The 144,179-nt window shown below is 43.1% G+C and overlaps 6 protein-coding genes, 2 long non-coding RNA genes and 1 other non-coding gene across 15 annotated transcripts; 5 read left to right on the top strand and 4 right to left on the bottom strand.

Annotated features, from left to right (window-relative positions):
* The first annotated feature begins 6,336 nt into the window (after nt 1–6,336).
* On the top strand, nt 6,337–7,859 carry LOC118360530 (corticoliberin-1-like). The gene is made up of 2 exons (XM_035739773.1): nt 6,337–6,451; nt 6,958–7,859. Exon 2 carries the CDS (start codon nt 6,978–6,980, stop codon nt 7,479–7,481), a length of 504 nt encoding a protein of 167 aa, XP_035595666.1. The 5' UTR covers nt 6,337–6,451; nt 6,958–6,977; the 3' UTR covers nt 7,482–7,859.
* A 4,875-nt stretch (nt 7,860–12,734) lies between these two features.
* Nucleotides 12,735–20,520, bottom strand: LOC127913031 (tripartite motif-containing protein 55-like). Its single transcript, XM_052484246.1, has 6 exons — nt 20,489–20,520; nt 19,765–19,873; nt 16,915–17,084; nt 14,387–14,570; nt 13,935–14,056; nt 12,735–12,879 (listed from the first exon to the last, which is right to left on the bottom strand). The coding sequence occupies exons 1-6, from the start codon at nt 20,518–20,520 to the stop codon at nt 12,735–12,737; spliced, it is 762 nt and encodes a 253-aa protein (XP_052340206.1).
* A 2,601-nt stretch (nt 20,521–23,121) lies between these two features.
* Nucleotides 23,122–29,452, bottom strand: LOC118361732 (uncharacterized). The gene is made up of 3 exons (XR_004821050.2): nt 29,203–29,452; nt 23,836–24,011; nt 23,122–23,705 (listed from the first exon to the last, which is right to left on the bottom strand). It is a non-coding gene; the product is annotated as an uncharacterized LOC118361732 (long non-coding RNA).
* A 4,111-nt stretch (nt 29,453–33,563) lies between these two features.
* Nucleotides 33,564–36,561, top strand: LOC118361731 (uncharacterized). Its single transcript, XR_004821049.2, has 3 exons — nt 33,564–33,641; nt 34,903–35,005; nt 36,418–36,561. It is a non-coding gene; the product is annotated as an uncharacterized LOC118361731 (long non-coding RNA).
* On the top strand, nt 33,986–34,071 carry trnay-gua (transfer RNA tyrosine (anticodon GUA)). The gene is given in 2 exon segments: nt 33,986–34,022; nt 34,036–34,071. It is a non-coding gene; the product is annotated as a tRNA-Tyr (tRNA).
* LOC118361730 (dnaJ homolog subfamily C member 5-like) lies at nt 34,180–45,983 on the bottom strand. The gene is made up of 7 exons (XM_035741904.2): nt 45,847–45,983; nt 39,816–39,895; nt 39,458–39,501; nt 38,849–38,971; nt 36,673–36,886; nt 36,384–36,558; nt 34,180–34,996 (listed from the first exon to the last, which is right to left on the bottom strand). Exons 4-7 carry the CDS (start codon nt 38,953–38,955, stop codon nt 34,908–34,910), a joined length of 585 nt encoding a protein of 194 aa, XP_035597797.1. The 5' UTR covers nt 38,956–38,971; nt 39,458–39,501; nt 39,816–39,895; nt 45,847–45,983; the 3' UTR covers nt 34,180–34,907.
* On the top strand, nt 44,733–85,637 carry LOC118361729 (high affinity cAMP-specific 3',5'-cyclic phosphodiesterase 7A-like). Of its 4 annotated transcripts, none has more exons than XM_035741903.2 (13): nt 44,733–45,552; nt 46,391–46,491; nt 63,893–63,953; nt 73,934–74,023; nt 78,660–78,841; nt 78,948–79,011; nt 79,631–79,827; nt 81,305–81,436; nt 81,654–81,745; nt 83,171–83,315; nt 83,407–83,503; nt 83,632–83,712; nt 83,834–85,637. In XM_035741903.2, exons 1-13 carry the CDS (start codon nt 45,537–45,539, stop codon nt 84,145–84,147), a joined length of 1,572 nt encoding a protein of 523 aa, XP_035597796.1. In that variant the 5' UTR covers nt 44,733–45,536; the 3' UTR covers nt 84,148–85,637. The 4 variants fall into 4 exon arrangements, with proteins under 4 accessions (XP_035597796.1, XP_052339684.1, XP_035597795.1 ...); XM_052483724.1 differs by having other exon boundaries at nt 44,739–45,731; XM_035741902.2 differs by lacking the exon at nt 44,733–45,552 and having other exon boundaries at nt 46,257–46,491; nt 73,937–74,023.
* Nucleotides 85,638–87,316: 1,679 nt separating this feature from the next.
* LOC118361728 (mitochondrial fission regulator 1-like) lies at nt 87,317–100,434 on the bottom strand. The gene is made up of 9 exons (XM_035741900.2): nt 100,299–100,434; nt 94,436–94,533; nt 93,375–93,476; nt 90,471–90,604; nt 90,046–90,284; nt 89,589–89,847; nt 89,274–89,472; nt 89,068–89,130; nt 87,317–88,956 (listed from the first exon to the last, which is right to left on the bottom strand). The coding sequence occupies exons 2-9, from the start codon at nt 94,469–94,471 to the stop codon at nt 88,909–88,911; spliced, it is 1,080 nt and encodes a 359-aa protein (XP_035597793.1). The 5' UTR covers nt 94,472–94,533; nt 100,299–100,434; the 3' UTR covers nt 87,317–88,908.
* A 2,993-nt stretch (nt 100,435–103,427) lies between these two features.
* LOC118361727 (armadillo repeat-containing protein 1-like) lies at nt 103,428–119,030 on the top strand. Of its 4 annotated transcripts, none has more exons than XM_035741897.2 (7): nt 103,428–103,599; nt 107,337–107,545; nt 108,867–108,958; nt 113,421–113,604; nt 114,232–114,348; nt 114,480–114,554; nt 115,558–119,030. In XM_035741897.2, the coding sequence occupies exons 2-7, from the start codon at nt 107,384–107,386 to the stop codon at nt 115,750–115,752; spliced, it is 825 nt and encodes a 274-aa protein (XP_035597790.1). In that variant the 5' UTR covers nt 103,428–103,599; nt 107,337–107,383; the 3' UTR covers nt 115,753–119,030. The 4 variants fall into 4 exon arrangements, with proteins under 4 accessions (XP_035597790.1, XP_035597789.1, XP_035597788.1 ...); XM_035741896.2 differs by lacking the exon at nt 103,428–103,599 and adding an exon at nt 104,778–104,894; XM_035741895.2 differs by lacking the exon at nt 103,428–103,599 and adding an exon at nt 106,143–106,425.
* The last annotated feature ends 25,149 nt before the right edge of the window (nt 119,031–144,179 follow it).

Raw genomic sequence — 144,179 nt, 5'->3', positions numbered from 1 at the left:
TTATAGCCTCGCTACTGTATATAGCCTGTCTTTTTTACTGTTGCTTAATTTCTTTACTTACCTATTGTTCACCTAACACCTTTTTTGCACTATTGGTTAGAGCCTGTAAGTAAGCATTTCACTCTAAGTTCTACACCTGTTGTATTCGGCGCACGTGACAAATTAATTTTGATTTGATCATGAAACACAGCTACAACAGAGCTTAAACACTGCTACAATACTGCTACAACACTGCTACAACACCGCTACAACACCGCTACAACACCACCGCTAGAACACCACCGCTAGAACACCGCTACAACACAGCTACAACATCGCTACAACACCGTCTAACACCACTACAACACCACCACAACACTGTCTAACACCGCTACAACAGAGATACAGCACCGCTACAATACCACTACAACACCACTACAACAGCACTACAACACCGCTACAACACCACTACAACACCACTACAACACCACTACAACAGCACCACAACACCGCTACAACACCGCTACAACACTGCTACAACACCTTCTAACACCGCTACAACACTGTCTAATACCGCTACAACACCGTCTAACACCGCTACAACACTGCTACAACACCAGTACAACACTGCGACAACACCAGTACAACACAGCTACACCATCGCTATAACACCGTCTAACAATGTCTAACACTGCTACAACAACGCTACAACACTGCTACACCACCGCTACAACACTGCTACAACACCGCTACAACACTGCTACAACACCGCTACAACACTGCTACAACAACACTACAACACTTCTACACCACCGCTACAACACCACTATAACACCATCTAACACTGCCACAAAACCACTATAACACCATCTAACACTGCTACAACACCGCTACAACACCGTCTAACACAGCTACAACACCACTACAACACCGCTACAACACCACTACAACACCACTACAACACCGTCTAACACCGCTACAACACCACTATAACACCACTACAACACCGCTACAATACAGCTACAACACCACTATAACATCGTCTAACACCGCTACAACACTGCTACACCACCTCTACAACACTGCTACAACACCGCTACAACACTGCTACAACACCGCTACAACACTTCTACACCACCGCTATAACACTGCTACACCACCACTATAACACCGTCTAACACCGCTACAACACCACTATAACACCACTATAACATTGTCTAATACCGCTATAACACCACTATAACACGTCTAACACAGCTACAACACCGCTACAACACCACTATAACACCTTCTAACACCCCTACAACACCGTCTAACACCGCTACAACACCGCTACAACACCACTATAACACCATCTAACACCGCTACAACACCATCTAACACCGCTACAACACCACTATAACATCGTATAACACCGCTACAACACCATCTAACACCGCTACAACACCACTGTAACACTTTCTAACACCGCTACAATACCGCTACAATACCGCTACAACACCGCTATAACACAGTCTAACACCGCTACAATACCACTACAACACCACTATAACAGCCTCTAACACCGCTACAACACCACTATAACACTTTCTAACACCGCTACAACACCACTATAACACTTTCTAACACCGCTACAACACCGCTACAACATCACTATAACACTGCTACAACACCGCTACAACACCACTACAACACCACTACAACACCGTCTAACACTGCTACAACACTGCCACAATACCGCTACAACACCACTATAACACCATCTAACACCGCTACAACACTGCTACAACACCACTACAACACCACTATAACACTTTCTAACACCGTTACAATACCGCTACAACACTGCTATAACACCCCTACAACACCACTACAACACCACTACAACACCACTATAACATTTTCTAACACCGCTACAACACCGCTACAACACCACTATAACACCTCTACAACACCGCTACAACACCACTATAACACCATCTAACACCGCTACAACACCACTATAACACCGTCTAACACCGCTACAACACTGCTACAACACCACTACAACACCGCTACAACACTGCTACAACACCGCTACAACACCGCTACAACACCACTACAACACCACTACAACACCGCTACAACACCACTACAACACCGCTACAACACCGCTACAACACCGCTATAACACCGTCTAACACCGCTACAACACCACTACAACACCGCTACAACACCACTACAACACAGCTACAACACCAGTACAACACAGCTACACCATCGCTATAACACCGTCTAACACTGCTACAACAACGCTACAACACTGCTACACCACCGCTACAACACTGCTACACCACCGCTACAACACCGCTACAACACCACTATAACACCATCTAACACCGCCACAAAACCACTATAACACCATCTAACACTGCTACAACACTGCTACAACACCGCTACAACACCACTACAACACCACTACAACACCGTCTAACACCGCTACAACACCACTATAACACCACTACAACACCGCTACAATACAGCTACAACACCACTATAACATCGTCTAACACCGCTACAACACTGCTACACCACCTCTACAACACTGCTACAACACCGCTACAACACTGCTACAACACCGCTACAACACTTCTACACCACCGCTATAACACTGCTACACCACCACTATAACACCGTCTAACACCGCTACAACACCACTATAACACCACTATAACATTGTCTAATACCGCTACAACACCACTATAACACGTCTAACACAGCTACAACACCGATACAACACCACTATAACACCTTCTAACACCGCTACAACACTGTCTAACACCGCTACAACACCGCTACAACACCACTATAACACCATCTTACACCGCTACAACACCGTCTAACACCGCTACAACACCATCTAACACCGCTACAACATCGCTACAACACTGCTATAACACCGCTACAACACCATCTAACACCGCTACAACACCATCTAACACCGCTACAACACCACTGTAACACGTTCTAACACCGCTACAATACCGCTACAACACTGCTATAACACAGTCTAACACCACTACAACACCACTATAACACCGCTACAATACCACTACAACACCGCTACAACACCACTATAACAGCCTCTAACACCGCTACAACACCACTATAACACTTTCTAACACCGCTACAACACCGCTACAACACCACTATAACACTTTCTAACACCGCTACAACACCTCTACAACACCACTATAACACTGCTACAACACCGCTACAACACCACTACAACACCACTACAACACCGTCTAACACTGCTACAACACTGCTACAATACCGCTACTACACCACTATAACACCGTCTAACACCGCTACAACACTGCTACAACACCACTACAACACCACTATAACACTTTCTAACACCGTTACAATACCGCTACAACACTGCTATAACACCGCTACAACACCACTACAACACCACTACAACACCACTATAACATTTTCTAACACCGCTACAACACCACTACAACACCACTATAACACCTCTACAACACCGCTACAACACCACTATAACACTTTCTAACACCGCTACAACACCGCTACAACACCACTATAACACTGCTACAACACCGCTACAACACCACTACAACACCACTACAACACCGTCTAACACTGCTACAACACTGCTACAATACCGCTACTACACCACTATAACACCGTCTAACACCGCTACAACACTGCTACAACACCACTACAACACCACTATAACACTTTCTAACACCGTTACAATACCGCCACAACACTGCTATAACACCGCTACAACACCACTACAACACCACTACAACACCACTATAACATTTTCTAACACCGCTACAACACCGCTACAACACCACTATAACACCTCTACAACACCACTACAACACCGCTACAACACCGCTATAACACCGTCTAACACCGCTACAACACCGCTACAATACCGCTACAACACCACTACAACACCGCTACAACACCACTACAACACAGCTACAACACTGCTGTAACACCGCTACAACACTGTATTCAGCTCATCATGGTCAAATTTGCAATTATGTTCGGGAACTTGAAATCCTCACTTGTCCCATTTTCTACAGTTATCCTGTCAGACCGTCACCTTAGTCAGAAGATGGATGCTGTTATCAAATGTAATAACGTTAAGCTATTCCGGGAAAGAACCCACTTTTCATGTTATTTCATTGCATTAGTCCCTGGGGTTCTTTGTAAACCACAGATGGGAAATATTGTTTTCTCTGCTTTTCATACCACAGTTGACTAAATGACGTGGCAGAGAAAGACATGGCAAAATGTGGGGGTCTAAGGATGAGACATCAACATTTTAGGGACAATAGCACAAAATGAACATTTTAAACTACAATTTAAAACCATATATGTGTATGTGGAAGCAGAATGGCAGAGAAAGAGAAAGAGAGAGCTAGAGAGAGAGAGAGAGAGAGAGAGAGAGAGAGAGAGAGAGCGTCACTTGAGGTGGTGGCCTGGCGGGGCTGGTGGGGCTGGCGGGGCTGGCAGGGCTGGCAGGGGGAGGTGGTGGCCTGGCGGGGCTGGTGGGGCTGGCGGGGCTGGAGGGGCTGGCAGGGCTGGCGGGGCTGGCGGGGGGAGGTGGTGGCCTGGCGGGGCTGGTGGGGCTGGAGGGGCTGGCGGGGGAGGTGGTGGCCTGGCGGGGCTGGTGGGGCTGGCGGGGCTGGATGGGCTGGCGGGGCTGGAGGGGCTGGAGGGGCTGGAGGGGCTAGCGGGGGAGGTGGTGGCCTGGCGGGGCTGGCGGGGCTGGAGGGGCTGGCGGGGGAGGTGGTGGCCTGGCGGGGCTGGAGGGGCTGGCGGGGAGGTGGTGGCCTGGCGGGGAGGTGGTGGCCTGGCGGGGCTGGTGAGGCTGGCGGGGCTGGAGGGGCTGGCGGGGCTGGCGGGGCTGGAGGGGGGAGAAGACAGGAGTAACACAGCTAGTGACGTACATGTGTGCAGCAGTAATGAATCATTGAGAAACGCTGCTGCTGCTGCTAGTGGTGGTGGTGGTGGTGTTGGTGGTGGTATTGATGGTGGTGGTGGTGGTGGTGCTAGTGGTGGTGGTGGTGGTGGTGGTGGTGGTGGTGGTGGTGCTAGTGGTGGTGGTGGTGGTGGTGGTGCTAGTGGTGGTGGTGGTGGTGGTGCTAGTGGTGGTGATGGTGCTAGTGGTGGTGGTGGTGCTAGTGGTGGTGGTGGTGGTGCTAGTGGTGGTGGTGGTGGTGGTGGTGCTAGTGGTGGTGGTGGTGGTGGTGCTAGTGGTGGTGGTGGTGAACGCCCCTCACTCTGTCACACACTGAGATGTTTGCAGGTTCACCTACAGAATACAACGCAGGCCATCTGGAGTGGTTAGGAGAATGTTAACAAACAGTAATGCATTGCTTAGTTGAGATTGGTTGAGCTCTAGTAAGTTGAACTCCTATAGCATTCTGAACATTCTGTTTAAGACATTTTAAGGGATTACCATATTGCCATGAAATGTTGGGCAGGTGCATTTTGGGCCCATCTGTGCATCTTGAAGTTAATTAGTACAATTATGTTAATTTAGAGTTTACTCTGAGGTCATCTGTTATAAATATTAATCAAGGCTCAGCACTATTTTATTTCCAATTTATAATTCAGGGCACAAAGTCTGGCATTTGATTGTCTGACTGAGATTCATTATGAGAAGTGCCCCACCAAAATTACAATTCTGTCCATTTTCTGAACACCTCTTGTGCATAACATTATTATACAGGCTCTTTCTTGTAGGACAGACCAGTCACTAAGATAAAGATCAACTACCCACTGGGAAAAAACGGGTTAAATCAACGTTGTTTCCACGTAATTTCTACAACGACAAAATAAAATCCACGATGACGTTGAATCAACGCGAAAAAGGAATTGGATTTGCAAAAAGTCCTCAACATCAGGTCATTTCGTATGTTTTTCTTTTAACCTAAATTCAATGACATGGTGAAATGTTTTGTTAATTTCACATTTGACAACTCATCCAAATGTAAATTACAACTAGATGTTGAACTGTGTGTGCCTAGTGGGTATGGTCAAACAATTATATCCACATCCAAGCCTGTCTGTGTTGAAAGCACACACACACACACACACACACACACACACACACACACACACACACACACACACACACACACACACACACACACACACACACACACACACACACACACACACACACACACACACACACACACACACACACACAAACATTATGACTCATCCCATTCAAACTATCCCAGACTTTCACAGATGCATTCCTTCAAGTTACACACATGCGCAGACGCAATCTCTGAGCTCAGAGCGGAACAATTGTCGCGGGTCTTGGCTATATAAATCCAAGTTGCCGTTCTTTCTTTGAAGAACACCTTATACCAATTTCCTGAACAACACTACTGGAAGAAGACCAGGACACACAACGGCTCAACTGAAGGTATGAGACCATTTCTGTTGGCAACAAGTCCATTCATATATCATACTTAATTTTAAACTTTTATTTACATTTGTCTGTCGGCAGGTGACATTACATGTTCCTTTTTCCTCAACATGAAAAGCTGTTCATAGTTGTTTATATTAACTTGATGGATACCGAAAGATCATAAATAATATAGTCTCTCTCTCTGCTAGCTCTCCTTGTGATTTTGTGGACATTTCATCAACCCCTGGATTTATGGACCACTAAATGGATTACTTTGAATTTACATATTCTATTTTATGTATATCTAGCTGTAAATTCCTAGTTCGACAATGCTAGACGACCAGAGATTAAAATTCTAGACAGTGCATTGAAAACTTTTACATAAAAGTCATGCACATTTAATTTATATTATCCAGCAACTCGCCTTTCCATTTTACGCACAAATTACGCATCAACTTATTGTACAGAAATAATCAGAATTGAGAGGAGACGTGAAGTTAATTGGCTCCTTTCTTTTTTAGATTCCTGTTGATCCCCTGACATGAAGCTCAATTTACTTGTCACCACCGTGGTTCTGCTGGTTGCCTTCTTACCGCGCTATGAATGTAGGGCTGTCGAGAGCCCTGACGATGTCCAGCGCTCCACCGCTCCACAGCCCGACGCGCAGCAACAGTCTCTTCCCCTCCTGACGCGACTCGGAGAGGAATACTACATCCGACTGGGCAACGGGAACCGCAACTCTGCCGCGTCTGCACCGAAAGCCATGCACCCCGAGGGCTCCCCAGCGGTCTACAACAGAGCCTTGCAGCTCCAGCTGACGCAGCGCCTTCTACAAGGCAAAGTTGGGGACATCAATAGGTTCATCAGCGGCTTCGCGAACCAGCTCGACGACTCGATGGAGAGGGGGAGGAGGTCCGACGACCCGCCGATATCTCTAGATCTCACGTTCCACATGCTTCGACAGATGATGGAGATGTCCAGAGCGGAACAGTTACAGCAACAAGCCCATAGCAACAGAAAAATGATGGAGATCTTCGGGAAATGAAAACTGCATCAATCCATCCGCCAAAGATTTGTTTTTACGTTTAGCTCAAAACACAATTATCTATACCATAGTGCTGCTTTTCCATCTTTGTTTATAATGATTTATTTTATAGCTTTAACTTCCAACGATGGAGACTAAATTGGCTTGTACATGACTTGTGTAATTCTCAGATTGTAGCCTGTATCATGCAAGATAAACTATGTCCTGTTAATTTATATTAGGCTACTGTTGTTAAAGTGCTCAATCCAAACTGTAGCATATACAAGTTTCTTTCTTTAAGATATGAACATATTTTTTGGTAGACCTTATAGGCTTAGGAGGTTTTATTGTATGTTATGTTATTTAAGTTTGTTAATAAACTTATGAGCAACCAGTCAATTTTTTTTTGTGCAAGAGAATGTCTTATATTTATATTTTTCAATAAAATCTGAAAAGTTATGTTTGCACTTTCCTGTGGATATTTTAAAATTCAACAGTTTATTGCCCATAATAGTTATAACCTTGAAAACATTTGAATCTAAATTTGGTATTGTTTAAATACTGTACACAAACCTTTCACTGATCTGAAGTGTCTAGCAAATTCAAACTGAACAGGATTGTCTGTGTAACCTACAGAAGTCCGTACAACAGAAGAAAGTGTGAGGACAGGGCGTGAGCTTTCTTAGATTCCTGTATATGTCTAATTGTATGAGCATCGAACAGCAGCACCTGTCCTTTTCAAACCAACGACAATAGTTGATATACCATTTGCAATGTGTTGAGAAATAAGTCCAAAAATAAATATTCAAAAAGGAAGATTACTCTTAATAATACAGATCTAACAAAACATGTTAAGAGTTTTTCCAGTTCTTTGAACTGATTTGGGATCAGCTCTCTGCCTGGTGTGTGTTCTCTGATCGTGGACACGGGCCGTGGGGTCAAAATACACAAAGCAATTGATGTGTGTCTGTGAGTCAAGGTCCATTGTCTGCCCTACATAGTAACAGGGGGCTTATTACAGCACAGAGCCTAAGTTGGAAAGGTTGCAGTGAACTATGCTGCAAACGTGATTGGAATGAAGGCGTAAATGATAGATCTGGATCCGGTTTCGATACCTGCTGGTTAAATCATCTCAGAGACCAGGGGAGGTCTGTGGGGAGGGGGAGTAGGGGAGGTCTGTGGGGAGGGAGAGGTCTGTGGGGAGGGGGATTAGGAGAGGTCTGTGGGTGGGGGGGGCAGGGGAGGTCTGTGGGGAGGGGGAGCAGGGGAGGTCTGTGGGGAGGGGGAGCACTATGACTGGCTAGTAGATGGACAGTTGAAACAGGTTAATAAAACTGAAGAGATTACGTGAAATGTACAAAAGGAAAATAGTACATCAGGTGTGCAGTGAAACAAACCTAACACCACTCAAGGTATCTGGAGAAACTGAACTGATTAACCAGACTATCAGGTGTGATATCTGATTAGATGTATCTCTACATGGATCCGTGTGTGTGAGACACGTTAAAGCACACACCTCAAGATCCACCTCTCTCTCTCTCTCTCACACACACACACACACACACACACACACACACACACACACACACACACACACACACACACACACACACACACACACACACACACACACACACACACACACACACACACACACACACACACACACACACACACACACACACACACACACACACACACACACACACTCCCTCCACTCAGATGGAAGGAGGTATATAGATTGCACAACAAGCTCCCTGACATCTTTAGCTGAACCGAGGCAGTGAGACGTGTGAACAGCGAGACAAGGTTTCTACAGGGAGGAAGTAGTGGTGCATTCAGATGTTATACACTAAGGAAGGACACCTGACCTGCAACGTAATATACACTGTGACAATACGCAGGCAAAATAAAAACGTCTTAAAAACATTTTTTTCCTTATTTTTTTCAAAGGAGTAAAAACTGCTTGCTGTCTCTTACAGTAATTGAAGTTATAATTGAAGTTTGAACTTATACTGTATATATTAAACCTATATATTATTCTCCCATGTGAAGTCCTAATGTTACCAAATATAATTTTGCTTTATCTTACCACCTGTGCGTTCCTTCATGGAATACATGAGGACTCCTTGCTGTCCCCAGTCCACCTGGCCGTGCTGCTGCTCCAGTTTCAACTGTTCTGCCTGCGGCTATGGAACCCTGACCTGTTCACCGGACGTGCTACCTGTCCCAGACATGCTGTTTTCAACTCTCTAGAGACAGCAGGAGTGGTAGAGATACTCTTAATAATCGGCTATGAAAAGCCAACTGACATTTACTCCTGAGGTGCAGACTTGCTGCACCCTCGACAACTACTGTGGTTATTATTATTTGACCATGCTGGTCATTTATGAACATTTGAACATCTTGGCCATGTTCTGTTATAATCTCCACCCGGCACAGCCAGAAGAGGACTGGTCACCCCTCATAGCCTGGTTCCTCTCTTGGTTTCTTCCTAGGTTTTGGCCTTTCTAGGGAGTTTTTCCTAGCCACCGTGCTTCTACACCTACATTGCTTGCTGTTTTGCTGTTTGGGGTTTTAGGCTGGGTTTCTGTACAGCACTTTGAGATATCAGCTGATGTACGAAGGGCTATATAAATAAATTTGATTTGATTTGATTCGAATACTTCTTCATTAAAAACAGACATAAAAAGGCAAAAACCATAAAAATCCTCCAAAAGTTCTTGTTTGAGATGTTCAGCCTATGATATTCTCTAATGATGTAGATCAGACGGTGGCATCTTGCCAACTTCATTAAAAAACAGCACTGCTGCAAGTGCTACAATGGCAGTCTGAGGGAACGCTAAAACGAGCCACATCTCCTTTTGAAAAAACAAAACAAAAACACTGGTAGTACATTCCTTTTGTATTTAAATAGGTAGACTCAGACATGAATTTAATCAGGCAAAAAAGTTTTCCCATAGTGAACTTCCTGACTCCAAGTCCTGAAATGCACTCCTATTGGGCAAAAAACATGTCCATGTCCAGCTGCACCAACCACAGACTTGGGAGGAAGTCCCAGGAAAGTTTTGTGCCAGAATGATAAGTCTATCACCTGTGCAGGTATGCTCCAGGTCATTGGCAATAGGCACTGATCGCGGATCAGCTTTCCCTCTTCCTCTCCCACTCCTAACCTTAACCATTAGGGTAGGGATCATCAACTAGATTCAGCCGTGGGACAATTTGTTATTGAGCGGATGGTCAGGGGGCTGGAACTTAATTACAAATAATTTGTAGATTGCAAATTGACCGCAAGAAGCCCAAACAGATACAATACTTGACAAAAACATAAAACCTTGTTTACATTTGTATATGACCATATATCTCTCTTCTATGCGTAGGAATACTTTGGAACAGATTTCCCAAATTAAAATCACATGGAGCTGATTTGCTGGTGTTTTTTTTACAGTCTTTTTCAGCCAGTTGGGGAACCCTGCATTAGGGGAAAAACTCAAAATGGACATTTGATCAGCATCTAGAGGCTTCTGCACCATCTACCTCCTCATACTCATCTTCGTCATTTACAGACAGAGGGATATGGAAGTGAGGGATGAATTAAGAAAAACAACAGCATCTATGGAAAGCTTAATGTTGCTTTTACCTAGCCTGTTTTCAGATCAATAAAGATGGCACACAGAAAACAAGGAAAGGAAATCACACAAGACAATTGAGATGCGCCCCCATCCCTCTAGGACCTGAGATGTTGACACTTGAGATGCACCCCCCCATCCCTCTAGGACCTGAGATGTTGACAATTGAGATGCACGCCCCCATCCCTCTAGGACCTGAGATGTTGACAATTGAGGTGCACCCCCTCATCCCTCTAGGACCTGAGATGTTGACAATGACATAGCCTCTGTGTGCAGGGACAGACTTTTATTTATTTTTATTTGACCTTTATTTAACCAGACAAGTCAGTTATGAACAAATTCTTATTTACAATGACGGCCTACCAAAAGGCAAAACGCCTCCTGCGGGGACGGGTCCTGGGATTTAAAAAGAAAAAAGAAAAAAGAAAGGAAAAAAAAATAGGACAAAACACGACGACATGACGACAAGAGAGACAACACTACATAAAGAGAGACAACACAACACTACATAAAGAGAGACAACACAACACTACATAAAGAGAGACAACACAACACTACATAAAGAGAGACAACACAACACTACATAAAGAGAGACAACACAACACTACATAAAGAGAGACAACACAACACTACATAAAGAGAGACAACACAACACTACATAAAGAGAGACAACACAACACTACATAAAGAGAGACAACACAACACTACATAAAGAGAGACAACACACCACTACATAAAGAGAGACCTAAGACAACACTACATAAAGAGAGACAACACTACATAAAGAGAGACAACACAACACTACATAAAGAGAGACAACACAACACTACATAAAGAGAGACCTAAGACAACAACATACAGTAGCAAGGCAGCAACACATGACAACACAGCATGGTAGCAACAACATGGTAGCAGCAGAAAACATGGTATAAACATTATTGGGCACAGCACAAAGGGAAAGAAGGTAGAGACAACAATACATCACTTATTAACATAGAGAGACACAGTGACAGAGCATCTGTGTGCAGGGATACTCAAGAAGACCTAGAGCTGGGACGATAAACCAGAAATGATCCACACCGATCATACAGATCACTTATCGCAGGCACATTGCTGATATAGTTCATTATGATAAGTAGCCTATACTAAAGAAATGTGAAGTTTGAAATGAAATGTTTGCTAATATGGGGGATATTCATTGGGACAATTGATGGCTACATGTCACGCCCTGACCATAGTTTGCTTTGTATGTTTCTATGTTTTGTTTGGTCAGGGTGTGATCTGAGTGGGCATTCTATGTTGTATGTCTAGTTTGTCTGTTTCTGTGTTTGGCCTGATATGGTTCTCAATCAGTGGCAGGTGTTAGTCATTGTCTCTGATTGGGAACCATAAGCTTGTTCAGTTTACTTTGTGGTTTTTCGTCGTTCAATAAAAGAATGCATTCATGCTGCGCTTTGGTCCGCTTCATACAGTGATCGTGACACTACAACTATCAAACTAGCAATAGTAGTTTAAAGGATAATAAATAAATACAACTATGGTGCACATTAATGTTATCAACTTATTGTTCTATTTATCGTTATCACATCAATTCAGCCAATTTATCACGATATGGATTTTTGTCTATATCGCCCAAGAAGACGCTTCACTGCCAACTATTTCTACCTGAGATGAAGTCGATGTTACGCAGAGCCCTGCCCTCTCTCCAGGAGTTAACAGTGGTGTGATCCATCACCTCATATCCAAGCTCCACCTTATCCAGGTGGGAGGTGCTCGACGCCTCCCCAATCCTGACACACACACACGGAGAGTCAGGCTTCCCTTATTCTGTGTGGTCTCTATAGATCTGTAAATAATGTGGTACATGAAACACATACTTTGTTTGATCAAGAATTACTGTTAGGCAGCAAATGTACTCCCTTTTTAAGGAGGTCTTTTGCAGTGTGAAACCTAAATCAGGATTCAAGCCTGAATGTTGAGGAAGTTTATTTGTGGCAGTCACCTGTAAGAAGGCGGCCATCTCTGGTTACTCCATGGTCTGTATGCCTGTCTCTACGGTCCTCCAGCTCCGCTCCAGGTGCTCTTTGTACTTCTTGGTTAAAACAATCTATGTACTTCTCTTCCTGCTCGGCCGCCAACTTCAAATTTAAGTCCCTCTTCCTCTCCTCCAAGATGGTTTACAGATGGTCCAACTTCTCACACACCTGGGACTTCTGCCTCCTGCCAGTACACAGGCAACCACACAAAACCCCCAGACAGACAGACGGACACACATAAGTGTTTTCTCTCGTTCCGTGCCTAGTGGACACGACCCAGGTCTGAACACGACCCAGCTCTACATGGCAATCCTGGGTAACACCACCATGAGTGACACAGAGGGGACGCTCCAGTTTCCTCCCCAGTACAGCTACTAGCTAGCTCATCAACTCCAGTGTGTGTGTGTGTGTGTGTGTGTGTGTGTGTGTGTGTGTGTGTGTGTGTGTGTGTGTGTGTGTGTGTGTGTGTGTGTGTGTGTGTGTGTGTGTGTGTGTGTGTGTGTGTGTGTGTGTTGTGCATGTGCACATCAGGGGTGTCCACTCTCTCCCCATCAGTTCTCCTCCTGGTTTCTCAGTGTGAGCGAGTGGAAAGGCAGTAATGTTTCTTGGTATGTGTGAGGGAGAAGGAATCTCTGGAAACCTATGTGTTTATTCGTGTGAGGCAGTACAACATAGGCAGTAGAACACCTAGTCATTTTTTTAGGTGTATGTGGGGAATGGGGTGGGGGGGGGGGGCTGATTACAGTAACATCCTGGTTTCAGTTGTCTGGCTGTGTGAGAGACACACAGACAGACAGAGACAGAAAGACAGGTGCTGCCACACTGGGCCAGTCACCTCTATGGTCTGGCCGGTCTCCTTTAACTGACTGATGATGCCCTGGATCCTGTCGTTGTTCCCCACCATCATCGCTATCCCGTCAGTCAACCCCGTCTGTGGCTGCCGCAGCACACCCACCAGCATGCACAACCACACACACACACACACACACACACACACACACACACACACACACACACACACACACACACACACACACACACACACACACACACACACACACACACACACACACACACACACACACACACACACACACACACACACACACACACACACACACAGGAACAAGAAGCCAAGACACATCAGTCACTGAGTGAGTTGCAATGCACTGACTTATACACAGGAGGCAACTTTCCCAGTTGACCTACTGTTCTGTAAATGTCTTGAAGAAGATGTTTTCCTACATCAGCCAGTCCTCACCTTCTGTGTCTGGTACATGCTTTTGAGCGGCGCCACCTCACAGTCCTGGTGGGCTCCAAACACCTTGCACATGGAGCAGGTGGGCACGCTGTGGGTCACACAGTAGATGTTGATCTCCTTCTCCTCGTGCTCTTGGCACATGGCCTGCTCCTCCGTCCTCTCTGGGGCCGCTGGCCTAGAGCTGCTGGAGGGGGAAGGAGATATGCTGAGACTCCCAATACTAGGGGTGCATCTTACTGTAATAGTATAGTGGCTTCCTCTCCTGATCAGTTGAGGTTAGATTCAGGCTGCCTGCCCATGGTAACTGAACACCCCACCATGCAGTCAGAAGGTGATGATAGGTAACATCACATCCTGAGCCATGGGCATCTGTACAGACATTATCTAAATGGAGTGTTGTGTGTGTCGTACAGGCCTCAAGGCATTAGTCACACTTCCTCCAAATACATACCACACACACACACCAAGTCAGTTGGAAGTATATCATTGTGTGACTGACTTGTTCCCGGAACCCCTTTTGCCAACCGAATCACCCCTCTGACTCACTACGGGGCTATGGGTTCATATGGGCACCAGTGCTGAGTGACAGACACAATGCCTCCATCTCCCAACACAACACAGGAGACACACAACATGACCCTCTTCTACTCCGCTCTCTCCCTTTTTCTGTTGCCCTAGAGGGTCCCTACTCCACTTCTTTCTACAGTATACACACGCGCTCTCTTTCCGACTAGCAAGCACTCAAAAACACACAGAAAGTATCCCTCTTCTTCTCTCTTTTGTTCTCTCTTTCGAGCTAGTGAGTGTCCTCAAACACACAGAGCACCTTTCCCCTCCATTCCACCCATCCATCTCTCTCTCTTTCTCTCTCTCTCTCTCTCTCCCTCTGTGTCTCTGTGTCAAGTGGAAGAGAGTTGTGTCTCAGAAATAAAGCCTGAAGCATTAAGCGTGATGTTGGATACAGGACAGTAGAGAGCTAGATTACATTGCCTCTGGGCTCCTATTCTTAAAATAATGTAATCAGTTACATGTAATCTGATTACAAAAATCTGTAACTGTAATCAGTTTTGCACACTGTTACACAATTTCAAAAAAACACACACACACACACACACACACACACACACACACACACACACACACACACACACACACACACACACACACATATTGGAAAAAGTTTATTTGTTCCACCTGATTACATTTGATGAAAGTAATCCCTTTTGTCTTCTTCTAATGGAAAGTAATGAGATGACATCACCAAATGTGGGTAATCCAGAAGTTCTGTTACTGATAAAGAATTCAGACAGGTTAACTAGTAACTAATGGATTACATTTAGAAAGTAACCTACCCTACCCTGCTTAAAAGCAACGCGTTCATCTCATGCATTCTTATAGCTCCAAACCCCCACCGCAAAGCAGTGATAAGACGACACTCTCACTACAAAAACCCTAACACTTATTTTAACCGGAGTTAAATATAAAAGGTAATCCTTCATGTAAATGCAATGTTTGTGAACTACTTCCTTCCTTGACTGTATTTAGCTCTCGTCACAGCTGTTTCTTCTGGAGGGAGCCATCTACATTTGAATAATTTAGCAGACACTACAGAGCAATCAGGGTTAAGTGCCTTGCTCAAGGGCACATAGGCAGATTTTTCACCTGGTCGGCTCGGGGATTCAAACCAGCAACCTTTCAGTTACTGGTCCAACGCTCTTAACCGCTAGGCTACCTGCTGCCCAGTTGAAAACATCACCCGTATCTCATTATCTGTTTATCAACTCTAGTTTAGAAACTACTACTAGTCACGTTCACCAGCCACCATGTGTCTTTATAAGGCAGCCTGGAGGTCTGGTACACAAGGTGAGAAAATGAGTAAATATTGAAGAAAACATTCAGTATGAGTGGCACCAGGACTTTTTACCCTGAGAACAATTTCAACACGTTTTGCATGTAGGTTGTATGAGTTTTTAATATTTCTATCAGAAGAGAAAATGTCACATTGCTATCATTATGAGTATCTCACTGTTCAATGCCCTAAACTGACCTACTTTTAGAATTCCCTGTTCAATGCCCTAACTGAACACCTTTTAGAAATCACTGTTCTGTCTTCTCGTAGGAAATTCAGAGACATATTGGAAGTAGTTTAAAGCCTGGTAATGGAATAAGGAAAGCTAAGGAAATTACACATAGAAATGGATTTTGGCCGAAAGTCACAAAATTGAGTAACTGGATGTCTGTGCTTTCAGTCTGGTATAGTAGGATCCTGCAAATTGGACCACTTATGGTAGTGATGATGGTGGTGGTGGTGTCTATCTGAGATGGTGGTTACTTTCTTTAATAATTACGTTTTTAAATGATTACTGTAATAAGAACTGTACCGTACCTGTAACAAGCTAGCGAGAACATGGAGCAAATAGTTTCCCCTCAGTTTTCTCATCTGTTCATGCACCTTGGTTGGAAAGCAAAGTTCAGATACCGGAAGTATTATTTTTCCTTTGGACTCCTACAGTATATGACTCTCTCACCTGGTGGACTCCTGTTTGAACATGTCGATGATGTTCTCCACCAGCCGGTTCCTCTGGAGCCTGTAGAACCCGTGGCGGTCCAGCACCACCTCGTTCCTGCAGGACGTGCACCGTAAACGGCCACCGGAGGTCACGGACCCCCCTCTGGTTGGGAGGTATGGGTTGGAGGCCTAGACAGGATAGAACAGACAGAGGCATAATATAATGTAGATCAAATGTAGTCAAATTAAGATCTTACACCTGTAGCCTCAGTGCCGAGACAAGAACCAAACAAAAACAAAAACAACAATCCCCCAAAATACAGTCAAACTAGTTGTTATAGATTTAGACAAACAAACACAACATCTTTTCATGTCACACGATTTTTGAAACCTCTCACTCAAAGTGCAAAACTACACACCAAATATCTAAAACCATAAGCTATTTCTCAGCCTTTGACTCAGTTGTTAACTGCATAAAACACTTTTTTTTCAAAACACTACACACAATTCTCTACCTAAAACACAAAAATCTAACAGGAACTTTCTTTCCTTTTCCAAACACAACCAATCAAAATGCTACACTTATTCACCAAGTCACACACACACTCCTCACAAGTGCAAACACTAATAGCTTAACTGATCATTAACCAATCACTGCTTTACTGTAGTATAGGCCTATAAATAGGTCAAAGGTCAGATGACCTGTTTTGAACAATGGATGCCAACAATGGACAGAGAGCAAGAGGAGTAGGAGGGAGAGGAAGAGGACGAGGGCAAAGAAGAGAAGGAAGGAGAGCCATCTCTGATGAGATTAGGGCAAAACTTGTTGATCATGTGATCAACCACGGTTTGACCATGAGAGAGGCTGGACTGAGAGTCCAGCCCAACTTGAATCGATTTACAGTGGCGTCCATAATTCGAACCTTCAGAAATCAGAACAGGTATGCAACTATCTAATGACTATTTTAGCATTAGATAGTTGCTGTACTGTAAAATGCGTATGACTGCCTAGTATTGCATAAACATTTGTAACTCTAAGCCATCCACTGAATGCATTGAATGAATGAGGTTGGTTATCATGCTGTACTACATTTTTTGGTACATTGTTTACAGTTCCTATGCTGAACACTGTTTGAAGTCATTTTTTCTTTTTACCCCTTTTTTCTCCCCAATTTCGTGGTATCCATTTGTTAGTAGCTACTATCTTGTCTCATCGCTACAACTCCCATACGGGCCCGGGAGAGACGAAGGTTGAAAGTCATGCGTCCTCCGATACACAACCCAACCAAGCCGCACTGCTTCTTAACACAGCGCGGATCCAACCCGGATCCAACCCGGAAGCCACGCTTGTTTACAGATGTACAAGAGACTGCAATGCAATTTGAATTCAAGAGATAAGAGAGCATATCTTGAATAATGACACCATATTTAACAGCATCAATGCTGTAAGCCTGTCGACCACACAACGCATCTTCCAACAGCACAGAGTGACGATGAAACAACTTTACAAGGTGCCATTTGAGAGATACTCTGACAGAGTCAAGAATATACGACATGACTTTGTAGAGGTATGTATGCAACACTACTTCCAGTACTTCAGACATACCATATTTACTCAACTGTATATCCTTTTGTCTGTTACAGAGAGTATTGGAGCTGGATGCCCATGTAATTCACCATGAATTTATTTATGTGGATGAGGTTGGCTTCAACCTCACCAAAACCAGGTGCCGCGGAAGATATGTAATAGGACAGAGGGCAATTACCAATGTCCCTGGACAGCGTGGGGGTAATATAACTGTGTGCTGCCATCACTCAAAACGGAGTCCTCCATCACAATGCCACACTGGGTCCGTACAACACCGGCCATATGCTCACTTTTCTGGATGCAATTTACACAATGCTTGTCCCTGATCCAGATCAGGAGCCTGCTAGATTTGTGGTTTTATGGGACAATGTTAGTTTTCACCGGGCTGTTCTGGTCCAAAACTGGTTTGCCACCCATCCACAATTTGTAGTTTTGTACCTACCCCCATATTCACCTTTTCTAAATCCCATGGAGGAATTCTTCTCAGCCTGGCGCTGGAAAGTGTATGATCGCCAACCTTATGCCCGCATGCCGCAATGGAGAACGCATGTGGGGACATAGAGGTTGCCTCTGTCCAAGGTTGGATACGTCATGCTAGGAGATACTTCCCTCGATGTTTGGCAAGAGAAAACGTATCTTGTGATGTGGACGAAGTATTGTGGCCAGACCCAGGCCGGAGAAGAGATGAAGCGTAGCTTAGCACTGGTGACTGCCCCCCACCAATGGGGACTGCCCCCCGGGACCCCAACAGTAATTGTGTTCTTTACTGTATTCAAAAGAATATACTTTTGTTTCTACATATGCATATGGTTTTGTTGTACTTGTTACCCCTCTGTTTGGCCTAATAAATATTTTCACTGTTTCTACATTGCATTGGTGTTTACAGTGTACTTGTTACCCCTCTCAGCAGATTACTTTCACTGTAGAACATTGTATTGAAATGTAGATATAAGCCTATGAAAGACCAAAGAGCTTTAGATTTACAACAACAGTGTTAACAAAGCAGTGTTTGCCATTTGATGCAAATGCTTCATTCTGACATGTGTTTATGGCATTTTGAATGCAGTGTTACATTGTGAAGGAGATGTGAGGCATTTTGCATTTTGTGTATGCAGTTTTGGGAATTGTGTGTAGAGTTTTGAAAACGTGTGTAAACAGTTGGAATAAACTGTAATAGCATATGGATAATGTGTAGACACAGTTTAATCTATAGTTCTATCACATACTAGTCTTCTCTAAAATACTTTCCAATGTTCCAATATAATTGCAGGCCTACTTTACCTGAAAGATATCATTGGCACACTTTCTACAAAGGTTATGTTGCCACGGTAAAATGACCACTGTTTTGGTAAATGTTTCCAGGCAGATGGAACAAATGAAAAAGCTTTCACTGACTCACTCAATGAGTGAATGAGTCAGTGAACAATGTCTGCTCAATAGACCAATCGGGAAGTTGATCAAATATTTTGCCAGTCAACGGTCATATTAGAGTCTTCTCTTTGAAGTAGCAGACATTTACCTTCCCGTCTGTGTTTTCCCGCGATTCTATTTTAAATCTTGCGAAAGACTTGTTCTGGCTGCATGCTGTTCACTCACAGATTTGCCACATGTTCTATATGCCTTGTGGTTGGGCTACATCAACACAATCCACAGCTACGCTATTTTTTAAAAAGAAGCTATTGGTCATCTGTAGTTCAATTTCAGGTTTAGTATTCTGAATAATTGGTATACTCCTGGTTTAGTATTCTGAATAATTGTATTTATTTCTGAACTGAGAGCAATAATTCTATAACTTCGGCAAATGTATTTAAATGAATCAGGGGTGCTGCTGCACCTCCAGAACCCTTCCCACGGCTATGATCCTATGGGAAATAAATGATCAAGTGCAATGCTGGAGAGATGACAGTTGAGATATGACATGTCTAGAAGAGAGAGGGAGCGAGATCATAGAGAGGGAATCTGTCTAGTTCTGAGAGAGATACAGGAGTGCTTCTCACTCTCTCACCACAGCAATGGCCATGCATTGGTCTCAAACATAGGCGATAATGTTGAGCCCGGGCAGGCCCAAACACATTCATTCTTTGAATATCATGCGGCGGGCTGAAAATCAGCATTTTAATGTAACTTTTTTTTTTAGGGGGCAGGAGAATTAATGGGAAAGCAATTCAAATGAACTCTGATTCCTTTTATTTGAATGTTTACATTGCAAACACTGCCGGATACTGTTCCGGCATATTAAGCACTGGTTTTAGGGTTAAGGTTAAGGGTTAGGGTTAAGGTTAAGGGTTAGGGTTAGGGTTAGGAGTTAGGGTTAGGAGTTAGGGTTAAGGTTAAGGTTAAGGTTAGGAGTTAGGTTAAAGGGTTAAGGCTAGGGGCAGGATTAGCTAACATGCTAAGTAGTTGTAAAGTAGTAAGTAGTTGCAAAGTTGCCCATGATTCAAACATACAACCTTTGGTTTGCTGGATGTTGGTGTTATACACTTACCCACCCACCCTACTTTTGACTCAGGTAACCTTCTCTCAATCATAATCAACAAAACATATCATACTATTTTGAGTATCTCGGATTTACATGTACTATGTTACGTCTAGTCTATGAAACCAGGCTGGTTGTTCTGGGGCAAAACATGCTATGGTAGGATAGACATATTGAACTGATAAGACAAATGATGTGTTGATAAGAAACAGGTACAGGTGGCCATGGCTGTGTTATTATTGGAATGGATGGATGTTACTTGATGTATTATGGCATTTTAAAATAATGTGTACCTTTATAAAAATGTATCCGATTATGCGATCAGAATCATGAACAGTGTCTCGTACAAAAAGCATTATCTCGAGCTGGAAATACTGCAGGTGCAGATCTATGAGAGGCACATTCACGTCTCAAATACATTGTAATCATTCAGATACATTATAGCCACGCATCTAGCCAGCATATTTCCTATGCATAAAAACCAACCCGTGCGCGGCAAAGGGCCAGTTGTGTAAAGCCCGTGGCATGATTTTGAGTTTTTCGAGACATGGTTCGATCCCACCGAGGGACACATGATTATTTACAATACTTTTTACACTGTACTTAAAACATGAATCATATGATAACAAAGTTTACTCTGTTTATTAAAATAAACTGCATTGTTGGTTAAGGGCTTGTAAGTAAGCATCTCACGGTAAGGTGACCTGTGGAATTTGGAGCATTTGACAAATACAATACATTTGGTAAACATAAGAGTTTATTCCCTTAGAACTGTACTTAAAACAATAATGACAATGACAACAATAATTACAAGTTTTAATAAAGTTTTTTTGTCTGCCATTCTTTATTATAATAATGTTTATTCCTTCAGATAAAATACGTTTTACAGGAGAGGAAGGGACCAACTGTGATTAACAATTTCTACAGGACAGGAAGGGACCCACTGTTATTAACTACTTTTACAGCAGAGGATGGGACCCACTGTGATTGACTAGTTTTACAGGAGAGGAGGGGACCCATTGTGATTAACAATTTCTACAGGACAGGAAGGGACCCACTGTGATTAACTAGTTTTACAGGAGAGGAGGGGACCCACTGTGATACACTTGTTTTACAGGAGAGGAGGGGACCCATTGTGATACACTTGTTTTACAGGAGAGGAAGGGACCCATTGTGATGAACTAGTTTTACAGGAAAGGAGGGGACCCACTGTGATAAACTTGTTTTACAGGAGAGGAGGGGACCCACTGTGATAAACTTGTTTTACAGGAGAGGAGGGGACCCATTGTGATGAACTAGTTTTACAGGAAAGGATGGGATCCACTGTGATAAACTTGTTTTACAGGAGAGGAGGGGACCCATTGTGATAAACTTGTTTTACAGGAGAGGAAGGGACCCATTGTGATGAACTAGTTTTACCGTTTTTCAAGCAAGATGAAGTCACAGATTCCCATCAGACCAACACCTTGAATGCCTAACAAGTTATATAAAAAACACTGTTTTGTTAGAAATTGATTTTTTTACACTTTAGTGTGTGTACTTTACTCTGTTTATAGTTGGGATATCGCTGAAGGACGTTTTGACATCACTGGAGGATATTTTGCATTTGGAGGACTTTGCATTTTCAATTTCCGTCGAATGCATTGTACAACTTCCTCCCCTTTCCTTTCCCTTTAATGCATATAAAGACAACTAAAAAAAACAAGAGAAGATTGCTTTACGTTGAGGTTTAATAGAATGAAATCAAAGGCAAATTTATGAGTGTTAGAGCACAATGGAAAGGCATGTATCTTACTCATAAAGACAACTCTAAAGCAGCTCATAGAGAAGATTATTTTGAGGTTGATTTGAATGAAATCAAAGCCATAGTTATGATAGTGTTGGAGCACAACCCTTAATACAACAAACTTATTCACACACTAACTATAGCAATTTGTTTATAATACAAGACATATTCACCACGATTAGAATAAAAGGTTGGCCTTTGTGCAACATTTACACAAAATAGTAATGGACAATAATATATACAGTGATATCCAGCAATGTATGTACAGTAATGTAAAAGAATGGACAGTACCTGTGAAATAAATACAAATCAAACGAGTCCAAACCACTTCCATTAATGGAAATAGATTTTCAGCTCCTATTTATTTCTGTGTGTGTGTGTCTGTAGAGTCACCCCCCCTCTTCACCATCCATCTCTATCTTTCAATCTCATAAAAGGCAAGGTACAGGGAAAACACTTTGGCTAGGCAGTAGATATTTTCCTCCAACTCAAGGAAAGCCGGTATGTGTGTGAGGGCTGTTGGGGCCTTGTTTCAGCGGCTGGTGGTAGAACCTGTACAGACGGCCGGACGGATTCTGCTCTAAGGATTTTCTCAGTTCGCCCATTCCTCTCTCCTTCCTCTGCATCGAGGCCTCCAGCTCCCATTGAAAGAAGGCGGCCGCAGAAAAATCCTCAAATGGTATCCTTGAATTGGTGAGGTTTTCTGCTGTGTAAGTGCAGGTGGAAGGGGATGTGGCTTTACGGTACTCTCTGCAGTAACAAACAAACTCTCTGCAGCAAAGCAGATCCTCCCACTTCAGGGTCACTTCCTCCCCGTGGTGCTTGACCAGTAGGACATCACTGGCAGTTCTAATGGGCTCTGTCCATGGGCCGTGGTCTAAGATGAAAAGGCAACCTAATTTCTTGATGAGCCCAGTGGAGAATCTTTCAAGGGCAGTGGCAGAGGTGTGCTTGGCAGATCTGAAAGAGAGGCACAATATTATTTTAATGACAAAGCCTTTACTATACACTAACCTAAATCAAGTGTGTGTGTGTTAGAATGAGTTAGTGCCTGCACACATAAGTATGTGTATGATATCATTTGAATTACCTGTATCCAGCAGGAACGCTTCAGAGCAATCCTCTTTTGTCGTGTCAGGAGCTGGTGCCAAAGGGGAGGGGAACAGGCCAACCTGTAGGGAGGACCACTGTTAGAGCTGGGCCTGCGCTGCTGGGCCCGGATCGGTCTCAGCAGAGGAGAGCCAGGTCATGCATGTCATTCCTCTCCTGTAATTGAGGCCCAATTACCTTAAATGAGAATAATCATAAAGCTAAACTATGAGAGTGAGTGAGCGTGTAATTGAGAGGCGTAGAGTGAACTGTGTGATCATGTCACTGTGCTGTTTCTTTTTTGTTGCATTCAGTCACTTAATGCACAATATAAGCTTTTCCTGACTACTCAGTGTACTCGCCATGGCAACCCATGGGGTGTGTGTGTGTGTGTGTGTTCATATGACGCAAAAGTTTGTCAAGCTGACCGAGTCCTTGTAGTAGGACAAAGATTAGCCACTGTGTACTCTCAAAGGTTAGCTTTGGCATCAACTACTATCAACAGTGTACAGTAGAAAGGATATCAAACATTCAGATCTGGATTGACATCATGTGTTAATCATGTGAATCATGTGAATTTACAAAAGCTCTAGGTCTTATTCATCACTCGAGTTTAACAACAGATGGGGCCTCCCGAGTGGCACAGTGGTCACTAGATATCCTGGTTTGAGTCCAGGCTCTGTCGCAGCAGACCGGGGCGGTGCACAATTGGCCCAGCATCGTCCGGGTTAAGGGAGTGTTTTGCCGGCAGGGATGTCCTTGCTCTATCGACTCCAGTGGTGGGCCGGGCGCTGACACGGTCGCCGGGTGTACGGTGTTTCCTCAAACACATTGGTGTTTATGGGTTAAGCGGGCATTGTGTCAAGAAGCAGTGCGGCTTGGTTGGGTCCTTTTTTACGGAGGACGTATGGTTCTTGACCTTTGCCTCTCCCGAGTCCGTACGGGAGTTGCAGCGATGAGACAAGACTGTAACAACTAATTGGATACCATGAAATTGGAGGTAAAAAAACATAATAAAAAAAAAGAGTTTAACAACATATGTAGGTTACATTGCAAGTGTGTACACACCTCTCAACCCTTGTGTTATGCATTCATTGGCACAACTGTTGTTGACAAATGCATTACGTATCTGTTGTTCCATCTGAGTCTGTTCCTGCTCCAATTCATATCAGTCACTCTAAATTTAAATATCAACTTGAGTGATCTTAATTTTACTCAATTCGAAGTCAGATCTCTGGTCTTTCCTGCTAGCGTCAGGTGGCTTCTCGTTCGGGAATGGAGGATCTAGGATAATGGAATATTAACATGAAGTATGCAAAACTTATAAAGATATATACGGCACCCGCAGCTTTTTGTTTGCTGTGTGTTTAAAAACAATAGCACACCATGCTCAATAAAATATATGGAAATCATTCTCAATCTAAGTAACATCTGTAAATGAATGACACCAGATGTGTCTCGTCTGACTTTGAATTGCTGATACTATATTTGTCTATTTTTTGTTGTTGAAAATCTGCCATTGAAGCACACACTTCTATCCAGTGAGAGTGCACAGAACATTTTAGCTGTAATTACCTGGTTGTCCCATTTGAAGACAACTTTTTCATGGGAGATCTGCTGTTATGGATAAAGGTATGAGTATTTTCACTCTTTAAAGCAGGGAAATAGCTAAACAATTGACACCACCAGAGTTGCATGAATTTGTGATCTCTCCATATGTTCATTTATCAATTTCTAAGCCCAACTAGCTAGACAGAGGTTTTCAGGCTGCATTGTTGTCATTCAGTAAAGGTGTAACTTAGCTAGCTACTGTAACGTTACTGTACTAGCCTACTGTAGCCTACAACCAAGCCAGATAGCTAGCTACAAAGAAAGCAATCAATTTCATCAATAGTCTTTTTAGCTAAATATATGTAGCTAGTGTGATCGCATGCTAAACGACTTTAGTGATGATTAGAAAGTTCCAAAAGCAAAAGTGACCCCTGTCTTTTTGGCGAGTGCTGCTCTGCTGGCGAACTGGATCTAGACTAGAGAGGCAGCTAAAGTTAGCTAGCTAGTTAGCTTTGTAGCAAGCCATCTTGGACTAAATGAGAGAAAACCATTGCAGTTGTGTTGTTTCCAGATGGGGAAATGCCAGAACGGTCTGTAATAACAAAACCTCTATGGGATCAGTGTACCCCCTGCGGGACGGTTGAGCTAACGTAGGCTAATGTGATTAGCAAAGATCCCAGGACATATCTGATATGGGCAGAATGCTTAAATTCTTGTTAATCTAACTGCACTGTTCATTGTAGCTATTACAGTGAAAGAATACCATGCTATTGTTTGAGGAGAGTGCACTTACGAACTTGAAAATGTATTAATAAACCAATTAGGAACATTTGGGCAGTCTTGATACAACATTTTGAACAGATATGCAATGGTTCATTGGATCAATCTAAAACTTTGACACACACACTGCTGCCATCTAGTGGACCATATCTAAATTGCACCTGGGCTGGAATAATACATTATGGCCTTTCTCTTGCATTTTAAAGATGGTACAAAAATATTTGTAAGTTTTTTCTTTGTATTATCTTTTACCAGATATAATGTGTTATATTCTCCTACATTCATTTCACATTTCCACAAACTTCAAAGTGTTCCTTTCAAATGGTAACAAGAATATGCATATCCTTGTTTCAGGTCCTGAGCTACAGGCAGAGATTTCGGTATGTCATTTTAGACTAAATGTATAAAAGAGGGTCTGATCCTTATTAAAGTACAAAATGGAAAATAAATAAACATATATATACACTGCTCAAAAAAATAAAGGGAACACTTAAACAACACAATGTAACTCCAAGTCAATCACACTTCTGTGAAATCAAACTGTCCACTTAGGAAGCAACACTGATTGACAATAAATTTCACATGCTGTTGTGCAAATGGAATAGACAACAGGTGTAAATTATAGGCAATAAGCAAGACACCCCCAATAAAGAAGTGGTTCTGTAGGTGGTAGCCACAGACCACTTCTCAGTTCCTATGCTTCCTGGTTGGTGTTTTGGTCACTTTTGAATGCTGGCGGTGCTTTCACTATAGTGGTAGCATGAGACGGAGTCTACAACCCACACAAGTGGCTCAGGTAGTGCAGCTCATCCAGGATGGAACATCAATGCGAGCTGTGGCAAGAAGGTTTGCTGTGTCTTTCAGCGTAGTGTCCAGAGCATGGAGGTGCTACCAGGAGACAGGCCAGTACATCAGGGGACGTGGAGGAGGCCGTAGGAGGGCAACAACCCAGCAGCAGGACCGCTACCTCCGCCTTTGTGCAAGGAGGAGCAGGAGAAGCACTGCCAGAGCCCTGCAAAATGAACTCCAGCAGGCCACAAATGTGCATGTGTCTGCTCAAACGGTCAGAAACAGATTCCATGAGGGTGGTATGAGGGCCCGACGTCCACAGGTGGGGGTTGTGCTTACAGCCCAACACCGTGCAGGACGTTTGGCATTTGCCAGAGAACACCAAGATTGGCAAATTCGCCACTGGTGCCCTGTGCTCTTCACAGATGAAAGCAGGTTCACACTGAGCACATGTGACAGACGTGACAGAGTCTGGACACGCCGTGGAGAATGTTCTGCTGCCTGCAACATCCTCCAGCATGACCGGTTTGGTGGTGGGTCAGTCATGGTGTGGGGTGGCATTTCTTTGGGGGGCTGCACAGCCCTCCTTGTGCTCGCCAGAGGTAGCCTGACTGCCATTAGGTACCGAGATGAGATCCTCAGACCCCTTGTGATACCATATGCTGGTGGGGTTGGCCCTGGGTTCCTCCTAATGCAAGACAATGCTACACCTCATGTGGCTGGAGTGTGTCAGCAGTTCCTGCAAGAGGAAGGCATTGGCATTGATGCTATGGACTGGCCCGCCCGTTCCCCAGACCTGAATCCAATTGAGCACATCTGGGACATCATGTCTCGCTCCATCCACCAACGCCACGTTGCACCACAGACTGTCCAGGAGTTGGCGGATGCTTTAGTCCAGGTCTGGGAGGAGATCCCTCAGGAGACCATCCGCCACCTCATCAGGGGCATGCCCAGGCGTTGTAGGGAGGTCATACAGGCACGTGGAGGCCACACACACTACTGAGCCTCATTTGGACTTGTTTTAAGGACATTACATCAAAGTTGGATCAGCCTGTAGTGTGGTTTTCCACTTTCATTTTGACTGTGACTCCAAATCCAGACCTCCATGGGTTGATACATTTGATTTCCATTGATCATGTTTGTGTGATTTTGTTGTCAGCATTCAACTATGTAAAGAAAAAAGTATTTAATAAGAATATTTCATTCATTCAGATATAGGATGTGTTATTTTAGTGTTCCCTTTCTTTTTTGAGCAGTATATATATATATATATATATATATATATATATATATGGGTTGTATTTACAATGCTGTTTGTTCTTCACTGGTTGATATTTTTCTTGTGGCAACAGGTCACAAATCTTGCTGCTGTGATGGCACACTATGTGTCTCTAATATGGTCATACATTTGGCAGGTCAGGAAGTGCAGCTCAGTTTCCACCTCATCTTGTGGGCAGTGTGCACATACATAGCCTATGGTGGCCTTTCTCAATAGCAAGGCTATGCTCTGTACATTGTCAAAATATTTCCTTACATTTGGGTCAATCACAGTGGTCAGGTACTATGCCACTGTGTACTCTCTGTATAGGGCCAAATAGCATTCTAGTTTGTTCTGTTTTTATTTTTTTTATTCTTTCCAATGTGTCAAGTAATTTCTTTTTATTTTCTCATGACATGGTTGGGTCTAATTTTGTTGCTGTCCTTTGGTTCTGTGGGGTCTGTTTGTGAACAGAGCCCCAGGACCAGCTTGCTTAGGGGACTCTCCTCCAGGTTCATCTCTTTGTGTAGGTGATGGCTTTGTTGTGGAAGGTTTGGGAATCGCTTACTTTTAGGTGGTTGTAGAATTTAAAGGCTCTTTTCTGGATTTTGATAATTAGCGGGTATCGCCCTAATTATGCTCTGCATGCATTATTTGGTGTTTTACGTTGTAGACGGAGGATATTTTTGCAGAATTCTGCATGCAGTCTCAATTTGGTGTTTGTCCCATTTTGTGAATTATTGGCTGGTGAGCGGACCCCAGACCTCACAACCATAAAGGGCAATGGGTTCTATAACTGATTCAGGTATTTTTTTATCCAGATCCTAATTTGTATGTCGAACATATTACACCGATAGCGATAAGACTTACCATAGAGATGAATAGGAAAAGTTCAGGAAAGTCCATCTTTACTATATCAGGCTCCCGCTATAACGCGGTGCTGGCCAAATACCGAAATACCGCCACAAAGTAATTCAAATGTTTACTTACGTTTACATAAATTTAACCACACGCTGGGACGGGAAAATGTTTGGAGAATGCGGGCATCGATCCCGCTACTTCTCGCATGCTAAGCGAGCGCTCTACCATTTGAGCTAATTCCCCTCATAGGTAAAAAAGGGAGCAGTGGATAAAATGAATGCAGCAGGCTATCTCGAGTGCTGTTTTTACTGTAGCTACGATGTTGCTACTTCCCTCGCAGTGAAACATTTTCAGGCAGATCTTTCTCGGCACTGGCAGCTATGTGAAGCTAGTCATACTTGTGAAATGTGCGGTTCGCCTTCAAAATAAATGTCCCTGATTTAATAAAAAAACTGTTGATATTGCACTGCTCCCAATGCACTGTGAATTGCATTGGGAGCACACTTATATTTCACTGTACAGACTTACCTATGTATTGTGAATCAGTCTATTCAGTGACACTAACAGAACACAACTGTAAAGAGCTGACACAAATATTAGTGTCATAGCTCTTATTGCAGGACTTTGACTGCGGGAAATGACCTCACCAGTCAGCCTATGGTGTGTACTGACATTCACATTGTACTGTACAGCCTTACCTATGGATGGTGGATTCATGAAATGGAGTATCATTCTACTCAATGACACCCATAGAACACAACTGTAAAGATATGACAAACATTTGAATGTTGTAGCTCATATTGTGGGACTCTGAAACCATTGTAAAATTAACCACATTAAGCTTACCAGTCAACCTACTGTGTGTATTGCACATACATTTTTCACTGAAAATGACACTCACAGAACACAACTGTGAAGTTTACACAAATATTAGCATTGTAGCTCTTATTGTGTGGCGCCAGGATAAAGTGACTAAGGGGGCAGTTGAAATCAGTGAGGGGCCAGAGGTGGCACAATTTTGGGGGGGTTTTGCATTGGAATTACTTCTGCTTATATACCAAAATAAACAATAAAGTTAAATTGCAGAGACTTCTACACCATTGATTGAGTGATTTTGAAGTGACACTGGCGCTAAATCTGTAGCGTATCTCTGCTGCGCTGTATCAGTACAATGGAAAGTACCCTACACACTAAAGTAAGTTTTGGTAATGAATTTAGGCTAAAAGATAGATAGGGTAATTCACGTAGAGTATTACTGACAGCCTATGTGAATGCAGCTGTCTTACCAAAATAATGCAAACTAAATGCTGAAAGTAGTAGCCTAGTTATTAATGCATGCAAACAAAATTACTGGATAATAATTTGGCTTAGAATACTGACATGACTGTGAATGCGAACAAAACAAAACCACTATACCAAGTAGGCCTAGTAAACAAAATAACAGATCAATAATGGCATGGAAAAATCTATATTTGGGCTAGTTACATTAACAGTAACAAATTCAGTAAACAAAAGGTGAATGGAGATCAAATAACCAAAACATAGGCTACAGCCTACTACAGTGAGATGCAGCCATGCACAGCTGTCTTGCCAAGTAAATAGGCGCTCTAGTGACTCCTTGTGGTGACCTGGGTGCCTGCAGGCTGACTTTGTCGTCAGTTGAACGGTGTTTCCTCCGACACATTGCTGTGGGTGGGTGTTAAGGAGCGCGGTTTGGTGGGTCATGTTTCAGAAGACTCATGACTCGACCTTCGCCTCTCCCAAGTTGCAGCGATGAGACAACATCTTAATTGGATATGACGAAATAAACATTTTTTTCCAGAAGAGTTGCAGCCTCCTTTGTGCTCTGTGGAACTTCCTGAGTAATCGATCATTCAATTCTCCCCAAAATCTTCTTGTAAGATCCCCATGCTTCATCTGTGCCAACTGAACACGTTTGTCAAAGTGTCAAATTTGTTCTCCCATGTATAGCTGTGGACGCACCAAAAGTCAATCCATGTGTCAGTGCAGTAAGCATGGTCGGCATAGCGGAGAGAGGCCCAGAGAATTGTTGCAGGATAGCAAGTGGGGTTCATTTGACCTAATTGGAGCAGGAGCGGGCGATTTCAGTCTGCAAAAACTGGCGAGCGACACTAAACTCAGCTTACACCAAATGTGTTTTGCTTTGATCCAGTAGTGCTTACACCGACCTTTTTTACAACTCGAAAGTCATGTCTCTCTGGGTCAAGGGCACACAAGGCCTCCACCAGTTGGCTGTGGTGTTAGCTGAATCATTCTGACATTTCACCAATGACAGCATCCAAGAACAGTCTTTTACATTCAGTCTCTTCTCCTCTGTCCTCCTGGCCTACTGTACTGTTCACCACGTATTGCTGGAAATGTATACGTACATAACAGTGCCACTGGCACTGAACTGCGCACAAATGTCTTCTCGGCACACTCAAATGCACTATGGACAACTTTGACTCCAGTGTAAAGATCTGTTGCTTTTGCCTTGAGCAATTTGTTTGGAGAGTTGATAAGAGTTAGGATTATGTGCGCCATGGTGGCTTTAAAGTTAAAGGCAGGTCTGTCACTGCCTTCAGCAGCCCTGTAGCCTCGACTCTTACTTCTGTGTTGTACAAACACATGCATTTGGTGTCAGAGAGGAACTTCACAATGCTGTCACAACTTTTAATAACCACTGTTTGGGTACTTTGGAGAAGTCCATTTCTGATATCCATTGTGGCAGTGGCAGATTAGCTGGTCGAGCTAGCTAAATAGGCAAACCTAATAAGACCAACGCTTTTTTACAGCGAGCTAAGAAGCTAACTAAACTCCGTAGTGGTGGGTTTTGATGCTGAGTTGAGTGAAGCAGCTTCAAAGGTAAACTTGACACCGCCCTTATAAATCCAAATAAAATATTACAGGCGGAGGCATATCACATTATTCACTTCTCACAGATGAGAAGCGTTTTTCCTGCTTTTTATGGAAACCCAATGGAATCATACCTAACCGCCACAGTGGCTTTCCATAGCCCCCTACACACATCGTGGCGCCCTCTGTCCATTGTGCTGACAGCATAGCGGAGATACAGATTTTGCGTCAACCTGTCACTCAATATTTTTGAACTTTTTTGCTTTTTTTATATAAGAATATAAAACTGAGGGGCACAAGTTTCAACTGAGGGGGCTAAGCCCTCTTCTGCCCCGTTATGGAACTGGGCTCGGGAAATCACCTCCCCAGTCTATTATGCATACTCACATTCATAATGCAGGGTGCAGCCTTACCTATGGAACACCCACAGAACACAACTGTGAAGATAATACACAAATATTAGCATCATAGCTCAGGACTCTGAAACCACTGTGAAATGAGCCACATTAAGCTTAACAGTCAACCTACTATGTGTATTGGACATTCAAATTGCACTGTACAGGATTGTGGATCAATTAAGTATCAGTCTTCTCAGAGAACACAGCTGTGAAGAGGTTATACAAATATTAGCGCCGTAGCTGTTATTAAGGGACTTTGACTGTGGGAAATCACCTCCCCAGTCAGCCTATTGTGCGTATTGACATTCAAATTACACTGCACAGCCTTAACTGTGGATTGTGGATTAATTAAGTGGTGTATCAGTCTACTCAGTGACACCCACAGAACACAACTGTGAAGAGACAAATATTTGTGTTGTAGCTCATATTTGACTTTTAGTGTGAAATTAACAAATTATTGTCTTTTGTTGAATTTATATAACAACATTCTGATCTTGTTAATGATTATCTAGTCCAAATATGACATGATTCCACTATTTGTAATCAGTGGTGTAAAGTACTTAAAAAATACTTGAAAGTACTACTTGAATGCTTCGCAGGACAGGAAAATTGTCTATTTCACACACTTATCAAGAGAACATCCCTGGTCATCCCTACTGCCTCTGATCTGGCAGACTCACTAAACACATGCTTCGTTTGTAAACTACACAAATAATGTAAATATAAATGAGTGTTGCTAGTATTGCCCCTGGCTATCTGTAAATAAAAAAAACAAGAAAATGTGCCATCTGGTTTGCTTAATATAAGGAATTTGAAATGATTTATACTTTTCATTTTAATGTTGTAACATCTCACAGCAAGAACTAGCAAATCTGGTGCAGTCCACGAGGAGGAGTTGCACTGCAGTACTTAGCTGGTGGCTACACCAGATACTGACTGTTACTTTTGATTTTGACTCCCCCTTTGTTCAGGGACACATTATTCCATTTCTGTTAGTCACATGTCTGTGGAACTTGTTTAGTTTATGTCTCAGTTGTTGAATCTTGGTATGTTCATACAAATATTTACACATGTTAAGATTGCTGAAAATAAATGCAGTTGACAGTGAGAGTACGTTTTTATTGTTGCAGAGTTTAGTATGCATTTGCATCACTTTCAGTAAGGGACTTTTATTTTCAAAACGAACCGAAAATTCCACTATTGTGGTTAATTCTGATTGTGGCTAGCTTCACACATGTGGGACTTGCAGTCTCCGGTTCACAGAGTAACGTTGTTGCTTGCTGGCTTCTATGGGAAATGTAGGCATTGACAATGGTAAATTATTGTTACAGCTCATACTTTTAGGATACACATGGCCACATTATCTTCGACTTGACTCATGCTAGCTAGCTAAGTGTGTCGAATGGGTTTGAAAGTCGTTGGCTAGCAAGCTACTGTAACTAGCTATGTGCAAAGCTAGATAGCTCGTTTGTTTTTATACTTCATTTAAATATGTGACTGCTAAAATGAGGTCAAATAAACTATTTTGTCATTGAAAAATGTAGGCTAATACATTTTATTTAACCCAAATTAATTAAATTACATAACTGAGCTAGAATGTCGAGCAGAAAAGCACCTTAATGTATAAATTGCCCACTGCGACACTTTTGCATGTATCCCCTTCGATAGCTCAGTTGGTAGAGCGGAGGACTGTAGAGGTTAAATAGCGATCCTTAGGTCGCTGGTTCAAATCCGGCTCGAAGGAGGAATTTTTTTCTTACCTGATTTGTGAAACAATAGCAATTGATACACATATATCTTATCTACATGTTTGAAAAACTGTCAATGTGGTTTTGGAAAATAGATGCCAAAGTAACATTTCAAAAAGGGCAGTCTTTATTGCTCACATGACAAAATACTGACATCTCTCAATTCTTTCACAGCCACAATTTTAAATGCACAATTCTAGGGATACTTTGTATTTTGTTCAGAATAAATAACAAACAAACACAATGCACACAAACTAACACTCATTCAGAATTTACAAAGTGTAGTCAAGGGGTGGAATGTAATTGGAACCCTTTTGGGATCTACTAGGTCAATGAATGAATCCCCTCAGATCCTGGGTTCAATTTACAAAGTGTAGTCAAGGGGTGGAATGTAATTGGAACCCTTTTGGGATCTACCAGGTCAATGAATGAATCCCCTCAGATCCTGGGTTCAAATACTATTTAGGGTATTTAAATTACTTTAAAATACATTTGGAAGTAAGTAGATATGTTTTATTTCAAAAGACAAGTAGTTGAATATTGGAATGTATTTGAAAATACAGACTCAAATGACTCAAATACACTACCATGCACTTAACCCAGGTATTGGAAAATAGTTTTTGAAACAAGTTAAATAGTAGGCTATTTATAGGAAATTATTTGAAAACACTTTCAAATACTTAGTTGTAAGTGATTCGGGCCACATTATTTGAAAATACTAAAATATATCAAAATAAGTATTCAAATAACAAATACTCAAATACAGGTATTTAAAGCCAGTTCTGGAATCCCTATGACATCACCCGTCCTCCGGTCTTTCTTCTTAGTTGTGTTAGGTATAGGCCCGTCGTCCGTCACCAATCAACCCGGTCCTCTCGCTTGCATTGGTTGGCTGCTGTATTATGGGGATGTCGTCAGCGTCTGGAGAGGGTAAGATCAGCTCATCAGTGCATCCGTTTACGTTGTTGCAGCATGTTGCACAGAACTAATCAAATATGTCATATCCTCCAAAATGTTCCTAAAAATAGGCCTAGGATACTATCTATAGTATAGCTGTTCCTGTTGAGACTGGGGGATGTCTTGACTGTCCTGTTGTGAGGGGGTGACGGCTGCCTGTGTCAAGCCTCTTACCTCCTGCTGCCGGTTGTCCTTTTGGCACCACAGACTGGGCACACTGTCAGCCTGGCTGGCTTGAAGGGCAGTTTTACAACTTTGGTTGTAAAAGTCCCTGTTAATCAGTTCAATTACTATGGGCTATGCCTACAGTAGGAGGTCCTATTCATATTCATATTCATAAATTCTCCCAATAAATATGTTATCATAAGCAATGTGTTCTGAAGCCAAACACATGAGTAGGCCTTCTCATCATCCTCCCATGGGGGCTGAGACTTTGCAGTGAGTGCCTGAATCCAAGCCCATTGTTTCCCTTTAATCGTGAGATGGGGCTCAAAATAACTGCTATGGAAACACATTTAGAGACGTGACTCAGAGGCAGTAATTATCAGTTGTATCTGAGAACTGCAAAGACATGGGGGAAACACACACCCTACCTCCCACAGCTAACTGGCACCAGAGCAATTTATCATATCCAAACATCTGGCACAAATATATCATGTATATTTATTTTCATTAACTGGCTGACTTGGTGTGTTTGAGAAAACATATTTAAAGTTTGTCTGTGCCATTCCACTGTCTTTGTGCCCTAGCATCAAAGTCACTTTGCAGCATCAAATGCTTTTCCATTAATAGATGAGGTAGTATTGATAAGGTGATGTGATGTAGGCAGAGCTTATTAAGGAGGTTGCTGCTGTTGTTGTTTCAATAGATGAATAATAAAACTGTGAGCTATTGGCTAATTCTGAAGCAGTGAGAGACAGTGTGTGAGGCTTGGTCATGGTAGAAGTTGCCCTTAGGCACAGATCTAGGATCAGCTTACCATCCTAGAGTCCCAACCTTAGCCATTAGGAATGTGAAATGCAACACTGACCTCAGATCAGTGTCAAAGGGCATCTTCATCCTTCTCAGTGGGGCTCACCTTATCTCTCTGTTACAAAACCCTGACCATTGTAACTGTGCTGTGTCACTTTTATCTCTAAATACATGTACATATTACCTCAATCACCTTAACTATCTCATACCGCAGCACATTGACTTGGTACCGGTAGCCCTTTTATTGTGTTACTGTTTCATTTTTTTGTGTGCTAATTTTCTTCCTTTTTAACTTTGCGTTGTTGGGAAAGGGCTCGTTTCACAGTAAAGTATACACCTGTTGTATTCAACACGTGACAATGTTATTTGATTTGCTAACCTGTCTCCATGTCTGTGCGGATCTGCTCCTCCAGGTCTTCAGGGGACACGTAGGTGTCGGGGTCCTCCTCTCCAAGAGTTTTGGGTTTACACTTCCCACAGCAGCAGTTGAAACAGCAGCACAGGCAGCAGCAGAAGTAGCAGCCTGTTAGCACGCCGCAGACCGCAAACAGGCCCTGTGTGGAGGATGGACATAGACCGTTCACTATTAACACATGGACATAGACTTTCCTTTTTCACACACACATAAACACACACACTCATGCACACGCACACACACACAAACCCACCTTTGCCCACCAACTGGAGAGCATGAAATAAGCATTGACGTTCTCCTCTCCAAACTGCTGTGCCACGTACAGACCGAGGGAGCCATAGCTGTCGTAGATGTTCCTCTTGGAGGCATCTGACAGCACGGAGTGGGCATTGTTGAGCTCCTTGAATTTATCTGTGGCGTTCGGGTTCTCTGGGTTCTTGTCTGGATGATATTTCAAAGCAAGTTTTCTAAATAGTAAAAAATATTACGAAATTGAAAAGATGATGTAATCCGAAAGGCTTAGCTAACAGAAATGTTGTTTGTCTTGTTATGTAATGGTCTTTATCTAATGTGTTCAGTAAGAGGCAGCAGTATTATCTCCCATTAGGTGGGGTTAGAAGCCTGCTCCCTCACGCCCATCAACACACACACCTGCCAGGCATTGGCATATTAGTTCAATGAGCCCAAAAAAGTTGTAATAGCATGTATAGTACAATTACAGATCTTAGGTCAGGCTCGAGAATATGTAAATAGGTAACCTATGGTATATAACTGAAACACTGAGCTAAATGCTGGTGCCCAGTACAATACATGGTGTACCACTTTGCCATTTTGGCTTCAACTGCAGTTGTTTGTTTTTTGGCATTAGGTCCATTGGAACCCTTGGTTGACAGACACCATTAAATAAATATAACTACAGTCACTTTTACATATTTTTTTTTCTTCTCATTGTCTTTTTATGCTGTAAATTATAATTTCTCATCAACATTTCATGAAGCACGTCTGCTTGTTTATTTTTAATGAAGCCAAGAGGCTCTGAAAATGCTGCTATGATTACATATTCATTAACCACAAACAAGGGCTGTTCAAACGCTAACCATTTGGATGGTTCCTGAAAGTGAATTCCAATTAGAGCAATTAATTAAGAACTACTAATTGTGATGGCATCTGTATGACTCGAAGTCTGAAGTGAATTTATATTACAAGTCATTAGATTCTGACTTACTACATGTTGGAATGCCTTACTACATTATGGAAATGTATTAGTGAAATGAGAGAGAAGTCAATGTATGAACGAGGGCTTGACAGACATACTTTGACTGAAATGTAGGTTATGGGATAAAATAGTTATCTTAAACAAAATCTACATTCAAATGTAGAATTACATTACTAAATATAATTGATAATGGCTTGGGTTAAGACTATTGATTTGGATTAGGTCTAAGCATCAAAGGTTCCTTTCATACTAACATTATTACACAATAACCATATTAAAGTTGAGTACTGAGACCAGTGAGTTTTATCAGCCAGCTCTCCATATTATAGGAAGTCTGTCCTGCTATTTTATTATAAGGTTGAGGTACTACTTGTTGAGTGGGTACATATCAATTTGTCTGCTGCAATAATGCTAGGGTCATACAATTCCCAACAGGTTGTGACAAGCTTCCAAGTACACCCACGCTTGTGTGTGTGGGACACGTGCACACACACACACACACACACACACACACACACACACACACACACACACACACACACACACACACACACACACACACACACACACACACACACACACACACACACACACACACACACACACACACACACACACACACACACACACACACACTTTATATGAACCGAGTACAACGAGGGGTACCATCTGTTCTGTAGTATTAATATTTTAGTTTTATGGAAGTCATATTGTATTCATGCAGCTGTCTGACAATCACTTGCTGTGATTCTAAAAGGTCTTGTAGCAGTCAGTCACTCTGTCTCAAAAAGTGATTATTTTTCTACATCTGTGCCACATTTCTCCTGAAAAACATCACATTAAAATGATTCCCTCTGACCTCCATAGACATTGGTTGTTACATGACGTTTGTTTGTGCATGGTTACAGATCAATGTATAACCTGCTACGATGAAGAAAATGATCTTTGTTTACAAACCAAAATCCAACAGAATTACAGTATTTTGAGTCATATGGATGAAACGCTTTATAAGAGTCAACATGCTGAAGGGTTGTTGGTCAGTGATGTAATATGCAGTCCGGTTATATGTTACTCTACAAAGCCAATGACTCCAAATGGTGGTTCCTCGTACATGCACAAACACACAAGGAGCAAGGATTTTGTGTGCGTGTGTGTGTGTGTGTGTGGTGTTTTGTGTGTGTGTGTGTGGTGTTTTGTGTGTGTGTGTGTGTACCTGTAGGACTTCTTGATGTCATCCGGTGTAGAAGTCTTGTCGAGGCCCAGGACTAGATAGAGGGTCTCTCCTGAGGTGGACAGGGAACGTTGCCTTTGCTCTGACATCTTTTCTCACCATTACCTGCACAACACATCAACCACAATGATTTTCATATGATACCTGATGTTGACTGTGCGGTTGTTTGGCTGATCCTCTGATCTGCCAGTAATTGTATACTGTTCACACAGCATCTCTATTCATTATTGATAGAACTGTTATAAATATTAATTAAAAAACTTCCCACAGGGAACCTACAGTTCAATTGTTCCCCAAATTTTCCCTCGCTATGTTTTATCTTCAACACTCTATTCGATCCAAGAGTCACTAAGTCACTACATTGTCACTGAGTCACAACATTGTCACTGAGTCACTACATTGTCCAAATTCATCAGAGAACACCAAAATGAGAGAACCCGTCGCCTTACTGTTGAAACATGGACTAAGACCTCAAAAACCAAACAACAGAACTGAAAAGACTTAAGATACATTTTTGCCAAACACATCCTCTGCATTTGTCCACAGTTATTCCTATCTCTGTCTCGGACTTTCCCGTTCCTCTCCTCATACCTGTTCCTCTGTCCAGGCCGTCAGCTCCAGTGCTCCTGTCGTCCCTGGGAGAGACAGACAGGTCAGTGGAGTCAGGTGTCTGCTCTGTGGAGGACTAGATCAGTGGATGAGATGAATAAAACATACAGGCAGATAGTCATGGGCTCACATTTCAGCAGGCCTTGCAGCCAGTGGCCTTAACATTGTTACTTGGATGTTGAGTTGGAGTTTAAAGGGGACTCGGATATAGGTCTACTATACTGCAGGATACTGAGGTGTTTGGGTGGAATAGAAATGGTGTCAACCGGTGATGACTGTGTGAGAGGATGGTGAAAGATAAGGTAAAATATTTAACGTAATGTTGTGCTGTTTAGTATACCATCTGTTCAGTAGGTTCGATAGGTTTCCACCATGGTTTTCACAAGACCTCTGTATTCAGTGACACAAGAGCACCACCTACTGGAATATAGAACAAAAAAAAATGTTATCCTGCATGAATACTCTTTTTCCACAAGATGGCGATACATAAATGCAGATTTTACAGATGAACATGACCAGAGGTAAAAACGTAGCTCCATAAAGGGTGTGCAGGTGGACTCAAAGTTTACCGTAACAATATAAATAGTTTTCACCTCAGCTCAGTGTATATAAAGACTAATGATAACAATAGTAAAAGGCAAGATGGTGCCGACAGACAATGGCAGCTCTGGTTCTAGTTCACTAAGTAACTTTGCAGTATTTTGTTTTTTTGGGGTGTTATTTTTTACATCATTAGCCCAGAACGTTTGTTGTTTTACAAGCATTTCACTACATCCGCAATATCATCACCTAATTATGTGTATGTGACCAATGCAATTTGATTTGATATCTAATAATTTAGATAATAATTTAGATAAGGTAAAGTTATCAGACCAGCGATTATTTCAAGGAGTGGCATATCACAGTTGTAATTGATTGTTTATTGAAAGTCCATAGAAAACCACAGATTGGCATGAACGATTGGATTAAAATTTTATTGAAGGTTAATTTCCTGATAAAAAACAGTCATGTTTATTGTTCAAGTCTAGTCAAATTAAACGTGTGGACTTATTACATCTGAACATGTTATATAAGGAATGCCACTTTTTGCCAATAGTCAGTTGCTCTTATCCAGAGGGGCCCACTGTATCATCAATTAGCGCTAGCGACTCCTCTGGTTCCCTAAAGGCTGTCACAGACAAAGGAGGAGGGGTGGGAGGATTGCAACAAGATACTTGTAGCTGCTTGGGGAATCAGCAGGTATGCGGCTAACCTGTCCCTAGACTCCATGCTCTATAGTCCGCGCCCCCTGGGCTTGCCGAGTGCCTGATGCAGCTGAGCATTTCTGCCTAGGGACCAATATGTGTGTGCTATAAAGGAACTGCTGGAGGAATTAATTAACAAATGTTTTCCTTTTCCCTTTCCCACAGACAGTCACACTCACGGGAGTGTGTACACATACACACACATGCATGCACACACGCATGTAATTTTAGAGTGGTCGAGTGGTTTGTTGAAAACACTTCGTAAAAAATACCAAATAAACACCAACCTCAACTACACTTTTTGAAATGTGTATGAAAAATGTAGTTTATTAATCACCACAGCTAGGCCCAGTCATTCTGACCCGTTAGAACGTCACCAGTCGACATCTAGTCTAATATAATGGGTCTGGATTGGCTTGTCCTTTGCTAAGGTTAATATGGGGTTCTACTATCATGTGCCTAGTCTTCGCTGAGGGTGAGTGACTGGCTGGTGGAGTGATTTGGCACACTGTTGCTTCAGTTGCCTGGAAAAGACGCAGGACCTCCCAAGGAGTGTGATTGTGTGGAATTGCATTGAGAGTGCCGTAGAAGAGAGGGAGGGAGGGATGTAGTGGAGGAGAGGCCAGAGGGGTACTCATTATGCCCCTCAACTGGCATTCAGCCTGACTGTTGCCATGGTACAGCTCAGCCCCCAGTTCTCCTGCATAAGACAGAAAGAAAAGTTGAATAAGAATGTATGTAGAGGTGGTTCTTAGAACAGTGTTTTCAGGGGAGAATTCTGGAATGGAATGGTTTGTTCCTTGACTTCCTGCAAAGAAGGTATTATTTAGGTCTAGCCTACTACTCACACGACCTGACAATAGAGACCTACCGGACAAAGCCACTGTCTGCAGGTAATAGGTGTTAGTAATGGATATAGGTCAGTCTGACATTGATGCAGGACAGGCGGAGTATGAGTTCTGTTCTCTCTCTCGCAGATGCATTTGTTGGAAGTTCTCCTTCCTACTGCGTCAGTTGAAATGGCGTGGAAACAATGTTGATTCAACCAGTGTGTGCCCAGTGGGTGGTTGCCAGTCTGTTTAGCTAATATTCCACTCCATTCCTTGTATTCCATGTCATGTCAGTGCTAGAGGTCTAAAGACACGCTGATTCGAATGCAGGCTGTATCACAACCGGGTGTGATAGGGACTACCATAGAGCGGTGCACAATTTTTTTTGTTTTTTTTATTTATTTCACCTTTATTTAACCAGGTAGGCAAGTTGAGAACAAGTTTTCATTTACAATTGCCACCTGGCCAAGATAAAGCAAAGCAGTTCGACAGATACAACGACACAGAGTTACACATGGAGTAAAACAAACATACAGTCAATAATACAGTATAAACAAGTCTATATACAATGTGAGCAAATGAGGTGAGAAGGGAGGTAAATGCAAAAAAAGGCCATGGTGGCAAAGTAAATACAATATAGCAAGTAAAACACTGGAATGGTAGTTTTGCAATGGAAGAATGTGCAAAGTAGAAATAAAAATAATGGGGTGCAAAGGAGCAAAATAAATAAATAAATTAAATACAGTTGGGAAAGAGGTAGTTGATTGGGCTAAATTATAGGTGGGCTATGTACAGGTGCAGTAATCTGTGAGCTGCTCTGACAGTTGGTGCTTAAAGCTAGTGAGGGAGATAAGTGTTTTCAGTTTCAGAGATTTTTGTAGTTCGTTCCAGTCATTGGCAGCAGAGAACTGGAAGGAGAGGCGGCCAAAGAAATAATTGGTTTTGGGGGTGACTAGAGAGATATACCTGCTGGAGCGCGTGCTACAGGTGGGAGATGCTATGGTGACCAGCGAGCTGAGATAAGGGGGGACTTTACCTAGCAGGGTCTTGTAGATGACATGGAGCCAGTGGGTTTGGTGACGAGTATGAAGCGAGGGCCAGCCAACGAGAGCGTACAGGTCGCAATGGTGGGTAGTATATGGGGCTTTGGTGACAAAACGGATTGCACTGTGATAGACTGCATCCAATTTGTTGAGTAGGGTATTGGAGGCTATTTTGTAAATGACATCGCCAAAGTCGAGGATTGGTAGGATGGTCAGTTTTACAAGGGTATGTTTGGCAGCATATGCATACGTGTATACTGTACTCTATATCATCGACTGCATCCTTATGTAATACATGTATCACTAGCCACTTTAACTATGCCACTTTGTTTACATACTCATCTCATATGTATATACTGTACTCGATACCATCTACTGTATCTTGCCTATGCTGCTCGGTACCATCACTCATTCATACAGTGCCTTGCGAAAGTATTCGGCCCCCTTGAACTTTGCGACCTTTTGCCACATTTCAGGCTTCAAACATAAAGATATAAAACTGTATTTTTTTGTGAAGAATCAACAACAAGTGGGACACAATCATGAAGTGGAACGACATTTATTGGATATTTCAAACTTTTTTAACAAATCAAAAACTGAGAAATTGGGGGTGCAAAATTATTCAGCCCCTTTACTTTCAGTGCAGCAAACTCTCTCCAGAAGTTCAGTAAGGATCTCTGAATGATCCAATGTTGACCTAAATGACTAATGATGATAAATACAATCCACCTGTGTGTAATCAAGTCTCCGTATAAATGCACCTGCACTGTGATAGTCTCAGAGGTCCGTTAAAAGCGCAGTGAGCATCATGAAGAACAAGGAACACACCAGGCAGGTCCGAGATACTGTTGTGAAGAAGTTTAAAGCCGGATTTGGATACAAAAAGATTTCCCAAGCTTTAAACATCCCAAGGAGCACTGTGCAAGCGATAATATTGAAATGGAAGGAGTATCAGACCACTGCAAATCTACCAAGACCTGGCCGTCCCTCTAAACTTTCAGCTCATACAAGGAGAAGACTGATGAGAGATGCAGCCAAGAGACCCATGATCACTCTGGATGAACTGCAGAGATCTACAGCTGAGGTGGGAGACTCTGTCCATAGGACAACAATCAGTCGTATATTGCACAAATCTGGCCTTTATGGAAGAGTGGCAAGAAGAAAGCCATTTCTTAAAGATATCCATAAAAAGTGTTGTTTAAAGTTTGCCACAAGCCACCTGGGAGACACACCAAACATGTGGAAGAAGGTGCTCTGGTCAGATGAAACCAAAATTGAACTTTTTGGCAACAATGCAAAACGTTATGTTTGGCGTAAAAGCAACACAGGTCATCACCCTGAACACACCATCCCCACTGTCAAACATGGTGGTGGCAGCATCATGGTTTGGCCCTGCTTTTCTTCAGCAGAGACAGGGAAGATGGTTAAAATTGATGGGAAGATGGATGGAGCCAAATACAGGACCATTCTGGAAGAAAACCTGATGGAGTTTGCAAAAGACCTGAGACTGGGACGGAGATTTGTCTTCCAACAAGACAATGATCCAAAACATAAAGCAAAATCTACAATGGAATGGTTCAAAAATAAACATATCCAGGTGTTAGAATGGCCAAGTCAAAGTCCAGACCTGAATCCAATCGAGAATCTGTGGAAAGAACTGAAAACTGCTGTTCACAAATGCTCTCCATCCAACCTCACTGAGCTCGAGCTGTTTTGCAAGGAGGAATGGGAAAAAATGTCAGTCTCTCGATGTGCAAAACTGATAGAGACATACCCCAAGCGACTTACAGCTGTAATTGCAGCAAAAGGTGGCGCTACAAAGTATTAACTTAAGGGGGCTGAATAATTTTGAACGCCCAATTTTTCAGTTTTTGATTTGTTAAAAAAGTTTGAAATATCCAATAAATGTCGTCCCACTTCATGATTGTGTCCCAATTGTTGTTGATTCTTTACAAAAAAATACAGTTTTATATCTTTATGTTTGAAGCCTGAAATGTGGCAAAAGGTCGCAAAGTTCAAGGGGGACGAATACTTTCGCAAGGCACTGTATATCCTTATGTACATATTCTTTATCCCCTTACACTGTGTATAAGACAGTAGTTTTGGAATTGTTAGTTAGATTACTTGTTGGTTATTACTGCATTGTCGGAACTAGAAGCACAAGCATTTCGCTACACTCGCATTAACATCTGCTAACCATGTGTATGTGACAAATAAAATTTGATTTGATTTGATTTAGCATGAGTGAAGGATGCTTTGTTGCGAAATAGGAAGCCAATTCTAGATTTAACTTTGGATTGGAGATGTTTGATATGGCCCAGCGTCGTCCGGGTTTGACTGGTGTAGGCCAAATAATCGAATTGCCTAGTTAAATAAAGGTTACATGTGCCAAAGTGTGCATAGCTAGCCAGGCTATCAATGAAGGTATGATGGTCAGTAAAGATCGATACAAGTCATTTCAGATGTAAGTAGCCTATTCTTGACTTGTAATTATAATAGTCTGAGCTATCAGACACCCTATAGCTTTTATAAACAGATCATTAAAAAACATTACTTTTGTATACTGGAAGTGTACTCAATTCCACCATAGCCTCACATTGAAAACTGGAGTCCCACTTCTCAAGTAGCTACAACTGGATGACTCACACAGAAAAAGGTAATCACATGCAATGATGTGGACTGCTCTAGGGCAAACCCCATTGTGCTGGAATACCCTTGTGGAGATCCGCGCCGTCCGTGAACGACTGCTCAAATCAGTATCAGGGGATCGCCCTGGACGTCTAGCCAATAGCGTAACTTGTTGCAAACGAAGTCAATGCCATTGTCCAATCAATATAGATGTAACATTAGTAACCATGCTGCAATTGGATAAATTGCACAAGGGCGTTATGCGGTCGCGCGAACGGTTCCATCTCTGGCAGGTGGTGTGTTCGAGAGCAGACTAATGTTTAGGAAGATAGGTAGTTAAAGGAGATACATTTACCTTGATTCACATTTTTGCGTTTTCGGTGCACTTAATATTGTTTGCCGGACGCCGAGTTTGAGTGAGATTAACGTCGAGTTTCCCCTTGAGCCAGCCACTTTCTGTTGAAATTACACAGTGCTGCATTGAGTGAGACAGAAGTGTGGTCAATTACGGGTACTATTTATACTTACATTGTGAAGAAAGACCGAATACATATTGATAATGTTTCTTCTGGCACGTTAACTGAATACCACCAAACCACTGTAAAGGCAACTTCTCCAATATTTACCTCGTAGGATTCCTTTCACTTCATCCACCACTGCTGTATGTCGGTAGCTGTTGTGTTTTGAGGGGTCGTTCCTTTTGTTTAGATTTTGAGACATATCACGATGAATCACGTATGAGAGGAGTTTTGGACAAAAAATGAGTACGCGTTTTTATAAAGATGCAGAAAATATAGAGGCCTCGTCTTTTGCGGGCCCAAATCTGTGTGGAATAAGGAGCGAAGGATCCGCATTAAAATAATCCGAATATAATGGGACCAAATGAGACGAGAAACATAGACAATGTATCAATGACGGCGATTTTGTCAAGTTTAAATTCGCCTAGAACAAGAACAAGTAGCCTACCCTACTGCTGAAGCAACAACTGATCCCCCCCCACAAAGGAGGGATACCGCTCTGCAATCAACCCTATTCTTTTCCTGCATTTAATTTTCCATTCTATCAATTCATTTCTGTTTATTACACTTTTTTAAATTTGAATTTTGATCTGGATCCAGCTCTGACTTTGTTCAATGGAAGTATGTTACCAGCTGCCGGTTTTGCCTCTAGACAGGCCGGTTCCTAAGCACGTCCTCAGCCGGAGAGGAGCCATCAGTTTCAGCTCCAGCTCGTCTCTCTTCGGCGCTCCTGATCCAAGACAGCTGTCTCAGGTACTACCTAATTATTGGACCTGTTTCGGTTTAAAATACACGGTTTCTGCACGCTCTATTGACACTACATAATCAAGTTGATGACAAATGTCATGTACTACCTAATAACCAGCTGTTGAATCGCTTCTTTCAGATTCATGAGTCGTATGGGAATCCTGCAGGTGGTATCAATTTGCAATGTCACCCTGAAACTGTACTACAAGAACCGTTTAATTAATCGGTTAATCAGTTAATGGAGTCACGTTCAAATTCTGCACATACACGTGACTGTACAGTATCGTGAACATTGTCTGTATTGTTATTGTTGCAAGGCTTAGTGTTCGTGGCAACAACTGTCTCCTACCAGTTGTTACAATGTGTGCGCCAAGGAATGTGGCTGCCTGTCTACTTTGTAGTGTGTTCCAATCCAGACACGTTAACAGACTCGCGTTAAAATATTGAGCCGCATTGGATAACCTATTCCTTTAGTTCTTGTCCTCCAATTGCACAGTAGGCATAGTTGTGCAATGTCGCTTAGGCCTATGAGTTTAAGTATCTTTTGATGCAAACTTTGGTGCAAGGAAGCCAATATCTTTGTCATAACATCATTATAATAATATATTTTCAGTTTGGTAAGTCCTGGAACTGATAACACATGACTAAAGTTATCAACTGATGATTATGCCAACTTGTATCATGTTTAGTAGTCCATAGTCATCCTACAGAATAGTTATACATTGCACTTTTGTTCAAGTCAGCCCCCTCCCCCAATTTAACTCCCATGGCATTGTAACACATTGAGTGTTGAGAAGTGTGTTTTGTGTTTTCATTGACAGATATACAACCCCTCTCTGAGCCCACCTTTCTCTGGCTCTCAGGACAAATGATTTTCTGTCAGGTGTTGTGGAATGTGTGCAGGGATAGCTCAACCAGACAAGCTACATCCATCCATCCATCACTCCGGGCCCTTTGTGTTCCATCATCTTTGTAGAAGTGGTGTGTGTGTGTGTTAGGGTGCATTGTGGAATAGTAGAGGGTCTGGTTGTGTGGGCTCACATTCTAGAGCACTGGTCTCTGATGGACCATGCTTCACAGACCCTCCCCACTGAAGGACCACTGAGTCCCGACCCCCTAGCATAGAATGTGTTACTAGAACGGATAAAGTCCCACTCAGTTTTCGGATGCAATGATCATTAGTTAGTTGAATATTCCAAATGGCTGCCATGTTACACCATGTAACGTTGCTTTGAACGGGGGATGTCCCTTCTGCTCATTCTAGTTCTATGCCCCCTGTGAGAAGACCATAGTCAGCAGGGCGTGAGATCAGATGGCCCTGTGTACAAATGCACTGTAGGGTCCATTGTGCTCCCGGGTCGTGTTTGCCCCTTGTTTCTCTGGAGTGGGCCACAGTTCATTTGTAATGGGTGGCTGGCTGTGTGCTGTTGGGCTTTTACGAGCTACAGGCTCTTTATAGTGTTAAGTGGGGTTACTTGAAACAATGATTTGCATCAGATTTTAGGTTTCTTCATGTGAAGAGATCAGCACTACAGAGGGTAGACTTGTCCCAGTAGGGGAGGGTAGACTTGTCCCAGTAGGGGAGGGTAGACTTGTCCCAGTAGGGGAGGGTAGACTTGTCCCAGTAGGGGAGGGTAGACTTGTCCCAGTAGGGGAGGGTAGACTGGTCCCAGTAGGGGAGGGGAGATATTTGCTTTTTCAGAACACTAAACATTTGTGTTTTTCTCCCACTGTTTGGCCATAAGGGTGAGTCTTTTCCTCTGTGGTCACTGCAGTGTTTTTTTCTGTGTGGTTCTGGTACTGTGTGCTTGTTGCTTGGTCCTGGTGTTTGTGGAAGCAGGAACATGGGACGGGCTTAGCGTTACTGAGGGAGCCGGTTCAACATGCGCCCAGTTTCTGAGGCCAGTGGCTCTCTGCCAAACTCAGCTCTCACTCACATTTCCTCTTGTAAACAGACGGCGAAAGTGTAGGGTTCAAGCACAAAAACCAACATTTTCTTGGAGTATGCATGTGAATGGGTGGGAAATATGCTCTAGAAAAGGCGGAGCGGCTCCCATGGCCACAGCATGGGAAGAGAAGGCCTTGTTTGTCTCTGTAGGGCTTTTAGTTTGCAGCAGTATCGTATCCTCTGTAGACGTGATCCATGGAATGACATTACATTTAAAGGAGAAACACCTTCTAGGGGCCTATGCATGTGTACGTTGAGGTGTAAAAAGAGAAGGCTAAAGTATATTCTATGGCTTCAAGGTGTTTTACTTAGAGTTGACGTCAGGATAATGTCCAAGTAGATTGGAAACGGAGTGGGCATGTCTACCCTAGGAGTCAAGTAGACATTAGTTTGACGTCGGACACTATGACAAGTCCTGTTGTACAGGACAAGGAGTAGAACACGGTCATTTAATCACGTGGTCTACATTACACACAGGCAAGATATCCTCATTTGACTCCTGAGTTGGTGTTTACATCGCGAGAGCCAGGCCATTACAAGGAACAATGCAGCTGCCAGTACCATGTGCCACTGTGCCTGGAGCATTGATCGACCACTGAAACACACACCTCTTCACTGATAACGACGGGCCACAGAGCCAATTGATATTTCTGTGTGTAACCTAGATGTAAAAATCTGTCGACAGAAACACTGCGTTGGAGCAGTAAGTCACATGCTGATTTACGACAGGAAAAAGGAGAATTGGCAAACATGATCCAGCGAGGTACGCAACAGGACGACACCACCGGTTGTTTTTCTGCAGACAGAGGGGATCCCATCAAGAGTTGTTGGCTGTATTTGTGGGGGGCGTAAGGGTGCACTTTTCTTTGTTGCGTTGGGTCGTTGATGCTAACTGAAGTGATACGGTTTTGAGATGGTGACGTGTGGCTGGATTGACGTAGTTTCAGGATGTGGTAAGGAGCTGTTCAGAGCCTGCTGCTGCTCTTTCACAGCCACACGGCTTTAACCCCCAACATGCCAAACTGACAACCTTCATGAGAATAGTCTGACTGTTCCCTGAATGGTGTACCCTCTTTAGGAGTAGCACTGTCCTTATCAAAGGTCACAAGTTTTTCTTTACGTGACTCAATTAACAGGAGTATTTACTCTCTGTGGAGGTGTTTAGGACTTTATTTACAGTAGGAAACAGGAAGGATCTAAACGAACCATACAATTCTCTCTCTGGGCCCCTCACGTTAGCATTGTTTATGTGCTACTGTGTTGAGTACAATGGGATGTGAGAATGAGGCTGTACACGTCAACACTGCAGACAGTTTGTGCTGCATGCTCACTGCTCGGGCTACAAGCCAGTCTTCCTTCCTGCTCTTTGTGTTTACTCTGTGAAACATTAGCATTGGACTGACGGTTATGAATGACTACATTTTTACCTTGATTCACTTCACATACAACAGGTGTTTCAATACCCTGAGCCACTGCCTGGATGCCTGTGAAATTCCACTGCAGCGAAATCTCCCCGCAACAGCCCGGTGTGGAGTGTGTCCACTCTCCCTATATAACCTGTGTTAGCAAGCAGATTCAAACTATTTGTGTAAGCAATGTCACACATGTGCACACATGCAGCAACCTGCGTTGCAGTTAAGTCCAGGTTTATGGCTTCAGCACTGCCTTACTGGAATGTACCATGATGTATTACAGCATTGCACCACGAGGATCCATAACTGAGGAAGAAGCTGTCACTTTATGAAGCTCTGCTGCTTTCTTATCTGTTTAGACACACCATTTGTGTTATTCCAGAGTTTATGGGAATAGTGATGGCTTCCTCCTTAGCCTGACTTGTGCTGTCTGTCTGTGGGCACTCCTCGGCTAGAACCCAGTGTTTTTATGACTGACAACATGAGGAAGTCCGGTTTTATCAATGGGGCGAAAACAGGGAAGTGTGTGGATGAGCTTTGACCAGTCTCTGCTGAACACCACTGTAAAGACCTGGAGCTGCTAGACTTGGCCTAAATGATAATTCACAGGGTTAGCTCTAGAGTTCTGGTTGGGTTTAGATTCACTAGCTTCAAGTACGCCTTCAATACAGCATCGACTAGGCTACATGAGCCCAAACTCAATGCTGAGAACATTCTCAAGTTAAGCTTGAATTCCATCTGAAAACATTTGTTTACTTAATCACAAACGGTTATCTCCGACAAAAGGTACATTTAAGACACTTTGTTAGTTTGTTTGCAAGTAGGTTAAATGAGAACCTACATACACTATGGTGGTAACCTGTCTATTGCTGAATCCTCCATCCAGTCTGACCGACAAACCCAGTGACCCTGGGTGGGTTGCCTGACCCTGGTCTGAGGGGCATATCCTATCTATTTTGAACAATTTTGGGGCGGCAGGTAGTCTAGTGGTTAGAGCGTTGGGGCGGTAACCGAAAGGTTGCTAGATTGAATCCCTGAGCTGATAAGGTAAAAATCTGTTCTGCACCTGAACAAGGCAGTTAACCCACTGTCATTGTATATAGGCCGTCATTGTAAATAAGAATTTGTTCTTAACTGAATTGCCTAGTTAAAGGTAAAATAAAAATGCAACAATTTCAACATTTTGAGTTACAGTTCAGATGAGGAAATCAGTCAATTGAAATAAATTTAATTAGGTTCTAATCTATGGGTTTCACATGACTGGGAATTAGAGGTTGACCGATTTATGATTTTTCAACTCCGATACCAATTATTGGAGGACCAAAAAAATCTGATATTGATTGATCAGCCGATATTTATTTTATTTGTATTAATGACAATTACAACACTGAATTAACACTTATTTTAACTTAGTATAATACATCAATAAAATCAATTTAGTCTCAAATAAATAATAAAACATGTTCAATTTGGTTTAAATAATGAAAAAACAAGTGTTGGAGAAGAAAGTAAAAGTACAATATGTGCCACGTAGAAAAGCTAAGCTTCCTTGCTCAGAACATATGAAAGCTGGTGGTTCTTCAATATTCCCAGGTAAGAAGTTTTAGGTTGTAGTTATTATAGGACTATTTCTCTCTACGATTTGTATTTCATGTACCTTTTGACTATTGGATGTTCTACTTTAGTATTGCCAGCCTAATCTCGGGTGTTGATAGGCTTGAAGTCATAAACGGCGCAATGCTTGAAGCATTGCGAAGAGCTGCTGGCAAATGGAGGACAGTGCTGTTTGAATGAATGCTTATGAGCCTGCTGCTGTCTACCACCGCTCAGTCAGACTGCTCTTTCAAGTCACAGACTTAATTATAATAACGCACAGAAATACGAGCCTTGGGTCATTAACATGGTCAAATCTGGAAACTATAATTTTGAAAACAGACGTTTATTCTTTCAATGAAATACGGAACCGTTCCGTATTTTATCTAATGGGTGGCATCCCTAAGTCTAAATATTACTGTTACATTTGTCATGTCTTTACTATCATTAACTGAAGACTGTAATTAGTTATTACGCGATTAGACTGATTAATCATGTAACCGTAATTACTAGGAAGTCGGGGCACCAAGGAAAAATATTCAGATTACAAAGTTATCATTTCCTAAAATAACTTTTCAGATATTTTATCTGATCAATTAGTCTTCAAATTAATGAATTATTTACTTTACGTTAGTCTCATTCCAAACGTCGTAAATCGTTGGTTATCTGCACGAACCCAGTCTTCACTATGAGTCATCCATACATTAATTGTCTTAAATAATTTATTTATCAATAAGTAATTCACAAATGCATAAACAAGGTAAATGTGGTTACATGAAATGATAGGAGAATGTGCCCTAGTGGGCTAAACCGGCATGGCGGCTTGTTAGACAAAAGGGAAGTGGGGGTTGACTAAGTCACTACAGAGTGATATAACTATTGAAATGCTAATCCTTTGCACATGAACGCTCACTCATTCGGGAACAATTGCAATCGATCAATATATTTACGCTCAGTGTGTCGACTTGATCACTGGTGAAAAGTTAGTTTCTTTTGTAGAATTGTCCGTCTCTCTGTCCTGGTTATAGTGGATAGTTCAGTGACATTCCTTTATTTCGTTATAGAATGGATGTTTCGGCGGTTGTCATTCTTCGCGTTCAACGATACCGAATTCCTAGCAGCAGACTAGTAATTAATATCAGACTTGTTCTCATTCTGTTTGTATCGATAGTCTAAGAGTTTAACCACGTGGTATGGTCAACTTCTTGACGCAACCCATCCCGTTAGCGGGATAATCAACACCCGCTGAATTGCAGAGTGCCACATTAAAATAATATTGCTAAAAATATTTATATTCATGAAATCACATGTGCAATATAGCAAAACACAGCTTAGCTTTTTGTTAATTCACCTGTCGTGTCAGATTTTGAAAATATGCTTTACAGCGAAAGCAATCCAAGCGTGTACGTTTATTGATCACTAGACAAAACATTATGAACACCTAGCATCAAAGTAGCTTGGTCACGAATCAGAAACGCAATAAAATGAATCGCTTACCTTTGATCTTCGGATGTTTTCACTCACGAGACTCCCAGTTAAACAATAAATGTTCCTTTTGTTCCATAAATATGATTTTCATATCCAAAATACCTGTTTGTTTGGCGCGTTATGTTCAGAAATCCACAGGCTCGAGCGGTCACGACAACGCAGACAAATTCCAAATAGTATCCGTAATGTCCACAGAAACATGTCAAATGTTTTTATAATCAATCCTCAGGTTGTTCTTAAATATATGATTGATAATATATCAACCGGCACTCTTTTTCAGTAGGAGAGGGAGTCTATGGCTGCCCCACTGTTGCGCAAGCAAAACTCATGCGAAAACATCGCGTCAGTGGATAGCTGGGTTATCTTTCTCGCTCATTTTTCAAAATAAAAGCCTGAAACTGTCAAGACTGACACCTTGAGGAAGCGATCGGAAAAGGAATCTGGCAGATATCCCTTTAAATGGAGCGATGGCAGGCTATGGAACATGAAGCTTTCAAAATAGAGGACACTTCCTGGTTTGATTTTCCTCAGGTTTTTGCCTGCAATATCAGTTCTGTTATACTCACAGACAATATTTTGACAGTTTTGGAAACTTTAGAGTTTTCTATCCTAATCTGTCAATTATATGCATATTCTAGCATATGGGCCTGAGAAATAGGCTGTTTACTTTGGGAATGTTATTTTTCCAAACATAAAAATAGTTCCCCCTAGCTGAAAGAGGTTAAAAGATTCAGCAATGGTCTACAACCTTTGTCCTCCTAATGGAGAAAAACATGGTCTGCAACCTTTAGCCATCTCGTAATTGAGGTAAGCTCTGTCTGCTGATCGAAAACCCGAGTGGGGTTTTTATTCGTAATGGCAGAAAAGGGCTGTCCCAGGATGTCTGACCCTAACTGGGCTCAGGGGCAGTCTGATTTTGTTCAAATCAAAAGGGAATTGTTTAGATATTGTTTCTTCATTAAAGTCTAAAATCATATTACACAATTACACAATTATACAAACAGTATCATACTCTCTCATTCATCTTATACAACAATTAATGTAAACCTCATATCTGAGGCTGTTATATAAACAGCGTTATGGTAATGTGGCCACACTGTCCCCAAGTTCTGACAAACGGACCCGTTCGTAGCTGGATTCTTCACCGATCTTTTATACTTGCTCCGGAACATGGAATTTGTTCGTACCTCAAGTTCTGAGGTGGAAGGATTTCCTTTGTTCTCTATGAAAATTTACTCTCTATACTGTGTGGCCATGTGGCAGGGTCTTGTCAGGAATTTACGACCTCTCTGACCACAGCAGCCTAGTTGAAGGAGGCAAGGGGGAGGCAGAGAGAGGGGGCTGGGGCTTGCTATACCTAAAGAGGTCAACGTCATGACACATTGCACAACCTTCAACGTTATGTCATAATTATGTCCAATTCTGGCATATTAATTACGGTCTTTGTTAGGAAGAAGGAAGGGTTGTGACCTCTAGTAGAGTGGAGGGTAATCCTGCCCTTTGGCTGCTAACTGACGTGATGAGTGACCGTACAGGCCAGCCTAGACACCAGCAGCAGATGTCAGCCAAAGCTCTGTGTGAATGTGTGAGTAAGAAGGTTATATCCACTAGTTTGGGGTCTTTGCGTATGGTTATGCCTGTCTGTGTTTTATCTTTGTGTGTGCGTGTGTTCCTCTGCACATTTAGCTGTGACATTGATATAGTGACCATACTAGCACACAAAGCCCAAACATCTGCCCAAGCCAATGCCAGCGTTGTGTACAGTATGTTTGTCTACAGTGAGGTGGGGTATGTTACTTTGCCCTTATCCAAAGGTAGTATCAGGCTGCCAACCTTGTGCTGTGAGTATGATGCCGTTCTGTATATGCCGGAGTGCCTCGCCCACACACAGTGGTTATTACTCACACGCTAAGTGGCGGTGCTGCGTGTAAACAGTGACGTGTTGACAGTAAAATACTGCACCACATTACCGACCGTGACTCAAGCCTGTTTGCCAGATGGTAAAAGATTAGCCTTGGATTGGCTGCCACTGTCATGTTAGCTTAGACTTATAGGGACAGAGGGAGACTGACACACCCAGCGAGAGTGTATGAAAATGTATGCACTCACTAAAATATAAGTGTGTGTGTGTGTGTAGGCTTGTAGGAGAACAAACCTGGGAGAATCTCAATTGCATACTCCTTGCAGCCTCGCTCCTTGCCTCCTTCTCAAACCCATTGGATGAGAGCAAGAGGTCCCCCTCTCTGACCTTCTCCAATAGGTTTGGAGAGGAGTGGGGACACGAGGAGTATGCAATTGAGATTCTCCCCACTGATCCTTATCTGTGTGTGTAAGTGGTTAGAGTTGGATCTATCATGGTCCAAACACCCCAACACCATTGTGAAGAGGGCATGACATTTCAGCCTCCTGAGGGGGAAGGGGCAAAGATTTGGCATGGTCCCTCAGATCTTCAAAGTTCTACAGCTGCACTATCGGGAGCATCTTGATTGTCGGCGTCACCGCTTGCTATGGGAACTGCTTGGCATCTGACCGCAAGGCTCTACAGAGGGCCAAGCTCTCTGCCATCCAGGACCTCTATACCAGGCGGTGTCAGAGGAAGGCCCAAATAATTGTCACACTCCAAGACTGTTCTTTCTGATACTGCACAGCAAGCGGTACCCATGCATTAAGTGTGGCACCAACCACACCTTGAACAGCTTCTACCCCCAAGCCGTAAGAAGACTGCTAAATAGTTAATCAAATGGCTAACCGGAGTAGTTTATTTATTTTGCACTGATTCTATGCACACACACTGGATTCTACTCTTACACTAACACCCCAATACATACATACACACACTACTGTACATACGCCCACACACATGCATACTGACGTCATATACACTTTCACACTCCCCACACTCTGCTATCTATCCTTTTGCCTAGTCACTTCACCCCTACCTATAGCTACCTCAATTCCCTCGTACCCCTGCACCTCGACTCTACTGGCACTCCCTGTATATAGTTATGATATTTTCTACTTCGTGTGTGTCTCATTCACTGCGTATTTATTCCTTGTCTCTATTTTATTTGTTAACTCTGCATTCTATGCAAAAATACCTGTGAGCATTTCACTGTTAGTCTACACCTGTTGTCTATGACGCATGTGACAAATAAGATGGTGTGTGACAGTGGTTGGTAAACTAGTCACTACAGCTTTACTACACGACTGTTTTCAGATGGGACAATTGACAATGGGAGCAGGCCATAACCTGCTTAGACATTTTGTTAATTGTAATGTGTGATTTTTAAGCCTCAATAAATGGATGTTTACACATACTGAATTGTGGGAGAAAATGGCTTCAAAGTGTTACATTTTTCCTTTCGAGAGAAGAGCCCAGAGGGGATTGGAGAGGAATGGTAATGGGTAAAAATCATGGATACAAATGAGTCTGAGCTGATTGACGTCACAGGCCTGTGTGGTCAGCCTGGTCTCATAGACTAGACGTAACATGGTAAATGTAATTCCGGGACCATTTGTATGATCCAATTTTATTTGTTACATGTGCCGACTACATCAGGTAGACCTTACTGTCAAATGTTTACTTACGAGCCCTTAACAACAATGCAGTTCAAGAATAACAGCGAGGCTATGGGTTTGGTACCTAGTCAATGTGTGGGGGTACAGGTTAGTGAAGGTAATTTGTAAATGTAGGTAGGGGTGAAGTGACTATGCACAGACAATAAAGAGCGAGTAGCGAGTATCAATGTAAATAGTCCAGGTGGCCATTTGATTAATTGTTCAGCAGTCTTATGGATTAGGGGTAGAAGCTGTAAAGGAGCCTTTTGGACCTAGACTTGGTGCTCCTGTACCGCTTGCTGTACGGCAGTCGGGAGAACAGTCTTTGAGTCTGACAATTATTTGGGCCTTCCACTGACATGCCTAGTGTATATAGGTCCTGGATGGCAGAAAGCTTGGCCCCAGTGAGGTACTGGGCCGTACGCACTACCCTCTGTAGTGCCATACCAGGCGGTGATGCAACCGGTCAGGATGCTCTCCATGGTGCAGCTGTAGAACGTTTTGAGGATCTGGGGACCCATGCCAAATCTTTTCAGTCACCGGAGAATGGAAAGGTGTTGTCGTGCCCTCTTCATGACCTGTCTTTGTGTGTTTTGACTGTGATAGTTTGATGTGGACACCAAGGAACTTAACTCGCACACTGGTATGCAAATTAGTGGGTCTAGGGTTTCCGGGATGATTGTGTTGATGTGAGACATGACCAGCCTTTCAAAGCACTTAGGCAGGGACTGTGATGGTCTGCTTGAAACATGTAGGTATTACAGACTCAGTCAAGGAGAGGTTGAAAATGTCAGTGAAGACACTTGTCATTTGGTCCACGCATGCTTTGATTACATGTCCTGGTAATCCATCTGGTCCCTCGGCCTTGTGAATGTTGACATGTTTTTTAAAGGTCTTGCTCACATCGGCTACGGAAAACGTGATCACACTGGTGTCCGGAACAGCTGGTGCTCTCATGAATGCTTCAGTGTTTGCCTCGACGCGAGCATAAAAGTCATTTAGCTCGTATGGTAGGTTTGCGTCACTGGGCAGCTCGAGGCTGGTTTTCCCTTTTGTCGTCTACAATAGTTAACAAGCCCTGCCACATCCGAGCGTCAGAGCCGGTGTAGTGGGATTCAATCTTAGTCCTGTATTGATTCTTTGCCTGTTTGATGGTTTGTCGGAGGGCATTGCGGGATTTCTTATAAGCGTCCGGATTAGTGTCACTCCTTGAAGCGGCAGCTCCAGCCTTTAGCTCGGTGTGGATGTTGCCTGTAATCCATCGTTTCTGGTTGGGATATGTACGTACGGCCACTGTGGGGACTACATTGTCGATACACTTATTGATGAAGCCGGTGACTGAGGTGGTATACTCCTCAATGCCATTGGATGAATCCTGGAACATATTCCTTACCAGACGTAGCTGTTCTGTCTTGCCGATGCATGGAAAACCCAGCCAAATGTATATCCGTGTTGTCGTTTAGCCACGACTCTGTGAAACAGAAGATATTACCGTTTTAATGTCCTGTTGGTAGGATAGTCTCGAATGGAGATCACCCAGTTTATTTTCCAGTGATTGCACGTTGCCCAATAGAACGGATGGTAGAGCTGGCTTACCCACTCTCTGACAAATTCTTACAGGGCACCCCGATATGTTACATTTGGTATGGGGGGTAGTCTTGGAGGGGGGTAGTCTTGTGAGGCTGGTGGGCATCCAATTACGTGTTTGAGAGACTCACCTTTCTATAGAGGGGTCATAATAGTTAGTAGGCCGAACCATTCAGAAACTAGATACATTTTTGTGAGAAGACTGATTTTCAGGATGTCTCATGGTCTGATAAACACCACTCTTGCTCTGCCACCTTTCACTGCAAATGCAGAAGGGTGGGGAGGAGGGGCTCTACTAGCCTACTTCAGCAGTACTGTATCATTTTAATCATTTTAGTCAATAAGATTCTTGCTACGTAAGCTTAACTTTCTGAACATTCGAGACGTGTAGTCCACTTGTCATTCCAATCTCCTTGCATTAGCGTAGCCTCTTCTGTAGCCTGTCAACTATGTGTCTGTCTATCCCTGTTCTCTCCTCTCTGCACAGACCATACAAACGCTCCACACCGCGTGGCCGCGGCCACCCTAATCTGGTGGTCCCAGCGCGCACGACCCACGTGGAGTTCCAGGTCTCCGGTAGCCTCTGGAACTGCCGATCAGCGGCCAACAAGGCAGAGTTCATCTCAGCCTATGCCTCCCTCCAGTCCCTCGACTTCTCGGCACTGACGGAAACATGGATCACCACAGATAACACTGCTACTCCTACTGCTCTCTCTTCATCCGCCCACGTGTTCTCGCACACCCCGAGAGCTTCTGGTCAGCGGGGTGGTGGCACCGGGATCCTCATCTCTCCCAAGTGGTCATTCTCTCTTTCTCCCCTTACCCATCTGTCTATCGCCTCCTTTGAATTCCATGCTGTCACAGTTACCAGCCCTTTCAAGCTTAACATCCTTATCATTTATCGCCCTCCAGGTCCCCTCGGAGAGTTCATCAATGAGCTTGATGCCTTGATAAGCTCCTTTCCTGAGGACGGCTCACCTCTCACAGTTCTGGGCGACTTTAACCTCCCCACGTCTACCTTTGACTCATTCCTCTCTGCCTCCTTCTTTCCTCTCCTCTTTTGACCTCACCCTCTCACCTTCCCCCCCTACTCACAAGGCAGGCAATACGCTCGACCTCATCTTTACTAGATGCTGTTCTTCCACTAACCTCATTGCAACTCCCCTCCAAGTCTCCGACCACTACCTTGTATCCTTTTCCCTCTCGCTCTCATCCAACACTTCCCACACTGCCCCTACTGGATGGTATCGCGCCGTCCCAACCTTCGCTCTCTCCCCCGCTACTCTCTCCTCTTCCATCCTATCATCTCTTCCCTCTGCTCAAACCTTCTCCAACCTATCTCCTGATTCTGCCTCCTCAACCCTCCTCTCCTCCCTTTCTGCATCCTTTGACTCTCTATGTCCCCTATCCTCCAGGCCGGCTCGGTCCTCCCTCCCGCTCCGTGGCTCGACGACTCATTGCGAGCTCACAGAACAGGGCTCCGGGCAGCCGAGTGGAAATGGAGAAACTCGCCTCCCTGCGGACCTGGCATCCTTTCACTCCCTCCTCTCTACATTGTCCTCCTCTGTCTCTGCTGCTAAAGCCACTTTCTACCACTCTAAATTCCAAGCATCTGCCTCTAACCCTAGGAAGCTCTTTGCCACCTTCTCCTCCCTCCTGAATCCCCCCCCCCGTCCTCCCTCTCTGCAGATGACTTCGTCAACCATTTTGAAAAGAAGGTCGACGACATCCGATCCTCGTTTGCTAAGTCAAACGACACCGCTGGTTCTGCTCACACTGCCCTACCCTATGCTCTGACCTCTTTCTCCCCTCTCTCTCCAGATGAAATCTCGCGTCTTGTGACGGCCGGCCGCCCAACAACCTGCCCGCTTGACCCTATCCCCTCTCTTCTCCAGACCATTTCCGGAGACCTTCTCCCTTACCTCACCTCGCTCATCAACTCATCCCTGACCGCTGGCTACGTCCCTTCCGTCTTCCAGAGAGCGAGAGTTGCACCCCTTCTGAAAAAAACCTACACTCGATCCCTCCGATGTCAACAACTACAGACCAGTATCCCTTCTTTCTTTTCTCTCAAACTCTTGAACGTGCCGTCCTTGGCCAGCTCTCCCGCTATCTCTCTCAGAATCCAAATCAGTCAGGTTTCAAGACTAGTCATTCAACTGAGACTGCTCTTCTCTGTATCACGGAGGCGCTCCGCACTGCTAAAGCTAACTCTCTCTCCTCTGCTCTCATTCTTCTAGACCTATCGGCTGCCTTCGATACTGTGAACCATCAGATCCTCCTCTCCACCCTCTCCGAGTTGGGCATCTCCGGCGCGGCCCACGCTTGGATTGCGTCCTACCTGACAGGTCGCTCCTACCAGGTGGCGTGGCGAGAATCTGTCTCCTCACCACGCGCTCTCACCACTGGTGTCCCCCAGGGCTCTGTTCTAGGCCCTCTCCTATTCTCGCTATACACCAAGTCACTTGGCTCTGTCATAACCTCACATGGTCTCTCCTATCATTGCTATGCAGACGACACACAATTAATCTTCTCCTTTCCCCCTTCTGATGACCAGGTGGTGAATCGCATCTCTGCATGTCTGGCAGACATATCAGTGTGGATGACGGATCACCACCTCAAGCTGAATCTCGGCAAGACGGAGCTGCTCTTCCTCCCGGGGAAGGACTGCCCGTTCCATGATCTCGCCATCACGGTTGACAACTCCATTGTGTCCTCCTCCCAGAGCGCTAAGAACCTTGGCGTGATCCTGGAAAACACCCTGTCGTTCTCAACTAACATCAAGGCGGTGGCCCGTTCCTGTAGGTTCATGCTCTCCAACATCCGCAGAGTTCGACCCTGCCTCACACAGGAAGCGGCGCAGGTCCTAATCCAGGCACTTGTCATCTCCCGTCTGGATTACTGCAACTCGCTGTTGGCTGGGCTCCCTGCCTGTGCCATTAAACCCCTACAACTCATCCAGAACGCCGCAGCCCGTCTGGTGTTCAACCTTCCCAAGTTCTCTCACGTCACCCCGCTCCTCCGCTCTCTCCACTGGCTTCCAGTTGAAGCTCGCATCCGCTACAAGACCATGGTGCTTGCCTACGGAGCTGTGAGGGGAACGGCACCTCAGTACCTCCAGGCTCTGATCAGGCCCTACACCCAAACAAGGGCACTGCGTTCATCCACCTCTGGCCTGCTCGCCTCCCTACCACTGAGGAAGTACAGTTCCCGCTCAGCCCAGTCAAAACTGTTCGCTGCTCTGGCCCCCAATGGTGGAACAAACTCCCTCACGACGCCAGGACAGCTGAGTCAATCACCACCTTCCGGAGACACCTGAAACCCCACCTCTTTAAGGAATACCTAGGATAGGATAAAGTAATCCTTCTCACCCCCCTTAAAAGATTTAGATGCACTATTGTAAAGTGGCTGTTCCACTGGATGTCATAAGGTGAATGCACCAATTTGTAAGTCGCTCTGGATAAGAGCGTCTGCTAAATGACTTAAATGTAATGTAAATGTCTCTCTGGAGACTAGTTTTGGACGGGTGTGTGTGGTGCAAAGGGAGGTGAGCCAAGGCCGTGCCCAGGCCTGAGTGTCTGTCTGTAGGTGATAGCTAGGCTGGGGTGACAGGAGGTTGAGGATATCCCTTGGTTAGATCCTCATGTTACTGCAACCTGCTGAGTAGGGCCAGGCAGCAACATACACACACTAGGCCTATAGAGTTGAAGTCAGAAGTTTACATACACTTAGGTTGGAGTCATTAAAAATAGTTTTTCAACCACTACACAAATTTCTTGTTAACAAACTATAGTTTTGGAAAGTTGGTTAGGACATCTACTTTGCGCATGACACAAGTAATTTTTCCAACAGTTTTATAGACCGATCATTTCACTTCTAATTCACTGTATCACAATTCCAGTGGGTCACAACAGCAAAGGACCTTGTGAAGGTGCTGGAGAAAACGGGTACAAAAGTATCTATATCCACAGTAAAACTAGTCCTATATCGACATAACCTGAAAGGACACTCAGCAAGGAAGAAGCCACTGCACCAAAACCGTCATAAAAAAAGCCAGACTACGGTTTGCAACTGTACATGAGGCCAAAGATCATACTTTTTGGAGAAATGTCATCTGGTCTGATGAAACAAAAATAGAACTGTTTGGCCATAATAACCATTGTTATGTTTGGAGGAAAAAGGGGGAGGCTTGCAAGCCGAAGAACACCATCCCAACCGTGAAGCACGGCTGTGGCAGCATCATGTTGTGGGGGTGCTTTGTTGCAGAAGGGACTGGATGCCATCTATTTTATGAAGTGCACATGAGGCAGGAAAATTGTGGATATATTGAAGCAACATCTCAAGACATCAGTCAAAAAGTTAAAGCTTGGTCGCAAGCATACTTCCAAAATTGTGGAAAAATAGCTTAAGGACAGCACAGTCAAGCTATTGGAGTGGCCATCACAAAGCCCTGACCTTAATCCTATAGAGAATGTGTGGGCAGAACTGAAAAAGCGTGTGCGAGCAAGGAGGCCTACAAACCTGTCTCAGTTACACCAGCTTTGTCAGGAGGAATGGGATAAAATTCCCCCAACTTATTGTGGAAGGCTACCTGAAACGTTTGACCCAAGTTAAATTATTTAAAGGCAATGCTACCAAATACTAATTGAGTGTATGTAAACTTATGACCCACTGGGAATGTGATGAAAGAAATAAAAGCTGAAATAAGTATATTCTGACATTTCACATTCTTAAAATGGTGGCGATTCTAACTGACCTAAGCCAGAATGTTTACTAGGATTAAATGTCAGGAATTGTGAATCTGAGTTTTTAAATGTAATAATAATAATAATAATAAATGTATTTGGATAAGGTGTATGTAAACTTCCGACTTCAACTCTATATAGGATAGGATGATCTAGTATTGTCCTAGGTCTACGTTTTGTGTTAAATTTAGACAATGCTTTCTATCTTTTGGCTATAGGAATACTCTTACCCTCAGACCCAGTCGGAAGGAATGCCTGATCTGTCTCGCTTTCTCTTTTTCTGTGTATGTACTTGTCTGTCTCTCTCTCTCCTCCCCCCTCTTTCCATCTCTCGTGCTTGGTAAGCCTAGTCAGTGGGAGTGTCTTCTGCTGCTGTCCTAATCAGCAAGCAGCTTTGCTCTATCGTCACGGTAACAAGGAGCATATTACTGGGGGAAACGAGGTGTAATTAAGTCTTAATGTTTTACCAGATGGACAACTCAACTATGTTTGGAGCAGCATGTTCCTCTACACCAGGGCTCGCCAACCTTGTTCCTGGAGAGCTACTGCCCTGTATGTTTTTATTCCAACCCTAATCTAGCGCACCTGATTCTGATCATTTGCTGGCTGATAAGCTGAATCGGGTTAGTTATATCTGGGGTTGGACCAAAACCCTACAGGAGGCTAGCTCTCCAGGAACAGGTTTGGAAAGCTGTGCTCTACACACAGTACAGTCTCTCACACCATATCTTTCACACACCACACAAGCCCTCTCTCCACGTGAGTGTTTGCGTGTGGGTACACAGAATGCGTGTTTTACTGCGCCAGAGGATAAACAGAGGGTGGGTGTGTGCGCGCGCATTGCCATACAGATGAGGAAACTCTTTATTCGTTATCACAACATATCAGCAGCTTAGCAGTCCACCGCAGATCAAAATTAACCACATGAACCTCACCTAAATGACTTTAGTAACCAGTAGGCCAACACTACCTGTATTCTTCAACTGTTGTATTTAATTCGTTACATATTTCTCTGGTGCTCTACTGACTGTCTCGGAAGCATTAATGGTGAAACTTTTTTTCCTCCCCCTCTCCAGAGACGAGGGGCCATCTCTTATGACAGCTCAGATCAGACCGCTCTGTACATTCGTATGCTCGGTAAGTACTGCCCACTGTCACATACACATCACATACAGTACAGAACAACTTATGCTAGTTACTGTTAGATCTGCCCACAGTCCCCATATTCAGAATGAACAGGCATCATCAAGCTTCTAGATTGCATCAAGGAAAGGAAGCAATTTCAGAGAGCGAGAGAGACTCCCCAGATATAAGACTGACCATCGCCCCCCAACACAAGCCACTGCAGCATAGAGACAGGAGGGGGTCAGGAGACACTGTGGCCCCATCCGATGATACCCCCGGACAGGGCCAAACAGGCAGTATAGAACCCCTTTGCCAAAGCACAGTGCCCACACCACTAGAGAGATCTTCAACCACCAACTTACCATCATGAGACAAGGCTGAGTATAGCCCACAAAGATCTCCGCCACGGCACAACCCAAGGGGGGTGGCAACCCAGACAGGAAGATCACGTCAGTGACTCAACCCATTCAAGTGACGCACCCCTCCTAGGGACGGCATGAAAGAGCACCAGTAAGCCAGTGACTCAGCCCCTGTAATAGGGTTAGAGGTAGAGAATCCCAGTGGAGAGAGGGGAACCGGCCAGGCAGAGACAGCAAGGGTGGTTCGTTGCTCCAGAGCCTTTCCGTTCACCTTCAAACTCCTGGGCCAGACTTCACTCAATCATATGACCTACTGAAGAGATGAGTCATCAGTAAAGACTTAAACCTAACCTAGAAGTAACAAAAGCATGGATACATTTTTCTGCATCATTTTTGGACAAAGTTTCTGATTTTTGCAATGTTACATAGATTGTTTCAAGGACAGCTTTTTCAGTCTTGATATGTTTGTCAAAGAGAGATCAGGGTCCAGGGTAACGCCAAGGTCCTTCAGTTTTATTTGATACGACTGTACAACCATCAAGATTTATTGTCAGATTCAACAGAATATCTCTTTGTTTCTTGGGACCTAGAACAAGCATCTCTGTTTTGTCTGAGTTTAAAAGTAGAACGTTTGCAGCCATCCACTTCCTTATGTCTGAAACACAGGCTTCTAGGGAGGGCAATTTTGGGGCTTCACCACGTTTCATTGAAATGTACAGCTGTGTGTCATCCGCAGTAGTTTAGTTGGAATAGGGTCCAGTGTACAGCTTGAAGGTTTAGAGGCCATGATTAATTTCATCATTGTCAAGAGATATAGTTCTAAAACACTTGAGTGTCTCCCTTAATCCTAGGTCTCGGCAGAGTTGTGCAAACTAAGGACAACTGAGCTTTGGAGGAATAAGCAGATTTAAAGAAGAGTCTGTAATTTGCTTTCTAATGATCATTATCTTTTCCTCAAAGAAGTTCATTAATTTATTACTGCTGAAGTGAAAGCCATCTCTTGGGGAATGCTGCTTTTTAGTTAGCTTTGCGACAGTATCAAAAAGAAATTTCGGATTGTTCTTATTTTCCTCAAGTTGGAAAAAAAAATAGGATGATCGAGCAGCAGTGAGGGCTCTTCGATACTGCACGGTACTGTCTTTCCAAGCTAGTCGGAAGACTTCCAGTTTGGTGGAGCAGCAGTGCGGGCTCTTCGATACTAAACTGTACTGTCTTTCCAAGCTAGTCGGAAGACTTCCAGTTTGGTGGAGCAGCAGTGCGGGCTCTTCGATACTAAACTGTACTGTCTTTCCAAGCTAGTCGGAAGACTTCCAGTTTGGTGGAGCAGCAGTGCGGGCTCTTCGATACTAAACTGTACTGTCTTTCCAAGCTAGTCGGAAGACTTCCCGTTTGGTGGAGCAGCAGTGCGGGCTCTTCGATACTAAACTGTACTGTCTTTCCAAGCTAGTCGGAAGACTTCCAGTTTGGTGGAGCAGCAGTGCGGGCTCTTCGATACTAAACTGTACTGTCTTTCCAAGCTAGTCGGAAGACTTCCCGTTTGGTGGAGCAGCAGTGCGGGCTCTTCGATACTAAACTGTACTGTCTTTCCAAGCTAGTCGGAAGACTTCCCGTTTGGTGGAGCAGCAGTGCGGGCTCTTCGATACTAAACTGTACTGTCTTTCCAAGCTAGTCGGAAGACTTCCCGTTTGGTGGAGCAGCAGTGCGGGCTCTTCGATACTAAACTGTACTGTCTTTCCAAGCTAGTCGGAAGACTTCCCGTTTGGTGGAGCAGCAGTGCGGGCTCTTCGATACTAAACTGTACTGTCTTTCCAAGCTAGTCGGAAGACTTCCCGTTTGGTGGAGCAGCAGTGCGGGCTCTTCGATACTAAACTGTACTGTCTTTCCAAGCTAGTCGGAAGACTTCCAGTTTGGTGGAGCAGCAGTGCGGGCTCTTCGATACTAAACTGTACTGTCTTTCCAAGCTAGTCGGAAGACTTCCCGTTTGGTGGAGCAGCAGTGCGGGCTCTTCGATACTAAACTGTACTGTCTTTCCAAGCTAGTCGGAAGACTTCCAGTTTGGTGGAGCAGCAGTGCGGGCTCTTCGATACTAAACTGTACTGTCTTTCCAAGCTAGTCGGAAGACTTCCCGTTTGGTGGAGCAGCAGTGCGGGCTCTTCGATACTAAACTGTACTGTCTTTCCAAGCTAGTCGGAAGACTTCCAGTTTGGTGGAGCAGCAGTGCGGGCTCTTCGATACTAAACTGTACTGTCTTTCCAAGCTAGTCGGAAGACTTCCCGTTTGGTGGAGCAGCAGTGCGGGCTCTTCGATACTAAACTGTACTGTCTTTCCAAGCTAGTCGGAAGACTTACAGTTTGGTGGAGCAGCAGTGCGGGCTCTTCGATACTAAACTGTACTGTCTTTCCAAGCTAGTCGGAAGACTTCCCGTTTGGTGTTTTGCCATTTCAGTTCCAATTTTCTGGAAGCTTGCTTCAGAGCTCGGGTATTTTCTGTATACCAGGGAGCTAGTTTCTTATGACAAATGTTTTTAGGGATGCAACTGCATCTAGGGTATTGCGCAAGGTTAAATTGAGTTCCTCTGTTAGGTGGTTAACTGATTTGTGTCCTCTGACGTCCTTGGGTAGGCAGAGGTAGTCTGGAAGGGCATCAAGGAATATTTGGGTTGTCTGAGAATTTATAGCAATACTTTTGATTCTCCTTGGTTGGGGTCTGAGCAGATTATTTGTTGCGATTGCAAATGTAATAAAATGGTGGTCCGATAGTCCAGGATTATGAGGAGAAACATTAAGATCCACAGCATTTATTCCATGGGACAAAACTAGGTCCAGAGTATGACTGTGACAGTGAGTGGGTCCAGAGACATGTTGAACAAAACCCACCGAGTCGATGATGGCCCCGAGTCGATGAAAGCCTTATGAAGTGGGTCTGTGGACTTTTCCATGTGAATATTTAAGTCACCAAAAATTAGAATATTATCTGTTATGACTACAAGGTCCAATAGGGATTCAGGGAACACTGTGTATGGCCCAGGAGGCCTGTAAACAGTAGCTATAAAAAGTGATTGAGAAGGCTGCATAGATTTCATGACTAGAAGCCCAAAAGACGAAAACGTGTTTTTTTTTTTTTTTTTTTTTTTTTTTTGTAAATTGAATTTTGCTTTGGTAAATGTTAGCAACACGGGTCACTAGTGTAACCAGGAGGTGAGGCCTCATTTAACACAGTCAATTCATCAGGCTTAAGACATGTTTCAGTCAGGCCTATCACATCAATATTATGATCAGTTATTAGTTAATTGACTATAACTGCCTTTGAAATGTGGGTTCTAACATTAAGTAGCCCTATTTTGAGATGTGAGGTATCACAATCTCTTTCAATAATGTCAGGAATGGGGGAGGTCTTTATTCTAGTGACATTGCTAAGGCGAACACTGCCATGTTTAGTTTTGCCCAACCTAGGTCGAGGCACAGACATGGTCTCAATGGGGATAGCTGAGCTGACTACACTGACTGTGCTAGTGGCAGACTCTACTAAACTGGCAGGGTGACTAACAGCCTCCTGCCGGGCCTGCACCCTATGTCATCGTGGAGCTAGAGGAGTTAGAGCCCTGTCTATGTTGGTATATAAGATGAGAGCACCCCTCCAGCTAGGATGGAGTCCGTCACTCCTCAGCAGGTCAGGCTTGGTCCTGTTTGTTGGTGAGTCCCAGAAAGAGGGCCAATTATCTACAAGTTCTATCTTTTGGGAGGGGCAGAAAAATGTTTTCAACCAGCGATTGAGTTGTAAGACTCTGCTGTAGAGCTCATCACTCCCCCTAACTGGGAAGGGACCAGAGACAATTACTCAATGCTGACACATCTTTCTAGCTGATTTACACACTGAGGCTCTGTTGCGCTTGGTGATCTGACTGTTTCATCCTAACATTGTTGGTGCTGACGTGGATAACAATATCTCTATACTCTCTACACTCGCCAGTTTTAGCTTTAGCCAGCACCATCTTCAGATTAGCCTTAACGTCGGTAGCCCTGCCCCCTGGTAAACAATGTATGATTGCTGGATGATTATTTTTAAGTCTAATACTGTGGGTAATGGAGTCGCCAATGACTAGGGTTTTCAATTTGTCAGAGCTAATGGTGGGAGGCTTCGGCGTCTCAGACCCCATAACGGGGGGAGTAGAGACAAAAGAAGGCTCGGCCTCAGACTCGCTGCTTAATGGGGAAAACCAGTTGAAAGTTTCTGTCTGCTGAATGAGCGACACCGGTTGAGCATTCCTACAGCATTTCCCTCCAGAAGCCATGAGAAAGTTGTCCGGCTGCGGGGACCATGCGAGGGGATTTATACTAATGTTACTATCTGTACTTACTGGTGGCACAGACGCTGTTTCATCCTTTCCTACACTGAAATGACCCTTGCCTAACGATTGCGCCTGAAGCTGGGCTTGCAGCACAGCTATCCTCACCATAAGGCGATCGTTCTCCTGTATATTATGAGTACAGCGACTGCAATTAGAAGGCATCATGTTAATGTTGCTACTTAGCTTCTGCTGTTGGAGGTCCTGACGAACCACGTCCAGATAAAGCGTCTGGAGTGAAAAAGTTGAATGAAAAAAAAAAAGTTGAGTGAGGGGAAAAACTAAAAATATAAACGGTAATCAAAAAGTAAAAACTGTAAAGTTGTCAGGTAGCAAAGTAAGGTTGGCATCAAAACGCACAGCAACTCTTGACTTCAATTCGGGATAACCGGTACCACAAAAGTGTCTCACCTTTTTAGTCTGGTAAATTTCTATGGCAACGAATCCTTCAGAACTAACCTGCTCCGGGGCAGGCTAACTCCATTTATCCTGAATGAAGTCTCTGAGCTGTGAGTTGAGGACCAATTAAGTCATTTTCCTCCCTCTATCAAATATGTCGTCCCCTACATTTGAGGAAGATGACTGATTTAAATATTTGATTAATCAATTTAAGGCCAAAAAAAAACATTTATTTTAAACTGCCTATCATATTACACATGAGTAATCAGAATGGATCAGAAACTTCCTGCACAGTTAGACTTTATGACTTAATAAAATTATGGGTGGGAAAAAAATATTGTGCACACCAAAGACTGCCTTAACAATAAGTAATCAAGTAAAGATGGCCCTTCTAAAAGCTTATTTCACACCATAGCCTGCTGAATTTGCAATAACTTTTTTTTTTTTGGCACAACTTAAAATGTCACTGACTCGCCCACGGATTTATGTTTCAGCATTGTCTCCGTGAAGATTTTGGCGTTTGACTAACCATGTGTGACATGCACACGCAGTTACAAGCCTGCTCGAGTTGGCGTCAGGTGGATGAGCATATCCACCGTTGTAGTATGGTTGAAGCCTGAGCTGGAATGTGAAGCTAACTGAAGCTGGCTAGCTTTAGAAAATCCTGAGTAGATCCAGCGTTCTTCGTAGTTTACCCCTCAGGTCAATCCCTGGTCCCTTTGATAATCTCACCATCACATAAGGCTTAAGTCATGAATGCGTCCATCCAGGTCAACTGTCGGTCCACACTATTAAGCCTTTGATTTTTTAAAATCTGATTTTCTGAGGCAGAGATCTAATTTTGTGGCCTGCTGGGCCCATGGGCCTCTGGAATGTTCTAGGTCCTCTGTATGGATGCCAGGAGTCCACTCTACTGAGTCCAGTGTGGGTGCTTGTCTGTGGTTGTTGTTTGTAACAGTCTCTCCTGTCTTGTTGGTATGTACCATGAGACTGGCTAGCTGAAAGATATGATCCCTTACTAATGTCACTTGTTAAATCCAATTCAATCAGTTTAGATGAAGGGGAGAAGACAGGTTAAAGAAGGATTTTTAAGCCTTGAGACATGGATTGTGTATGTGTGCCATTCAGAGGGTGAATGGGCAAGACCAATATGCCTTTGAACTGGGTATGGTGCTAGGTGCCTGGCACCGGTTTTAGTGTGTAAAGAACTGCAATGCTGATGGGTTTTTCACACTCGTGTGTATCAAGAATGGTCCACCAACCAAAGGACATCCAGCCAACTTGACACAACTGTGTGAAGCATTGGGGTCAAAAGAAATCAGCCAAGACCTCAGAAAAACAATTGTAGACCTCTACAAGTCTGGTTCATCCTTGGGAGCAATTTCCAAACGCCTGAAGGTACCATGTTCATCTGTACAAACAATAGTATGCAAGTATAAACACCATGGGACCACACAGCTGTCATACCGCTCAGGAAGGAGACTCATTCTGTCTCCTAGAGATGAACGTCCCAGAACAAGTCCTATATCGACATAACCTGAAAGGCTGCTCAGCAAGGAAGAAGCCACTTCTCCAAAACCACCATACATTTTTTTTGCCAGACTACAGTTTGCAACTGCACGTGGGGACAGATTGTACTTCTTTAAGAAATGTCCTCTGGTCTGATGAAACAAAAATAGAACTGTTCGATTACTCGTTGGTTATTACTGCATTGTCGGAACTAGAAGCACAAGCATTTCGCTACACTTGCATTAACATCTGCTAACCATGTGTATGTAACAAATACAATTTAGATTTGAACTGTTTGGCAATAATGACCATCGTTATGTTTGGAGGTAAAAGGGGGAGGCTTGCAAGCTGAAGAACACCATCCCAACCGTGAAGCACGGGGGTGGCAGCATATTGTGGGGGTGCTTTGCTGCAGGAGGGACTGGTGCATGTCACAAAATAGATGGCATCATGAGGTAGGAAAATTATGTGGAGATATTGAAGCAACATCTCAAGACATCAGTCAGGAAGTTAAAGCTTGGTTGCAAATGGGTCTTTCAAATGGACAATGACCCCAAGCACTCTTGGTAGGCCCACATTATGATCAAATTGCCACTGTTGGCTACTTGGCCACTGTTAAAACTGTAACTTAAAGCGGGTACAGCCTCAGTGTTCACAGTAAACGCACGATGGAAGTTGCACAGAATTTTCACAAAGTTCAAGTTTGCGCTCAGCAGACCTGACATTTGCTCAATGCCTGCCTAGAATGATCCCGCCTCCTCCCTCATTTGCGGACATTTATTCCCATTGTTCGAGCAGTCCAGTCCCTTATCTTGTCAGTGTATTTAGGGTGTCTAATCAAAAACGCATCTTTTGACCAATGTGTAAAATGTAAATTGTGTAGATACTCCTTTGAGAAAGCGACGAGGTTGGCACCACTGGTTATCATGATCCATACAGAAGTTAATGGAGTTTTATTAACCCTTGTAGGATGGCCAAAATTATGGTGACTAAATCAACGGAAGATGAAAAAAGTGGTACAAAATCTGGACCGTAGTATTGTCCTAACAAACTGCCAAACACACTGAAGTCCTGTAGAGAAGACAGACCTAATCATGTGGATTGGAGCTATATTGGATATAACCACATGATTTAAGTTCTTAAGTTGTTTTAAGGCATCTGTGATCAACAGATGCATATCTGTATTCCAAGTCATGTGAAATTCATAGATTAGAGCCTAATTTATTTATTTCAGTTGACTGATTTCTTTATATGAACTGTAACTCAGTAAAATCTTTGAAATTGTTGCATTTATATTTTTGTTCAGTATAAAACATGAAAATACTACATGTCATGTCTCAAAATCAATATCTATTTTACACCTGTATTGTCTTCCCGATTCCAGTAGAAAGATGACAAGTTCTGGTGGATGGATTATCTTGGCAAATTTGTGCATAACTTGTGATAAATAAGATTTTTGTGCATATGGAACATTTATGGGATTATGTATTTCAGCTCATGACACATGGGACCAACTCTTCACATTTTTGTGCAGTGGAGTACAGGTTTTTCTTCATGTGAAATTCCTGTTCTTTTTCAAAGATTTCTCACAAAAAGCTTATCTCTGTTAAATGTCAACGGTACACTGAGCATACCGCAAGCTTTTTATTTTCAATCTCTTTTACATCTAATTCAGCTCGCGTTAATTTAGCTTTTTGAAACCTGCAATTTTGCAGACGAGCTTCACAACATGTCTTTAATTAAAAGCCGCTGCAAGCTCTGCTTATTATCGGATGTATTAGGTTACGAAATCCGACTTTTTGGATATAATGTTATGTTATTTAAATATTGATAATTTATTCAGAACATGAAGAATCATATTTTGTCTTGGTAAAATGTATTTTATAACAAGTGAAATTTCATCACCAAAGTGTGTTTTCACCCACTTTGGACAGAGGTGGGTGGACACCCTACAGTATATAGATCATCTTTGTTGATTCCTGCCTGGTGGAAGCCATTATGGTTCATACTGCAAATTAGTTTGTTATAACCTTGAATACACTACACATTTGCATTCCCTGCTGTGCAGGACATTTCCTGGAGCAACAGGGTGATCAAATTTGGATCTTACACCTGTAGTATTTTTGGATAATATGTTGGAAGATGAAGTTCGATTTAAAACCCAAAACGATTACTGACCTCACACTAGTTGAAAAAAATTTGAAGACTATCTTAAATCATTAGCTATTTTGCTTCAGCATGAAACTTAATTCAACGACTTAACAATTGATTTACTGCTGCTAGCTTTCCCCTGGTTATCTCTGGCTCTAGTATTAGACCTACTTTGAGAGCAAGTGTTTGTGTGGACTCTGGATATTACAGTTCTTGTTAAGAGGTGCAGCAGGATCCCGGTTTAGGACATGCTGGCTATTTGCCAGGGCCTGTGAAAAGTTTCTAGGCCAGTCTGATCTGTTGCTGTGTTGTCATACAGTGGGTTTAAGAACATTAGAGTGTAGAGGTCAGGACACATGGGTAATCAACGTTCTGACCCGTATCCCCCCCAGCTCAAGGCCCGTTGGCACGCAGAATAGAAAACCTTAACTCTCTGCATCTCATCACACACACAATTACTTGCCATTGCATCTGTGTGAGAAAGTGGAAGAGTTTAATCTGTGAATGCTGTGTAAACTATATGTAATGTTACCATCCATTACTTTCTTTAATGGTAATTCCCAGTTTTGCTATTTTGCAAGGGGCTTTTGTTATATTTAAACAGCTGTTCCCAAGTAAGTTGCAAGCTGGTGGGAGAGAGACTGTACAATACTGTATGCCTGATTTGATCTAATGTACAAATCAGTATTGAAGAGCTGCACTAGTCTGTCAGTCTGACATTACTGCTGAATGACTCATATAGAAGACTAGTATTGACTGGGTTGCCTGGGAAAGTGCCATAGTACCATAACGATACTGTCAGCACTCGCCTCGAGTATAACGCACTAACCTGTCTACTCTACTGTGTTACTGTAGGTCCCTCTGCTGCTCCTAGCCTGTCTGACTACTAATACTAGGGTTATGTGCCTGACATGGCATTGCATGCTCAGCTGTCAGCTTTTCCTTGCTCTTTTAGGCTGTGTTAACACAGGCAGCCCAGTTCTGATATTTGTTTTCACGAATAGGTCTGTTGACCAATAAGATCTCATGTGATTGGTCAAAAGTCCAATTAGTGGAAAAAATATCAGAATTGAGCTGTCTTTGTAAACACAGCCTTGGTTGTCTACAAGTTGCCACTCTTTGAGAGAGCGTGAAAGTGTTTGTGTGTGTGTGTGAGAGGAGTGTGTGAGAGCTCTTTATCCACTATATATTACATGACTCTTGAGGATGTGTGTGTTGCTTCCCTCTAGGAGATGTGAGAGTGAGAAGTCGGGTAGGATTTGACCCAGAAGGAAAAGGTTCCTACTCATACCTGTGCATCGACTTCCGCACTCTACACTGTGAGTATTATCCATGATAAAAACGTTCCCATTCCTCACTACCTGCCTTAGAGGCTTTTCTCATTGACGGAAGTTGGAGAGGCAGTGTGACGACATTTCAATTGAAATAAAATGTACATGAACTTTTCAATTAACATTAGCGAAGGGAACATTGTGCCGCGTGAGGGTTTGGCAGCTGACATTTACTGTAAATATCCCAGTATAGCCACTAGCCAGCATTCTTCAACTTTGCAATTGGCTTTTATCTTAACCATGTTACATGTGTGAAAAAAATGGAACCAAACCACATTACTCTTCAATAATGCAACAATTCACAAGCATGTGTCGACAATAAAGGATTTAATTTCTCGTCTGTAGGTTACTGGTTACATTTTAGCATGTCCTCACCAAGTAACGCTAGCCTATCAAATATAAGATAAGGTCTACTACCCCCTCATATGAATATAAAGGTACAGTAGACCTACCTTACAGCCTTTCATAAAGCTTCATTTTGATCAATATAATGGAAATCATTTGGCCTATATATGGTAAAAGCAAATTGTGACTGAAAACGTGGGTATTTTATATATATATAAAAAAAATAAAGGGAACACAAACGACAATGTCATTCCAAGTCAATCACACTTCTGTGAAATCAAACTGTCCACTTAGGAATCAACACTGATTGACAATACATTTCACATGCTGTTGTGCAAATGGAATAGACAACAGGTGGAAATTATAGGCAATTAGTAAGACACCCCCAATAAAGGAGTGGTTCTGCAGATGGCAACCACAGACCGCTTCTCAGTTCCTATGCTTCCTGGCTGATGTTTTGGTCACTTTTGAATGCTGGCGGTGCTTTCACTCTAGTGGTAGCATGAGATTGCGTCTACAACCCACACAAGTGTCCCAGGTAGTGCAGCTCATCCAGGATGGCACATCAATGCGAGCTGTGGCAAGGTTTGCTGTGTCTGTCAACGTAGTGTCCAGAGCATGGAGGTGCTACCAGGAGACGTGGAGGAGGCCGTAGGAGGGCAACAACCCAGCAGTAGGACCGCTACTTCTCCCTTTGTGCAAGGAGGAGCACTGCCAGAGCCCTGCAAAATGACCTCCAGCAGGCCACAAATGTGCATGTGTCTTCTCAAACGGTCAGAAACAGACTCCATGAGGGTGGTATGAGGGCCTGACGTCCACAGGTGGGGGTTGTGCTTTACAGCCCAACACCGTGCAGGACGTTTGGCATTTGCCAGAGAACACCAAGAATGGCAAATTCGCCACTGGCGCCCTGTGCTCTTCACAGATGAAAGCAGGTTCACACTGAGCACGTGACAGACGTGACAGTCTGGAAACGCCGTGGAGAATGTTCTGCTGCCTGCAACATCTTCCAGCATGACCGGTTTGGCGGTGGGTCAGTTATGGTGTGGGGTGGCATTTCTTTGGGGGGCCGCACAGCCCTCCATGTGCTCGCCAGAGGTAGCCTGACTGCCATTAGGTACCAAAATGAGATCCTTTACCCCTTGTGTGACCATATGCTGGTGCGGTTGGCCCTGGGTTCCTCCTAATGCAAGACAATGCTAGACCTCATGTGGCTGGAGTGTGTCAGCAGTTCCTGCAAGAGGAAGGCATCGATGCTATGGACTGGCCCGCCCGTTCCCCAGACCTGAATCCAATTGAGCACATCTGGGACATCATGTCTCGCTCCATCCACCAACGCCACCTTGCACCACAGACTGTCCAGGAGTTGGCGGATGCTTCAGTCCAGGTCTGGGAGGAGATCCCTCAGGAGACCATCCGCCACCTCATCAGGAGCATGCCCAGGTGTTGTAGGGAGGTCATACAGGCACGTGGAGGCCACACACACTACTGAGCCTCATTTTGTCCTTAAAACTTTACATCAAAGTTGGATCAGCCTGTAGTGTGGTTTTCCACTTTAATTTTGAGTGTGACTCCAAATCCAGACCTCCATGGGTTGATAAATTTGATTTCCATTGATCATTTTTGCGTGATTTTTGTTGTCAGCACATTCAACTATGTAAAGAAAAAAGTATTTAATAAGAATATTTCACTCATTCAGATCTAGGATGTGTTATTTTAGTGTTCCCTTTATTTTTTTGAGCAGTGTATATACTGCTCAAAAAAATCAAGGGAACACTAAAATAACACATGCTAGCTATTACCATTTATACTGTTCGCTGCCCTGCTCAGAGTGGGGGCAACTGTCGGGGCGAGTGTCGTGCACTACCTCCAGAGGTAGCGTTAGATACGCAGCAAGTTCACATGATTACAAAATATATAGCCCAGGGTATTCTTTTGAAACCTCTAGAGAATCTGTTGTTGTGAAAAGGGTGCTACTTGCTACCCACACTGAAGACTGGAATGCCAAGACCCATTATTGACAACAAACCAATAGAAGAGTGACTGAATATCTCTATATACCCAGTCTCAATTCATGCAGTTGGTAGTGGCATACAGTATTCTTTTTTTCTCATGCTACCCTCACTGATCCAGTCAAATTTTATTTGTCACATACACCAAATACAACAGGTATTACCTTACTGTGAAATGCTTACTTACAAACCCTTAACCAACAATGCAGTTCAAGAAATAGAGTTAAGAAAATATTTACTAAATGAACTAAAGTAAAAAATAAAATAAAAAATCTAATCAAACAACAAGTAACGCAATAAATGTACATAACAATAATGAGGCTCTATACAAGGGGTACCGGTACAGGTTAGTCGAGGTCATTTGTAAAGTGACAATGCATAGATAATATACAGCGAGTAGCAGTAGTATAAAAACATCAGTTAAGAAAGCTAGAGATGGAACCCAAATACATGCATACATACAGCCCTACCCCTGTGAGTACTACCTTTTAACTCTGTAGATCTGCTACGTTTAGCCCTACCTCTGTGTACTACCTTTCTGTAGATCTGCTACGTACAGCCCTACCCCTGTGAGTAATACCTTTCTTTAGATCTGTAGATCTGCTACGTACAGCCCTACCTCTGTGTACTACCTTTCTTTAGATCTGCTACGTACAGCCCTACCCCTGTGAGTACTACCTTTCTTTAGATCTGCTACGTACAGCCCTACCCCTGTGAGTACTACCTTTCTTTAGATCTGCTACATACAGCCCTACCCCTGTGAGTACTACCTTTCTTTAGATCTGCTACATACAGCCCTACCCCTGTGAGTACTACCTTTCTTTAGATCTGCTACGTACAGCCCTACCCCTCCCTGTGAGTACTACCTTTAACTCTGTAGATCTGCCACACCAGACAGATTGACCGACAGATGTTGGTGCAGATCTTATTTATTTCACACACTGATTAGTCTTCCTTGCCATCTAACACTGGCTGTCTTAATGTAAATAAGTCAGTCAACCTCAAGAATGCTTTTGTGACTGAGCAAGGTTGGTGATCAGGAAGTGAAGTTACATTTAATTCAGTCATGTCTTTTAGCGAAAAGACTGTACAATATTTCATTCAAGAATTTAATGTCAATTAATCTCCTAAATGTTTTAAATTACCCACCCCCCAAACCTGAATGTGAGTCCTGCTGCGTGACGTCAGGGACTCCCAGCCCAGAAGAGTTCTCTCTCTGCCGACATACGTTTTGTGTGCGTGTTCACTTCCTGGTTTAAAAGTAATGGCCTTTCTCGGAATGCTGACGGGCTTCCTAAGTGGGACCAAAGGCTTTCCAGCCAGCCATGGTGTGTGTGTGTGTCCACTGACAAAGCACAACTTGTGGTGTGTGTGTGTGTGTGTGTGTGTGTGAAGGCAGTAGGCTAAGAACAGGTGGCTGAGTCAGCGGTGTAAGTGTGTCCACCCTTGGGCAGTAGTGTTCATGGTCAACCAGTCTTAAATCCAGTGTGACCTCACTGGAATAAAGTACATCAATCACTTGTTTTCTACACATCTCTTATTCTTATTGATGTATTCTATTGTTTCATCAGTGTTCTAATTCTTATTCACTTATTCAACATTTGGTCAGTTGGATAGCCCTTACTGTACATTATAAGTCCACCCAAACATTTGTTGTGCAACATTGCTGAATAGGATTTAGAGCAGTTTGAGACTCTACGCATTATCAAGCAGAGTACATTACTAAATGATTATACAGTGTCCCTTTCTGTAGAGCAGGAAACTGTCCAGTGAAACTCTCCCTTTTAAAAGTTAATATTCTGATATCCAAATAATGTTGTTGACTTGCCAAAGCATCAATTGGAGAAAAAAATGACTCCTCACCTCAAACTTGTATCTCAGACTGTTTTAAAAATTCTGGCCACTTCCTCATACTCCTGGGGAGGATGAGCTGGCCAGTCAGCAGTCTACTTGCATGAATATGTTTAATGACTGGTATACACACCATTCTGTTGTTGGGGTACGCCCAAACCATTAATTATGTTTTTGGGGTACACCCACACCATTCCAACACAGTAAAGCTGCTTTTTAACATAATATAGTTTTCCTTAAAAAAAAAAGAATTATTTCACTCATATATTGTAAGTAATTATAGGTCATATTTCATAGAAATCTGGAAACACTGAACAGTTACTTTAAATCTATGCATTATATTTCTATCTACCATGTTGTAAACCCTTCACTTCTAAATAACTTAATGTTCTAAGCCTTTGTCTCTGTGCCTTCAGCCTACTCAGACTCTAGTCTGATCCCTGGTCCTGGCTTCAGTTCGGCTGGGCCTGTGTCTGGCAGGAGGCTCCGCAGACTGCTCAGCTTCCAAAGGTACCTGCACTCCTCCCGTCTGCTCCGGGAAACACCCCACCTCAACCCCCTCCACATCCTGGATGAGGACTACACCGGACAGGCCAAGGTCCGATGCTCACACTCTCTTAGCCAATCATATACTCATATGCATGCATACACAATTCATATTTCTGTCTTAACACAGACCTACATTTGCATGTTTTCTCTTGCAGTGTATGCTGGAAAGGGTCGCGACCTGGAATTTCGACATTTTCCTCTATGACAGATTAACCAATGGTATGTTTCTGACATATCCATATTTCTCCCAAAAGCCTTAGCTACATATTTCTATTCAATCAAATGTATTTATAAATCAATCAAATGTAAAAAAGGGCTTCATAAATAAATCAGCAGATGTCACAAAGTGCTGTACAGAAACCCAGCCTAAATCCCCAAACAGCAAGCAATGCAGATGTAGAAGCACGGTAGCTAGGAAAAACTCCCTACAAAGGCAGAAATCTAGGAAGAAACCTAGAGGAACCAGGCTCCGACGGGTGGCCAGTCCTCTGTTGACTCTGCCGGGTGGAGATTATAAGAGTACATGGCCATTTAAGGCCAGATTGTTCTTCAAGATGTTTATCATCCTCAGAGAATAAGCGAAACAGTGTAACATTACTGCATAGGCCTCCTTTCAACTCAGGCATTTGTAGACAATGGCGCTCTCTGGTGTTTGTTTTGATGAATGCTGTGTAAAAGTGGAATGGTTGTTTTTTTTCCATAGATTTTCTTTGCAATGCTGATGCTATTGCAATGTTAAACTCCACCACAAACACACAAATACATAACTACCTACCCCCAACACTATTCCTGACCAGATCTTTAAACTACATATACCATGTCTCCCCTCTCCATGCAGGAAACAGCCTGGTGACGCTGACCTTTCACCTCCTTAACCAGTATGGTCTGTTGGAGCTGTTTCAGCTGGACATGGTAAAGCTGTGGCGCTTCCTGGTCATGGTGCAGGAAGACTACCACAGCCTCAACCCCTACCACAACGCTGTGCACGCCGCAGACGTCATGCAGGCCATGTACTGTTACCTGCGAGAACCCAAGGTATCAGACAGAGCTATTATTCCATTGTACAGAAAGTATTCAGAAGTAACTTACTGGGCTATTGACCACCTTATCCCACTGAGCTAAAGCCTAGGCATTAGCTTATGAGTCTTCAGGCCAGAGGCAAGGTTACCAATCATGTACAGTGCATTCAGAAAGTATTCAGACCCCTTCACTTTTTCCACATTTTGTTACATTACAGCCTTATTCTAAAATGGGTGTTTTTCCCCCTCATTAATCTACACACACACCCCATAATGATAAAGCAAAAACATTAGAAATTTGTGAAAATGTGTTACAAATAAAAAAAACATAAACATCACATTTACATACACTGCTTTTGAAAAGTTTGGGGTCACTTAGAAATGTCATCGTTGAAAGAAAAGCACATTTTCTTTTCCATTTTTAAAATAACATCAAATTGATCAGAAATACAGAGTAGACATTATTAGGATCCCCATTAGCTGTTGTAAAAGCAGCAGCTTCTCTTCCTGGGGTCCACACAAAACATGAAACAGCTCAAGGACAGAACTACATACATTTGAAAAAACACATGTAGCCTACATATCAATGCATACACACAAACTATCTAGGTCAAATAGGGGGGAGGCGTTGTAAATGACTATTTTAGCTGGAAACGTCAGATTTAAAATATATATATATTTTTTAAATGGAGTATCTACAGTCCCATTATCATCAACCATCACTCCTGTGTTCCAATGGCGCGTTGTTAGCTAATCCGTTGATCCTTTTAAAAGGCTAATTGATCATTAGAAAACCCTTTTGCAATTGTTAGCACGGCTGAAAACTGTTGTTCTGATTAAAGAAGCAATACAACTGGCCTTCTTTAGACTAGCTGATTATCTGGAGCATCAGCATTTGTGGGTTCAAATACAGGCTTAAAATGGACAGAAACAAAGAATTTTCTTCTTAAACTCGTCAGTCTATTCTTGTTCTGAGAAATGAAGGTGCATTGCAAAGAAACTGAAGATCTCGTACAACGCTGTGTCCTACTCCCTTTACAGAACAGAGTAAACAGGCTCTAATCAGAATAGAAAGAGGAGTGGGAGGCCCCGGTGCACAACTGAGCAGGAGGACAAGTACATTAATGTCTAGTTTGAGAAACATGCACCTCACAAGTCCTTAAATGGCAGCTTCTTTAAATAGTACCCACAAAACACCAGTCTCAACGTCAACAGTGAAGAGGCGACTCTGGGATGCTTCCTCTGTCCAGTGTCTGTTATTTTGCCCATCTTAATCTTCTATTTTTATTGGCCAGTCTGAGATACGGCTCTTTCTTTGTAACTCTGCCTAGAAGGCCAGCATCCCGGAGTCGCCTCTTCACTGTTGTTGTTGAGACTAGTGTTTTTTGTGGGTACTATTTAATGAAGTTGCCAGAATAAGGCTGAAATGTAACCATGTGGAAAAGGAGGGATGAGGAGAGAAAAGTATGCCTACGTTCCCTGTCTCTCCGTAGCTGGCCAAGTCCCTGACGTCCTGTGACATCCTCCTGGGCCTGTTGGCAGCCGCCACTCATGACCTGGACCACCCGGGAGTCAACCAGCCCTTCCTCATCAAGACGAACCACTACCTGGCCAAGCTCTACAGGGTGAGAGCACATCGCTGGTACATTCCACAGCTCCTGTAGCTTTCATATTAGACATGGCTGGAAGACACTAGATGGCCATGTTCAACAGGACAAAAGTGTTGATAACTTGACCTAGTTCATGGTTTATTTGTTATTTTAAGATAACGTTGAGGTCTATGATTGAATGCACTTAGCAGCGCAGGATTACAGCATTCTAAAAATGCTAATGTGTCTGTAGAACTCCTCTGTTCTGGAGAACCATCACTGGAGGTCTGCAGTAGGTCTGCTCAGAGAGACCGGCCTGTTCTCCCACCTGCCTGCTGAGGACGGGTCAGTCTGCACGTTTCTTTTCCAAGTGATTTAATGACTGTTTTTAATTAAATGTAATGGCAAAATGTTGATTTCTGCCTAAATAGACATACCCAAAGGTAACTGATATGAATGTATAATTACATGATTCTGACATGCAAAAACTTGGTATATTTGGAAAGGAGACATCTGGGAGATTAGGAGGAGGGATCAGAAGATTGAGAGCAGTTACATAGTTCACTGTACACAAGTGATCTTTCATTGACAAGCAAGAAGTGAATTATTGATGACAGGAGCTGGAAACACGTTGGATGGTTTGTGAACAGTATCAGAAGAAAATGGGATTGATAGATCTAACAACTAGAAATGGGCAGATGTTTTAGTAAGTGGTGTCAGGTATGGTCACGGGACGTTTCCAAGTGTCCCTAAACCTCTCCAAAGTGGCTTATGTCTGTAAATTAGATTATTTCAGTGCTATTACATATTTGCAATCCCTAAATGCTATTTGTTCAGTATAAAAACACAATTTCTACCATATCAACCTCACATGAACATTTTGGTGGGGTTATGGAGCATCCAGGAAACATTCAATGTGTACATTCAGTGTCCAATTGTGGTAATTGCACTGTTTTTGCACACTGGAAAGTTATTCTTCACTATTGTTTAGCTGTCCATCTTCTGGGCCTGACCCTGCTCTCTGATCCAAGGCAATTTCCTCATCTGATTAGGTCAACCTTTCTAAATGAGCGTACACCGTTTCATGGCCTAAACTACTCCGAGTAATCATTCACTAAACAGGATACAAAAGAACTACAGTTTTAACTTGAAACATGTTCCTTTTTTAACAGAATCCAGAATCCCCTCCCATGTAGCTCTTGCTCAAACACAGACCAAATGGAAGCTTACCTTGTAAGATGTGGTGAAAACGTTGTGTAAAATTAACATATTGACTCTCAGGGCTGGTGATCAGTAACGGTAGGTCACAGGCAGACAAATAAGATCCTCATGCTCTGTGGAGTCCCGGCTTTCGGTGTGTCAACGTATTCTGTGTTTATTTCGTTTATGCTTGACAACGCTTAACATAATGTAGGTAGCAGCCATCTTGAAATGAGGTCATCGGCTCACCCTGCCCTTATAAATTCTAATGCCCATATGTGGTAGGAAGTCACACAAAAGATTTGAAGGCACCAATCAATAGCTAAGAGACTCATCTTTCCGCAGACAACCTGCTTTTGGAGATAGGGACTACTGTTCTCATACCAGACTGTTCTCATATCAGATTGAACTTGAATTTTAAAAAATCAAATAGGGTCCCCAAATATGGGGACTTTACATTTAAGAGGTTTTAAAGATCAAGGTAATGAGTTGTACACTTAGAGTATTGAGTATGGTAGTAAAACGATCAAAGCATATTTTAATGAATTCCTCTGTTCATCATCTCCTCAGGCTGAAGATGGAGCACCAACTGGGTTCTCTTATCCTAGCCACTGACATCAGCAGACAGAACGAGTACCTGGGGAAGTTCAGGACACACCTGGACCAGGATGACCTGTACCTGAGCAACGCTAACCACCGACACTTCATCCTCCAGGTGTGTGCCTGGGTAGAACCAGCCATTTTGGATCTTATCAGCTGGAAACTGTGGGGTCTGACTGGCTATTTTGTCTCTTAACTCCTTGCAGATGGCTCTGAAGTGTGCGGACATCTGCAACCCCTGCAGACCCTGGGAGCTGAGCAAACAGTGGAGTGAGAAAGTGACGGAAGAGTTCTTCCACCAAGGTATTCTCTCGTTCTTCTTTTCATTCTGTATGATTATCATTCTCCCTCTACCCTTAATCTCCAGCAGTCTTCTCACCTATCCTGTTGATTTCTGATCAGTGTGTGCTGTGTTGTCTATCCCTCTGTAGGAGACATTGAGAAGAAGCACCGACTTGAAGTCAGTCCACTGTGTGATAGCCAGAGTAACTCCATGGCAAACATTCAAATTGGTACGTTTTTATGATGATTTCTAGTTTAGTACGAGCTACAATACATTGATATAAACCAGAAGCTCTCTTAGGCTTGCGTCTATAACCCTGTGTGTTTCCCTATCCCTGTCTTCATTCCTAGGTTTCATGACGTACGTGGTGGAGCCTTTGTTTGCTGAGTGGGGCCGGTTCTCTGACACGCGTCTGTCCCAGACCATGTTGGGCCACCTGGGGCTGAACAAGGCCAACTGGGGTGGGTTAGTACAGCAGGAGGGGTCCTCTAGCCCCGAGGAGCTGGAACCTAGCAGCCCTGCCTTCTTCACCATGTCAATGCCCACCGTCACCGAGTCAGAACCAGAGTCTGCTTCTGCTGCGGAACCCATAGCTGTCACCACAGCAACAGCCACAGGAGAAACCAACTACAAAGAAATACCTCAGGGAAGCAAAGAGTCCTGACACTCCATGTTTGCCCTTAGAACCCTGACCCCTGACCCTTAACCGCCAGCCTCGACACATACTGGGGAGAGGGTGGGAGGAGCGGGGTATGGCCTTTAACCCCCCTACTCCCACTGCCCCACCAGAACAGTACTCATGTTTTTGTTGCCTTTGCCTCCCATATTTGACAAACCACAGATTTAATTTATTTCGTTTTAAATTTTTTCCTTGGCATACATAGATACTGCTGCTGTATTTAGTATTTTTATTGGCTTATTTTATTTATTTATTTATTTATCCTCTGTAGTTTTAGCCTTACTAATGTAACACCACCATTTTGAAGGCGAAGTGCCATTTTCAAACAAAGTTCTGTAGGAGGATTTGAAACACACTGAGTATTGAAGAGATGCTCTCTAAAGACCGCACAGAGATGCCGTGATGTGTGTTGATGCATTTGTAAGGAATCTTCTTCCTGAAGATAATGTGACAAGCCCAGTCCTTTTGCTGCCTCTATGAAGACTGTTTACAGATGTCTTGTTTGTTTATCCTTGTCCATTCGAAATGAATCATTATGGTTCAGCGATATGCCTTCTAAGCACAGATGCGAAGAAGCACTAGTGTTTGAATTGTCGACTCACTGCTGAAGTTGACTGATGCACACACACACACACACACACACCAGATGCCATAAAGAAACACCCCCTGTGCTCCATTGTATTCATCTCTTCCTTGCACTGCCAAAAGACTGAAATATTGGACACAACTTCTGTTCTGAGAGAACTTGGGTTAGACAGAATAATGGTATTCTAGAATATAACTAATATGAAGAAGCATTGTTGTCAGTGACTGTAGAGAATGCATGACTTCTAACCCTGGACCAGTCACTGAGGCATAGTACACACACCCCATCTGAAAACTCCCATCACAACACCACTCACGCAGGGTGGACTGTAGGAGGGAAGTTTACTGTGGTTTAGCTACCTGTGAAACTGCTGTTTAATTCTACTGAATGGGACTCTCTCAGAATGTCTCTCATTATCATCATAGCCACATGAAACCTAGGACTGCTGTACTGATGCCTTATAACTATGCACACTGCGCTAAGTGACCAAACCAGCTCCCTACCACTAGTTCTTCTAGTAATCTCATGAAGTACATTGTGTGCTTGTCCTCTTAATGCACTGTCTGATTTTCTTTTGCCTTTTTGTGAGGAAAAAAAACTGAACTCAAACACATTCTGTATATAAATGTTTTTTTGTTTTTTTTACATTCCATCTCCATTTATACATTTTTATTTTTTCTGTAGACTGCACAAAGATTTTAATAACAGGTGCTTTTTCCTATTTTAGCTGATTTTAGTATTTTCGCTGTAAGACTGTTTACAATTTGTTGCGACAGCCAGTTTGGGAAGAAGACTTGTCAAGCCATTTTGTACAGGATTTGCCGTATTGACCTTTTGATACATGCTTGTTGCCGTTTACATTTTGATAAATAAAACAAGTTGACATGAATGACTGTTACTGAGAATGATCCAAGTGAACTTTGACTGTGATAGAAGTCATATACAGGGATTTATTGAGGTGAAATCTTCATTGTAGCTAGAAATGTAACGAATAGATCTTACAGGACAGTACCTGTTCAACATCATACACCGTTTGGTCCTTTTGTAGCTCAGTTGGTGTCGCATGTAACGCCAGGGAAGTGGGTTCGATTCCCGGGACTACCCATACGTAAAATGTATGCACAGATGAGTAAGTCGCTTTGGTTAAAAGCATCTGCTAAATGGCATATTACCCTCCTGGGGACATGAACTGTAGTCATTCCCTGTTCAACCTTGATGCTTGGGATTACTGGGCTCAGGCTAGAGGTCGATCATTATGATTTTTTTCAACGCCGATACTGATTATTGGAGGACCAAAAAAAGTCGATACCAATGAATTATTTTTTTTAATTACATTTATTTGTATTTTTTATAAAACATGTTTTAAAACATTTGTAATAAATTACAATACTGAATGAACACTTAACTTAATACATAAAATAAATTTAGCCTCATCAATAATGCAAAAACAGTGTTGGAGAAGTGCAATATGTGCCATGTAAAAAAAAAAAGAAAAGCTAACGTTAAAGCTCCTTCCTCAGAACATGAGAACATATGAAAGCTGGTGGGTCCTTTTAACATGAGTCTTCAATATTCCCAGGTAAGAAGTTTTCGGTTGTAGTTATTATAGGAATTATAGGACTATTTCTCTCTATACCATTTGTATTTCATTAACCTTTGAGTATTGGATGTTCTTACACTGGCAATACTAAAGTGCATATAACAGTATAGCTTCCGTCCCTCTCCTCGCTCGAACCAGGAACACAACAGCCACCCTCGAAGCAGCGTTACCCATTGTTCCACAAAAGCCACGGCCCTTGCAGAGCAAGGGGAACTACTCAAAAAGTCTCAGCACGAGTGACGTTTGAAACGCTATTAGCGCGCACGCCACTAACTAGCTAGCCATTTCACATCACATCTTTACACCAGCCTAATCTCGGGAGTTGATAGGCTTAGTCATAAACAGCTGCTGGCAAACGCACGAAAGTGCTGTTTGAATGAATGCTTACGAGTCTGCTGCTGCCTACCACCGCTCAGTCAGACTGCTCTATCAAATCATTGACTTAGTTATAACATAACACAGAAATATGAGCAGTAGGTCATTAATAAGGTCGAATCCAGAAACTATCTTGAAAACAAACGTTATACGCAACCGTTCAGTATTTTATCGAATGGGTGGCATCCAGTCTAAATATTCCTGTTACATTGCACAACCTTCAATGTTATGTCATAATTACATAAAATTCTGGCAAATTAGACAGCCCAAACTGTTGCATATACACTGACTCTGCATGCAATAAACGCAAGAGAAGTGACACAATTTCACCTCTTAATATTGCCTGCTAACCTGGATTTCTTTTAGCTAAATATGCAGCTTTAAAAATGTATACTTATGTGTATTGATTTTAAGAAAGGCATTGATGTTTAGGTACACATTGGAGTAACGATACGCAACGCAGGACATGCTAGATAAAATAGTAGTATCAACCATGTGTAGTTAACTAGTGATTGTTTTTTACAAGATAAGTTTAATGCTAGCTAGCAATTTACCTTGGCTTACTGATTGGACAAACATTCAATGCACACAAGTATCATTTTGGTTTTATTCATGAATTTTCTTTCAAGTATGGAAGACATTTCACAACACAGATGGTGTTTTACATCAAGTATCACTGACAGTTGAGTTGTCCATGTTCTCCCACCATGCAGTTCAAGTTCAAAGCTTAAACACACTGAGCAGGAAATAGATATTGGTACAGCACATACAGTATGTCAATGATAAACACACCGGTCATTGATTGTCTTAGTGTTAGATTTATCTGAAATGTTTCCCCCCTAAATAGTCATATTGGTCATGCCATGTCTGTGTCAAGGTGTGCAGAGAACACCTTTGTTATTCCAAAAAAATTATGAAGTTTGAAATTCTTAACAACCAACAGAATATATCCAAGAGGAACAGTGGTTATGGTATGAAATATTCTTAGCATCAAGGCATCTGGATATAAACAGAGGGATACTCAGCTTGTCATCAAGTAGCACTACCTCCCCGGATACCATTTGGCTTCTAACCATAACAAAATACAACTGAATGATAATGCCAGATCAGGAACACAATGGAACAAAAATAATAATCATGCCCAGCATTGGTAAGTTGTAGTTAAAATGACTGGTAGACCCCAGTGTTAAGCTTTAGTTCAACACTAACCTTGTTCCCCCTAGACTGCATTAAGACAACACTGTCACCATAGATTCATTTGGTCCAGTCTTCATACTGAGGTACTGTATGGTAACAGTGTTTCCAGAAACAGAACTGGTCCCAGTTCAACTCAAAAAAGCTAAAAGAGAGCCAGTCTAAAACGAAACATAAATACAATTACATCTCAACCATACATGCTTTGATAGCATTGATAACAGCTCCAACTTCATTATTTGTATCAAGTATTAACTAAATTCAGTTCAAAACAAAACATAAATAAGAGATCTAGAAATCAGACTTTTTGTAAATTGCATTCTAGTCAATGGCTCAATACTCTACAAGAGGGACCAAATGACAAAGTGTTCCCTCTCCTCTGCTTACATTTCTCTCTATCCACAGCAAGCAGTACACAGCAAATACCCAGTGAGGCAAAGAGAAATACAACTGCCTTGAAAAGGGCATGCAAAAAGGATACACCTTTCCATCTGTGATTCAGAGAAGGTTCATTCCCATATATAAATGTAGTTATGAACAGTTGTCAGCTGAGAGGAATGTTAGGAGTCTGTAGTGTCAGTGTGTATGCAGAACATAAAACACTGGTGTGCCTCATATTGGAATTTAGTTATGATAACAAAAAATTATGTACAGCAAATCTGTACAGCAAAGTTTGACCTTTAAGATCAAAGACTTTGAAACTGGCGAAACAAAAATAGACATTTGATTAAAACAAGTTAAAATCGAAGTTGTACACACAAAAACAGATCCTGTATGTTATCAAAGTGCAAGAACTGAAGAAGACTGAGGCAATGCAACATTGTTGGTGAGCAGGAATGGAGAGCAGATGAACTGAATATCTAGTCAGAAACCATGTGTCCATCCAGAGACCGCTGACAAACCGCTTCATAAGGCACTTAAAGTGTCCACGACTGTCTGAAGGTCCAGAACTCTGAACAAGTCCAGAATTCCATCCCATCTCTGTGCGTGCTCAGAGGAGATTTCTCTTGCCAGTAGATTTCAACATGTGCTGCCCAAACTAGAGGATGGGAAAAGAGACCGAGGAGCAAATGAGTTACCAAACGTATCAAATATTAGATCAGAAACCTTTATAAACCAAAAAGGTTTGTCATGCTTGCACTTCTCTTACCAGGGGGGTGTCTGGGCGTGGTTTCACTACAGGGGCTGGGGTTTTCAACCGGGACTGCCTTACCTAGAGGACAGAAGAAGGTAAGCAACTGACAACCCAGACACACATCTTTGTTGTTGCACAATCATACAGTGTAGATGGGAAATGATAAGGCCCTAAAGGAGGATTCCTAACAGAGAGTAATGTAGTATCCGTGGTGCTCTTACCAGGGGAATCTCTACTTTCTTGTTGGTCTTGGGGAATTCAGAACAGAAAGGTTTCAGTTCAGAGGCTGGGAAGTCAAACTCCTTGTCCTCACTGCTGTTGTGGCGATAGCGATGGGCGAACTTGCGCTTCAGGGCATTAGCGATAAGAGACGCAGCGTCTGTGGGCTCTCTTGGTTTGGCTTGGCTCTCCTCTGGCCGTCTGGACAGGAACACACAGGGATTAAGGGAAAATCAGTACAGGTTTCAGTTAATAAAACAAGAGAGTTGTGTCCATCTTCAGTAATGTAGAAGTCAGACCATGAACACGGTGCCTACCTCTTGGCGGGGCGCAGCTTGACTTTGCCAATGTCTTTGAGCACGTCCAGCATATTGGGAAACTCTGCCTGCTTGGGCCCCTGGTCCAGCAGTGTCTGGCCCTCAGTCTTCTTCCCACGGCGCTCCTGGATGAGGTCAATGACTGAGAAGCTCTGCTGGAGCCCCATGAGTAGGGGTGGAGGGGGAGGAGGGGGAGGAGGCGGCGGGGGAGGCGGAGGGACGCAGGGTGGAGGAGGGCCACCTGGGGCGGGAGGACCTCCTGGGGATAAGAAATGTACAGATTAGTCTGACAATTATTCAATGAAAAGCTGCCATCTTCAGGCAGATCTACATCATTACAGTGAAAAAAAAAAAGAACTCTTACCCAACAAAGGAAGGGGCTGAGATACAGTTTTCTGTTTTGAGGATTCTTCTTTACCTTTTAGTGTGTGTGTGTTCTGAGGTCTCTCTCTCGTACCTGGTGTCAGTGCGTTCTGCTCCTGGGTCAGTACTATCTGTGCGATCTGGGCTCTGAGTTTAGCCAGCTCTGTCTCTAGAGCACTGATCTTCTGGATGGCCTCATCGTTGCTGCAGGTCTGACCCTGGGGATCCGGCTCGGCCTTGTACAACCTGGGTAATGACCTCCGTCTGGGCAACGGTTGTTGTTTGGGCTGAGGCGGGTGAGAACGAAACATGAGCCCTGACGGTGCCTCTGACCTGAATGGGACCGATGGTATACAAGCACCATATTAGAAAGCAGGAAAGAGATTCATGGAGTAATACACACATGGAAAGTTAACAAGCGCAAAGGAACTCCCTAATAAGCACAGTATGGGTCAATAAACAGGGGCAACATCACGGCTTGAGAAAGGCTGCCTGTGCTAACGCCCTCTCTTTTCTTACCTCAGTCTCCCAAATCCAAACCAGTCATTTTTCTCCTCCTCGTCGATCCAGCAGACATCAGCCAGAGAGGGCAGCAGTCCATTCCGTCTCCCGGCGCTATTCAGGACACTACTGTCCTCAGTGTAAGGATCGAGCTGAGACACAGGGCAGCCATGTTAATTAATACACCTAAACATTGTCTATTTAACCACGTGAGGTATTCTCTTTTCATGACTCAAACTTCATTCACACTATTGGAAACCTACCCTGACAGACATTTTATTGGCTACGGTTGACTTTTAGAAATGGAGCACATGACAGCAACTGAAGTAAGCCATTTTGATGCCATCTGTCAGCCTGTCGAGGTCCATTCTTAATTATGCAGTCTGTCAACAACCCGTCGAGGTCCATTCTTAATTATGCAGTCTGTCAACAACCCGTCGAGGTCTATTCGTATGCTGTCTGTCAACATGAGCTTAAAGTCATAGAAAAAGACAGATACCTTTCAGGTATACGTATATAGGTATACGTTTCACCTATATTTATTTATCAGCGGTGATCTAACTATACCTACACACACTGAGTATACAAAACATTAATGACACCTGCTCTTTCCACAATAGCTTTGACCTGGTCAGTCTACGACCCCTTACTGACATCACCTGTTAAACCCACTTCATTCAGTGTAGATGAAGGGGAGGAGACAGGTTAAAGAAGGATTTTTAGGCCAATCCATTTAAGACAATCGAGATAAGGATTGTGTTTGTGTACCATTCAGAGGGTGACTTTGGAAGACAAAAGACTTCAGTGACTTTGAACGCGGTATGGTAGGTGTGGTAGGTATGGTAGGTGTCAGGCGCATCAGTTTGAGTGTGTCAAGAACAGCAACGCTGCTGGGTTTTTCACACAACAGTTTCCCGTGTGTATCAAGAACGGTCCACTAATCAAAGGACATTAAGCCAACTTGGCAACTATAGGAATCATTGGCGTGAACATGGGCCAGCATCCCTGTGGAACGCTTGACACCTTATAGCATCCATGCTTCGACAAATTGACGCTGTTCCGAGGGTGAATGGGCAAGACAAAGATTGAGGTGCCCTTGAACGTGGTATGGTAGGTGTCAGGCACACTTTTTTGAGTGTCAAGAACTTCAACGGTGCTGGGAATTGAGGCAAAATGTTTGGTACAGTAATCCATCTACCTCAAGTTATTTCAGCCACACCGGTTGCTGACAAGTGTATAAAATAAAGCGCACACCCATGCAATCTCCATAGACAAACATTGATAGTAGAATGAACTTACTGAATAGTTCAGGGACTTTCAACAGGGCACCTCATAGGGTGCCACCTTTTCAACAAGTCAGTTCATTACATTTCTGCACTGGTCAAGTGCCGTCAATGTGAAATGCAAACATCTAGGATAAACAAAGGCTTAGCAACAAAGTGGTAGGACACACAAGCTCACAGAACGGGATCACCAAGTACTGAAGCGTGTAAAAATCTGTCCTCTTTTGCAAAACTCACTACAGAGTTCCAAACTGCCCCAGGAAGCAACGTCAACACAAGAACAGTTCGTAGGGAGCATCATGAAATGGGTGTGCATGGCCAAGCAGCCGCACACCAGCCTAAGATAACCATGTGCAATGCCAAGTGCTGCCATTGGACTCTGAAGCAGTGGAAACACATTCTCTGGAATGATGAATCCTGCTTCACAATCTGGAAGTCCGACAGACAAATCTGGGTTTGGCGGATGCCAGGAAAACGCTACCTGCGTCAATACATGGTGCCAACTGTAAAGTTTGGCGGAGGAGGAATAATGGTCTGGGGCTATTTTTCACAGATCGGGCTAGGCCCCTTAGTTCCAGTGAAGGGAAATCTTAAAGCTAAAGCATACAATGCCATTCTAGACAATTCTGTGCTTCCAGCTTTGTGGCAACAGTTTGGGGAAAGGCCCTATCCAGTTTTAGCATGACAATGCCCCCCTGCACAAAGCGAGGTCCATACAGAAATGGTTTGTCGAGATCAGTGTGGAAGAACTTGACTGGCTTGCAACAGAGCCCTGACCTCAAGCCCATCAAACAACTTTGGAATGAATTGGAACACTGACTGAGAACCAGGCCCAACCTCACTAATATTCTTGTGGCTGAATGGAAGCAAGTCTCTGCAGCAATGTTCCAACATCTAATGGAAAGCCTTCCCAGAAGAGTGGAGAGTAACTGTAATAGCAGCAAATGGGGGGGGGGACACCTTAGTCAACAGTACAAAGTTACTGTTGTAGGTTGCCTAATGAACTGACCTAAAACAGACATACTGCATTCCTCACAGAAAGGAAGGACAGCTAAAGGGAGGGAGAGAAGAAAAAACAGTAATGACAGGACAGATGAATGTAAAGACTGAGCAGGGCAATGATAACATGACTATCTAAATTAACTGTTGTGTTCTGTGTAACTGGAACTTTCTAATGCAAAAAAAGAAATACAATTGGGATCAGACTTTAAATCTAAACATTAAAAAGGCACCTTGATATTTTATTACCAATGAAGAGCAACATAGCCTAACTTCCCCAGACATGAAATCAGCACCTAGGTCCATGTTATTGGTCTCATGACATTTCCTATTCTGTTTAGTGTTGAAGAATCAAAACAAATGAACAAGCTGGCAAACACTCTTGATGAGGGTGACTTGACAGAATACGTCAGGCCAGAGAACGCCAAGATGAGGGTGATTAGATCAGAATACATCAGGCCAGAGAACGCCAAGATAACGTGACACTTGAGCACAAGGTAAAGAGCAGTGACACAGAAACAGTGACAGACACGGAAACAAAGTCACATGGAAACAATGTCCCACACAGATCATACTCCGTCAAAGTATGGTGGCGGACATGTTATATGCCTGCCAGCCTCTGTCGCAGAAACAGTTTTACCTGAAAATGGACCCTGGGGCATGGTTTAAGGGGAAGATTGGTGGCTATTCTTCTCACAATACTCCTTGAGGAGCCATACGCCTTGCCTGAAAAGCCAAAGGCCTGTCAAAACAAACACACAGGTCTATGGTTAAGTACTAGAATCAAGATAATCGGAACATCACAATTAAATCATGCCTTATAAGACAGTATAGTAGAAGTGCAGTATGGTGGAAATGCCATTCAGTCCTCCTCTACTTCTGGGTATACATACTGTAGTTGCTACACCGTCTGGTTTCCATTTCCTCCTTAACTTTATTTAATGGCGAGAAGCTGTAATTTTATTTTAAATAGAAAAATATGCATACCTTTATGAAAACACCATTTCCCACCACCATGCTAAATTGGCTAAATGCTAGTCCTGGATGTTGTGTATTGTGTTCAGCCAACCAGGTCGAAACTATTAGCGGCATCACATTGACAAAAACCAAGACTGTACTCAGGGCAGACTTGGTTGTAGCTAAATATGTTTGAGTTGCTTCAGGAACAATTTTAGCAAACTAAGCCTTTACCTAATCTTAACAATTATCCTAACCTGCCACATTAATTATCCAAACCTGCTGCATAATTTCTTCTAACCTGCTAAGAAAAGTCACTCCTGCTAGTCAAAACCAGCAGACCCACCCTGAGAAATCTTGGTTTTCACTAATGCGATACAGCACTGCCTTAGGTTAGAGGTGAAAAAACAGATTGCTGCAACCTGATTGGCTGAACACAACATCCAGGATTAGCATTTAGCCACTCTACCATGCTGGTGGTACACATATTTGTCCTGTTTTTCTCCGCTTTCACCATTCACCATTAAAGTTCAGGAGGAAATCGAAGCCTATGCAGCCTGAATGGAGAATGATTTAAGTACGAAACGGTTCACAAGGGATATGAATGTATTGCCGGTGCATACAATGCGTTTGGACGGTAAAATGAAAACGACTCAATATCGCCAACTGCCGACCTTTAGGTAAATAATATCTGGTCTGATCATGACTGTACTCCATGGTATGGGGGAAAATTAAAGCACTTACCAGGTCCATTTCTATTCTTGGACTTTCTTTACTCATTCTATCGATGTGTTTTCACAGAAGCAGTTGTACACAAGAAAGCATCTTCTTTGTGAGGTAGTCTGGGGGAAACAGGAAGACAAACAGGGGTAGAAATACCTGTAGTTAGCATTGTGATATTTTGGCCTTGCTCCTGATATTCTAAATGTGTTTTTTATCCTAGCCATCACTTTGGACTTCTCTTTGTATTCACACTATACAGAACAAAAACAAACTCAACATGTGAAGTGCTGGTCCCATGTTTCATGAGCTGAAATAAAAGATCCCAGAAATGTTTGATATGGAAAAAAGCTTAATTCTCTCAAATTGAGCACGATTTTGTTTACATCCATGTTAGTGAGCATTTTTCCTTTGCCAAGATAATCGATCCACCTGACAGTTGTGGCATATCAAGAAGCTGATTAAACAGAATGATCATTACACAGGTGCACCTTGTTCTGGGGACAAGAAAAGGCCACTAAAACGTGAAAACAATTTTCACACAACACAATGCCACAGATGTCTCAAGTTGAGGAAGCATGCAATTGGCATGCAGACTGCAGGAATGTCCACCAGAGAATTAAAATGTTAATTTCTACCATTAGCTGCCTCAGTTGTTTTAGAGAATTTGGCAGTACATCCAACTGGCCTCACAACCACACCAGCCCAGGACCTCCACATCCGGCTTCTTCATCTGCGGGACCGTCTGAGACCAGCCACCAGATGAAAATGTGAGTTTGCGCAACTGAAGAATTTCTGCATAAACCGTCTCAGGGAAGCTTATCTGCGAGCTCGTCGTCCTCACCAGGGTATTGACCTGACTGGAGTTTGGCGTCGTAACTGACTTCTGTGGGCGAGCGGTTCACTTATGTCAAATGCCCTACGGTGGTAGTGGGGTTAAGGTATGGGCAGGCATAAGCTATAAACGAACACAATTGCATCTTAAATCGATGGCAATTTGAATGTACAGCGATATCGTGATGAGATCCTGAGGCCCATTGTCATGCCAGTCATCCACCACCATCACCTCATGTTTCAGCATGATAATGCACAGCCCCATGCCACAAGAATCTGTACACAACTCGTGGAAGCTGAAAATGTCCCAGTTATTCCATGGCCTGCATACTCACCAGACATGTTACCCACTGAGAATGTTTGGGGTGCTCTGGATCAACGTGTACGACAGCGTGTTCCAGTTCCCCCCAATATCCAGCAACAATTGTTGCATGTTGTGTTTATACTTTTGTTCAGTGTATATATGGTGAAGTTGAGTTCTCAGCTAGTTTTATTCCCTGCCTTTTTTAGGGACCCTGTCTGAAAGCTCTCAAGCCCCCCCCTCCATACATTTCACCTGACGCCCAAAAGTACATTTTTAATGATTAGCAGGACAGGAAAAATTACAAATTCACACTCATCAAGAGAGCATTCCTGGTCATCCCTACACAGTGAAATCAATGGTGTACATTTAAACTGACAGTTTTAAAAAGTACACTATTTTCAGTGAACATATGAATCCCACTGAACTGGTGTTAAAATAACACTTTTTAAAGTGCTAAAGATTTGACTCTGTTGCAGTGTTCCCCATTCATCTATTAGTGTTCAAATTAACTTATTCAAATGAACTCTATTGTAGAGTAATGCGCAACCCCAACAGTGTAAAACAGAACACTTCATTTAGAGTAAACTTGACTAAAATGAACACCTGAGGTGTTGACTGTATGGGTGTTCACTGGGTGGTGCAAAGAATAATTTGCAGATTTCACAGGGTGCCTTTTCTTTGAGTTCATTTTTATTACCACCCATGACTATATTTGTTAGTGACAGAGACATGGTTATTGAATTCTTTCCTTTTAAAAAGGCCTGTGGCTTTCACCAAGTGAGTACCTAGGTGAATTCCATCATTAAAATTAAACTCTTTGACAATACACACATCACATAAGGCCTTAATTTGATGGACTAGTTTTACCCCAACACAGTGGTGCTAGGAAACTCCTGGTTTACAGACCACATCATGCCCACAAGTCACAATATCCTGGCTTGCAAAGTTATATACATTTCCTTTTGGAATCAAGCCAGCGTTAGGCTATCCAACAGTTTGAATTTTTATCCACCCATAACCTGCATTCAGAATGACGTTCAGGGTTAGGAAAGTGGATAAGAAGACAACCTAAAGCATTTAAACTGGAACCACCATTTCAGTAAGGGGTGCAATAAATCTAACTAACTGATTGGATTAGTTTAAAACAATTTGTTATGTTTGTGTAGTTTAAGTTTAATAAATTAATCAATGTACATGCAAAAGCATTAAAACAGTCTTTTAAAAAAATAAACCTACTTGCAGTTGGGAAATATGATAATGATCGGCGTGATTGATGGGACTGTTTTACTATCCAATGTGCAAAACCGCTTCTACCCCCAAGCCATAAGACTGCTGGACAATTAATCAAATGGCCACCCAAACTATTTGCATTGACCCCCCTCACCTTTTGTTTTTACACTGCTGCTACTCACTGTTTATTATCTATGCATAATCACTTTACCTCCACCTACATGTACAAATTACCTCAACTAAGCTTTACCCCCGCACAATGACTCGGTACCGGTACACCCTGTAAATAACCTCATTGTATTTTATTGTGCTACTTTTTTCTTTATTTAGTAAATATTTTCTTAAAACCGCATTGTTGGTTAGTGGGTTTTTAAGTAAGCCTTAAACGGTAAGGTCTACGACACCTGTTGTATTCAGCGCATGTGACAAATAATATTTTATAACTCTGGTTATTAACACCAACACTGAGGGTTCTAATACACCATTGAGTGTAAATTTCACTTAGAGTGAATTGAATCCTGAATTAACACTAGAAATGTTACACTGAAACACTGGCCAATTTGGTGTGTACTGACACTGATCTGGCAGACATAAACATAATTTACAAACAAAGCATGTGTTGGAGTGTGCCCCTGGCTATCCGTAAATACAATTAAATAGATAATGTCCTTAATATAGGCCAAATTAAATTATTTTAGGACTGACCCCAATTAGTTGACTGTTCGGTCAATAGGCGGTTGGTCAACCAATATTTTAATTTTTTTTGAGCAGAAGCAAAGAAATAAATATAAATATATATTTTTCGACTTGGGCTCACATATAGGACTATGGATAATCCCTAATATGCATATAGGCGTTTTGAATGAATCATCACCTTTGAAATCGCTGTCCATTTCGTTGTGTTAGGTTTTGACCCATCCACAATGACCATGTTTCTACTCAGTTTCAACCTACTGATTAACTTCTTTCTTCAAACTAATCCATCACAGTGACGTGAGTTTTAAAAGAACATACTGTTTTGACGATAAGTGTTTGATGCGATTTTTGATTGCATTTGCATTGAATCCACAGTGGTTAGAGGGACAATAGAGCCCTGAGTACCAGGCCATTAGTGGCCTGATGATCGTTAATGAGTAGGGTACTACTAACATGTCCAGAGTGCATGAGGAGATTACTCTGAGTCAACAGTCATACCATTTTACTGTGGTCATGAAGCATGACTGCCGGTGCGGCAGTATAGTTGATTTTATTAAAGCACATAGGGTGTTGATGTGAGATTTCAAAACCATGACTAGAGAGAGACTCAACAAATACAGTAAAGAGCTGCTGTTTTTAGGAGTAAGTCTATGTTTAAGTTGTTATTCAGCACTGTAAATACTTTCTTCAGCCGTTGTCTAAGCCATTAAATGCACGTTCTCCCTACTTCCAAATATTAGCCAAACAGCATTGAGCTGAGCTCAACTGGGGTTTGTCCTGGTGCAGCAAAATACCCCCCAAGGGATGCCAGTTTGGATTTGGCTTCACACCAATCAAATCACATTCTAAAGCTGGGTGGACACTGCACGACTTTCAAAACCCCATCATCACTGAGCGTCTCCCATTAAACGTCCGTCTTTCCTTTAGTGTGTTGCCAACGTAGTGGTGTGCACATTAAACGATGTGAGACAGTGGTCACAAACTGCAAGATTCTTCACTTGGTCATGAAGATTTTCCATACCATGCTGTCTCACAAAAACTATCATGTGATTCGATTTAAGTAGCATACAGAGTTTAAATATCTAGCCAACATTTTGAAAATGACAATAACATTGCTTGTGAACTTCAGAGCTGTAACGATTTGGTACTTTTGTTGAAGGGAATTACAAACCCATACTAGTAGCTGTCGCTCCTGCTTGAGGGTCTACACATTCTGGGTGATGCAAAACGTCATCTCACTGGCAAGCTCTCACTGGCTATTGCTGATCAATTTGGCGTTGCACACCTCACACTACAAGAGCATTGCAGATTTTATGCCGATAAAAAAATCAAACCTGTTTGAAAATATAGGGACGTCTGGGACTGCTAAAAGACGAAATCCGCAGCCCTCAGATTGCGTCTTTGACCCGCTTACATTAAAAGAGCGTCGGTGATGGCCACAAGACCTGAATAGGCAAAGACATGGGGATTTTGTCTCCAATCTCAAAAACTTGTCCGAGACAGCTAAATCATGGCCAAAATTGTGTAGTGTACACCCGGCTTTCGCAAAATGTCATCATTGTCAGACAAACGTGTAACTAGCATGCTAAAACTGCACTTTCCTAAAACCATGGATGGAGATATGGATTTGGATCGTGGTTTTGACTTAATTCTCTGTACAGGCCAATGATTCTGAACCAAACATACATGCATATATTGTGCCTAGATGTAACCTAGTAGGCTCACGTTAACTAGCTAGCGAATTTATCTGGTTCATTTTTGCACATGAGGGGAAGTTAGTTAAAATGCTTGCTAGCCTAGGTAGCCTATGAAAACAAAAACGAAAAGCATACTGTATGACAGAGCCATAGACCGCTTTGCCAAAATGAAAGAGAAGAGGGTGGTAATTGCGCATGCGACACACACATATTTAGCAACTGATTGGACTAAATCGTTTTTGTTGTATCTTTAAATTTGTTTCCATTGTATTAAACTAAACATATATAGATAGCCTTGTTGATGTTTAAGTTGAAATTGTGCTGGAATAGTGGAGGCAGTGCTCCTGTTGTCTTCTTGCTGACTTGCGGTAACTCTGTGGGTTCTAAATCAGTAGTTGTTTAGTAAACTGTCTAAAACATTTAACTTGCTTGACCATGCTGCAGGTTTGTTGCATGCAATATTAGCTTTGTGGATGTCACTGGACAGATGTTGCTCTCCGGTTGTGTGACGAAACAAACGTATGTGTAGTTGAATTTATTCGGCCAGTGTGTGGCTTGTCTTGTTGTTGTCACGGGCTTATTTTATTATATCATGGTGGCGTAGGTCCTTATGATTCCAAAACCATAAAGCGACGCCTGTAAATAATGTTCAGATTGAGCGTCGGGGCTCTTACCAAAACTCTCCCTTATAGAAGACGCCTTCATCCAACGACATGTGTAATGGAAAGGAGTCATGATCGGGCTAGTGCTACGTTAGACAACTCACCGGCCTTTCTGACTTGCAAACTACTGCTAGCAAGTTGCTGTGTGTAACTAAGCCTGGTCTGGCTTAAGTTTGGGACGAAAGCCATACATTTCTGGAAATATCCACTGCGTGACGAAAAACTTAACTAGGTTTTGAACCACTGAATCTCCTGACATATCCCTCTGAGTCTTTAGTAATTAAGCAAGTATAGTTATGTTAGTTGGTTGGCTAACGTTAACTAAACTATCAATTTACTGTATATAGCTAACGAAACGTATTGTTAACCAAGGCGTTTTGAAAGTAGACCGTTAACATCGAGTCTAGCGAAAGGTAAGTCATAGCAAAGTTTGTTGATCGAATTTGATAAATAAAAATACTTACGAGACGAACTTTGTCGATATCCAAGGAAAATGTGTTTCCCAAATCTCCACTCTAGTCTTGAGTAAACGCGTTCCTGGCGGAGTGAGTGGGCGGGATAAAATATTTATTTCTTGACGTATGGGTTGTTGGATAATTTTTATGAACCAATGGGCATTGAGACATTGTTTAGACTGGGCTGGTACTATAACTTTATGATACTATTATTGGTTGATTATAATAAATAACAGGCCAACTGACCAACTGGAGTTCTTGTCATAAAGGACGCGGACCCAAGGTCTTAGTTTACAGACAGCAAGTAACAAAATATCAAGTTCCATCAATTCCTTGTCTGTAGTTTACTGTCACTGTCTTTTTTTGTGAACAATTTGGTAAATACAATACATACATACATTAGTAATTGAACCACAATATATATATATATATACTGAACAAAAATATAGATACAACATGCAACAATTTTACTGAGTTACAGTTCATATAAGGAAATCAGTCAATTTAAATGAATAAATTAGGCCCTAATCTAAAGATTTCACATGACTGGGAATACAGATATGCATCTGTTGGTCACAGATACCTTAAAATAAAATGAGGGGCTTGATTCAGAAAACCAGTCAGTATCTGGTGTGACCACCATTTGCCTCATGCAGCGCGACACATCTCCTTCGCATAGAGTTCATCAGGCTGTTGATTGTGGCCTGTGGAATGTTGTCCTACTCCTATTCGATGGCTGTGCAAAGTTGCTGGATATTGGCGAAAACTGAAACACGCTGTCAAACACGTTGATCCAGAGCATCCCAAACATGCTCAATGGGTGACATGTCTGGTGAGTATGCAGGCCATGAAAGAACTGGGAAATTTTCAGAATTGTGTACAGTTCCTTGCGACATGTACAGTTCCTTGCGTATATTACCATGATTCAAACTTGTTTTAATCCAAACTTGTTTTGCATGGATTCTGTGAGCTTTTAACAGCTAGGACCGAAATTTCTTGTCCCGGATTCCAGCTTAACAGAGAGGTTAAAGTCTGCTTGAAATAGCCGCTAACCTAGCTAAGCTGCTGAAGTTAGCCATCAAGCTAACAAAGTTAGTCCCAGATGAGTTTTCCAATGGAGCCCTCTTTGTCTGGAGAATAAATTAACGGTTCCAGAGCTATAGGAGCTGTATCTACTACGCTTTGTTTCAGGACAAACTGGATCGCTCAGAGTTCCAATGCGGCAATTGATTGCTTGTCGAGGATTATAGGCTTGAGGTGGCTTCCTTGATCACGCAGGTCGCCAGCCTACATAAGAAACTTGGGAAAACGCAGAGTGGAATATTTACCTTTTCTACGCCGGTGGCTGGACGGCGTTTGCCCGACTGGCCGGTGTTGCCCACAGTTCTTTTGCCAGGGGAGCCATCTCCTGCCTCTCCTCCCCCAGCTGATAGCGGAGTTGAAGGAGCACAGCAAGAGGAGCATGGCTATCAACGATGGTTGCAAATCACGAGCCGTGGAAGCCGAAGACAGTGGCCTCCCGCAAAGCAGTCTACACTCCCAACGAGAGGCCTGGACCGGATACAAACAATGAATAGTTTTGCTGCCCTCGAGCCAGAAATGGGGGTACTGGAGGAGTCACCAGTGAGTGGCCCCATAGTGCTGGTTCCGAAACTGGACAGAGCCGTCCGCTTCTGTAATGACTTCCGGGGTCTGAACTAGGTCAGTAAGTTTGATGCCTACCCCATGCCCCGGGTGGACGAACTGATCGACCCCCACAAGTGCAAGCTGGGCTATGCCGAAGTGGAGTACCTGGGATATCAGATCGGGAAGGGAAATGTGAAACCCCAAGAATAAAAATATCGCTGCCATTAGGGGATGGCCGGTCCCCCGAACCAAGAGGCAGGTAAAGTCATTCCTGGGGTTAGCCGGCTACTACCGTAGATTTGTACCTAACTTTGCCGCAATAGCTTCTCCCCCCACAGATTTAACAAAGGCACGACTACCCCAGATGGTGCGATGGATGGAGGACACAGAGGCAGCGTTCCAGGCCCTGAAGGATGCGCTATGTTCGCACCCGGTACTCGTCACCCCGGACTTCTCAAAAAACCTCCTGGTACAGACAGACGCGTCTGACACCGGGGTAGGGGCCGTGTTGTCCCAAGAGCAGGAAGGCGAGGTTCACCCCATCATGTATGTCAGCAGGAAGCTCCTCCCAAGGGAGAAGAAATACTAAATTGTCGAGAAGGCCCTCGACACCCTCAAGTACCCCCTCAAGTATTACCTCCTCGGGAGGAAGTTCACCTTGAGGAAGTTCACCCTCGTGTGGATGGCATGAAGTAAGGACACAAATGACTGTGTCACCCGCTGGTTCCTGTCCTTACAGCGATTCTCTGTCGGGTCGGGATAGGTCGGGGGCCCAGCACGGCAATGCGAACGCCCTATCCAGAAGGGATACAAACCTAGACCTGAGCATGCCTCCCTCCCAGTCAGGGCTGGGGGTATCCCAGGAGGTCTACCCCGGCGGATGGTAATAGGAGGCGACGTTGGCTCCCTCTGCTGGGAATACGGGAGCTGGGCACCCGACAAATGGAGATAATTAGAGGAAAGTGCCAACCAGCCGTGGAGGCTAAATAAAAGGAGCACGATGGCACACCGCTGGAGAGAAGGGAGAGAGAAGGAAGACCGAACAAAACCTAAGTTGTTTCTTTGATATATTTATTGTCTGTCTTAGTAAAGTTGTTTTTTTGACTAAAACCTCCCTGTCTCTGTGTCAAACTCTGCACACTCAACCCAACGGTTTTCCACTGCGTTGAGACAATGAGGTATCAATGACCCAAATCCAGCTCAATTAATCCCTACCATGGTGTCGCTGAGTCATCAACAATGCTTTAGCAAATGTACATTACACCAGGGGCATTGGTAGACACAATGTAAGTAACCTAATTTATGTCCCTCTAACTGCCATGAATGCCTCAGCTGATCCAACAGCGAGCTCGGTTCCAGGCTGTATCACAATCAGCCTTGATTGGGTGGCGCACAATTGGCCAAGCGTCGTTGGGGTTTGGCAGGGGTAGGCCGTCAATGTAAATAAGAATTTGTTCTTAACTGACTTGCCTAGTTAAAAGTTAAGACTTTTGGACCTAGACTTGGCTCTCCGGTAGCAGAGAGAACATATTCATTACATAAATAGGCCCATTGAATTTTGTCTAGCTTGCCGCTCCAAATATAATTTTAACTGTTCGCTAAGTGTAGGCAAGACCATAAGCAAATAGGTAAACTGGGATATGACTAAAGAGTTAATCATGGTGATTCTTCCACAAATATACAGGTATTTTCCTTTCCATGGTAGCAAGACCGTATCTATTTAGTTAATTTTATATTAAAATGTATTTTAAGGAGACATATTTCACCAGATGTGTAACTGAAGTATCTGGTTGACGGTTCCACCTCCTACCAAATATGATGGTGAGCGGAAGCCAAGTGGTAGAAGATGGAGTGAGATGGATTTTGGCCGACATTCTGCAAATGTTCTCATCAATGACACATTTGATCTCAATACAGTTTTCTGTTTCCAAAACTAGAATCTGTTACGAACAGAGTGGACAACGTTTTTTAAAAACTTTACCATTTGCCAACGTTTCCAAAAGTTGCGTTGTTTAGAAGGAGTTTCAGGAATGCAATGGCGAATTGAGTAGGCGTTCAAAGAGTAGGCGTTCTCTAATGGAAAATGCACAACCTAGTCTCAGAGCATTTCGTATTATTCTATACGTAAATCCATTTAGTACATTAGATTACTTTTGTATGGTTACATAAAACAGATCGGGGTGGACGTATAACGTGGGTTGCCATAGACCGCGAAAGTCTAGCAGCCCAAAGGTTGAGAGTTTGAATCTCATCACATACAACTTTAGCATTTTATATAATTAGCAACTTTTCAACTACTTGCTAATTTTTAGCTAAACAAATATAAAAGCAACATGCAACAATTTCAAAGATTTTACTGAGTTACAGTTCACACTTCTCCAGCGTGCCAGTGGCCATCGAAGGTGAGCATTTGTCTACTGAAGTTGGTTACGATGCCAAACTGCTGTCCGGTGAAGACCCTGGTGAGGACAACGAATACAAGTAGGCAGATGGTCTTTCCTGAGACGTGTTCTGACCGTTTGTGCAGAAATTATTCAGTAGTGCAAACACACAGTTTCATCAGTTGTTCGGGTGGCTGGTCTCAGACAACCCTGCATGTGAAGAAGCCTGATGTGGAGTTTCTGGGTTACCATGGTTACATGTGGTGTGCGGTTGACGGACTGCCAAATTCTCTAAAACAATTTTGGAGGACACTTAGCATAGAGAAATTAACATTGGATTCTCTGGCAACAGCTCTGGTGGACATTCCTGCAGTCAGCATGCCAATTGCACACTCCCTCAAAACATGAAACAAATGTGGCATTGTGTTGTATGACAAAACTGCGCATTTTAGAGTGGCCTTTTATTTTCCCCAGCACAAGGTGTAATGATCATGTTTAATCAACTTCTCGATATGCCACACCTGTCAGGTGGATTGTTTTGGAAAAGGAGAAATGCTCACTAACAGGGATGTAAGCAAATTTGTGCACACAATTTCAGGTAAATAATATTTTTGTGCATATGGAACATTTCTGGGCTCTTTTATTTCATCTTATGAAAACTGGGGCCAAAACTTTACATGTTGAGTTTATATTTTTGTTCAGTATACTTTGCAACTACTTAGCATGTTAGCTAACCATTCCCCTCACCCTAACCGTAACCCTTTTTGCTAACCCTTCACCTAATCCTACCCTTTAAACCCAACTCCTAAATTTAACCCTAACCCTTAGACTAGCTAACGCTAGTGAACTAGCTAATGTTAGCCACCTAGCAAAAAAATCGTAACATATTGTACTTTTTGCAAATTCGTAACACAGTCGTGAAGAGGACACAACAAAACCTATTCCCCCTCAGGAGACTGAAAAGATTTGGCATGGGTCCTCAGATCCTAAAAAGGTTCTACAGCTGCACCATTGAGAGCATGGTTGCATCACTGACTGGAATGGCAACTGCTCTGCCTCTGACCGCAATGTACTACAAAGGGTAGTGCATATGGCCCAGTACATCACTGCGGCCAAACTTCCTGCCATCCAGGACCTCTATACCAGGCGGTGTCAGAGGAAGGCACTAAAAATTATCAAAGACTCCAGCCACCCTAGTCATAGACTGTTCTCTCTGCTACCGCACGGCAAGATGTACTGGATCGCCAAGTCTAGAAGCTTAAAAACAGCTTCTACCCCCAAGCCATAAGACTACTCTACATCTAATCACATGCACACCGTTGCTACTCTGTTATTATCTATGCATAAGTCACTTTAATAACTTTACCTACTGTACATGTATATATTACTTCGACTAACCCCGGTAGCCCCTGTACATAGCCTCGCTATTGTTAATTTACTGCTGCTCTTTAATTATTTGTTACCTTATTTCTTATTTTTCCTTTTGGTATTTTTCTTAAAACTACGTTGTTGGTAAGTAAGCAAGGTTGTTGTATTCGCCACATATGACAAATACGATTTGATTTGATTTAATACAAATTTACATTTACATTACATTTAAGTCATTTAGCAGATTGTAAATTATAACATATCACCCGAAATGGGTGATGGACAGCCATAAATGAATACCTACTGTAACATAGGAATCATAACATATCAAGAAATGTACGTATAGAATAACACGAAAGGCTCTGAGAACAGGTTGCAACACATGCTTAGAACGCGTCAATAGGCTCTCGCTGGCTCGTGCTTGGCTCTGCCCATCTCTTTCCTTGTTCTGACCACTATGATTCACTTGCTAAACTTGGAAACGACAGGATTTGGTCTATCTTGGGTTAGTTATTAACATCTTTGACCCTACTGCCTGACAGAAAAAAACGCTCTGATTGGCTCTTCGTCTTGACAGTCACAACGGAACTGTCCAATCAGCTGTCTTCACACAGAGGCCGTGATGAATCGTAAAATGTATGCGATAGCTAGCTAACGTTAGCTATTTGACGAAATTGTATGACCGAAACAGCTTTCTTTTTTTTTTAGCCTAATTGCTGTCATTGTAAAGTCAAAATAACGGGAGATCACTTGGAGAAAAGGTAATAATATGCTAATACTGACTAACGTTAGCTACTGTAGCCCAGAGAGTAATGTGTTTCTGGTTGTCCTGGGCGTGTTTTCAGAGGTTATGCGTGGACAATCAATGCTACAGCAAGGTGAAGGAACCAGCTAACATTATGAATTCTTACAGTTCTGATTAGAAACATGGCCATTCACCATCACCCATTAATTCAATTTGCATGCAAACGAGTGTGAAAAAAAGGCAATGACAAACTAGCTAGCTACATTGGTTAGCTAGCCCGCTAACCAGATTGATAGCTAGCGGTTTTGGATATTGATCTTGCTCGCGACTGGTTGTTCAGAATAAAACTAGGGTAATTCTCAGTAAAAAAAGCTCCATATTTGCATTGTTTTGGTCCGTTGGGCAGTTTGTTGTAACTGTGGCCTCCATAATGAGCCTTATTTGCTAACCTGCACTATGTACTGGCCCATTTCAGAACAGCCTGCTAATGTAACGTTAACAGTACCATATCATTACACTGTTTAAACATGTGTCATAATATGTCACGACATGTAATGGACTGCCACGTTTTTATGTTTCAGCCAAGTGTCCGAATAAATAACTAGCACTTTTTTAAAACCTGTTTTAACATAATTCTGTTAGTAGGCTTACATACAAAAATAATAATGGTGTTGCTTTTCATGTGACCTGTCAAATTGATTTGTTTTTCACAATTCACAATATGATGCTCATACTGATTGCAGTATTTGAACAAATTGATACATCATTTGTTATTGGCAGTGTCTTTTTTATTGGTTGGTTTGGTCATGCAGCGAGTGTCCCACAAATAAAGGTATTAGAGACTGATGTCACCGAAACCGATGTCATTGAAATGAATATGTTCGGTACTGTACAGCTAAATCTAACTTGATCCTATTATACACACAGTGTAAAGAGGCTGATTTGATGTGCACAGCACTGGGAGAGGAGGCACCATGAGTAGGGAGTTGGATGCGCTGACTGTGGTGAACCAGCTACGAGATCTTGCAGCTGACCCTCTCAACAGACGAGCCATAGTACAGGACAACGGCTGCTTACCGGGGCTCATCCTCTTTCTGGATCACCCCAACCCTCAGGTCGTCTACTCAGCATTATTGGTAAGGCTCATCCACCACCATTTGGTCATTTTGTTGGTTATGCAAGGTCAAGAGTTTTCCTTGCTCCAGGCCCTGTAATGCACAGTGGTTGAAAAATGACCCAGATGTCATAATTGAGTAAAAGTAAAGATGCCTTAATAGAAAATGACTCAAGTGAAAGTCGCCCAGTAAAATAATACTTGAGTAAAATTGTTTTTTAAGTATCAAAGGTAAAAGTGTAAATAATTTCAAATTCTTATATTAAGCAAACCAGACGGCACATTTTTTAATTTTTAATTTATTTACGGATACCCAGGGGCACACTCCAACACTCAGACATAATTTAAAAACAAAGTAATTTGTGTTTAGTCAGTCCGCCAGATCAGATGCAGTCTGGATGACCAGGGATTTTCTCTTTAAGTGTGTAAATTAAACAAATTTCATGGCCTGCTAAGCATTCAACATGTATCGACTACTTTTGGGTGTCAGGGGAAATGTATGGAGTAGAAAGTACATTATTTTCTTTAGGAATGTAGTGGAGTAAAATATGTCAAAAATGTCAATATAAATAGTAAAGTACAGATACCCCAAAACACAACTTAAGTAAAAATATTGGAAAGTACTACTTAAGTATTTTACACCTTTGTTTATGCAGAAATGTGACCTGATCCATTGATCAAAAGGAGTTGGAACAGGGAAGAAAGGTCTAGGCTAGTCTTGAGTGTACCAGCAGTGTGCACATATTCTCCTACTGCTCATGATAACAAGTGTCAGTCTGAGGAGTTTATTTACACAAGTTATGTAGCTGTCCTCTGGAGGGGTTCTAAAAGTGAGGTGGTTTGTGTGTGTTTGTCATGTGGCCCCCCCTTGTTGTCCAGTTGTGTCAGGACAGGTTAGAGTGATGGTGTGTTCTCAGGCACATCTCCAAGAATCCACACACACATCTGAGTGGTTTATATAATAGTTCTTATTTAGTGGTGACCTGGACACTGTACTTGTTGCGTGCTTGCATTGGTTATGCAACACACACATACTTGCAGAGAGAGCAAGTACTGTGTAAGTGGCTGGTTGGCTGCTAAGCCGTGTGTGGTGCGTGTTTGTGTGTATGTGTCTTTGCTTGTCTGATTTTTAACACACACTCCAGTGTTTCCCCTATTTTCTACCCCCCCAACCATGCCGCTACTACCAATGCAACCCCCCCTTCCACAGCAGCAGCAGCCTCAACCCTTGCCGCCACTACTGAAAAAAAAAAACCTAGGGGAAACACTGTGTTCCCTGACGGACATAAAACCAAAGATGGGGATAGGTCAGTTTGAGGTAATGGTTTCCCTTGTCCTTCCAGGCAGTGCGCTACCTGGCAGAATGTCGGACCAACAGAGAGAAGATGAAGGGAGAGCTGGGCATGATGCTGAGTCTGCAGAATGTCATGCAGAAGTAAGTCCCCTCCCCATCACCGCCACTGCACTGCATCAGAATGAGCAGACAGACACACACACATGGAAGCATACTGTGCACTTTTCACTTAAACCTCATCCTAGTATTTCTCTTGCTTTCAGCAGGCAATATGTGCATGTTTGCAAATGTTCTGGACAGGAAGGTTGTCTAAGGTTGACATGTAAGGATGAATTTGATTAATTCTGAATTAAAGTGGGTCTGTAAACAATTAATTTGCTGTTTCCACACATTGAGGGATTTAATGCAACCTGTCACTTGTTTTTTTAAAATATCACAATTAATCTAGTCAGTGTCCTCACTGGTTTTTGTTAAATGCTGAAAATGTTAGGGTTGCCAGGTATTTCTCTCAAGGACTGTTATCGGGTTGTGCAGCCAAGATCTACACTTTCGTAACTGCGTCTCATATTCATGTCAATTGAATGCCATTTAGCCAGGCATAAAACAATTTAATTTACCCTTACTATATACTCTTTATTATTTAGGAAGCCCTCCTGTTTTAATTTATTGACCCTTATTTTTATCAGTTGACTGAGAACATATTCTGCTTTACAGCAACAACCTGGGGAAGAGTTATAGGAGGGAGGTGAGGGTATAAATGAGCCACCTTTGGGTACCTTGCTAAACCAAAATGGCCGACACATAGTGGTCATCCAGAGACGGCTCTCTAGTCTTTAGATGTGTGTGATGCTCCAGATCGGGTTGTTGGGTGAGAGTATCTGGAGGGTGTTTGGCGTTACGACTGCTGCTTATCACTGGCACTAAGATGGAGATATGCCAGCGGTTGGCAGGTCCATACCAGGCTGTATGATCTTCTCCTAGGGCCCAACTCTCTGTGAGACTGACCTTTGGGCCTGGAGCTAACCAGCCAGTCACTTCAGCTAGTGACAGGCCCTGTCAAGAAGGGCCCTGTAGTCACACCGGCTCCCCCTGCTCCCATTCTACACACCCTGACCTTGGGTAGAGGTCGTTCATGGCTGGAGAGAGTGTGAACACAAGACTTAAGGGAAGAACAGGCTAGTGAAATTTCACTATGTTGGTGTTAACACCAGTCCAGTCCCAAGGCTCTGCTGTTACACTCTGTGTGGGGATTAATTTTATTTTAAAACTGTTTCGAGTCTTTCAATGAAAATTGGTAGTGATACCGTGTAGCTTGTGCAAGTGATACCGTGTAGCTTGTGCAAGTGATACCGTGTAGCTTGTGCAAGTGATACCGTGTAGCTTGTGCAAGTGATACCGTGTAGCTTGTGCAAGTGATACCGTGTAGCTTGTGCAAGTGATACCGTGTAGCTTGTGCAAGTGATACCGTGTAGCTTGTGCAAGTGATACCGTGTAGCTTGTGCAAGTGAAACCGTGTAGCTTGTGCAAGTGATACCGTGTAGCTTGTGCAAGTGATACCGTGTAGCTTGTGCAAGTGAAACCGTGTAGCTTGTGCAAGTGAAACCGTGTAGCTTGTGCAAGTGAAACCGTGTAGCTTGTGCAAGTGATACCGTGTAGCTTGTGCAAGTGATACCGTGTAGCTTGTGCAAGTGAAACCGTGTAGCTTGTGCAAGTGAAACCGTGTAGCTTGTGCAAGTGAAACCGTGTAGCTTGTGCAAGTGAAACCGTGTAGCTTGTGCAAGTGAAACCGTGTAGCTTGTGCAAGTGATACCGTGTAGCTTGTGCAAGTGATACCGTGTAGCTTGTGCAAGTGAAACCGTGTAGCTTGTGCAAGTGAAACCGTGTAGCTTGTGCAAGTGAAACCGTGTAGCTTGTGCAAGTGAAACCGTGTAGCTTGTGCAAGTGATACCGTGTAGCTTGTGCAAGTGAAACCGTGTAGCTTGTGCAAGTGAAACCGTGTAGCTTGTGCAAGTGATACCGTGTAGCTTGTGCAAGTGAAACCGTGTAGCTTGTGCAAGTGAAACCGTGTAGCTTGTGCAAGTGATACCGTGTAGCTTGTGCAAGGTTGTCTAGTCCATTCGAAAAGTATTCAGACTTTTTCCACATTTTGTTACGTTACAGCCTTATTCTAAAATTGATTACATTATTTTTCCCCTCATCAATCTACACACACTACCCAATAATAACAAAGCAAAAACAGGTTTTTAGAAATGGTTGCTAATTTATAAAAAAACATCAGACCCTTTACTCTGTACTTTGTTGAAGCACATTTGGCAGCGATTACAGCCTCAAGTCTTCTTGGGTATGACGCTACAAGCTTGGCACACCTGTATTTGGGGAGTTTCTCCAATTCGGGGAGCATTGCTGCGAAAACTATTTTCAGGTCTCTCCAGAGATGTTCGATTGGGTTCAAGTCCGGTCTCTGGCTGGGCCACTCAAGGACATTCAGAGACTTGTCCCAAAGCCACTCCTGCGTTGACTTGGCTGTGTGCTTAGGGTCATTGTCCTGTTGGAAGGTGAACCTTCGCCCCTGTCTGAGGTCCTGAGCACTTTGGAGCAGGTTTTCATCAAAGATCTCTCTGTACTTTACTCCGTTCATATTTCCCTCACTCCTGACTAGTCTCACAGTCCCTGCCGCTGAAAAACATCCCCACAGCATGATGTTGCTACCACACTTCACCATAGGGAAGGTGCCAGGTTTCCTCCTGATGTGATGCTTGGCATTCAGGCCAAAAGGTTAAATCTTGGTTTCATCAGACCAGAGAATCTTGTTTCTCATGGTCTGAGAGTCCTTTCGGTGCCTTTTAGCCCACTTGGAGTTTGCCGTCATGTGCCTTTTACTGAGGAGTGGCTTCCGTCTGGCCACTCTACTGTAAAGACCTGATTGGTGGAGTGCTGTAGAGATGGTTGTCCTTCTGGAAGGATCTCCCATCTCCACAGAGGAGTTCTAGAGCTCTGTCAGAATGACCATCAGGTTCTTGACCACCTCCCCGACGAAGGTCCTTCTCCCCCAATTGCTCAGTTTGGCCGGGCGGCCGGCTGGAAGATCTTGGTGGTTCTAAACTTCTCCCATTTAAGAATGATCGAGGACACTGTTCTTGGGAGATCTTCAATGCTGCAGACATTTTTTGGTACCCTTCCCCAGATCTGTGGCTCGACACAATCCTGTCTAGGAGCTCTAAGGACAATTCCTTCGACCTCATGACTTGGTTTTTGCTCTGACATACACTGCCAACTGTGGGACCTTAAATAGACAGGTGTGTGCTTTTCCAAATCATGTCCAATCAATTGAATTTACTGCAGGTGGACTCTAATGAAGTTATAGAAACATCTTAAGGATGATCAATGGAAACAGGATGCACCTGAGCTCAATTTTGAGTCTCATAGCAAAGGGTCTGAATACTTATGTAAATATGTTATTTCAATGTTTTATTTTTAATACATTTGCCAACAATTCTAAAATTCTGTTTTTGCTTTGTCATTATGGGGTATTGTGTGTAAATTGAGGCTGTCATTTAACAAAATGTGGAAAAAGTCAAGGGGTCTGAGTACTTTCCGAATGCACCACATATATAATAATAGCCATATACAGAAGTGTGTGTGTGTGTGTATTTCTGTATATGAGAGCGAGCGATATATGATCGTAAGTAAGGTTTGCTATTATTATGTTTTAGTCAAATATTATCTGTTCGGGCTTCTCGCGGTCAATTTGCAGTCTACAAATGATTTGTAATTATGTTCCGCCCCCCGACCATTCGTTCAAGAATAATCATCCCGCGGCTGAATCTAGCTGATGATCCCTGATCTAGAGCCGAGCCATGCTGTCCGCTAGGAGGCATTGTACTTCTATTAGCCAAGCTAACGTATGCTTTAGAAATCATATTTACTGACCAATCTCGCTCTTTCAATTATGATCCATGTTCTCTGATGTTCTCTGTTGAAATAAGAAGACTTTTAATACTTTCATAGTATAGCCTAATTATTAGACATTTTAGAGACTGACAGAGACCTTTGTGAATGTTTGGTTGTTTTTATGATTGTAGTGTGGTAATTTCTCCTTCAACAGGGCTGTCTATTTATACAGTAGAAAGGTTAGGTAGTGACAAGCCTGTCACAGTGGCTCTCTGCCCCCCTCATGCAGCTGGACAGTTCTCTTAGCGGCGTGCAGTTTGTCTGGCAGAGCGACGACCTTTAGAAATATCAACCACTCAGTCCAGTCGGCTCTGAGAGAGACATGGACAGGCCCAGACCACCGAGGACAGGACACTCAACTGTAACGGAGACCGCCGTCGTCGTGTGGTACAAAGAGGCAGAGTAGACATGGATACTTTTTTACTGTGTATGTCCACTTCCTTTTTGACTTGGATTCATTGCTACCATCTTGCCCTTGTCTGGATTTGAGGAGAGTACTTGACATGACGAAGAAGTTAAGGTTTTTAAAATGAATGTAAAACAAATATATAAAAAAATCTCTAACAGCAAGTATGCCTTTGTTTCCTGAGAGAACTGTCCACAAAATGAATTGTTTTATACTTAACCTCTTGTTCTTTCTCCCATCTCTCAGGGGCAGTTCCCCAGGGGAGACCAAACTGCTGGCGTCTGAAATCTATGAGATTCTGCAGGCAGCTGGTAATGAGGCAGAGCAGGCTGAGGCTGCCTCCTGCAGACGCAAGGCCCACTTCTTCCTGGGCTCCACCAACAAGAAGGCCAAGACTGTGGTGCTGCACATCGACGGCCTGGATGACTCGGTGAGTGGATGGTGGTGTCTCAACCTTGTACAAACACAATGACACCTGAGGAGATCAGTTTGCCAAACCAAAAATCCAGGCTGGATTCCAAACTGTTTTTTTTGCTTCATGACTTCTGGCCTTAATGTGTCTCACAGGAATCAAAACGGGTGAGGAATCAAACCTGTGTTCTTTATTGCTTCATTTAACACATTTCGAGAAGTCGCCACCACTAGAACCCCTGAGACAGGCATATTGTTGCTCTGTTGTCACGGTGACCACATAGTGTTAACGCAGGTTGTCAGGGAGTGTAGGTCAGTGTTGTAAATGTCAGCCATTGAACAGCAGGGTGTTGGAGATCAGACCTGAATACCACACCACAGGAGAGCTGCACCTGTCCCTGATCACATTACACCAGACAGACTGTGACACACCACTCATATCGCCACACACACAGGACAATGACAATGAGCTCTTTTGAAATGTCATGTTGATTGTTATGTTGCTGCTGTAAATGTAATGTAACATGAAACCCCTTCATATGATTAGAACGTAGATGGTTACATTTGTATCCGGCGCTGCTTTCACGTCAATTTTGTCTTTTCTCGTCCTATCATTTTGTTTATTCTCCCCCCCGCCGTCTCTCAGACTCGTAGAAGTCTGTGTGAGGAGGCCCTGTTGAAGATCCGAGGGGTGATCAGCTTCACCTTCCAGATGGCTGTGAAGAGATGTGTGGTCAGGATCCGCTCTGACATCAAGGCTGAGGTGAGTAGGACCACACAGGCGCGCTCCATCCATTAAACACGGCACTCTGGCCAGAGAAGAAGAGTTTAAAACGTCAGTTGTTTTGGTTACAAATGTATTACACAAAGACCGCCCATCTTTGTGTTCCTCAGGCACTGGGCACGGCGATCAACTCCACCAAGGTGATGAAGGCTGCACAGGTGGTGAAGGGAGAGGATGGAGGAGAGGTGAGTAGGAGGGGGAGGGATAGTACTCAAATCAAACTCTACTTTATTTAAAGTGCATTTGAAATTGCAACATTTTATACTAAAATGAACGAGATTTTTAAAAACCTGAAGGTAATAAATTAATAAAAGAACAGCAAACAAAAAAACTTTTCTAAAATAATAGTGAAACCATTGTTTTAAAGGCCAAGCTAAATAACTGTAAAATAATTTATTAAAGACCAGGCTGAAAAAGGTGAATTTTCAAACGTGATTCAAAAATCTCAACTGTGACCAGTTGCCCTGTTACCTGACAGGTGGGTTATATTCTGTAACTCAAAAGGTCCACACCCAGTGGGAGTAGGCATGGTAGAGCTCTTTGCCAACCCATATTGTTGGAGATGCTTCTGTATCTCTGTGCTGGGGATGGTAGTTATTTGGAGTGACTGTTAGCTTGTCATATCTCTCTGTCCTTAGGGCGTTACGCACCGCCTAGTCACATGACCAATCCCAGCAAGCCCTCAAAGCAGTGTGTCACGACACCCTGTATTTATAGGAAATCTAACCCCATGAACCCCCTACACCCATCAAATGTTATGTCACAGTCTACACCTGTTGTTTACGAAGCATAACAGTGAAATGGTTATTTAGGGGCCTTTCCCAAACATGCAGAATACAATAAAAAATACTTGAGGATGATAGGATAAAAACATTAGTAACACAAGGAACTGAAGTAGTTAAATTAGACTAGACCACTGCTCCCCTCCCCCTGGTCACTGTGATGGTAGGCTGGGGGGAGCTTTCTCAACAGGAGCCACAGCTCCTCACTGACCTGCTGCTGTTCCCCTGCTGTCCAGCAGGGGGAAGAGCTGGTTCACTTATGTTTCAGACTTGGCACTAGAGGTTGAGAATAGTTTGCAGTTGCCTGATCTTGGTTTTGTTGTCTTCACTATTTTTTTTAATATCAAACCAGTTTGCCACTATGTAGGGATTCTGAACTATTCCCTGTTGTCTTTCTCTCCCCCAGCTGATGCTTCCATTCCAGGAGGGTGCAGAGGAGGCGGTGGTGGAGTACAACGAGGACATCCCAGACTACCTCCCTGAGGAGGAAAGCCCGTCTCAGGAGCAGGACAAGGCCGTGACGCGCGTTGGCTCCATCACAGATGGCGTGGGCTGGCTCAGCACAGCCGCCAACTTCCTGTCCCGCTCCTTCTACTGGTGACCACTTCCTGTGTCAGTCACAATCCCAAGCCCACTAACCACCACCCGACGGTCACCTTAGCCCCGCCTATTTCATCCAGCCCTTCTACACTGCTCTCTAGTCCCTCTCAACAGCCACACAGAGTACCACTCTGCTCAGTGTACAAGGAGCGCTGGACTGCCAAGTGCAACCTGCAATAACCTTTACTTGTTTATAAAACAAAATTAGCTAAGAAAATGCTAGCTACTGTACCGCAGGCTGAACTCGCTGCACACTAAATACACACTAAATACACTCAAGTCAATCTCTACTCGTTATGCGTCTCATAAGCCATAGGCAGAGGACTTCAGAATCAGGAGGACTTCAGAATCATCTCTTTTCCTTTAGGGAAGTAGTTTTCTCTGACGCCCGATGGGTCCATAATCTCTTTGAAACCAAATTGCATTGTGGGAATGCATTGTGCTGCATCGTCTTCTGAGTTTGAGCGATTGCATTGAATGATGCTGCGCTTGTGGAAATTGGAGTGTTTTTGTGCTTATCTGTTGCTGCTTTTCCTCATCTTTGTTTTGATAATTTTTTTTCACCCTTTTTCTGTTTGCCAATTTGATAATCCCTAATTCACTTTTCGTTCCCTTGCGGTGGGGGGCTTTTGTTTGTGCCAATCTCGCTGCCTTGTTTTCATCATGTTTACGTCTCTATCCCTCGTTAGGTGCCTTTTGGACTCTTCACTCTCATGTACTGCTATTTATTTGTCCAGTTTAACTTCACTCGAAACCTCTGAAGCCTTGTGAATAATGCAAACTGGCTTCTCTGCGTTGGGAGCTATTTCCCCTAACAGCTCATGTCTCTCACAGAGAGATGTCATATTATTAGCGAGACAAAGAGACCCCGGTGAAGGACGGCTGATGACAGGACATTAGCTGCTCCAAAGAGGACGGATGCAGAAAGAAAAGGGAAATGATGCTTACTGTTATACTGTAGAAAGTCGACTTTAGTACACATTACTTCTCGTTAAATCCTCCTAGGACTTGGGAGTCTCTTGGTTGTACAGTGGAGGTGAGTGTTCAGACGGATCATTGCTTATGTTGAAGTTGTGATGCGTTGACTCACATCAAATTAACTTGTTTAGCCTTTTCCCCATCATCAGTGTTTTCATGTAAGATTATCATATGGTCATCTGTAGTCTGAAAGGTCTGATTTAGAGTAGACAACCGGGACTAAATCGGTGTGATGGAGACCTCAGGGCTTGATAGCCACCTGCTAAATGTGTGTCCCTCACCCTGAAGCCCATCAACATGTTCACTATAGTGGCCCAGCCATATGTTTGTTTTTTACCCCCTTTAGCCAGCAGTGTCCTTAAAATGACATGCACATACGGACACACCATTGCTGCTGTCAGAAGAACACTAGAGGTGTAAGCAGCATCACTGGTCTGGATATGTACATTTCAAATCAAATTTTGGTCACATTAACACATGTTGAGCAGATGTTATTGCGGGTGTAGTGAAATGCTTGTGTTCCTAGCTCCAACAGTGCAGTAGTATCTAACAATTCACAACAATACACACATCTAAAAATAAAAGAATGGAATTAAGAAATATGTAAATATTCGGACAAGCGATGTTGGACTGGCATTGACTAAAACACAGTAAGAGTAGAATACAGTATATATGAAATTAGTTAAACAGTAATTAATTAAACATTTATTAAAGTGACTAGTGTTCCATTATTAAAGTGACCAGTTAGTCAATGTATATAGGGCAGCAGCCTCTAAGGTGCAGGGTTGAGTAACCGGGTGGTAGCCGGCTAGTGATGGCTATTTAACAGTGATGACCTCGAGATAGAAGCTGTTTTTCAGTCTCTCGGTCCCAGCTTTGATGCACCTGTACAGACCTCACCTTCTGGATGATAGCAGGGTGAACAGGCAGTGGCTCAGGTGGTTGTTGTCCTTGATGATCTTCTTGGCCTTCCTGTGACATCGGGTGCTGTAGTTGTCTTGGAGGGCAGGCAGTGTTCCCCCATTCATGCGTTGGGCAGACTGCACCACCCTCTGGTAAATGGTGCCTGGTTTCCTAGCAATATTAATCATAATGTTAATCTCAGTCCTTTATTTCAGGAAGAAATCATGTTTTTTTTTTCAACAGTTATTCTTTGTCTCCATTTTACTTTGTTGTTGAAAGATGCAACACATTTAAAATGTAAATATTGCCCTTTTTGAAGAGGTTTTGACTGAAAAATTGAAGTTCGATATTAGGTTTGTGCATAGATTCCTCTTTGGATTGACTTTTTATTCCTTTTGAGGAACCCTTTCACACCTGTAATCCTTTTCCAGGTGAATTATGGTCTCGTTGTGTAAAGGAAGTGCTGACCAGACAATAGTTATGCTTCTGGAGGCCAAACTCACAGCTCACACAGCTAGTAGGATGGATTGATTTACTGCAGTGGGCTAAATCATGGTCACACTGTTTCTTGGTAGTCTGAAACAGATCTACTTTGAAAAGTCTACACCTCACACACATGGTTATGAGCTTAAAAAAAGGAGACACCTGAACCATGTCAGATATAGTTGAAATGTATTACATTTTGAGTTTGCATCCTAATATTACACTTTTATATCACAGAAGACTGAAATATAATGAAATAATGTTTATTAATTATGAAAAATATTAATAACATTCCACCCATAAGGCCACTGGGGGGCGATTTGGTTGTTTTACTGCAAGAAAGGCCTACAATAACCTCAGAATTGATCTACTGACGTATATCCACTACAGTGAGTTTATTCTCTATCTGCATCCCTCAGAAGCAGTGCTTACGAACAACAAGTCGTAGGATGAAGTCATCACTTCTATGTAATCCTTTGTCTTCCTTTATTTGTTCAACATGAGCAGCATCAGTCATTACTTAAGTTGCAACATGTAAAGTACATTTTATTATAAGTTGTACTAGTACTGTATATCAAATACTTGGAAAAGTTTTTTTTGTCTCGGTTTAAATCTCTTATGTCAAATCCAATGTTAATTTGTGCCGAATACAACAGGTGTAGACTTTACAGTGAAATGCTTACCCCTTAACCAACAATGCAGAGTTAAATAAGGAAATAAACACATGAAATGCACCCTATCGTTTAATAGTCACTCTATCAGGATGGCTGACAGAATCATGTAGCAAGTCCTCAGAATAGCAGACACTTCTCATGTACAGTGTGTATCTGCTGTCTAATGTATTTCAGATCTGATAACGGTTGATTCCCAATTTACGATTAAGGCAAAGAATATTAAATAACTTTAAAATGTAAATGGTTTGCGTCTGTGTTCGCTGTGTGTGGGGGACGACTTGAGTTATCCAGAAAAGGGCCACATGTTGTGGCATGTTGCGTGTGTGCATTGAGTTGAATCCCATTGTCATAGGATTTCTGAAACTTGACAATCCCCATAGGAAGAGCAATACTTTGTCCTAGGCACGCAGTCATCTACCGTGGCCATAGTACAGCAGCTATAAACCTGCTTGTGTTGCCAGATCAAAATGCTGAGGGCAGCAGCTGTACTCGTAGAGCGGGAAAGAACAAGATATGATTAAATCTGTTTTCCTTGCGGGTGCAGAAGTGAACTGCCCCAGGTCAATCCCCTGCCAGGTCAATCCCCTGCCTGGCCTGCCCCCCCCACCCCCCCTGTTGGTTTTCATACAGATCAACATTGACTGGTCTCGCCTTAATTTCACCCAACTATATGAACTGAAGCAGAGCGCTGAACATTGCAGGATCAGTCAAGGAAGGACCAAGAGTTCATGGAGGGCATGCATTGTTGTCAGTAAAACATATTACTACAATATAGACTTTTTTTTCTGTTAGTTATTATTCGTACCGTCTCTTAGTGTCCTTTTAACCATGACCTTCCTGTTATTATGAACCCATCTATCATCGCCCCACCTATGAATGTTTTGAGGCACAGTGGGACTGACCTATTCTTAAAAAGCTACAACGAGCCTCACTTTACCAAGCAGGGTAATCGAGACCATACGCATGTGGAGGGCAAGTGCATCAGACCACAGAAGACTTTCAGGCCCTCTGGGGAAATATGATGTGCTCTCCGCTAGAGGGAGTCAGTTAGCTGGGAAATGTGTGGAAATGACAAATTGTGACCAACGAGAATGAAAACCAGCTCAACTTGCCATTCATTGTTCAATCACGTGTCAACTCTGAGGACAAGGAGAAACATACTGGCAACTGGTTTTCTACAATGATGCAAGTTGGCTTTAAAAGTTAGCCAAAGGGTTCGGGTCAATTCCATTTAAATTCCAGTCAATTCTTAAAGTAAACCAAATTGCAATGTCAAATGTTCCTCAATGGAATTTTCCGCATTGGAAGATAATTGCAATTGACCCCAACCCTGCTTAGCAACCGTTTAAGCAATATAGAGTTCTAAAGCAGCTCACTGAAGTCCAGCCCAATTGACCCCAACCCTGCTTAGCAACCGTTTAAGCAATATAGAGTTCTAAAGCAGCTCACTGAAGTCCGGCCCAATTGACCCCAACCCTGCTTAGCAACCGTTTAAGCAATATAGAGTTCTAAAGCAGCTCACTGAAGTCCGGCCCAATTGACCCCAACCCTGCTTAGCAACCGTTTAAGCAATATAGAGTTATAAAGCAGCTCACTGAAGTCCGGCCCAATTGAGACGGTTTGTTTCCCCCCAAAAGTAAAAGATAAATTGAGTTAAGCAGTAATTGAACAGGGTAGCTGAAGCATTGAACCTTGACTTAGTGCCTTCAGAAAGTATTCATACCCCTTGACTTATTCCACATTTTGCTGCCTGAATTTAAAATGTATAAAATACATTCCTCATCTACAAAATACCCCATAATGACAAAGTGATTTTATTTCTTTGTTGAAAATTTAGGAAATGTATTTCAAATTAAATACAGGGATATATAATTGAGTCAATACATGTTAGAATCACATTTGTCAGTGATTTATAGCTGTAAGTCTAAAAGCTCTGCAACCCTGTATTATAAAGTATTTGCACATTATATTTTAAACAAATTATACAAGCTCTTTCAAGTTGGTTGTTGATCAATGCTAGACAGCCGTTTTCAGATCCTGCCATAAATGTTAGTCAGGAACATTCAATGTCCTGTCTTGGTAAGCAACCAGTGCAGATTTAGCCCTGGATTGTAGGTTATTGTCCTGCTGAAAGGTGCATTTGTCTCATTGTCTGTTGGAAACCAGGTTTTCCCCTACGATTGTGTCTGTGCTTAGCTCTATTCAGTTGATTTTTATCCTAAAAAAAACTCCTTATTCCTTGCCGATGACAAGCATATCCATAACATAATGCAGCCACCACCATGCTTGGAAATATGAAGAGTGATAGTCACTGATGTGTTGTGTTGGATTTGCCCCAAACATAACACTTTCTATTCAGGGTGGAAAGTTAATTTCAATACCACATTTTTTTAGCTCTACTTTAGTGCCTTATTGCAAACACAATTGTGGAATATTTTTATTCTGCACAGGCTTCCTTATTTTCACTCTGTCATTTAGATTAGTATTGTGGATTAACTACGTTGTTAATTCATCCTCCAGTTTTCTATCACAGCCTTGAAACACTGCAAATGTTTTAAATTCACCTTTGGACTCCTGGTGAAATCCCTGAGTTGTTTCCATCCTCTCCGGCAACTGAGTTAGGAAGGACGCCTGTATCTTTGTAGTGACTAGGTGTATTGATACATCAAAGTGTAACGTGTAATTAGTGTAAAGTGTAATTAATAACTTCACCATGATCAAAAGGATATTAAATGTCTGCTTTTTTTTCATGGACCCATCGACCAATTAGTGCCCTTTGTGAGGCAATTCACTGCTCGTCTGAGGGACCTTACAATTATCTGTATGTGTGGGGTCCAGAGGTGAGGTAGTCATTCAAAAACCATGTTAAACACTATTATTGAACACAGTGAGTCCATGCAACTTATTATGTGACTTGTTAAGCACATTTTTACTCCTGAACTTATTTAAGCTTGCCATAGAAAAGGGGTTGAATACTTGACTCAAGACATTTCATCTTTTAATTTGTAATTAACTAGTACATTATATATATATTTTTTGACATTATGGGGTATTGTCTGTAGGCCATTGACACAATCTGAATGTAATACATTTTGAATTCAGTCTGTAACACAACAAAATGTGGAAAAAGTCAAAAGGTGTGAATACTTACTGAAGGCTCTGTAATGGTTTCATAATGATTGTCTATAAATACCTGTCCTCTGGTTGTAGGCTCTGCAATATTTGAGGAACAACAAATATGAGATTTTCTTCCGGACTAAGGGTTTCTCTCTTGTCTCAGTCTTTTTATTAATTCTTCAACATTTCCTCATGAACTCCTACTGATACACCCACACATTCTCAAGGATGCCAGCTACTCCATGGAAACAACTACTTGCCATTGAGAATTAACAGAGTCAACAACACCTCTCTCCAGATCTAGAACTGTGTGTGTGTGTGTGTGTGTCTGGATTCTGGAACAGCAGAGAGCCTTCCTGCTTATCTTATTTTGAGAATGTTAATTCCACAAAGAGGTTTTCATTTCATGGATATTTCAGATAAGCTATCTTCTCCCCACTTCCACCCACATCTTGTCTGATCAAGCAGCACCAGTGCCCTTCTCCTAAACACTCCTTGTTCGTCTGCGATATCAGCCCACTTGCATATTTGTGTATGAATGTGTCATCCATATCACTAGCAGCAGCGCTATTTGCATTGTTAATCTATGCGCTCGGGGATGAGGGCCTGATGGTGAGGAGATAGGGGAGAAAGGTGTATCTGCAGAGCCGCCGGGCTGCTTTGACGATTTGATTCCAGGTTCAGCCTCCAGTCAATGGGATCAGCCATAAATCCCCCAGGGCCGTGCGGCGGGAAATGATGTGACTCCTGTAATTTATGTCAAATAACTTTTGAGGACGTGTGAGTGTAGCAATCAGCGTTACCGGGCGCCATAACTCTTGGGCGGAGGGCTCCGGTGGAGATTTAATTGAGACATTTTTCTTTATCTTGAGCGCTGAGCGAGTGGTGTGTTGTTGTGTAATGAGATGTAATGTCTCTCTTTAGAGAGAGGGGGGGGGGGGTCAACAGGCTTGATGATGAGGGAAGGTCACTGGCTGACTGGGTTGGAGATCCAATTTGCTCATGTAGCGTTGAGACTCTATGGAGACTAAATAGTGGAAAGACAGGAGAAGCAGATCACTAAGAGGCCGTTTATGTCATTGCCATGCTAAACACTCAACGCTGATCTTTACAGTTACTCCAGGATAAATGGAGCCATCCCACTTTAAGTTCAGCCAGGCTGCGCAACACTGAAGTACATAAAGACTAAAGAGATGTCCCTTTTTCTAGCTGACTAAAAAGATAAAGAGAATCACTATATGACTTTATGTGATTTAGAATGCTGTGATTTAGAATACCCTCCATCTGTGTGTGTATTATTATTTTGATTGTGTATGTATCTACTGTCTGTATGTAAGTAGTCCTCCTCCCCTCCCTGTGGCATGGTCTTGATGAGATATACACACACACACACACACACACACACACACACACACACACAGAGAGAGGCTGCAGCTCATAATTGTGGCTGTAGTTCATTATGGCCTTCAGATGATTTGGAGCCAGTAGGGGAGGCTCGTCCTCTGACACCGCCACGTCCGCCCGGCGACAACTACTCTAGGCACTGATTGGTGGGGTGAAATATTGCCAGCGAAAATTGAAAGGTCCCAGTGTCAAAATAATTCATGATATGCATATCTTCTAGCTTGATGAAATGGTGGATATCTGGATTGGGAGGATATTAAAAGCGATCAGGCTGCAGTTAAAACTCTTTCAGCAGGAGGGGTAGAGAGGGTGTCCATTTTATCAGTGTCAAGAGTGCTGGAATATGTGGTCAAGATGCATTGTGTATGTACATTACATGGCCAAAAGTATGTGCACACCCCTTTCAAATTAGTGGATTTGGCTATTTCAGCCACACCTGTTGCTGACAGGTGTATACAAGAAGAGCACACGGCCATGCAATCTCCATAGACAAACATTGCCCCGTACTGAAGAGCTCAGTGACTTTCAACACGGCACCGTCATAGGAAGCCATCTTTCCAACAAGTCAGTTCATCAAATTTCTGCCCTTCTAGAGCTGCCCCAGTCAACTGTAAGTGCTGTTATTGTGAAGTGGAAGCAACTAGGAGCAACAATGGCTCATCTGCAAAGTGGTAGGCCACACATGCTCATAGAATGGGACCGCTGAAGCGTGTAGCACGTAAAAATTGTCTGTCCTCGATTGCAACACACACTACCAAGTTCTAAACTGCCTCTCAAAGCAACGTGAGCACAGTAACTGTTCGTAGGGAGCTTCATGAAATGGGTTTCCATGGATTGGGGTAAAGCTCGCCGCCATTGGACTCTGGAGCAGTGGAAACGCGTTCTCTGGAGTAATGAATCACTCTTCACCATCTGGCAGTCTGACGGACAAATCTGGGTTTGGCACATGCCAGGAGAACGCTACCTGCCCGAATGCTTAGTGTCAACTGTAAAGTTTGGTGTAGGAGAAATAATAGTCTGGAGCTGTTTTTTGTGGTTCGGGCTTGGCCCCTTTGTTCCAGTGAAGAGAAATCTTAACAATACAGCATACAATGACCTTCTAGTCGATTCTGTGATTCCAACTTTGTGGCAACAGTTTGGGGAAGGCCCTTTCCTTGTCCATACAGAAATGGTTTGTCTATATCGGTGTGGGAAAACTGGCCTGCACAGAACCCTGACCTCAATCCCATCGAACACCTTTGGGATGAATTAGAATGCCGACTGTGAGCCAGGCCTAATCGGCCAACATCAGTGCCCGATCTCACTAATGCTCTTGTGGCTGAATGGAAGCAAGTTCTCACAGCAATGTTCCAACATCTAGTGGAATGCCTTCCCAGAAGAGTGGAGGCTGTTTTAGTAACAAAGGGGCAACTCTATATTAATGCCCATGATTTTGGAATGAGATGTTCAACAAGCAGGTGTACACATATATATTTGGCCATGTAGTGTATATTCCTGTGTGGATGTGTTCTACTGTGTGTGTGTGTGTGTTTGTAGTGGGTCACTTCACACCCCACCTGTGATTTGAATATTTGCTGTAATTGTCCTAAAAAGGCTCATCAGTGGATCTGCCGTCCGCCATTAGGGCTCAACAATATGGTGTGACATTCAAATTCCCCCCAATGACAGGTTATTAGGAGCCCCGAGCAGCCGGCACATAATTAAGCACCATAACGTTGACCTGTAATGTGAAGTGATGGCAGAGCCCGAATGGTGGGGAATGAAATAGGCACTGTTTTAACACAGGAGAAGTGAGGGCAGGTAGTGGGACTACCCTTGTTGGATCCCAGTAGGAACATTTTTACATCCACTTTCCTCTTTCTCTCTCATGTATTGATCTTTGTAAAAGGGTGGGAATATGGAGAGGATTGAGGAGATAAGGGTTTGCTATGTTTTATAGGGGAGATTGGTTGACACCTGAGTTTGTGATAAGAGTCTTCATTGCTGACCAGTTGTACTGAGGCCTCTCTTTATCCTAAGATGAAGTTGATTGCAATACAAACTGTAGTTTCAAGCACTTTACTTACAGTGCTCTACATGTGTGACATGAACAATGCCAATCTTCCATAAACTCTTTATTTGTAACTTTCTTTTTCTTACCGTTGAACTTCAGATTGTGAATTGATCCAGTGAATTGATCCATATCATTGAGCGTATCAATGACGTAATATATTTGTATCTGCAGTGTACAAAACATTCCTAATATTGAGTTGCACCCCCTTTATGCCCTCAAAACAGCCTCAATTCGTCGGGACATTGGCTTTACAAGGTGTCGAAAGGGATACTGGCCCATGTTGACTCCAATGCTCCCCACGGTTGTGTCAAGTTGGCTGGATGTCCTTTGGGTGGTGGACCATTCTTGATACACACGGTAAACTGTTGAGCCTGGAAAAAGCTGTCAGCGTTGCAGATCTTGACACTCAAATCGATGCGCCTGGTAGCATACACCGTTTAAAGGCACTTAAATATTTTGTCTTGTCCATTCATGGCTTAAAAATCCTTCTTTAACCTAATTGAAGTGGATTTAACAGGTGACATCAATAAGGGATCATAGCTTTAACCTGGATTCACCTAGTCAGTCTATGCCATGGAAAGAGCAGGTGTTCCTAATATTTTGTTCACCCAGTGTATAGCTGATATGGAACAGCAAAGAAAACATGCACATTTCCCATGTGACAGTAAAGCCTGTTACACAACTCCAGGCATGTTGGCTGCGGCCTCCGTCCGCCTTCTCCTCTCCAACAGCTAGTGGACGTCGCGATGAGCAATGGATCCATCTGGTGTGTCCTCTCCTCCAACTGGTGTGTGAACATGACGTATAGATGTCATTTTTACCAGCCCAGAGCCACTGCTACCTGGAAGATTTGGCAAATATACAGTATATATTTTCACATACAGTCCCTAGTGAAAGTCTACACAACCCTTGCACAGTCTTTACATTTTGCTTCCTTAAAAAACGATTCAATTTTATATTTTTCCTATAGATCTACACAACCTACTCCACAAGTGAAATCACTTTTTACACATAGGCAATCATACATCTGTTTTTATGTCTTCACACACCAGAGTTAATACCTGGTGGAAGCACCTTTTGGCAGCCATTACAGCTGTGAATAATTTTGAATTCGATTCTACCAACTTTGCACAACTATTAGGGAAACATTTATCCATTATTTTTTGTCAAAATTGCTCCAACTCAATACATTTGGCTGGAAATCATTGATGGACAGCAATAGTCAAACCTTATTGGATTTTCAAGCACATTAAAGTCAGACTGAGACTGGACCATTCAGGAACACTCAATCTTGGAAATGTATTCTGGTGTGTCATTGGCATTAAAATGTGTGTAATTGTCCTGCTGAATTTTTTTGTTATCCCAGGGTTGGGTTTTCAGAAGTGCGAGGCAGGTAGGTCTTCTTTAAACGTTTTACTTGGGCTTTGCTCCATATTTATTTTGATCCTGACAAACTTCCCAGTCACTGTTTGTGACAAGCATACCCATAACATGATGCTGCCACCAACAAATAACAACAACAATACAGAGGGTTTCACTCTGTGTTGTTAGATTTGACCCACATCTTTAGCTTTCATGATCAAAAGAAATATGAAGGAGCAAAGCCTAGGTAAAAAGTGAAAGGAAAACCCATCGTGTTGAGTGTTTCTGAATGGTCCAGTCCCAGTCCTGACTTAACTCTGCTTGAAAATCACAAACAAAGTTTGAATATTGCTGTCCATCAATGATTTCCCACCAAATTGACTGACCTTGAGCAATTTTGACAAAAACAATGGATATGCACCGAGTATACCAAACATTAGGAATAACTTCCTAATATTGAGTTGCATCCCAACCCCCCTTTTTTCCTCAGAACAGCCTCAATTTTTCAAGGATTGGACTCTACAAGGTGTTGAAAGCGTTCCACAGGGATGCTGGTCCATGTTGACTCCAATGTTTTCTCACAGTTGTCAAGTTGGCTGGATGTCCTTTGGGTGGTACCATTCTTGATACACAAGGGACATTGTTGAGTGTGAACCCCAGCAGCATTGCAGTTCTTGACACAAACTGGTGCGCCTAGCACCTACTACCATACCCCATTCAAACTTAAAATATTTTGTCTTGTTTTCTGAATGTCACACATGCACAATCAATGTCTCAAGGTTAGATTTTTTTTAACCTGTATCCTCCCATTAATCTTCACTGATTTGAAGTGGATTTAACAAGTGACATCAATAAGGGATCATAGCTTTCACCTGGTCAGTCTATTGAGAGAGTTTATTACCTGGACACAGATGTAATTTCAGGATACAGTGAAATTCTTATTCTCATGGAAAGAGCAGGTGTTCTTAATGTTTTGTTAACTCAGTGTATGTTGCTCTAATAGTTGAGCAAGGTTGGTAGAATCTTTATCTCCCCCCCCCCCTTTTTGTGGTATCCAATCGGTAGTTACAGTCTTGTCTCATCGCTGCAACTCCCGTACGGACTCGGGAGTGGCGAAGGTCGAGAGCCGTGCGTCCTCCAAAAACACAACCCAGCCAAGCTGCTTCTTGTCACAATGCCCACTTAACCCAGGAGCCAGCCACACCGATGTGTGACAGGAAACACCGTACACCTGGCGACCATGTCAGCGTGCATTGTGCCTGGGCCACCACTGGAGTCATTAGGAAACACCGTACACCTGGCGACCATGTCAGCGTGCATTGTGCCTGGGCCACCACTGGAGTCATTAGGAAACACCGTACACCTTGCAACAGCGTGCATTGTGCCTGGGCCACCACTGGAGTCATTAGGAAACACTGTACAGCTGGTGACCATGTCAGCATGCATTGTGCCTGGGCCACCACTGGAGTCATTAGCGCTGAATAGTACAGGAACATCCCTGTAGGCCAAACTTTCCCTTAACCCGGACGACGCTGGGCCAATTGTGCGCCACCCCATGGGTCTCCCGGTCACGGCCGGCTGCGACAGAGCCTGGACTCGAACCAGGATCTCTAGTGGCACAGCTAGCACTGCAGTGCAGTGCCTTCGACCACCGCCACTCGGGAGGCCGGGTTGGTAGAATCTTATTCAACAAGATTCCCAGCTGTAATGGCTGCCACCAATTATTAACTCTAGTATGAACTCTAGTATGAACTCTAGTATGAGCTCTAGTATGAGCTCTAGTATTAACTCAATCAATACATCTTCATTTAGATTTTTATCTAAATGTTTCTTTCACGTTGAAAATGTGGAGTTGGTTCTGTACATCAATATTTTTATTTTTATTATTTTTATTTCACCTTTATTTAACCAGGTCGGCTAGTTGAGAACAAGTTCTCATTTGCAACTGCGACCTGGCCAAGATAAAGAATAGCAGTGTGAACAGACAACACAGAGTTACACATGGAGTAAACAATTAACACGTCAATAACACAGTAGAAAAAAAGGGGAGTCTATATACAATGTGTGCAAAAGGCATGAGGAGGTAGGGGAATAATTACAATTTTGCAGATTAACACTGGAGTGATACATGTTCAGATGGTCATGTACAGGTAGAGATATTGGTGTGCAAAAGAGCAGAAAAGTAAATAAATAAAAACAGTGTGGGGATGAGGTAGGTGAAAATGGGTGGGCTATTTACCAATAGACTATGTACAGCTGCAGCGATCGGTTAGCTGCTCAGATAGCAGATGTTTGAAGTTGGTGAGGGAGATAAAAGTCTCCAACTTCAGTGATTTTTGCAATTCGTTCCAGTCACAGGCAGCAGAGTACTGGAACGAAAGGAGGCCAAATGAGGTGTTGGCTTTAGGGATGATCAGTGAGATACACCTGCTGGAGCGCGTGCTACGGATGGGTGTTGCCATCGTGACCAGTGAACTGAGATAAGGCGGAGCTTTACCTAGCATGGACTTGTAGATGACCTGGAGCCAGTGGGTCTGGCGACGAATATGTAGCGAGGGCCAGCCGACTAGAGCATACAAGTCGCAGTGGTGGGTGGAATAAGGTGCTTTAGTGACAAAATGGACGGCACTGTGATAAACTGCATCCAGTTTGCTGAGTAGAGTGTTGGAAGCAATTTTGTAGATGACATCGCCGAAGTCGAGGATCGGTAGGATAGTCAGTTTTACTAGGGTAAGCTTGGCGGCGTGAGTGAAGGAGGCTTTGTTGCGGAATAGAAAGCCGACTCTTGATTTGATTTTCGATTGGAGATGTTTGATATGAGTCTGGAAGGAGAGTTTGCAATCAGCCAGACACCTAGGTACTTATAGACGTCCACATATTCAAGGTCGGAACCATCCAGGGTGGTGATGCTAGTCGGGCATGCGGGTGCAGGCAGCGATCGGGTTGAAAAGCATGCATTTGGTTTTACTAGCGTTTAAGAGCAGTTGGAGGCCACGGAAGGAGTGTTGTAATGGCATTGAAGCTCGTTTGGAGGTTAGATAGCACAGTGTCCAATGACGGGCCGAAAGTATATAGAATGGCGTCGTCTGAGTAGAGGTGGATCAGGGAATCGCCCGCAGCACGAGCAACATCATTGATATATACAGAGAAAAGAGAATTGAACCCTGTGGCACCCCCATAGAGACTGCCAGAGGACCGGACAGCATGCCCTCCGATTTGACACACTGAACTCTGTCTGCAAAGTAATTGGTGAACCAGGCAAGGCAGTCATCCGAAAAACCGAGGCTACGAGTCTGCCGATAAGAATATGGGAAGCAATCGAATTTCATCCCTTTTTAGATAGAATTTTAATCCGGAAAAATGTGAAGACTGCAACGTGTGTAGACTTTCACTAGGCACTGAATATGAAGGCATAGCATTGGATGTGGAAATCTGACCTTTGACCTCATTTGAATGTGTACACTCAAGGCCCTAATCAGGTAAAAGTAGTAACTAGGTTTATGAAGTCAAGAAAATGCTTTTTCTATGTGCAGGAGAGCATAGTGTTTAAATGACAATCAATACTTTATTTACACAGTAAATGTGGTTTTCTAGATGTATTTTCACAGTTCTAGAATTCTTAGCCAGCCACCTGGTTATCAGTGTTGATTGAATGTACTCTCTCTCACCGAGATATAAAGTAGCATGTATGGTAACACAGTACGCTTAGGGCCTCTGTGTAATTGTGGGTTTGTGGCGGGGCTGTTGAACGGAAGGTCCCTCCCTCTGTCTTTCTCTCCATTCCTTCCTCTCTCCCTCTCTCTCCTGGTCTTTCCTCCCACATCCCTCCCTCCCTCCCGCTGTCTTTTTCCATTCCTTCCTCTCTCCCTCTCTCTCCTGGTCTTTCCTCCCACATCCCTCCCTCCCTCCCTCTGTCTTTCTCTCCATCCTTCCTCTCTCCCTCTCTCTCCTGGTCTTTCCTCCCACATCCCTCACTCTCTCTGCTCGCCTCACTCACCCCCCTTTCATAACGGTGGCAGATGGCTCCAGATGAGTCTCTCATAATCATGTCAGGACGGGTCTTCCGATCCCAATTCATCTCTTCAAACACATTTCATCAGAGGGAGAATTACACACAGATAAAGCCTGCTGCTAGACCAGACAACAGAGGCACACAAAGATGGGCCTGGCAAACAAGTGTTCCTGCTCCCCTAACCCTTTAATCATGTGTGGCTCCTGTTACACCTCGTCACCCTCATAACATAACAGAATGAACCAACTCTTATCTGTCTGTCTTTCTCTCTGTGTATCTTTCTGTCGGCCTCGCTCTCTATCTCTGTCTCTCTCTACCTCTGTTTTCTCTGTTTTTGTCTGTTTCTCTCACTCACTGTCTCTCTCCCCTGCCTCTCTCTCTAATAAATGGATGTGTATAAATACTCGTTCTCCTCCCTTCACTGGGTCCCAGTTTCTCATGGTTGCCCTTTTTGGGGGGTGATAATTTGACACACAGAGAATTGTGATTTCTCCCTCCCCGACACCCCCTGTCTCTGCGTGACGCTGTTAATTGTGGATCAGGTGAAGTTTGTCTCACCTCATTTCAGGGCCATGCTCTGCTAGGGCCATTCTCCCCACTCAAAGGCCACGTAATTTCACAGCTTCCTACTCCTCATTAATCGCCCTGAGTGGCTGGCTCCGGAAAGTTCCACATCACAGCTTTGTTTTGCTCTTGTTTTCTGAATCACTACCTCCCCTGGTTTCCCCCCCTCCTCCGCCCTCACATGTACCCCTTCTCCCAGACCTCCTACCACTCCTTCCGTGCCCCCACACTACAACATTGGCTCCTACTGTAATACAGTCCCCTACTGTAGGTGAGCTCCAATCTGGCCACTGTGGAGGTGAGACTGTATCAGACTAGAGTGGTGTCTCTCTTTATTGTGACTGACCTGCCTCTCTCTGACTCTATAACCAGTACTGGACATAGGGAGCCTGGAACTCAGCTCTCTCTCTGCCTCTATAACCAGTACTGGACATAGAGGGGTCCTGTAACTCAGCTCTCTCTCTGCCTCTATAACCAGTACTGGACATAGAGGGGTCCTGGAACTCAGCTCTCTCTCTGCCTCTATAACCAGTACTGGACATAGAGGGGTCCTGGAACTCAGCTCTCTCTCTGCCTCTATAACCAGTACTGGACACAGAGGGGTCCTGGAACTCAGCTCTCTCTCTGCCTCTATAACCAGTACTGGACACAGAGGGGTCCTGGAACTCAGCTCTCTCTCTGCCTCTATAACCAGTACTGGACACAGAGGGGTCCTGGAACTCAGCTCTCTCTCTGCCTCTATAACCAGTACTGGACACAGAGGGGTCCTGGAACTCAGCTCTCTCTCTGCCTCTAACCAGTACTGGACACAGAGGGGTCCTGGAACTCAGCTCTCTCTCTGCCTCTATAACCAGTACTGGACACAGAGGGGTCCTGGAACTCAGCTCTCTCTCTGCCTCTATAACCAGTACTGGACACAGAGGGGTCCTGGAACTCGGATCTCTCTCTGCCTCTATAACCAGTACTGGACATAAGGAGCCTGGAACTCACCTCTCTCTCTGCCTCTATAACCAATAATGGACACATAGTGGTCCTGGAACTCAGCTCTCTCTCTGCCTCTATAACCAGTACTGGACACAGAGGGTTCCTGGAACTCAGCTCTCTCTCTTCTCTATAACCAGTACTGGACACAGAGGGGCCCTGGAACTCAGCTCTCTCTCTGCCTCTATAACCAGTACTGGACACAGAGGGTTCCTGGAACTCAGCTCTCTCTCTTCTCTATAACCAGTACTGGACACAGAGGGTTCCTGGAACTCAGCTCTCTCTCTTCTCTATAACCAGTACTGGACACAGAGGGGCCCTGGAACTCAGCTCTCTCTCTTCTCTATAACCAGTACTGGACACAGAGGGTTCCTGGAACTCAGCTCTCTCTCTTCTCTATAACCAGTACTGGACACAGAGGGGCCCTGGAACTCAGCTCTCTCTCTTCTCTATAACCAGTACTGGACACAGAGGGATTCTGGAACTCACGAACTCATCAACCACCCAGTGTCACCCAAGTTCTCATCTCCCTATGAAAGTCCTTTAAATAGTATAGGCATTGATAGAGGAACGTGTGCACGTGTGTGTGTGAGTATTTGTTAGTACATCTGTGTTAGTAAACAGACCAATTTGGACTTTTTAATTTCTTCCTGATAAACTTTTTGTTGATTCATAAATTATTCATGAATAAAATTGAAGATCTCTCATTAACATAAAATAACAATTTGCAAATTTATGGAAACTACTAATTACTCGCTTATTTGCCATGACTATGATATTAAATATTCATAAATGTATGATTATTTCTTTGATTTGGCTGTGGATTGGTTTAATCTACTATTATCATTAAACAATAGCAGTGTACTGGAGTGTGCTGTCTATGCCACCAAAACAAAAGAGGAAATTAGAAGGGAAAAAAACATCGGAATCAAACAAATACACCCACCCATTCTCTGAAATAAAAGTATCTGCTTAACTGAAAAGACTGTTGGGACTTTAGCAGAATAAAAAGTATTGTATTTAGGGAACAATAGAATAGATAACTATGAATAACAGGCAGTCCTGATGTCCTTTTGATACAATATATTCTCTTTCTGTTCTTAGATGCAAATGAGTTCTAGAATGTAACTCCATCCCGCTGAATGTACATTTTCTCTCTGCTCCAGAATGAGACACAAACTGACTATAAAGTTCTGAGAAATCCTCCAGTGTAAAGGGGCTTTATCAGAGATACTCCTGTATTCCTTTATAATTCCAGTAAACCAGAGTTCTTCCTTTAAACTCCCAGCCAAGATCTCGGAGTCTCAGTATTGGGTCCCATCTGGGAACATCAGATGAGGTCTCTGACTGTCAGCGCGTCTGTTGAGGACGACGTATTTAACCTCAAATTTATGACTTTGTTATATCAGAATTAATTACTGATATTTCCCCCCAAACTGAATGACGTTGATGAAAATGCTAAGTGCAGGCAATTTAGCTCTATTTGCAGATTAATTTGGGCCCACCTGTGATGCTGGGTACGCTAAGTAGGTACATCAGTTTTAATTACAGACCTCGCCGAGTGGGTTTAGTAAAATTACAGTATTAATTATCACATTTACCAGGTATCAGAGTGACGAACGGTTTTGGAGAAGCTCTTCCCTCAAACCTCCTGTTTCTCCATACGACAGGCTCACTCCCGTCCTTCACACCACCTTCAAACAGTTGGACCTGGAGGAGAGCTGGAGGCAGTGAAAGAGCCGGAAACACACTGAGACACACATCAATTCTGAACACAGTCAAAACTTCAACTCCATTCCAGAGCTAGACTGTGAAACCCCTATATGAGGTGTACAAATACCTGTTTTTGTTGTTTAATGTGTCACTGTAGTAAACAACTGGGTCCACAACATTACCTTCAGCATCCAGGCAGCAGACACATCCATCACTTAGATGATAATGTGGTTTATGCTTGAGTTCCCAAAGAGACCAATAACAACCTTTGACCTTAGGATACAGATGTATTCTATGTGAATCTATATTCTACCATATTTGATTGTACAGAATTGGATATATTACACACCAATTCACATCTGAAGTTCACACGAAGCTGTAACATGGTGTGGAAAATGACAAGAAGTTGCTCAGGTGCTGGTTCAGGAGTTGATGAAGGATTAAACACCACGCACAGCTATGAATGACGTGGTCCATATACCTGAGTTTGGCCCCGGTCACCATTAGCGCTGTATCAGGCTCCGAGATGGGTCTGAAAGGTGTCCAGGGTTGGAACTGAGCGAGAGGAGGACCTCGTTTAGCCCTTGGCTGCTGTAGCCACGTTCTAAAGTACTATATTAATCATCATCACACAACACCATTAAACTAAGGCATTCTATTAAAGGAATCACATACTGTATCATACATTTCATTAATTAAATCCCAACCCAGTCAATCTACTGCGAGGAGACTGCCCCATCAAGATGGTAAGAGGCAGGGGGTGGGGGGGGGGGGGGTTAGATGGCAGAGGGCAGTGGTACTTCACTCCACCACTCCACTCAATGTCTCTCCAAAGTGAAATAAAGGGGACAGATTTGCATGTCAGGGGTTTTGGGGGGGGGGCTGGGTTAGACAATAGTTACTGATGAGTGGGCTGCGGAGGGCGGATGAGTGTGTGTGTGTGTGTGTGTGTGTGTGTGTGTGTGTGTGTGTGTGTGTGTGTGTGTGTGTGTGTGTGTGTGTGTGTGTGTGTGTGTGTGTGTGTGTGTGTGTGCATGGGCCCGCATCGGGTGGTGGTCTAAGAGGCAAAATTCTCATGACAAGTGTCCTATCTCTAGGGAGCAAACAGCTACAAGAGAGGGGAAAGGGTTAGAGGAAAAGAGGAGAGGCTTGATGCCCAAAACATATCGAGAGCACAATTACCTCCTGGGTCAGGGCAGGGATGGGTTGATGTGGGGCGAGGATACCCCCCGCACCACACAAACAAACATGGAGAGGTGGGGGCGAGACGTGGGTGTCATGGACACTTCTGTTATAATGTCTCTGTGGTGAATGGAGAGCACTTTATAATATCTCTGTGGTGAATGGAGAACACTTTATAATGTCTCTGTGGTGAATGGAGAACACTTTATAATGTCTCTGTGGTGAATGGAGAACACTTTATAATGTCTCTGTGGTGAATGGAGAACACTTTATAATATCTCTGTGGTGAATGGAGAACACTTTATAATATCTCTGTGGTGAATGGAGAACACTTTATAATGTCTCTGTGGTGAATGGAGAACACTTTATAATATCTCTGTGGTGAATGGAGAACACTTTATAATGTCTCTGTGGTGAATGGAGAACACTTTATAATGTCTCTGTGGTGAATGGAGAACACTTTATAATGTCTCTGTGGTGAATGGAGAACACTTTATAATATCTCTGTGGTGAATGGAGAACACTTTATAATGTCTCTGTGGTGAATGGAGAACACTTTATAATGTCTCTGTGGTGAATGGAGAACACTTTATAATATCTCTGTGGTGAATGGAAAAACAATAACACAATGGAAAAATATACAGTATATCACAAAAGTGAGCACACCCCTCACATTTTTATAAATATTTGAGTATATCTTTTCATGTGACACCACTGAAGAAATGACACTTTGCTACAATGTAAAGTAGTGAGTGTACAGCTTGTAGAACAGTGTACATTTGCTGTCCCCTCAAAATAGCGCAACACACTGCCATTAATGTCTAAACCGCTGGCAACAAAAGAGAGTACACCCCTAAGTGAAAATGTCCAAAGTGTCAATATTTTGTGTGGCCACCATCATTTTCCAGCACTGCGTTAACCCTCTTGGGCATGGAGTTCACCAGAGCTTCACAGGTTGCCACTGGAGTCCTCTTCCACTCCTCCATGACGACATCACGGAGCTGGTGGATGTTAGAGACCTTGCACTCCTCCACCTTCCATTTGAGGATGCCCCACAGATGCTCAATAGGGTTTAGGTCTGGAGACATGCTTGGCCAGTCCATCACCTTTACCCTCAGCTTCTTTAGCGAGGCAGTGGTCGTCTTGGAGGTGTGTTTGGGGTCGTTATCATGTTGGAGTACTGCCCTGCGGCCCAGTCATGCTCTGCTTCAGTATGTCACAGTACATGTTGGCATTCATGGTTCCCTCAATGAACTGTAGCTCCCCAGTGCCGGCAGCACTCATGCAGCCCCAGACCATGACACTCCCACCACCATGCTTGACTGTAGGCAAGACACACTTGTCTTTGTACTCCTCACCTGGTTGCCGCCACACACGCTTGACACCATCTGAACCAAATAAGTTTATCTTGGTCTCATCAGACCACAGGACATGGTTCCAGTAATCCGTGTCCTTAGTCTGCTTGTCTTCAGCGGGCTTTCTTGTGTATCATCTTTAGAAGAGGCTTCCTTCTGGGACGACAGCCATGCAGACCAATTTGATTCAGTGTACGGCGTATGGTCTGAGCACTGACAGGCTGACCCCCCACCCATTCAACCTCTGCAGCAATGCTGACAGCACTCATACGTCTATTTCCCAAAGACAACCTCTGGATATGACGCTGAGCACGTGCACTCAACTTCTTTGGTCGACCATGGCGAGGCCTGTTCTGAGTGGAACCTGTCCAGTTAAACCGCTGTATGGTCTTGGCCACCGTGCTGCAGCTCAGTCTTGGCAATCTTCTTATAGTCCAGGCCATCTTTATGTAGAGCAACAGTTATTTTTTTCAGATCCTCAGAGAGTTCTTTGCCATGAGGTGCCATGTTGAACTTCCAGTGACCAGTCAGTATGAGGGAGTGTGAGAGCGATGACACCAAATTTAACACACCTGCTCCCCATTCACACCTGAGACCTTGTCGCACTGACGAGTCACATGACACCGGGGAGGGAAAATGGCTAATTGGGCCCAATTTGGACATTTTCACTTAGGGGTGTGCTCTTATTCTCCATGGACTTTACAGTGTCCCAGAACTTTTTGGAGTTTGTTCTACAGGATGCAAATTTCTGTTTGAGAAAGCTAGCCTTTGCTTTCCAATATACACACTGCCTGTGTACATTGGTTCCTGACTTCCCTGAAAAGTTGCAATTTGCGAGGACTATTCGATGCTAATGCAGTACGCCACAGGATGTTTTTGTGTCAAGTTTGGAGTGAACCAAGGGCTATATATGTTCTAAGTTCATTTTTATTTTATTTATTGTAGCATTCTTGTTTAAGATGGTGAGGAAAGCACTTTTAAAGAATAACCAGGCATCCTCTGCTGATGGGATGAGGTCAATATCCTTCCAAGATACCCGGGCCAGGTCAATTAGAAAGGCCTGCTTGCTGAAGTGTTTTAGGGAGCGTTTGACATTGATGAGGAGTGGTTGTTTGACCACGGACCCATTGCAGGCAATGAGGCAGTGATCGCTGAGATCCTGGTTGAAGACAGCAGAGGTGTATTTAGAGGGCAGGTTTGTCAGGATGATATATATGAGGGTGTCCGTGTGTATGGATTTAGGGTTGTACCTGGTAGGTTCCTTGATAATTTGTGTGAGATTGAGGTTATCTAGTTTAGCATTACATAACTCTGCAGGCTATCTCTGATACATGATTTAATTTTAATTGTATTGTCTTAGTCTTGCACTTTTCTTTTGTCTTTGTTACACTCACTCTAATTTCTCTCCATCTTTCTCCCTCTGTTACTCACTTTCTCTCTCCATCATGCCATCTCTCCTCCATCCCTCCTTCCCTCTGTCTCTACATTTCCCTCCCTCCCTCCCTCCCTCCCTCCCTCCCTCCCTCCGTCTCTACATCACTCCTCCTCCATCCCTCCATCCCTCTGTCTCTACACCTCCCTCCCTCCCTCCCTCTGTCTCTACACCTCCCTCCCTCCCTCCCTCCCTCCCTCCCTCCCTCCCTCCCTCTAGAACTGATTAGTATGTATACTGTATGTTCCATCACGCTGTAGTGTTGACCTGTAGCTGTCATCTCCCTGATTACCTCCCTGATTCACTCTCCTTGTTTAGTAATGTGCAATCAATCATAATCAATTAGCCAAAATGTTGAATCATTAAAACCATTATCATTAATTAAAATAATTATCACTTTCTGCCAATGCTTCATTACCAGTGTTGTGTAACGTGTCTGCCACACACCAGACTTTCTCTCCCTGTTCTTTATTTATTTCTTCTTCACTAAAGTGAAAGATTTAACGGGGCGAAGAATTCCACCAACAGCCTTCTGAATGATATTTGGACTTTATTTTTGAGATAGTCTTTATTTTGGAAATTGTATTTATGAATAAATTGAATAAATTAACCATTTAACATCCACAATAAATATCAAATTAGATTTTTATATAAAGAAAAGTACTTACATCTGTTGATATACACTGAATTTTTTCACAAATAGTTAAAATTGAGTTTTTAAAAACGGAACAGACAAATGACATTTTCCACGACCCAACGTAGTCGAATTTAAAGATCATACATGCATCCTAAAACGTCAAGTCTAAAATGTCCCAGGGACATCTCCCACCCCTCTGACATAAACTGTCCTTTTGTCTCATTCCTCTGTAAAAGAATCACTGCACTGGCACCTCTCTTTCACGCTTGACCAGGAACTGTCTATTGGTATGCCTTAGATTCACATCCCTTCTTCTTAAAGCAGTAAAGAGAGGGGAGATGGAGGAGTGGAGAGATGATAAACATCCAGGGAAAGGCCTGATTGGGTGCACTTGTTTGAAAAGCCTGGAGGGAGGGAGAAAGAGAGGAAGAGAGAAAAAGAGAGAGGAAGAGAGAGAAAGACAGAAAAAGAGAGAGGAAGAGAGAGAAAGAGAGAGAAAGACAGAGGAAGAGAGAGGAAAAGAGAGGAAGAGAGAGAAAGAGAGAAAAATAGAGAGAGAAAGAGAGAAAAAGAGAGAGGAAGAGAGAGAAAGAGAGAGAAAGAGAGAAAAAGAGAGAGAAAGAGAGAGAAAGACAGAGGAAGAGAGAGGAAAAGAGAGGAAGAGAGGGGAAAGAGAGAGAGGAAGAGAGAGAAAGACAGAGGGAGAGAGAGGAAGAGAGAGAGCCAGCCACTGAGGCTGGGCAGTAATTCCATCTTTCCAGATGATTGTCATTTCTCCTCTCCGCTCCTGTTGAAACCTGGAAATAGACCTGTCATTCCCAAGCACCCAATAATTGCTTGTGTCAAATTTTCCTTGAAAGCGGGCTGGAGCCCTGAGGGTGTGAGCAAGGGGCACTAGTGACTGACTGTGTATGTGTGTGTGTGTGTGTGTGTAAGATGTGTGTGTGTGTCTGCTTCAGTGTTTGCAGTGTTTTTCCAGTCTCTCCCATTTGGTGGAAGGGGGCCACCTTGCTTCCCTGCTCTGGGACCAAGAGGGATAGCAGGGAGGGAGTAGAGGGGTCTGGGGGGGAGCATCGCTCACTGCCACCCGGGTAAAGCAGCCGTCTCATTAGGGTCACTGCCACCCGGGTAAAGCAGCCGTCTCATTGGGGTCACGACGCCCCTGTGGGATGTGAGTGGAAGGTAAATGGGCCTGAACATTGCCACAGTATCCCTGGCTGCATGGGTTCCATTAAACCAGCCAAGCCAGACCTGGGATGAATGTAGATTATTAAAGTGAGGACCAGCACCATTCATCCTGTCATAACATAACACCATAACACAGCCATGATTAAAGTAAGGCACAGGGAAGGGTTGCCCACATTGAAATAAACAAGATAGAATTGTCATATGTGGATTTACACTGAACAAAAATATGGACGCAACATTCAACGATTTTTCTAGTTAGAATTGATATAAAGAAATCAGTCAATTGAAATAAATTCATTAGGCCCTAATCTATGGATTTCACATGACTGTGCAGGGGCACAGCAATCCCACTGGGGAGGCAGGCCCAGACAGTCAGAATGAATTTTTCCCTACAAAAGGGCTTTACTACAGACAGAAATACTCCTCAGTTTCATCAGCTGTCAGGGTGGCTGGTATCAGACAACCCCATAGGTGAATAAACCAGATGTGGAGGGCCTGGGCTGGCGTGGTTACATGTGGTCTGCGGTTGTGAGGCCGGTTGGGCGTACTGCCAAATTCTCTAATACGACGTTGGAGGCGGCTTATGGTAGAGAAATGAACATTAAATTATCTGGCAACAGCCCTGGTGGACATTCCTGCAGTCAGCATGCGAATTGCACACTCCCTCAAAACTTCAGACATCTGTGGCATTGTATTGTGTGACAAAACTGAACATTTTAGTGGCCTTGTATTGTACCCAGCACAAGGTCCACCTGTCTATGATCTTGCTGTTTAATAATCCGCTTCTTGATATGCCACACCTATCAGGTGGATGGATTATCTTGGCAAAGGAGAAATGTTCAATAAGAGCGATGTTAACAAATTTGTGAATATGTAAAAATTCTGGGATCTTTTATTTCAGCTCATGAAACATGGTACCAACACTTCATATGTTGCGTTTATATTTTTGTTCAGTGTAGTAATCCAAACAATGAGGTGGATTCATATTCTGAAATTGAACATCCTGAAAAATTACTACAAACAAGATGGCCACTATCCCTAGCCTAATTAGTTGTTTTTCAGGTACAAAACATGGCTGTCCTGCTGTTCTGTCCTCCTGCTGTCTGTCTGTCTGTCTGTCTGTCTGTCTGTCTGTCTGTCTGTCTGTCTGTCTGTCTGTCTGTCTGTCTGTCTGTCTGTCTGTCTGTCTGTCTGCCTGCTGTTCTGTCTCTTGTTCTATAGCTGCCCATGGCACAGCCAGTCTGGCATGGCAGGGTACCCTGCCGAGAGGAACTAGAGAAAACAGGCTGTGAGTCAGGAGGGGTCTCAGAACATGTGGCACCCCTCTCCACCCAACTGAGGGGGCCCTCACACTATAGAGGAACCTATCATGCACACCTGATTACATTACTGGCAAATGGTCTTCAGGAATGAGTGTAATTGTGTGTCATTACAGCCTGTGAAGTGTGACAGGAGGACCCTAAAACAGAGATTGGCTTTTGTGAAAACAGCACACTGACTATCCCACCAAATCAACCTCGGATAGACAATTGACGTGTGTCTTCAACATCAGTCTCTGACAAAATGATGATGTATTATTATTACATTTATTGATATCTTTAAAATGTTAGTTACGTTCTATGTTAACAAAAAAATACATCTTACCTGATCATTCCTTTACTGTGTATTTAGTGTTGTATAAAAGCTTATCCCTATGAGGCTTTTTTGGTGAGAGAGAGAGAGAGGGAGAGAGAGAGAGGAGAGAGAGAGAGAGAGAGAGAGAGAGAGAGAGAGAGAGAGAGAGAGAGAGAGAGAGAGAGAGAGAGAGAGAGAGAGAGAGAGAGAGAGAGAGAGAGAGAGAGAGGCAGAGAGAGAGAGAGAGAGAGAGAGAGAGAGAGAGAGAGAGAGAGAGAGAGAGAGAGAGAGGCTGTCACATCATAAAGGATGCAGTCAGAGGGAGCAGAGAAGATTTCATGGCTAATGATTCCCGCTGCACTAATATCAGTGTGGGCTGCGGTGGGGATAACCAAGTTGAGCTGTCTTAGCTCAAATGATTCAATTAGGGCAGCTGTCCCTATTTGTCATGGCTCAACTGGCTGCTAGATTACCTTTCCGCTGTGCAAACGCACCTCTGCATTGAACTTGCCAGCTCAACAGTTTCAGAAAAAAATAAGGGGAGAGAGGGAGTGTGAGTGGGGATAAGCAGGTGAGAGAAAATTAAGTGAAATAATGCAGTAATAACCACATGATCTACTTAAAGGCTAAGGACATTACAGAGATACATGGTGGAGGAGAGGATCCTGGTGGAGGAATCAAAATCAGGGGAGATCCTCTGAGTGTGCCGGCTAGAGTGATTGAAGAGAAAGATGGAGGTTTGGCTACGCATGAAATCTGATCACTGCCTCAGCTTGTCTGGGATCAAACTGGGGAAGGGGATGTACCAAGGGACAGAGAGACAGACTGGAGCGGAGAGAAGGAGAGACTGTGAAAGTCAAGAAATAGAGGGAGAGAGAGAGAGAGAGAGAGAGAGAGAGAGCAATGATGGGAGAGATATGGAAATGTAGGGGAGAAAGAAAGAGAGAGGAGGAAAGAATGAACGAAATAAAGAAAATATAAAAAGAAAACGAGAGAGACAAATGAGAATACAACAAAGCAAATTGATACGACACTAAACACATCTTGATATTCTCTCTCATATCTTTCCCCTATTGTGTGAGCTGCATTTCAATAAAGGCTCTCAGTTCTCCTCAGCGTTACATATGAGGACACACTTAAAGATTCATTAGTGTTGAGTGAGACGATGGATCACAGGGCCAAGTCCTCTCCGTTTGCTTTAATGCAGTTAAACATGAATTTGTGCCAACTAACCTCATCAAATCTAATTAACACAATTGTCAGTTTTGGGGTCATGGTGGAACCTACTTGAACGAAGGCCGGGACAATATGCTAAGACAAAAGTAATATCTTGATTAGGGTTATTTAACGTAGATATCAAGTTTATCCCTGTCCTCAAATAGTGTCACTATCATTATCCTGAAACACCTTTATTTGAATATAAATAAAATCACTTTCATGATCATAAGATATATCTTTCTCTCTTGTAAGACTACAGTGTAGCTCTATTCTAAGTGTTTCTATGCATCATCCCCTAGTAAACCAGCAGCCCATGTAAAGCCATAACACTCTGATCTGCCCATGAGGATTGTGCACAATGCGTAGTCATCCGTGAAAACACAACCAATGCGCCATTTTTCACTTGTCATCTACGGCTTGTAGACACATTTACTGTAACTGACTCCACAGACGCACTGGAATACCTCACACTAATAAGGACAATAATGCAGACGGTCGGTCCAAACAGGGCACAGACAGTAAGCAGTTGTTCTCGTATTGTCCTGTGTTCAGTCATCACGGTATGCTGTTAAGAAAGTGCTTATGGTTCGAGGACAATGGGGTTGGATATAACAAGATGACACCACACGATCAACTCTAGTCTACATCACAGCATCTCTTAAATGACTCTGTTTGTACTGTCTGTAAACTATTAGAGGGGATTAAGGAGGTCTGTGATTAATAAACTATAGACAGAATACGAAACAGAGGAGTGATTGTGTGGGTTCTGCCCAGACAAATATATTGTATATTTGTTATACACACTTCATTCAATCTCCGTTCTTAGACTCTATCGGATATACTATACAGTGAGATCCAAAAGTATTGGGACAGTGACAATTGTTTGTTTTGTTTTGTCTCTGTACTCCAGCACTTTGGATTTAAAATGATACAATGACTATGAGGTTAAAGTGCAGACTGTCAGCTTTCATTTGAAGGCATTTTCTTCTATATTGGGTTGAACTATTTGGAAATTACAGTACTTTTTGTACATAGTCCCCCCATTTTAGGGGACCAAAAGTATTGGGACAAATTCACCTGTACGTGTATTAAAGTAGTCAAAAATGTAGTCCTTGGTCTAAATGTTCCTAGCACACAATGGTTACATTAAGCACTGTGACTCTACAAACTTGTCAGATGCATTTGCTGTTTTACTTTGGTTGTGTTTCAGATTGAAAACGTTAAAGATGCCCTAATGTCATAACCCCAAGACATGCCAATCTCTCACCATTACAATAACAGGGGAAGGGGCATGATATTTGTGCCTCTGTAACTTTCTCACTCATCAATATTCACGATTCATCCAGGATTACCCGTAATCATGTTAGCATCCACATTCATGTAGAAGAGTTAAGAAACATATTTTATTCTTATTTACAATAAAAGTGACAAAAAAATGACACAATACATGATTAACCATTCAACCAAAACAAACAGCAAATGCATCCAACAAATTTGTAGAGACACAAGGTTGATGAAGTCATTGCGTGCTAGGAATGTGGAACCTCTAACCTCATAG

This window comes from Oncorhynchus keta, chromosome 28 (genome assembly GCF_023373465.1).
Source record: "Oncorhynchus keta strain PuntledgeMale-10-30-2019 chromosome 28, Oket_V2, whole genome shotgun sequence".
NCBI classification, from domain to species: domain Eukaryota; kingdom Metazoa; phylum Chordata; class Actinopteri; order Salmoniformes; family Salmonidae; genus Oncorhynchus; species Oncorhynchus keta.
The sequence above is the reverse complement of the archived record's forward strand: the minus strand, read 5'-3'. Positions and strand labels throughout refer to the sequence as shown.

Bases quoted from the DNA above. Each gene is read 5' to 3' on its own strand.
- LOC127913031 (XM_052484246.1), bottom strand. From the start codon at position 20,520: ATGTTTGAGACCAATGCATGGCCATTGCTGTG. The intron at 19,874-20,488 runs GTGAGAGAGTGA...TGAGTGAGTCAG, and splicing joins AATGCATGGCCATTGCTGTG to TGAAAGCTTTTTCATTTGTT. The intron at 14,057-14,386 runs GTGAGGACTGGC...CGGCAGCCACAG, and splicing joins GCATGTACCAGACACAGAAG to ACGGGGTTGACTGACGGGAT.
- LOC118360530 (XM_035739773.1), top strand. From the start codon at position 6,978: ATGAAGCTCAATTTACTTGTCACCACCGTGGTTCTGCTGGTTGCCTTC.
- LOC118361729 (XM_035741901.2), top strand. From the start codon at position 46,354: ATGGAAGTATGTTACCAGCTGCCGGTTTTGCCTCTAGACAGGCCGGTT. The intron at 63,954-73,933 runs GTAAGTACTGCC...GCTTCCCTCTAG, and splicing joins TCTGTACATTCGTATGCTCG to GAGATGTGAGAGTGAGAAGT. The intron at 74,024-78,659 runs GTGAGTATTATC...CTGTGCCTTCAG, and splicing joins CGACTTCCGCACTCTACACT to CCTACTCAGACTCTAGTCTG.
- LOC118361728 (XM_035741900.2), bottom strand. From the start codon at position 94,471: ATGAGTAAAGAAAGTCCAAGAATAGAAATGGACCTG. The intron at 90,285-90,470 runs GTAAGAAAAGAG...GGTCCCATTCAG, and splicing joins TTTGGATTTGGGAGACTGAG to GTCAGAGGCACCGTCAGGGC. The intron at 89,473-89,588 runs GTAGGCACCGTG...GTTCCTGTCCAG, and splicing joins AAGCTGCGCCCCGCCAAGAG to ACGGCCAGAGGAGAGCCAAG.
- LOC118361727 (XM_035741897.2), top strand. From the start codon at position 107,384: ATGAGTAGGGAGTTGGATGCGCTGACTGTGGTGAACCAGCTACGAGAT. The intron at 107,546-108,866 runs GTAAGGCTCATC...TTGTCCTTCCAG, and splicing joins TCGTCTACTCAGCATTATTG to GCAGTGCGCTACCTGGCAGA. The intron at 108,959-113,420 runs GTAAGTCCCCTC...CCCATCTCTCAG, and splicing joins CTGCAGAATGTCATGCAGAA to GGGCAGTTCCCCAGGGGAGA.
- LOC118361730 (XM_035741904.2), bottom strand. From the start codon at position 38,955: ATGTCAGAGCAAAGGCAACGTTCCCTGTCCACCTCAGGAGAGACCCTC. The intron at 36,887-38,848 runs GTACACACACAC...TTTACTATTTAG, and splicing joins GACATCAAGAAGTCCTACAG to AAAACTTGCTTTGAAATATC. The intron at 34,997-36,383 runs GTTAGCAAATCA...TACCCTCTCCAG, and splicing joins CCGCACAGACATGGAGACAG to ACGCTGACGACATCCCCATA.